The following is a 144,179-nucleotide window of genomic DNA, read 5'->3' as shown; positions in this document are numbered from 1 at the left end:
TCAAGTCATGTTAGTAGTTTATGCTCATGTCAAGTCATGTTAGTAGTTTATGCTCATGTCAAGTCATGTTAGTAGTTTATGCTCATGTCAAGTCATGTTAGTAGTTTATGCTCATGTCAAGTCATGTTAGTAGTTTATGCTCATGTCAAGTCATGGTAGATAGCACTGTTCTTTATTAATAAATATATTAGTAGACATCTCTGCGTGTGTGTCCGCCCCCTTTTGCCTCGGTCCGTTGACCCCGCGTGACAGTAACATTCAAAACATCCAAAAAAATAAGTTTAGCAGGTGCAATCAGTATAAAGCAGGGCTTTTTGTAGTTAATGACTGTAAGAAAAAAAACTAACAACATTATCTAGTAAACTTACTGGGCTACTTGTCCACTTCACATTGATACTCAAACACATTATCTGATTCTCTAACACAGGGGTGTCAAACTCACGGCCCGCGGGCCAGATCCGGCCAGCCACTTCATTTGATCCGGCCCGCGAGAGCTTAAACGACTGTATGATTGTTGTGATGGTTCGAGTCGTTACAGAGACGCACTTATAATTTAATGGGACACCTGCGCCTGTAAGGGCATCCGGTGACATCGTAGTCATGGCAACTAACTTTGACCTTCGCTGAGAAGCCATGTGACTTTTACGGCAAAAGAACGTGGGCAGTAATGTAAACAATAATAATAAATATAAATAATTATCTTGCAGTATAATACCAAAGCATCGTCTGTAAGTAGTGGCGTTTATATTCTCAGTTGTTTGTAAATGTTTAGTGAGTATATCACAGCGTTTTAGTTACAAATTTACCATAATTAAATACTGTTGTTACCGTTACTATAGCAATTAGTATCTTTACACAAAATGCTAACTCGTTAGCGCTATTTTACGTTTGGTTCAATCTCGTATTGTACCAGATGTAACACTTGACTACAGCTGTGTGCTTTTACTGTATTAGGTTCTTTATTGTTTTTATTGTTTGTATTTTTACTTCATTCTGGTGAACACAGTGTATCACACAGCTGGGAAGCAAATAAAGGGAGCTGTCTGTCTGTCTGCCTGTCTGTCTGTCTGTCTGTCTGTCTAGCTGAGCAAGGGGGATAAACTATTAGTGAGGGCAAAACAATTGTCTTAAAATACACTGTAAAATCCTACATAAACTGCATCTCTCAAAATGCATGCTGATTTTGTGACCTGCAAAGTGACACATCCCGCCAGTAGATGATGTTAAGAAATATTTACACATAATCCCAAAATGTACAAGAAGATAAGTAAGAAAATTAAGCAGAAGGAGGAAATTTAATGAAGGTGAAAACAAGTTTGTGCTTCAGGAAGAGAAACCGGTGCGTCTCTTGTGTTATGAGGCCGTGTCTGTGGTAAAGGAGGACAATATAAATGCAGAATTCAGCCTCCAAGAAAAACAACAGACTGCAATCACAGCAGGATACGTTACAATCGGCCCTTTGAGGGCCACCATAATGCTGATGTGGCCCTCGGTGAAAATGAGTTTGACACCCCTGCTCTAACATATGCCCTCAAGCCTAATAATTTCTCTAGCTCTAAAACAATTGAAAAATATTAAAAGTATCACATGATCTTAAAGGACATTGTCTTAAAAACACTATTTGACTTATTTGCTTGTCACATTCTGGCAGCTGCCAATAAAAGAACAAACAGCTGGGAAGGAAAGCCGTGGTCTGGGAGTTGCCCCAGGTTTCATGAACGGCAGAAAAAGAAGTGAAACGTTTTATCCTGCCAGTCAATCACGCTGTCATCAATTTAGAAAGCTTCCCTACTTGGACTAGCATTTAGATATGTAGCTTACACAACAAATGAATGTGGATTTTTGAGGAAGGGGGTAGAATTGGTTAGATTTTGCAAATATTCAAATTCCTACTACAGTCCTTCAATTCCAGTTAATAGCAGTAAATAATGAGTGGCCGCAAACAAGGTGCATGTCCATGACAAACTCCCACTCTGCAGCTTGGCATGTTGTATGATTGAATTTAGGCGAAAGCAGCGGGTAATAAACAGCTTAAATGCAAAACTATTTAAAAGAACACTAATAGAACTTTAAACCCACATAACATTCATCCCATCCCTGTCACTAAGCATGTACACATCACATGATAAATGTCAGGCAGAGAAATAGGAGGAGGCATAAAACACCCCATGCAATGCAAAAGCAGCTGGTCATCAGTGTGACAGAAGAGGGGTCGTTATCCCTCTATTGCTTGCTGTGAAAGAGCATCATCCGAATGTACCAGAATCCAAACCGCTATAAAAGCCTTAATTTAAAGTCCATTCAGGAACTTTTACGAATGACTCAGCAGAACTGTTGGTGGAGTTAAAGCAGTTGGCTAATTGATACGCCTGGCCTTATTGTGTCTTTTGCTTGACTGAACCTGGAGTGCCCAAACAGGACTTTAAATGAGTAGTACATCTTGTATAGAGAATCTCAATCCAGTACAGCCAACCACACTACATGTACACAGATACTTCAGCATAACATTGTCATAACATGGAAATGAACAGGCATCTCAACAGAGTATTAAGCATTAAAGCACCTCAAAATATTCAAGTAAATATTTACATTTATAGTACTTTTTATCTAGCACAAATGTCAATCAGCCATTTGACCTTTGCTTTACTTTATTGTACTTGAATGTAGCTAGTAAATAATGGAAGTCCCAAAACTGTAGTGATTAACTTATTATTAATATGAATTATAAAATAAATAATTGCTCCAGCTGTTCTTGTAATAAAAAACAATTTTAATTTTTGTAGTCAGACCTAATGTCCCAACCAAGGTGTTGATGCATTTGTTCGACTCAATCTGGCTGACGTAATTCCTTCGTCAAAATCTAAGATTTTTGTTTTGATGAACCAGTCATCTTCATTACATCTGGGAATAAAAATGTGCAGAAGTTTTTTCACGGACTATTTTCTAAAGCAGTGATGAAAAAGCATTTAGGTACAAGGTAACCCCCATAAAATCAATGTTTAAATAGCTGTACATAGGCCACACTAAAAGTATACACTAAGAGCATGTCAGTGGAAAAGCAGACACAATCGCTCTTCATTATAGGCTTCTTTTCAAGTGTTTGGTTCTTTTAAATATGTGAAAGGCTGCTGGGTTCTCTTTCCATGATATTTACTCATTCAATGATATTAACTCTATCCCCACTAATTTCACTTAACATTTAACATGATTTAAATTACTGTGCCAGGACTTAATATACTACACAAAAAAACTAAAATATGGACAAACCTCTCAACACTTAATTACCAATCAATCTCTTGTCATTTGTCACTGTGTGGGCTTTCAGTCTATTATCACAATGAGTCCCCCTTTCTTTCTAACAAACAGAACAAAAGTCTAAAAAGAGAAAACCGCTTATTCTCCAACAATTTGTCAGTAATTACAGAGATATGCAAATAAAACATGTCACATGAATAGGGCAAAGCAACTCCAGTTGATATTTGGCTATTATGAATTGTAGTTTGCAACATTCAGAAATTTAAAGATGCTGGTGTACGTTTTTTCCAGTCTTTAGTATGTGATTCAGTGACACATGCCTGCTGACCTTGTGCAGTCATACCAGTATTAAAGCAATAGAATGTAACAAAGCGGACAAGAATCATTCATTCTTTAAAAAGAAAATGCTCAAGAAACTGTAATGTACAGTGACCGAAAACAGAATGACCTTTAGCAACCTAAAGTGGGCAGAGCCCGTAACACATCAAACCTGAGAAGACATTAACTTTATGCAAATGAGAAGCAAAGCTACCACGCAAGCAGCCCCCCCTGCAAAACTTGAATGAATGAATTACAAACCAGGTCCATCAGGTCAATCAACAATCAATTTTTGAATTGTTTGTAATTCTTGTAGGTTTCCTCAATTTAAACTAAAATTATTGGCTGACACCATTAGTGAGGCAGCACGTAGAGAGAGAGTGACTAGGTGACACAGAGCTCCAAAGACTCATGTGTAATCTCCACCCCCACAATTTCACTATGTCCACATAGGTTTTCTCCAAGTACGCCTTTCCTTCCACTTCTCAAAAATGTCACATGTTAAGTGATACATGACAGGCACTGCATTACTATGACCCTGGACTGAACTAGGTGGTTAGTAAAGAGACATAAACAAATGATTTTACCCAAAACAAAACCGAGAAAATTTTTCATATGCTGCATTTCAGTTTTGTCTTCAATATTTACATAATGTAGTGCATGATCTCATTCTTACATTTCACTTGATTGATAATTTTAATGCAAAACAAATGCAGAGCATGAGTATTTAATTTCTTTTTGTAACACTGAAACCTCTATATATCACAAATGATCTAAGACCTTGGTTCACATGCAGTGTTGTTGTAAAGCCACCAGTGTGTCTGCTTTAAGATGTAGCTGTGTGTATTACAGTGTATTAAGAGGCTAGGGGTTGGTTTACATTAGCGCCAGAGTTTGGTTTGGTCTCTACTGACTATTACCTCATCCTGAGTAACACAAGACCAATTTGCCAGACAGCTGAACAGTAAGGTTGGATCAATGTTATAAATGTACTGTAAGATAATTGTGCCAATTCTGCAATGTTCAAAAAGTTCCCAAAGCACCCACCCTTTTAAAAAACGCAAAGAAAATGTAGTCAAGGTCTGACTTAAGTGAATCATTGGAGCATTTTTCATCACCGTTATTTCTAGTCTTCTCCAGTACCAACACACTAAAGGTGGGGCATAAAGTAGCATATATATATATATTTTTATTTTATTTTTATTATATACATTTTATACATATTTTCCAAATGTAATTATAACTGGTGGTTGAGAGACTAGACTAGACTCATTGCTAATATTCAGTCAAGCAAAAATAGATTTATTTTAACCGTTAATTTTAATTTTATAAAATTAAATCAGAGTTTTAGTTTTCTTAGTTAGATTGAAACTAGAAATTTCTCAGACACGTACATTGAAGCACTTGGGTTGAGCACCACTGAGATATCAGCCATTTAAGTGCTTATACTGACATGACTGGCTTTGTCTGAGGGTCAAGTGTTTCCTGGTGGAACCAGACCTGACGCGACCCTTATAAAGTGGCTGATAAAAATAAAATAAAAAATGTACATTGTAAGGCCTGAATGTCAGCTATTTGACACATTACCTTGATCAACTATCGTGTTTGGGGCAAAGTCAAAGTAATTTACTTTAAAACAGAACAGTTATGCTGAAGAGTGAACTTGTGCTTTGTAAATATGCAAATGTTGGGTCTAGTGTATAGCACAGAGGGGAAAAATTCTGGATGCATGACTGTCTGAGGTTTTTTTTAAAGTGAGGCAACTACAAAAGAAGTCCTGCCTCACCACAGCTCAAACAAATACAGCTTTGAAAATATTTCTACATTGACCCATTTTCCTAAGATATAAACAATAAATTCATGTACATCCAGACAAAAGCAGATACTTATGGTAAAAGGTAAAATGGTTCCATAATTCAGATAAGGTCACAAATGCATCAGCTCATAGTTGCCATCATCACTACTGCCCTAGTGTTAATAACTCTTTTATTTGTCAAATGTAGGTCACAAACTTGCCACTTCAAACATTTTAAGGCCAAGGAGCTGTAATCAGACAAAAGATTACAATCATCAGTGCTTGCTGATTAATTTGGCAAAAAACTTAACATGTAACAATCATTTCACTAAAATTAACATTACTCATTAATATTCTCTAACTTGTAATATGGAACATCCCGTTCTGCCATAAAACAATTAGCACAATTCAAAAAGCTTAGTCTATATTAGAGTCTAGCTTATTGCTAATTAGTCTGGGAAAACAAAAGGGCACAGTGCACTGTTAATGCTTACGATGTGGGCACAATTCCCAGTATGTCTCACCAAAGAAAAATTATCAGAAACTGAACAATTGGCAGTTATCATGTATACAGTGCAGTGTTTCTACAGATCAGGAATAAACTATATAGCCAAAAATATGTGGGTGCCTCTTAGGGCTGCAACGATTAGTCGACGTAATCGATAACGTCGACTATAAAAATTTGTCAACGTGGAATTTCATTGTCGACGCGTTGTTATTATTGCAATGCACTAAAGGGACTGCAGGGGCCGCAGCATCACTTCCATGGCGCAGCGGGGAGTTTATGAAGACAGAGGCAAAGATAAAGAGACTGAAACTTTCTAAAGTATTTCAGCCAAAATAACCCAAAGAAACGAGCTGGACGCAGACACTACAAAGTAGAGTTATGGTTTCACGCCAGCACTACGGTGAAACGCCTTGCAGCCGTGATGAGCAGCGTTATTCCGGTAAGTTTTTACACCGCTTTGTGCTTTAACCAACGTAGTTAATGTTTGTTAATGCTAGAGTACTTGTCGGAAAACTATCTAAGAGATCGCTATTTTTCAGGTTTGTTTGCTAGCTAACTCATTAAGTACAATAGTTAATCAGTCATTTATATGAGTAACGTTATATAACTTAACATTATAGCCTAACGTTACCCTGTCTCCTCTTAAATATTTTTTGCTCTCGTTAATGAGAGCATTCATTCTAAATAATAAGCCCCCTCCACTTAATGATAGCTAGTTAGCTCAGCAGATAATTCAGTTAAGATATTTAACCTGTTATGGTTTAATTGGCATAGCCAGTAAACTATTTGTAATAAACTATGATACATAGCCTTCAGTTTGTGATAATTAATACAGCTTTCTCTTTTGCTCTTTCTATTAATAGCACTAAGCAATGGAGTGTGGATGAGAAGAGAAGAGGTTCATGCACCCCTCAAATGGCTGAGGTCTTCACAGACAGCATTCACATGTTTCTCACCCACATGTTATAAATGTTTTTGATTTCCAGAGTGATAACTTCTGAAACATAACAGTTTCTAATGCTGTCCAAAGCTATCTTATTTAATTTAATTTAATTAAACTATCAAGCTTAAGTTTCATATTCATGTTTCATGGGTCATTATTTTTATTTGATATTGGACCTTAAATAACATAACAGGGTTTTGTTATGTTAAGGCAGAGATGGAGGGTATGACATAAATAATCGTTAACTAGTCGACTAATCGAAAAAATAATCGTCAGATTAGTCGACTACTAAAATAATCGTTAGTTGCAGCCCTAGTGCCCCTACTAATTACTAAGTTCAGGTATTTCATCCACATCATTTGTATGTTGTTTAACAGAATAAGTATATTATTTAAACTTAGAGGCAACAGTTGAAGGAACGGCCTTCCTGTTCCAACATCTACTGACAGTGTTTAAGCTCCTTTTACTGTTCTACATTACTGACTCATTCACTGTTGTGTTTTGATACAAGAAAACATAAAAACTGGTTGATCAGTGAAGCGTTTTGTATATTGATGGGATGCTATAAGCTTGTCAATTAAAGGTTAAAACAAATTAAAATTTGAATCCCTATTTCACTATGCGTTTTTAGAATTTCAGTGCTTTTGTTTGTTACTTAAGGTCTGCATTTAAGTTAGATACAAATCTTATTACATAGACAATTCCCCCAGCTTTTAGTTCACTTGTTACCGAGTCCCTCCCTGCAGTCATGCTATCCGACACTAAATCAATAGGCATAAAAGCATGAGGAATTCTCCTTTAGTATTCCTTCCCTGTCCTTTGCAATTTGATCCCATGCTTAAGCCTCTATAGTAGAGAAATTCGAGCTGTTCCTGCTGCATAAATGAATCCCTTACAGCACCAATAGGGTAACTTGTCATATAGTCTACTTGGTAAACAATTTAGCAGCAATTAATTTATAACAGGCTAATAACACAATAGTTCACCCTTAAACTGTGGACATCCCGCAGAAATACACTGCTTCCAGCACATGGCAGCACATGGTGCATTCTGTCAAAAAGTTTCTTTAAAAAGTTGATACTGCTTTTGGAAACAAAGGCAAATACTGTCAAAATGCAAATAACCGATTTAAAAGCTTCTTTAGAGAAATGATTAATAAATGCAGTAGCAATATTTAACCATTTCTACTAATTACCATTTCTACTACTGTACCATATAGTAGTACATTGTCAATATTAAATACCTTGGTATATCACAAAAAACGTGTAAAATCAAACATAATCTAAACAGTAATAAATAATAATTTAATCTTTATATTAAATAACTACGAATTTCATCCTCGTATGGGACAATACTGACATCGCATTTTGGGACTGGGCTGATCTATACCTGAAACTCATTCTGGGGTTACTACGAACATTGACTTATCTCACTTGTCCATGACTGTGTAATGCTGCTAGGATGCTAATGATGACTGCTTCCAAAGAACCAAATAAAAAAAAGCAAAACAAAAAAACCTGTAGCACGGCTTAGCAGTAAATGTCATCTTTGCAAACACATTAGCAAACTTTGTTACAGAAAATGTGGCCTACTTTGTACATCTGGGTTTTCTAAGACATTTTTATACCTCAGACTTCTAAACACAGAAAATGCTAATGAATAACATTGGATGAAAGAAAGCTAAACTGTCGAAAATCAATACTTCTTCAAACATCTAGGTAGTATAAACTGGAAGCCAGTTAAAACTGAAATGCCAGCCCACACTTGTCTTTCTGCCTTTTGTAACTGTAAGAGCAACTTACAAATAAATGCAAGGTTTATTTGCAGAGAAAAGGAAATCATTGATTACATGAATATTACAATTATATATACTGAAAAAAGAGTCAATAACAGACTGTAATGTCATTCTCTAGCACTGCAGTTCCTCTTGCTTTTGAAAGTGTACTGACATCAACATTATGCTACACTGTCAACAGAGAGCTCTTCTGTGCAGGGATTAGACAAATAAAAATGAGAAAGCAGTAAAAAGCAGTTCTGTCAGAGAGCCAAATGTACCCTAACCTTATCAGCTAGAGCTAACAAAACTGACATATTTTATACCAAAATTATGCATGGACGAGAAATTTCCACATTATTTAAAACAACTGCTAGAGTAAAACACTGTTCCTTAAAATAAAAAAACCCTAGAAAGCAGATTTTTAAAAAAAGTAAACTAAAACAGGTGCAATCTGAAAATCTACAGACTAAAAATAAAAGTATTACTTAAGATACAGATACTGAATAAAAACGAAATGCCATTAACATGTTGGAAAAGTTAAAAGGAGGAGCACGTAGGTCAATATGAAAATATAGGAGTTTAAATATATAAAGCAATTGAGGCCATCTTGGCACATATAAATGTGAGTGAGAGGGTGTATAAAGCCAAGAAGGGCATAAGAGATGTGATGGGGCTAGCAGCAGCACATCAATACAGCTTTTGAGAGGGGAGCTTAAGGGTCCAGAGTCTAGCAGGAGTACATCACAAATGCCCTGGTCTTTTCACAACACACTGAGCAGATGTTCGCCTGGACCAGTTTTAGGTGCCAATATCTGATCAAAGAGAACAAAAAGCCTACTGCATTGGACATCATGCAAAGCAGGAATAGGGCAAATATGTATTTTGCACTGCTGGGGAGCAATAAAGCAGACAAAGAAAAAAGAAAAAGAAAGTCTTTAATATGTAATATGGATGTTAATGACCAACCAAGAAGTCACTGTTCGATAAATACTTTTGGTTAAAAAAATAATTGAAATAATCTCCAACATGTGATGCTTGATTTAAAGTAAGACAAGAGCTAGTAATCATAAATAACAGGACTAGTAAACATTAAAATGAAAGTAGCTGTTTTTTCTAAATGCATGATGAACCCTGCACATGTGGATTTGTGTAACACCCCCCCTCACACACACACACACACACACACACACAAAAATGATGTGAATATTTTGAATCATGTCCCAGTTTAAAGGTAGAACTATGTTTATCATCTTATAATAACTACACTAAAGTTTTCAGGCATCCTTATTAATTGTGATAAGCATGTCTAGTTAACGCCGGTATGGACTGTTTGCTACCAGCTACAATTTAAAGTCTACAAACTGAATGCTGAACAGAGAGACATAAAACATTAAATGTCAGATTTCTTAAAGTCTAGTGCACACAACACAGTTTTAAATTAGATGTAAAAAAAAACCCAGCAACAGAGTTATGACCAACCCAGGACTAGAGAGAACTGGGGTGCCATTCTATGCTTCCTGTTTTCGTTTTGCTTTGTTGTTTGTTTGTTTTTTTCGAAGCACCATTGATGAAGCACCATTTGATATAAGAACCATTTAATATAAATTTTAAAAAATAAAGTTATGACTTTTTGTTTATTTCCAGACATCTTTGTATTTATTGACTTTTTGAGGCTTTATATGTAATTTTGCACCAGGCCATACCTTAAGGGAAAGAATGGGATGTAAAAAATACAAAGTCTGATTTCTGCATATATGACATTAATTTGAAGACATATTAAATAAGAAAAGAAATAAAGATTTGCTTGTCATTAAAAATGTAGGGAGACATCAGTGGAGGATTTGCCGTTCTTTAGTGTCTTTTCCTTATTAACAGCTCAATGTGTCCCAATTCTGTCATTCACTGCTGCTTTTATGAATTTGGAAAATTCCTCCACAGTGAAGGAAAAATATTTATATGCTTCACTCAGTCTTAAAATATGAAATTTGAAGTTTTATATGACAAACTACAAATTGGTATTAAGATACCAATAAACAAACACAAATAATTTGGCAGCAAAAATCATTCATTGGTAAATTACAAAAATTCCAATAAAACTTACATTTTAAAATATGCACAGTAGGCCTGTCTGCATTATACAGTGGATTAAAGCAGTCTTTTAAAGATGAAAGCAATTTAAAAGAAAAAAGCTGTCTAAACAAAAAAAAAAATTTATTTCTGTGTGTGATAACTGCAATGTGTCTCTGCAAAAAAGTTCAGACAATCACAGATCAATGTTTTTTGTTTTTATTGCATTTCACAAAAAAATCCCAACTTTTTAAGAATGGAGTTTGTAGAATTGCACCCTATACTGCGCAGAATTCTAGCTAACATTTGAGGGAATCTAAGGATTTTTTTGTGAACAAAGAGTAAGGCCAAAATCCTGTGTGCTATTATTCAGACCTTTTAGAATTGCGTGGATAGCAATACCAACGCCTAGTAGATGCAAATGCTTTTCATGCTCTGTGCAATTTAGACATGTTCCTTTCTATTACAGGTGTTCTGTGAAAGAACTACTGTAATTATTGGATATGCAGCCTGAAATGACAAAGTGCTAATTACTGCTCAAAGCATGCACAGTATTTAAAGCCTTAAGTTGCAGGTCATTACAGGCTTTATGCTTTATGTGCAACGTCAATGGTTTTTAAATAGACAATAGATTCTGGTAGCATGTCTTTCACGAGAAAATCACTGCACATATGCTGGGCCATCCACATGATATTGGAGAAAATATTGATATTGGGAGATTCAAACCAGCCAATCCTCTTTCATTGCTTACATGCCTAGTTCCAATGCCTGTGTGCCAATTATATGTGTTTGGTATTAAATAGGCTTTGCCATGCACATTTTGGGTGCACATTCCTAATGTTTTGCTCACCAGGGTATTTATAGGGATTTTTTCCCATTTCTTCCACATGTTTTGGCTTATCTGTGTGTATGAATGTTTAAATTCAACAACGCTGGCAGTAATTAATCATGGGGTGTTTAGTCTAATTAAACCCAATACATAACTACAAAGCTGTATGTTGTGTTTATTGAAGTTGTCTCTGTCTCATTATTTTTTGTTAAAAGATATGAAACAGTTAAGTGAAACATATTGAAAAATTAAAGAAATTATTTATTTATTGCATAGACCCAAAAAAACTCCACAAATTTGTCCAGAAGTCTCATCAGACAATCATAATGCTGTAGTCAGCAAAAGATATACAACAGTTATAACGGCACATAACAGCTATAAACAGAAACCAGTTTGACCACTGACCACACACACAGCAGAGAGGGAATAAGAGAATAGTAAACACTGGGTGCTGAGTGCATGCCCCACTCCTAAAGGTGAGCAAGCAGTCATTGCACAGCACTTTTATTTGGTTAGGCTGCAATGCAACAGACTGCAATCTGGCCACCTCAGAACAACTCTGGCTCAGTTTCTTCTGCGTCAGCTTCTATGAAAGCAATTCCACAGCCTAAATGCTGCATACTTCTCACTTACTGCCAGGCAATTATAAAATATGCAAAGCTGATGATATATATAACATTAGCTTTTTATTTACAAGGTAGCACTGATATGATTTTTTATTTAATTAACATAAAATACATTTTAAATTCGAGTGGTTTTCTCACTTAGTACTAAGCCACGTGGCACATCAAGTGTGTTTATATGAACATTAAAAATCTGATAAAGCTCAGGTTCTGGCAATGATCTTACTATTTAAAGGGTCATGTAAACAGTATACTTTTTTATTATGAAGCATTTTGATTACTAATTGTTTTCTGCAACTGCAAATGTGTGAGAAAACCCCTGTTGGCCAAAATCATGCATCAATCTAACAACGTTTATGAAGTTTTTTCCCTTCCAATAGCCCTGGAAGAAAAAGGCCACTCACTAGCACTCAATCCCTTCCAACAGATGAGCAGTCACTAGCGTCTTCTTTTGGGCTGTCAGAGGTGGAATCTCACAAAGAGAGGTGTTATGCAAAAAGCAGCTATGCTCTTCCATACACCACCATTCTTGTCAGTGCCTTGACCAGCCTATAGAGGTCAAATTTGCTGCAGCACTAAGGAACCCAAACAGCCTTCCTTCCTCAGGCATAAAAATAGCAGTGACTAAAGCACCTCACCATTAGAAAGTGTAATTAATTAACAGTTTTACTACGTACAGAAATGCTCCTAAAAGATGCCAGTGTAAATCCAATTGGAATTCCACTGACTATTTTTTAAATTAGGGGACACACATGCTCCTAAAAAATGAATGTGAGGGTAGAGCCTGTGTGTAGCTAGACCAATGGCTGCAGACATAGTGTCTTTGTTGTTTTGAAGCAATACTCTACCAGAACCTGTCCAGTACAGGAGGCAAAGAACAAAACTTCTATCACATACAGAGTTTATAATGTCAGGTTTATACAAAATCATAAATGTACACCTGCATAATTCATTCTAATATTATTTTCAGACCTATAGATCTTGTCTTGTGTACAGAATGAAAAACCCTGAGAAAATATCAAGCAAACGGAAAACCATAAAAGAACTTGTTACGAATAAGGATCGAGACCTGAATATTGCAAGTTTGAACCTGAGGAACGGCCACTTACTGATTAGCCACAGTTGGGTCCTTACATAAGGCTTTTAATTCTGAACTATTAACAGGACTACGTAATATGGCTGACCGACCTGTCTATATGGCTATACCATACATTGTTTGTTAGTCGTTTCTTAGGTGTGGTTATTGTCAGCTACAACAATGACTTTTGCAAAAGACTGTAAATTACAAATGAGCTGTCTTAAACAGTAATGTAATGTACTGTGTAATCTCAGAAGTTACAATTTTGTTAACTAAAGTGTGTGTTTTTTTAGTGTAGCAATGGATCGGTCTAAAAGCTATGAATTTCAGTCAAATGAACACAGGGAGACCTTAATCTTTAACAGTTCTTTCTTTGAATTTAATACAATTTCAGGCATTTTGTGGATGTCATAGAAATAACAATATGCTATTACTGCCCACATTGTGAAACCCTAGTTTATATGTGTAATTGTCAATAAACAACTCGTTCAGCTGCTTATCTGGACTGTATTTGGACTGAAATGTACGTAAGTGCAATAAAATTCTTTCTAAATTATATTACATTTTAAAAATAACCAAAATAAACTTTGCAACAGACACTATCCACTTAGGCAGGGCTATGAAAAGACATTGGTGGCCTGAAACATGCCAACAAGAGGAATTTGCATATCTTCCAGCCACACCTACGAAGTCACAATGGAAGCTTTGATCTCATGCGCATATTCCGCACTGACCTAACAGCTTCATTTGTAATTGACATTAAACCTTACTTGTATTACAATGCAACAATTCTAGCAAGTTTGACGCAATGGCACTTAGTAAAATATTTTGAATTCTTGTATAATTCACAGAGTCGTGATAGGAACTGAAGGCATTCATCATGCACACAACAAAACATGCAAATACTCAGGCTAGTGAAATAGCCTGAAACACAAAACAAGAAAAGATCCACAGCTGCACAAATAGGCTACAGCTTGTAAACCTAGCGACTGTGATTTTTTTCAGTGAGCAAAAGCAGATGTGCAGCATTGTCAATTGTTTGATTAGCTTAATATTATTAGTAGCACACCACTGTTTTTTTAATTCTTTAGGATCCAGTGTGTACAACGAATGGACAACTCTATGGGCCAATATAGGCATAATTCATTAAGTAATTTTAACAAATAATTGGGGATTTTAATAGTAAATGTAGACTGTTTCATTAACATACTCTATCATGAATACTGTGTTTAATGTTTTTGGTTTGACATAATTATGAAACAAGGTTAACTTACTAACTCAATACAGTTATATGAGCACAAAACTAACCTGCTGTGTCTCTGTCTTTTAGTCACTTCAGAAATTTGCAATTGCAAGATCCATGCAAATTCAGCTAATTACCACAATAATTACAAGTTTTTAACACGACTGCAATTCAGCACAACACTATTTTAGTTGCATGTCAGCAAGGAAAGAGATAACTAACTTAGCTTATTGCAGGAAAACATTACCCATTTTATATTAAATTTTTCCACATTAAACATCCTTGTGCAGAGCAATCCTAGTGCATTCATTTATAGACATGAACAAAGAAGAGACAATCAGCTTCCAGCCCGAACTGACTTGCATGATAACAAGGCCATAACTTACAAATGACAGGAAAAACATTTACATTTATGGCATTCATCACACACTTTTATTCAAAGACTTACAGCTGTGACTGTATACAATACAAGAAACTGAGGCTTAAGGGCCTTGATCAGTAGCCCAACACTTGCCTAAACCAGCAATGTTATGATCACTAGTCCATTACCTTGATCCTTGAGCTACCACTGCCCTTTAGGCATTCTACTGTAATAAACAATAATCACCAAAATCCACATTTTATGTTTAGTCTAAAACAATACAAAGTAGAGATTCTGGTGAGATGAGTTAATTGTTTCATTGCACTAGGTTTTATATTAAACCGGTTGGTAAAGATGGGTGTGAGAAAGGTGTTTATATGCATTGTACTATTTTTATTACAACATATACTTATCCAAAATTATTTATTAATATATGTGCTCATTAAATAATGACCACATATGTCTGACTTGAGTTTAAATAAAAAATAAACACAAAACAATCTTGTCCTCACACATAACATTGCTGCAGTAACAAGCATCTCACTAATCTTTATTAGAGTGAGTACCCAACGTATGTAGGGCAGAGCTTAATGCGTTATTCTGCAGGAAGCTCCCAAGTTAAAGAATAGATGAGCTTTTGAAAAATGGCTTTGATCTTTTGCCTGTTGGGAAATGAGAAACCAGAATCATATTTTTATGTTTGGGAGACAGATAAGTGCGTAAGACTAATCCTTAGAATACCATCAAACAAAGCAATGACAAAAATCAGTCACTGAAGCAGGTATAGGATATAATACATGATGTGACTTTAATCTGAAAAACACAGGACAAAAAATGTACAACTTGCTACACTATTATGTAAAACATTAATCATTAATAAAAAAAAACTTAGTTTTGCTTAAAATAAAAAGTACACAGTAGGGACGTTTATGATTGACCTGTTAACCGATAACCGACAGTCAGCGTTTAAAACATTTTTGCCCATTAAAAATGACTTTTCAAGTTTATTTCCAACTGCCAACAAATTGAGAGCACAGCTAAAAATCTCTACAGAAAAAAGTGCCAATATGAAACACAACCTCAACCCACTCTCAATGCTCTGCTTACAAAAACAATTTTGAGATTTTAATCTAAACAGGAAAACCTTATGCATTTATATTATTTAAATGATGGAACAGTGGAACTATTACACATCACAAACAGGGGTGCCGTGTGTCAGTAGGGTGTTTGTGTCAGTATGAAGTCTTTGCACACATGAATCTATAAGTAACTCCATGTGAAACAAAAATAATGTGGATATTTTGTGCTCCAGTATAAAGGCAGGACTCTTATATTATAATAACTGCATTATAGTCTCAGGAAAAGCTTTAAGATAAAGACCTTTTTATTTAATTAACATGTTATGAGCTTGTAATTAACTGTTCGCTACTGGCTACTGCACTGGTTTTGCAAAAATGTGTCAGCAGAAAATAATGTCAAATAAATAAATATCAACATTAGGTCTAGACAGGCCTACTTAATTGATACAATGTCAAATTCACTTGCTTTTCCTACACTGCTAAACCTGACAACTGAAAAAGTCAGCTTGGTTACTTACTTAAAGGGTTTTTTTGTGTATGCAATACTTACATACTATATTTGACACATTAAACATGTATTAGAGTTTTATTTGTTCAATTAGATGATCTTTAAACTACTGAGCATTTCTATCACATAAAGCTCCTGCCTGGTTAGTATGAAAACTTTAAGCCAGACCAGCCTTTACTGACCGGATTTAATACTGGTTTTATACCTAATGGATAAATGTTACATAACCAGTAAATACATGTAAACCACTATTCCCATGCAACAACCTAGGGCAGTGATAGCTCGGTGGTTAAGGTACTGGACTAGTAAACAGAAGGTTGCCGGTTCAAGCCCCGCCACCACCAAGTTGCCACTGTTGGGTCCCTGAGCAAGGCCCTTAACCCTCAGTTGCTCATTGTGTATGTCGCTTTGGATAAAAGCGTCTGCTAAATGCTGTAAATGTAAATGTAAAAATGTAACAACCTACAAGTTTTTTTCTCAGTCCACGTTCTTAAAAGAACCTTTTCCTGCATATTTTAATGCTTTAACTCACCTGATTAAACTCACAAACTAAGTAACAAGATCTAATATGGTTAATGATGGTGTGCAAGAAGAGAAAAGAGAAACACTGAATATGCCAAACTGGGTTACTTCAGGGCCATGAAACAGTGATCTACAACACAGCATGCATTCATCTCTTGTGTACAAAAGACAATGCATTCAGCAACACCAACTGAAGCTTGGCTTTACCAATTAAACCAGCGTTCTTATCTAGTCAAATTACAGCAGCACACGAATCCCAGTATTGAAGAATTCTTCCAATGCAAACATGAACCTCAGAATAAGGGTGTAAAATCTTGTCTATTTAGGTACAGGACAGGACCAATGACCGCAGACATCAGCATAAACACATTTACAGTCTACAGGCGAAACATAGTTGTGAGGTTGTGCGTACCTGCGCGCGTTCGATTTGCAGATTTAGTATCACTGTGGCTTAGCAGACACCCAGCCGGGAAATCCAGTCCTCCAGAGACCTCATAGCCAGCTCAGATGGCTAAACGCCGTAAACCAGTCCAGATCAGATAGATGTAAGTCCGTTGGAACAGGCGTCGTGTTTAGCTACAACCAAGCGACCAGCTATGTGTCACCCTGCTGTGGCTTTAAAATGCGCACGTATTTAAAACAACGGCCGTCCATTCATTTGGGTTTGTTACCGACTGGTGCTTTTTTGTTCATGCAAACTCCCAAACAGCCCTGTAAAATAAGGTTAAGAATATCGCACATGCAGCCGCTCGCAACAGGGTACTTTCACCCAGCATTCAAAATCGTGAACGCGCACCGGAGTGCACGGAGCTCGCCGCCAGCGTGACGTCACGACAAAGTGAGGATTAGACTGGGACAGATGGCAGTAAAGTCGCGCTCATCTGGACGACGCTGGTACTTCGTTTTTTCTCAAACTGTATTCATCGATTAGTTTTTTATTCTAACTACCATATTTACCCGTTTCTACAAGGTCTGACTATACCGTAAAACATTTTCTATATGTTAAATGTTCCATGCACTTAAGTTTTATAATCATACAGTTTTATATTAGGTCGATAAAATAACAACAAATTCAAACACAATTTATCATATTTACCTGAATATCTTAGTGGTGGTACTCAAGCGGCCTGCACAGAGCTCTGACCTACTGTACATCATTCAACATCATTGTCTGACCTCACAAATGACTACTTGACTGAATGTGCACAAATCCCCACAGACACACTTTAAAACTGTGTGTGTTATTACATTCAAATGTAAAACTACAATTATAAAATGAATAGATCTGGTCGTAAAATCTGATTGGCTGAGCCGCGTTCGAAGCCGTTGTAAAATCCCCGATAAACGCACACCTATGAGCACCTCACATCATTCCATATTAATACGCCAGTGAAAAGAAAAAGTACTTGGTTGATCCCTATTTTAAGTCATGTACTACACATGGAAATGTCCAGATTAATATAAACAGTAATCCTGATCATTAAGCGGGTGTTTCGTCTAAGAAATAGTGTAATAGTGTTTGTGGAGGAATGTTTATTGCGAATGTTATGTTCGCCCTCATGCTGCCTAGCAACACTGTTAACGGACTATCTGATTTCGCGGAAGAATGCTTTTTGTAAGTGTTTTTGTAAATAAAAACATTTATAAACTGAACATTGTTGTATTTTATTATATTTTATGTTGACCGCCATTTTATAAAAGCAATAAACCACTCGAGACCGTGCGTTACTGCTATGATTTTATCACGGGGAAAGACGTTTTAGGCACTCCGCTTCACGTCATGCCAAAACATCCTTCCCTGTGATAAAATCGCAGTAACGCACGGTCTCGAGTGGCTTATTGCTTTATTTTTTCAATGACTTAAGCATTTGTTATTTTTGAAAAAGTAATCTAAGGTCACATTATTTTTGTGCATTGTAGACAACTATGAGGGGACAAGTTCACACTAAAATGAATTTATTAGATATGGACTTAACTTTTTATTATTTTTGTACAGGACATATGGGTTCCCTCCAATTACAAAAAATAATTGTAAAAATTAACCATGTCTGTCACTTGTGTGTGTGATATACAGAACACTGTGGCCTCACTTTAACTTACTTTGAGGTACTTGACCAGTAATCATAAGGTAGCTGGTTTAAGACCAGCAAAACTCTTAACCCTCAGTGGCTTGCTTTTTGGTCTATAAAAACATTTTCACCCACACAAAACGATAATAAAGTTAATTATAAAGCTGCAGCAAACATACTGTAACAGTAAACATGATAAAGGCTTCGAGGAACACTGTGACCTTACTTTAATATAAAACTCGATAAAGCTGTACTGTATGAAACACTGTGACCTTACTGTAACATGATAAGCAGAGGTGGATTCTAATTTAAGGTGGGCTGTATGGAAGACTGTGAATTTACTGTAATAAAAGATAACTCCTAATAGTGATGTGTACGGAACATTGTGACCTTAATTCAATACAACACTTGAGAAAGGGGGACTGTACGGAACACTGTGACCTTACTGTAATGAAAAAATTCTTTAAGGTGGACTGTATGGAAGACGGTGAATTTACTGTTAAAAAAAACACCCGAAAAAGGTGTACTGTATGAAACACTGAGACCTTACTGTAATAAAAAAAATAATTTAAGGTGGGCTGTATGGAAGACTGAATTTACTGTAATAAAAGTAGTGCCTAATAGTGAGGTGTACGGAACACTGTGACCTTACTTTAATAGAAAACTCGATGAAGGTGGACTGTATGAAACACTGTGACCTTACTGTAACATGATAAACAGAGGTGGACTCTACATGGAACACTGTGACCTCACTGTAATGCAAAAATAATTTAAAGAAAAATCCTAAAGGTGAGGTGTACGGAACACTGTGACCTTAACTTAATACAAAACTCGAGAAAGGTGGACTGTACGGAACACTGTGACCATACTGTAATAACTTGCCTTATTTTACTCTATTGTTGGTGAAAAAAGAAAACGGAACAATACACATTGTTATATTTGTTGTAAAATACTTACAGACTTCGGCGTTCAATTACTTGATGGCATTCCTTTCCATTATTCCTTAGCATAGTTAGCAAGCCTACTGGTAGTAGTAACACATAGCGACAAAACGAACAAAGGCGGTTTAAAACTAGTCTCAGATGTACATTTGTGTATGTAGGACGAAACCTACATTAATAAATTTACTTTTAAACAAATATATAATAGTTTTGTCAATACATTTAGGTACAAATACGTCTCTCCAAACACACACCTGGATATATTCATTACTCTGAAGCGTTAACCGTTTACTGACAACGAAGTTTGAATTTTTAACGGTCGCTCACGAGCTGTCAGAAAGGTGCAGCAGCAGCAGCGCGTGAGAAAGTGCAGCTCACAACCTGTGCATGCATGCTACTAAATACAGGGGGTAAATATTTAAGTCCACATAGAGCTGGGCGGTATGACCAAAAATGTTTATTTTACCAAGTATACACCGATCAGCCATAACATTAAAACCACCTCCATTTTATCAGCTCCACTTGCCATATAGAAGCACTTAGTAGTTCTACAATTACTGACCGAAGTCCATCTGTTTCTCTGCATGCTTTGTTAGCCCCCTTTCATGCTGTTCTTCAATAGTCAGGACTCTCCCAGGACCACCACTGTATAAGCAGGTATTATTTGGGTGATGGATCATTCTCAGCACTGCAGTGACACTGACATGGTGGTGGTGTGTTAGTGTGTGTTGTGCTGGTATGAGTGGATCAGACACAGCAGCGCTGCTGGAGTTTTTAAATACCGTGTCCACTCACTGTCCACTCTATTAGACACTCCTACCTAGTTGGTCCACCTTGTAGATGTAAAGTCAGAGACGATCGCTCATCTATTGCTGCTGTTTGAGTTGGTCATCTTCTAGACCTTCATCGGTGGTCACAGGACGCTGCCCACGGTGTTGCTGGTATAATGTCAGTACAGCAATTAAACTGAAGTATTTTTGCCCCGGTAGTAACGACGCTTAACCGTTTGCTTCTACAGTATACAGTGTTTTAGTCTGTGTCGGAACAAAAAAAAAAACCTCTAAAATGCCAATACTGCTAATTTCTTTGCTGAATAACGAGGGAGCACCCGTTGCTTCCTTAGCAATGAAGGCAATCCCAGCATTCACTGCGGCACAACTTTTCTCACAAACAATACAAATATGGCGGATGAATGCGGAGCAACCAACAGAGTTATTTTTAAATGTAAATAAATTCTCTGGGATTTTTGATTTGTATAAACATGTACAAGTGTGATTTATTTGCAAGTTCGGGCTCGTCAGTGACAATTTAACCGTTTTCGGTACACGGAGGGAGATGTTAGCTGGCATGCTAGCGTGTTGTGCCACCTTATCCCACTGTGTTACCTTAGTAAGTTAAAACTGATGTAATCGCTGTCTAAGTAGTGCGTTTAAATAACCTGACTTATAATTCGTATAATATGACTTATGATTAGAATCCTCTCTACTGAGGCAGCTGCATATGTAGGCAGTAGACAGCAAGGCAGCTCTAGGTTTTTGAACAGTCCCAATATGATCTGCTGCCTTTATGAAGCTTAAAGCTTGTTGTATTAATTGTGCTACGGTATGGCAGTATTTGAAAAATCCATACCATATGAGGAATCAAAAACGGTACCGAATGTACCATCATACCGCCCAGCTCTAAATCCACATATAACATACTCTTATTAAACTATGCCTATGTGTTATATAAACTTTGAAATAATATAAACATTTGACAAATGAATAATCTGTAATCTACAGACATTCTAGAAGGATTAGTGATGGCTGTGAGGTGAAGCAAGAAAGAATCAAATAAGATTTTGTCTTCATTCTTTTATTATATCAAAATACAAAACATTTCTAAAGCAAAGTAAAGGTTACATAACAGTTTGCGAATGTGGCAACACAATGAGCTTTACCCAGCATGGTGCATGTAAAATAAAAGGTCAGCTCAGTATTTTAGATGTAAGAGCACCTTTTTATCAGGGCTACAAGTTTCAAATGGCATGCATGGCATTAAATTATAGGTCGATACATCTGCCCCGAGACATTCCATTTGCACAGAAATCTGAATCACATTCCCAGTCCTGAATTACTGAATTACATTCCTAAATCCCACCTCCCTGAATTACATTCCCACAGTCCTGAATTACTGAGTTACATGAATCATTGAAATACATTGTTACCTCCCTGAATCAAATTTCCATAGTCCTGACTCACTAAATCACATTCCCACAGTGATTCACACTAATCACTTAAGCATGAATATGGAATAACATTTACAAATCAATAAATTACTAAGGATTCTCCTAAATACAAATCAGACTCGGTGAATAATAATTTTTTCAGAATCCTGAACTACCATTTCCTGAAATACCTACTAACTGTCTTCTGATTATGAAACACTTTCTTAGAGAACTAAAGTTTGTTTTGTCCACTAGACACTGAATCTGAGCTATTAAAGTTATAAAAACACTATGGAAAAATATGGTTATTTGGTTTGACAAATGGTACAAAATTAAATATAAAATAACTGAAAATATGGCAGGTAGCACGGTGGCTTGGTGGGTAGCACTGTCGCCTCACAGCAAGAAGGTCCTGGGTTTGATCCCCAGGTGGGGTGGTCCGGGTCCTTTCTGTGCATGTTCTCCCAGTGTGCGTGGGTGTCCTCCAGGAGCTCTGGTTTCCTCCCACTGTCCAAAAACCCACAGTCAGGTTAGTTGGGGACACTAAATTGCCCTATAGGAGAACTGGTGTGTGTATGTGTGTGTTTGTGTATGTGTGTCTGCCCTGTGATAGACTGGCCAGGGTGTTACTGTGTGCCTTGCACCCATTAAAAAGCTGGGATAGGCTCCAGCACCTCCCCGCGACCCTAACTGGATAAGCAGTTAAGACAGTGAGTGAGTGAGTGAAAATATGGCACTGAAATAATATAAAATGTTAAGTCTGTCCAGTTCCTTGATGTTTTTGTACCATTTATATGCTGTATGGCTAAAGTACATAATCCTATTGGACATCACACTTTCAAAACAGTGTGCATTAATAAGGACCTCCCCCCAGAGCTATAACAGCAATGTTCATTTAAATTTGTACCCATGTAGGCTAAAGAGCATGTGAGTTTAATTGGGTTAAGATCTGTGGAGGTACCATGAGTGACGAGTGACATTATCTGAGTGACTTTATAAATTCTTGTACTCAACCTGCCCTATGTCTACATTCCAGGCTGCTATTTGTGGTGTAATGGTATGGGAAACTTTCTGGCCTTCATTAGACCGCAGCCTTAGCTTGATCTGATTTAAATATTGTTGCTCACATGAAACATCCCTTTAAATAAATATTTACCATCTCATAATATATGCGTGAAGCATGATAAAGTGTCATGTCCCAAAGTACAAGTCTTTTTAAACTGGATTTAATGTATTCAGTGTATTTCAGTGGCCTTCCCAGTCACCTAGTCTGAATAGAACCCCTATGTAATGTGGTCAGCATTAATGTGTTTGTTAATGTGCATCTGACAGCAATCATGTCATGTAATTATGTCAAGATCAACCAAAACAATCAACATTTCTAACTTGTTCTAGCTTGTGTAATTCATGCCATAAATGTGTGCCAAACATGCAAGAACAGAGGTTGATTGCATGTTATATACACAGTCATATGCAAGCCCAAAACTTCTTGGACACATTTTTTACTCTTGGAGAGCAAAGAGACACTTGTTACAATGCAAGCAATTAAGGGTTAAGGGCCTTGCTCAGGGGCCAACAGTGGCAACTTGGCAGTGGTTGGGCCTTAACCAGCAACCCTGTGATGACTTGTCCAGTACTGCTACCACTGCTACCACTACCACTGCCCCTATTTCCAGTGTTTTATTGATTTTCTAAGTGGAAATAAGTTAACATTCTTTTCATGGAACAATTTTCTGCACATTTGGTTCAGTGATTTGCTTAATTTAACATATTGCACAAAAATAAACCAGACAGTGACATGCAAATGTTATGGCACATTTATTATTTCACATTTGTTATATGTTTAATTTAGAAAAAAAAAAGAAAATGTGACAACTGTCATTGGCAAAAAAATGAATGCATCTAGGTTTTCTCATTGAGAATGTGTTCACTTATTTTCTCTCAGAAATTCTATGATTTGACCATGGATGTCCAGTTTTGCACAAAACTGTATACATAAAAGCCTAAACAAATGAAACATGACCAAAGGCTAACAAAAAAGCATGACGGGGCACAAATATATATATAATGTTAATTTTATAATGTGTTAATTTTATTTAATATACAGCTTTTTGTATCACACTTTTTTGTACATGTCATTGCTAACTCTGCTATAATACAAGTAACGGTGAGATGCATTTTTAGCACCAAGTACTAACACTTAGCCAGGCCTGTACTTCAAGTAGTCAAATTTGTCTAATCTAGACCACAAAAAATTAAATTCATTAACAGCACCATGTCATAATGTGGTTCATTAAGTTGGCTAAGTACACACACCACAATAACGTTAAGGTCAATTGAACTTTCTGCAAATGAACTATTAAAGCAGTTTGTAACCTGTTTAACAATCTCCTAATTATCACAGCTCTATTAATACAGAAACAGAAAAAAACATACACCTCTTCCTAAACCCTTAAATTAAATCACTTTTTTACTTTTACAAAATATACCCACATTTTCAACTTATATATATTTATAGATACATCTGTTTTTATACATACAGTACACTGTCAAAATATCTCTACTTTTATAGTCTGCTTGCTAGATAAATACAAGTTACACATATCTTACACTGTGCTGCTATACACGTTGTATCTCTTATTTATTCCTTCCACTCATTATACCTGCACCTATTTTTTAATTCAAATGCTATTGAAGTAAATGGGATGGGAATCATTTGCAGACACAACACTGACTTAACATTACAGCATAACAGAGCATTGTGAAAACGTTTAGAAAACAGCTAAAACTCCATCAATCAATCAATAATCAACCAGTCAGTATATAACAATGAAATCAGCAAATGAAAAAAGTAATTCTTATACTTCAGTCTTAACATGAATTACATATTTCGTCATGGGGGGAGCTCTAAATGTCATTTCTTATATGGTGCCAAGTATTGAAGGCAAATGAATGTGTCATAACTTTTTGGTACACTTAGTTTTAGTCTTACTGCTTCACTCAAACATTCTCTTTAAGAGCCTTTAGGGTTATAATACTCTAACAATGAAGTCAATACATTGTGTTGTTAGGAGCAGAGCTGTAAATGTAGATCAAATAGTGAACATAAAGATGAAATATGAAAAATATGATGAAATACTAGACACCGCAATCCCCTTTTAGATAATAATTCACATCATTGTACCATTTGCATTATAGTAATATAGTTATATAGGCTATACCCCAAAATGAGGCCCTGCTACATGTTTCTATAAAACTGAATTATTATATAGACCGATACAATTTCTCTTTTTTAAAATTATCCACAGTGTGCAATAATTTTCCTTTTCAAAAAATAGATATTGAGCGATATTGTGTTTATTTACAGCATGTGGTTGTGTTTATTTACAGCAGGTTTTACTGGTTTGTGTGTAATTCTGATAATATCTATGTATTATGTGCTAGTGCAGAAAGCACCATGTGAGGACAAGCATCCCATAAACCCCCATTTTTCATGTTGTGCTGATATCACCCACCCCTCCCAAGGTAAGCAGCATGATTATGTTTAAATCCCTGATGTTCTACAGGAAGCCAGTTTTCAAGCAGGCAGTTTGCAAATTGGTTTGTTTCACATTTGTGTTGTTTCAAAAAACTTGCCAAGCAATGCACATGATAATTCTATACAAAATCTACAGATGTGATATATATATTCATGGGACAGTTTAAAACTATTTTAAGCACAACAAGAAGTAGTTTATTTATGGATTGATTTGCATTAACATTTAACTAAATTACTTAATTAATAAATGGATTGTATGTCATGTATTTGATAAACTATAAATACAGATTCATTTCTAGCTTATAAATACACCAATATGCCTAAAAAATGTGGGCACCTCACCAAGCATGTCAGACATCCTATTCCAAAACCTTCAAGCTTCTAGAAAGGCTTTCCACAGAATTTTGGATTGTGTATGAGTGAATTTAAGCCCATTGAGTAAAAAGCATTTGTGAGGTTATGCATTGATAGTGGACAAGACCACAAACGTAATAATCTTATTTTCTGTATGTATATATTTTGACCCAAGATATTGTCTGAAAACTCACATTAATTAATTAAAATTTGTGAAAGTTTGTTTTTGGACAAAGAAGTATCCCAATCATCCAGTCACTGAAAAAAACAGTAGCAGATGTCATTGCAATCTCAAAACTGCCATGAAATACAAGCATACGTAAATAAGTTAGTTTTTTAAATGTACTTGGTGTCCACACTTTTTTGGCTACATAAATTGCATGTATTTAATAGCAGGTGTTTTGACTGCAGTATTAAATATATTTTGACATTTGTTGGTCTAGTGTGGTGTTAGATTTAGGACAGTTGAAAACATGCAATGCTGGTAGTTTTTTTCTCATGACATTATCCCACCGTTTCTGCATCGCTATATGTAATATGAAACAAAATACCTCTGCACTCACTCTGAAACATATCAACTCTGGGTAACAGCATTTAACAAAATCCCTCCCCTAGTCATTATGTACAGCATAACATTAGAAAGCAGATAAAGTGCCAAGACGTTGCCAAGTAAACTATGTTTTAGTCAGTAAAACACATTTGTGCAGAAATAAAATAATTTGTGGCCCTGCTCTGTAATCTTATATGCATTTACAGTATGCACATATTCTAATGCCAGTGTTTGTAAGCCTTTCTTTAGTGCTCATTTGGCCTAAATCATTATCAGCAGACACAGTACCAGTGACAACTAATAACAAATATTTTCTTAAAGCTATAAACATAGCATTAGATCAAACACATGAATGAAGGGAAAATAAAAGAAAATAGGGGAAAATTGTGTTAAATCAAAACAAAGAGTCAAGCTTTACTAAGATGGTTTTATTCAAAATTATGCAGAGCCAAATTATGAATTGGAATGAAAAATGTTCATGTTAAAATAAACTGTCATAAATAACTAATAAAATGTTTATGTATACAGATATAAATGCAGTATAAAATAAATGTGATAGAAAATGTCATGCTTGTCACATTGCCATTCGTATAGCTACAATGCTACTGAAAGATGGTTGAATGGATTGTGAGCTATATACCCATGTGTGTATATATTTTATAAATTGTTTTGCAAGTTTTACTGTGCCAATTTTTGCTCAGCTTATTTTTAAAAAGATTTTTTAACACTTAAATGCATATCATGTTAGCATGCCACTATTAAAGAAATGGAAAATGTACTTAATAGTGCAACAAATATCTTCACTGTAAGTTAGGCAATACTTTTCTAGTTTATTGATAAAATATTTAGGATGGGCCCGATTCATTTTTCATATGCAGGGTCAACTAAAATGTTAAACAAGTCTTTTGAAAACAAAGCTCTGAAGTGACAAACTCTTAAAATGAGATACAAACAGTCACACAATGAATTCAAAATATGAGAATGTGTCATGAATATTTTCATCTGCGTGCATATATTGTCCAATTTATTCAAAATTACTAAAATTTTATCATACATTGTGCAATATATGCTATTATATACAGTCCTTCAACATTTTACAGTACATTCCTAGCATTTTGGATATTCTTTTAATATTACTCTTTAGAAACAATATTTCATTAAATAGTTCTATATCTTTTACAAAGCACCATAGTTGATCAAAAATCATCCAGTTAAATGTCTTGTAAATACTTGAGCACATGTTCAAAATGAACTACATGACTTATTGGAAAGATCTATCTAAACATATGTTGCCACTTGTTTTGTAGGTAATTGTCATCTAATCAGACAAGTACTTGAATTACAAATGGAACAGCAAAGTACAAACATTAAAAAGCATTTTTTGCAATGACTAAAAACCATTCTCAAATTATAAGTTGCATGATCCTAACCAGCACAATGTTTAGTGATGAATAAAAAGTGTAAAGCTTAAAGCTCAGTACATTACATCTAAAAGCTTTAAATGGTATATGACTAGCTGATAATCTTTTTTTGTCTAATAAAGACAGTATAAACAAAATGCCTACAAAGGGACACTTGTAATGCGCTGGTCTTACATAAGCAAAAATACATAAAAGGAACTCTTTTTTTTCTTTTCAAAGTGCAATCAACAAAGTAAAACTGAATCTCTATGCCAACACAGCAGGCAGATGATTTATTTATAATCTGCCCATGGTACAACACAGTTTCTTAACATCTAAACGCTTCTCAGTGTAGCTAAAATCATAAATGCTAATTAGTGATCACATTCAGCACCCAGATGCAAGTCAAGTATGAATATGAGGAAATCCTTACCTCTTAAAAATGCATTTTGATAAGACATTAGGTAGCAACCATCAAAATGCCACAGCAGACATTGGATGTTTGATCCAATGATTTGAATGATGTTAAAATCCTAACATATTAAATACTGTGGATATTAAGATGACAAGCAGCAGCCACATCTGCTGGAAGATCAACTTGGTGGAATTAAGTGATTTCAAGTGATTACAGTCTGAAGACTCCCAAAGTTTTATAGCACCCAGAGTAGGCTGTTAAAATGCCTTTATTGTATTAATTAACCTTTGGGAGGGGTCTAATCATAGCCAACACAATAATTTTGCACATCATCAACTTCTCTTAATTTTGGAGTTCCATCAGGAAAACTGACATAAATTATTTAGCCAACCAATGCCCTTGTGAGCTTTTTAGCACGTCCAAAAAACTGAAACATGTAAAGCACCAACTCTGACAAACACCAGCAAATTTTTTCGACTGGCCACCAAAGTGAACATACACATGCTTAGACATGTCTGTTGTGACAGTGTGAATACATAGTAACTGGTAGAAAAAAAGCACCCTTGGATGATAAATACACAATAAAAAACTTTGGCCACATGGGAAAGCCTTGCATCGTACAGGCATTTTCCCTAATGTCTTTCCAGAGGAGAGAGACAGGCGTTGGGGTGCTGTTTCTACCCTCAGCCAGGTTAAGACTTGAAACAAAAGGCTACACAAATGGCCCACAAAGGCAGTAGGTTTACTTTTTTTATAAACTGCTAAAATGAGAAGACTAAATCGAGCCAAGCTAGTAAGGCTTGAATATGTATTTTTGATGTAACTGGGGGTATTTTATATAATTAAAAATACTACAGTATAATATGGCACAAAATGCTATTCTTCTCACAGTACAGTACACTTAACAGATTTATTGATTAAGGAAACTGTAGTATTTTTGGCATTACTATAGTACTAAATAGGAGCTCACAAAATCAGGAAATGATAAATAAGCTTTAAATTAAACCGTAACAGTACAGTGATTTCCAAGATTTTGCTCCAACACAAAAAAGTAAAAAATTAACCAAGAATAGTGTACACACAAGCCATAGCAGCTTCTGGTTGTAGTGGAAATGAACCTGTGTGCATTTCTGGAAAACATTTTGTTTCCTTTTTGGAACATAATATTTCTAAATAGTCAGCAGTAGTACATAACTTTTTTTGAACAAACTGAAACTCGCCCTGAAAATAAAGTCACCCTTGAAAATAGAAATACTGATCATTCCACATTTCTGGATGAGCAAATTTAGACGCTTGTACTTTGTAAGATGAAAAGGACAATATCCACCGCACACACAATGCTTGTTATACACATTAGCACTGGTACCTTGAAAAAGTATTTAAACATTTATTTAATGTTTCACTGGCTTAGATAGCACATTTGAATAATAGTATAGTTAGCTTTTTAACTGTTGATTTATAAAATGGTGTATTGGCAAATTAAAAGAAAAAAAAAACATTTCTAATAATGAACTGAATCTCAAAGAGTAGTAAGATTGTAATAGTTTTTATTGCCACATTGCCTAGGACAAGCTATCCCTTGATTTTTTAAACAAGTTGATTGAAAATTTTTACACAAATAGTATATACAGTGGGGGAAATAAGTATTTGATCCCCTGCTGATTTTGATCCCCTTACAAAGACTTGAACAGTCTATAATTTTTATGGAAGGTTTATTTTAACAGAGAGAGACAGAATATCAACAAAAAATCCAGAAAAAAAACATTAAATAAAAGTTATAAATTAATTTGTATTTAATTAAGGGAAATAAGTATTTGATCCCCTACCAACCAGCAAGAATTCTGACCCCCACAGACCGGTTATGTGCCCATGAGGCACACAAATTAGTCCTGTCCCTGTATAAAAGACTCCTGTCACAGAATCAGTTTCTTCCGTTCAAATCTCTCAACCACCATGGGCAAGACCAAAGAGCTATCAAAGGACGTCAGGGACAAGATTGTAGACCTGCACAAGGCTGGAATGGGCTACAAGACCATCAGCAAGAAGCTTGGTGAGAAAGAGACCACTGTTGGTGCGATAATTCGAAAATGGAAGAAATACAAGATCACAGTCAATCACCCTCACTCTGGAGCTCCATTCAAGATCTTGTCAATGATCTCAAGGGAGCTGGGAGCAGAGAAATGCTGGATATGACCCCAAGAACACCATCCCCACCAGGCATTTCTTTGCCTCCAAACACGGCGAGTGGAGTTGATGCCAAAGAGCTCAATTTTGGTCTCATCTGACCATATCACATTCTCCCAAGCTTTCTCCGAATCATTCAGGTGTTCATTGGCAAACTTCAGACGGGCCTGTACATGAGCCTTCTTGAGCAAAGGGACTTTGCGGGCACTGCAGGATCTCAATCCATTACGGCGAAGTCTGTTACTAATGGTTTTCTTGGTGACTCTGCTCCCAGCTCCCTTGAGATCATTGACAAGCTCCTCCCGTGTAATTCTGGACTGACCTCACCTTTCTCAGAATCATTCTTACCCCACCAGCTGAGATCTTGCATGGAGCTCCAGAGTGAGGGTGATTGACTGTGATCTTGTATTTCTTCCATTTTCGAATTATCGCACCAACAGTGGTCTCTTTCTCACCAAGCTTCTTGCTGATGGTCTTGTAGCCCATTCCAGCCTTGTGCAGGTCTACAATCTTGTCCCTGACGTCCTTTGATAGCTCTTTGGTCTTGCCCATGGTGGTCGAGAGATTTGAACGGAAGAAACTGATTCTGTGACAGGAGTCTTTTATACAGGGACAGGACTAATTTGTGTGCCTCATGGGCACATAACCGGTCTGTGGGGGTCAGAATTCTTGCTGGTTGGTAGGGGATCAAATACTTATTTCCCTTAATTAAATAAAAATTTATAACTTTTATTTAATGTTTTTTTTCTGGATTTTTTGTTGATATTTTACATTTTCAGCATTTAGCAGACGCTTTTATCCAAAGCGACTTACACAATGAGCAGAAGAAGAGATATTCTGTCTCTCTCTGTTAAAATAAACCTTCCATAAAAATTATAGACTGTTCAAGTCTTTGTAAGGGGGTAAACTTACAAAATCAGCAGGGGATCAAATACTTATTTCCCCCACTGTATATATTAGCTATATCAGTTCATATAATTTTCTTATTCCTTATATTGTTATATAATTTTCTTTACTCCTTAAGTGGTGTAAAAATACTTTTTCAAGGCTCTTTACAAAACACTGTAGTGTTTTACTGTTTTGCCGACTTTTTAAACAATGTTAAACCATATCTAATAAAAAATGATTATAAACTAGTCAGTAATAGACTGTGAATGAACATTTAAAGCTGTTGAGAGGTTACTGAAGGTTTGTCTGTCCAGCAGTGTTGAGCTGATGAGTCTCGGGCGACTCTGAGGTATATCTGGTCTATGCATGAGAACCCTGTGTTCTAGTGAGACAGAGTGAGACTACTGGCAGAATGAAACAGGTGTAGACATGTGATGAGATCTGTAAAGCAAATAAATAAACCTTAACGCTTACACACGTCTGCTGGATGCGATATAACCATCTTATACAAAGCTAAAAAACTATCATAGAAAACGAATCATTTTTTATTGAAGGTAACCTTGCACTGGAGCAAAACCTTGGAACACTATCAACCAGTGTTACCTCATAATAGAGAATCTACAAGAAAACAAAGAGGAGCCAGACATAGAGTGTGGCTGGTTGAGCCAGTGAGGCAAGAAAATGCAGTGGGCTTTGGGAAGAGTGCAGCCTGCTCTCCAGGGCCTCAGAGAAAAGTGGCATGGTCTGTGTCCGCTGAGTCCATACTTGCCAGAATGGCTTTCTGGTCATCTCGTGGTGGGCGGCGGTACAGCAGGGCAGAGAAGCGGGCATATGGGTCCTGTCTGGTCAACTTTTTCTTCTTTTTGCGGAGGTAGACAGCTTCTTCTGGTGGGAGAACCTGAGAGGTGTGGGGCTGCTGGGTCTGAGAGGTTGGGACACCTTAATCCAGACAGGGGATTTGAGTCAACACACATACATCAAAATACACATACAAAAATACACATACAAAAATGGAAGCAAACATTCTGTATTTACATACAATGAATGCCCATCACAAGTGTATGTAATCTTTTGACCGTGTACTGTCAATTTAAAAAAGCATGAATGGAATCTCACCCATTTTCTTTCTGCCCTTGGAGTTGTTATTGTTTACTGCGAACTTCTTGGCTTTTTTGATGCGTTGGAATCTCAATGCTTCTATCCTCTCAGACCCTGCAGGGCCACTTGATGTACCCCGATGTTTTCTGTACAGAGGATAAAGACAGGGCAGGGGTATCACACAATAGGCACACAAAACTATTTACCAATAGTGGCTACTATTGGTAAAACACTGGTCACATATGGCTTGGCCCAATCCTCAAGTGCTGTCAGTGCCAAGCTATAAGCGCACCAGATTACCTATGAACCAGTCCAAGACATTCACACTTTCGGAATCGGGCAGCTGAATCAGCATGACAGTAATGGAGCCAAAAATTATTTGAGTGGAAAGATAGGTATACTCAGGGTCAAGGAGGTGCTCAGATGCCCCCATGACACAATTGAAAATCATTAAAGAATTTAAAATAAAAACTTTATTAATACTGTTAATTATAATCTCTATAAAAATGATACAATACTATGTTATATAAAACAATATCATCTTAAAATTCATATCTTGTTAAAGCAACACTATATACAGTGGGGGAAACCACTTTCATTTTCGTTATATATAATAAAATATACTTCCAGTGCATGTATTTACTATAAAATTAAAATTTTTACTTTTACGTAAATAAAAAGTAATTGTTTATAAGTATAAATAAAGCTATGTCTAAAAAATCAGTTTATGGGAGAGCACTCGGTTGGTGCAGCAGTTAATTACACTAGCCCACTACCGCTGGCATCGAAGGTTCGAATCTCCAGTAGTGCTATTGGCCAATCAGGCGTCTGAATACACCTGACTTGAGGCATCTAAGGGGTGGCCGAAGCCCCACGATGGATTGGCGGTCTGACCTGGATGTGTTACTGCATTGTCCTTAGTGATTCTGGGAAAACAGGACCAACCGCAACCCTGTCTTGGATAAGGCAGTGATCATACTTGAAAATTAAATAAAAACAAAGGTGGGGTGTATTCAGACACCAGATATTAATAGTACTGTTGCAAAGCTGTTGTGATAAGAAACAATAAGATATTTGTGGTAAGTTTAAAATCCCTCCGAAATTTTTATATGATAGGAAGATGCCATGCAATTACCGTCACCTTTTTAGATATTAAGCTCTAAAGTTCAAATCCCAAGTGGTGCTATGGACCTGGTTGGGTGTCCAAACAGGCAGAAATGGCTGGGCCTGAGAGATGGAGGCCGTTGGGCTTCACTGCTGCTGTTCAACTGCTATGTCTACTGTCTGGTTGAGGTGCCTGCACTAGTAATGGATGTTTATTTATTTATTTAATAGGATTTTAAGGTAATGCTTTACACATGACAGGACAGGTAGTGCCAGATTGCACATAATTCAAAGTTCAGTGTCAAACTCCATCATGGCCAATTTCTGAAGTAGATAAATGCACTGAAAGTATATTAAATACCTCAAACAAAAGTTGTTAAATACTTCTTTTACCCTCACTGTATATATGTTTTGGAGAAATGTAAAAATGTTGCTAAATAACAAGGAATACTAATACTATACGAATTAAATTACATTTGGGTTGTATTCACAGTCTTCCCATCCAAATACAGTTAGGAGGCACTTAAAACGCAGCCCACATATTCAGCCACACACACGCACAAGCACACCCACACACACACACACACCTCGGACGAGGCACGGTACAACAAGTATAAAAAGCATTATAGAGTGGTCATCCTTCTGCTAGGGCTGCCAAGAGAAATTGAAAGCCATTAGTAAAGGGGAACTTTACAGCTGGGGGACAAAGCATCTTCAAATGTGTTCATAGACATGAATACTGTCTACAATGGGCTTCACCATGCTGACAGGGGGAGAGATGGCGGGAGGGGAAAATGGCTATTCGGGAACAGTCACATAATGAAAAATAAAACAAGCCACTCAGACAACAAATGTAACAAGAATTTAATCAAAAATTTGTTTTTTTCCAACTGAAGAGCAATATTTAGCGATTGCATGCATGGAATTTTGCACATGGAACAGAACTTTAAAGGGGAATACTCTGAAAAGCACTCCACTGGGCAAATATTCACAAACAAGGGAATGTTTTGGTGCCCAGAGCCAGTAGTATTTTCCCCATTACAAAAAAAGAAAAAAAGAATTATGAGCTGTTTTGGCCGGATATTTTCTACATGTAGTAATAGTGGGTTCTGCAGTCCAGATTATTATGTATAAAGTGTGCATTTGGTTTCTTTCATGAATGTAATAATACAGCCATTTTTGATGTAATATTAACTTCACTTATCAAAAATCGAATTTCCAGTCTATATTAATGTCAAACTCTAAACAAAAATCCTGCTGGTAAATAATTAACTGATAAACTGTGAACAGTTTAATAGTTTCAGAATCAATAAGCTAGATCATAAGGGTTTATTTTTTATATTAACCCTAGATAATATAAATGGTTCTAAATGTTATTGTGTTCTCTTTAAAAGCTCTATCAGTTGTACGTTCTTAATTTAGTGTACAGTGACTAGTGCAAGGGTTCCCAATATGCATAATAAGGGTTAACCAGTAACTCTGTACTAAAGGCCTATTATTACACGAATTATTGCAGATGTGTGGCCTAGAAATTGTAAATTTGCTTTTATTTAATAATTAAGATGAAAAATCACATATGCATACCAAGATGAGAATGCATATAGGATTCAGGAATTCATTTGAGGTAAATGCTTAGTTAATTATAAAACAAAACAAAAAAGAAAAAAACAAATTTCAAGTCGGTGTAACAAACTAAAAAAATAAATCAAAATCCTCAGACTCGTATTCCCCTTTAAAGAACGAGGTGAATAAAAGCCCCACCTGCTGCCCCCCCCCTTTCAGACATGGATCCGACCCTTACCTATTGCGGTGTAGAGGACCTGGTCACAACAACGCTGCCCAGATAGCTGAGATCAATCAAAAACAAAGCAGGTAAGACTCCAGGAGTCATATAAAATGACCAACTGCCCCTAAATAAGATGATGACGACATTGCAACAGATGAAAGCGAACAGCCCCTGCAACGCAATTCGCCCAACAAGCCTCCCCCTGGCAGTTAGAACTGGGGTGACCTGGGAGATGGAGGGAGGAAGGTGTAGGAGAAGCATTTATGCATTCATATTACTGCTCTGCTGGAAACGACTAGTTCAACATCCACTTCAGACATACTGTAAACCATATTAAAAAGCCTGTTAGTCAAAACAGGGTTTCATTTTAATTGATAAAAGTCAATTGGGATGTGGGGTTCCTCCTGTTGGGTGAAAGGCAGGGTAAAGCATGACACAGAATGGAAAGGTTGGGGTCCAGTGGTGGCGTCCTTGGTTTTTAGACTCTTAAGAGGCTTTGTTGCTTGAATTTGACTTAATATTGTACTTATCCAGAGACTATGCCCCAAATGTATGTCAACATATCTATAAAGCAAATAATTCATCTAGCCTTAAGCTTTGTGTATTTGACATGACAGGGTGTCGTTATGTGCTTTACAGACCGTATGAATGAAAACTGATGTTTGACATGAAAAGCAGCATCAATGAGATTGGATAGTATAGCAACTTAGATCACAATTTATTCATGTAGAAAATGATGTTATATGGTCTGCAAAATGTAAGGAATCAAGGGCAGTTTACTTAAAAAGACATGACTTTAAAGTTATTTTCACTGGCAGAACTGCAACCTTTATGAGATGTTATCTAGATTTTTTTAGATATGCCACGTTTTTAGATTTGCAACTCCATTGTACCTACCCTGATAGTTGGGTTGGAGAGGGTTCTGATGGAAGAATCTCCTCCTCACTCCTTCTGCGGGTTGGCATCTGTCCGAAAAGGTTGCTGCTTTCCATAGGAGGTGATGGGGACTGGGACGGATAGCTTGCTGCTGAGGTGGAAAAAGTCATATGGGAACGGTAACTAGGACTTGCCCTTCGGCTGCCCTGGCCTTGAGCAGGAGAAGAAGACGGGGAGGATCTCTTTGAGAAGCTTACAGAAGAAGGAGGCTGCAGGGTTATTTCAGACATCTCAGGAGGAATAGGTGGTGGCACAACGCTAGGACGGGGCCGTGGACGCACTACAATCTCTGGTGAGCCTTCATGAGAGCTAATGGGGCTTTGAGTAAGAGGTGAAAGGCGGGATGGCTGGAGTACTACCATGCTGGGTTCCATCCTACGGGGCTGCCTGGGGCTGAGTCTGGGCATTAACTCATACCAGCGGGTATCCAGGCTTCCGAATGAGCTAGGACCAATGTGAGACGCTGGGTCAGGGTAAGGCAATACCGGCACACCCATACCGTGGCTTGTGTGTCTTAGCTGCCCTAGACTCTGTGCCTCTTGCATAGGTAAATGTCTGGCTGGAAGGCCCTGAGGCTTTACTCTGCTGGGAGACTTGCTTGGCCGACTTTTTGGGGCCTCCAGCTGTAGTATACCAGGGTAGGAAGGTATGTGAATAGAAGGGGGTGGGAGAGCACTGGGAGGGTGAACCAAGGGAGGTGGAAGAGGTGGTTCCCGATGAAATTGCAAAGGATGAGGTGGAGGAAATATGAAGTGTGGACCTTCAAATGTGGCAAAGGAAAAATCAGGCCGTTGCCAAATGTCTGGCGAGCGAGACGATGTGTGGGGCAAGGGAAGGGAGCAGCCTGAGACTGCATAGTGTTGAATCTCTCTCTCACGTATCTCTTCTGGCATGGCTGGATGACCAAAACGCCCCTCAAGATGATAAGGGGGTGAAGAGACAACTGAGCTAAGTGGGCTGGTGTCTGTCATGTAGAAAGGGGGTGGGGGCTCAGGTTCTCCAGGATTGCCCAAGTAACTGCCCAAGTAGAACTGACCATGGGAAAAGGCTCGAAAATGAGGAGCACCACGTATTTGTCCCATGGCATGAAGTCGGCTGCTTTCCATGATGGTCATACCCTCCATTGGCCTCTGAAAGCGGGGGCTATAGGCTGGGGGCTGCAAGTAAGATTCTTGGCTGGATGAAAGGGGAGAGATCTGATGAGGTCTTAGGGTGGCCATCATAGGAGGCATAGGGCCTGGGTCATCATTTTCTTCATCAGACTGTCGAAATTCTGGATAAAGATCTGACTCTTCCACAAAGGGAAAGCCCTCAATTCGTCTGGGCTTTACTGGTGTTTCTCTTTCAGTGGGATCCATGATAAAGCGACCATCGGGGCCTCGGCTTATCAACTCAATGGGTGTGGTAGCCTCAGCCTCATGTTTAGAGACGCTATATTTCTTGCTAATTATTGCTCGTTTGGTCTTCTTATATAAGGATAGCTCCTTCTCCTTGGCAGGACTTGGTGGAAACTTCCTAGGTCGTGAGCCATCCTCAGATGACTCCGATGGAGCTCCTATGGTTTGGACACTCTCTGGACTCATCTTTCCAGATGACCTGAAAAAGAACACAAAGAAGTGGTTGAGAAAAATCCTGGCTTGTGATTTTTTAAAAAGTTAACACCATGGCATGCCACGTTATAAACATTTGACTCACTTATACAATACTAAAACAGAGCTCCAAGTTCTCAACTCCAGCCCCTTCTAAGAAAACCTAGAGGGTGCCTTGCTAACACGGCTAAGGTCTTTGTAATAATTTGCACCCTCCTTGTACAGCATTAAAGATATACTTAAAGATTTTTGTGTGCACCATGCAAAGTGTAGATATTTGTTTATGATGTATACTTGACAGAGCCATGCTTTTAATTTATTGTTTTATGTTAGTGTTACTTTAAAAGTCTTAAAATTAATATTCCATGCCTAATTTACGCTGATTACTAACAATCTGTCAGTTAAATATCAGCCTAGATTAGTGCCATTCTATAATTGATAAACACTTGGTGGTAAAATACATTAAATGTTTAATCCTGCATCACTGAGCTATGATAGCCCACAATGATCTTCCTATGAGCCCTGAAAATATATAATTTACTTTGATTGATAGCTGTGATATCTCATTTTATTTCTCTATAACCTAGTTAAGATGCCTTGGCAAAAAGCTTTCCTGAGACCATATACTCTGTAATGTTACAAGTTATTGTTTTAACCCAGTAACTAAGTCTCCTATATCACACAACAGCTGACAACTTGGGACATTAAGGGCTAGCAAGTGCTTTCTCTGAGAGATGTGATGCTAGCCACTGACTCTTTTCTAACTGCAGCTCAGAGAAGCTTCATAAAATTATAGGATGTAAGATATGAATTTAAATCAATTTATATGTAAAATATTTATATGCATTTTCTCCCCATTTTCCTCCCAAATTAGTGCACTCAATTTTTGTCTTCCACTGCTGAGAGATACCAGATTGCATCCAAGGAGAGCACATCACTTCACACTCCTCTTCCGACATGTGTACAGCCCTCCTCTTCTCGCCCCTGCATTCTGCACAGGCGTCTCTTCTGCCAATCAAGGTCCTTACACAGCGTATTAGGACCCACCCACCCACACATAGTTCGGCCCCCACCCTGCAGATACGGTGGCCAATAGGTATCTGCTGCAGACACTGCCAATTATGCCCGTCAGATGGCGCCCAGCCGACCGGTGGCAACACCAAGTTTTGAACCGAGGAGTTTAGAAACTTGGTGCTGGTGTGCTAGCGGAATATCCCGCTGCGCCACCTGGGCGCCCTCAAAATGTTCTTTAAAAGAACATAAATTGTTAACAGAGGAATCGTTATGTCACTGAAAAAGGACATGGGATGAAATTCCAAGACTGTCATGGAATACATAGCTCTCCCAAGTGTATGTAAACATTTTTTACTTAAACTTTATTAGAGAACACAAAGCCCACGTTATGAAAGAGGACCATTATCAGAAGGACAAAATCAGATTCTTTTTAAATAGATTATTTTATTGGCTGAAACAACAGATAATTATCCAGGCAACAATAGAGAAAATCTTGGCCACAGTTTGTTCCTTCATTTAGTAACAAAATACACATCACAGCTAAAGCACTTTCTGCTGCCTCATTACAGCTCACACTCCTGCCTATAATGGCTGAAGTGAGGGAGCTGGGTTTCCACAGCAACTGTTTACCGGTGAACAACATCGAAGGCAAAAATGTCATCCCCGTGTCTGCTAGCAGAAATATAATCTAATGAATTACAACCAGATGAAAAAGCATGTATGTATATAGTTGTTATGTAAAGCTTCTTCATGACTGTTACAAATCAGCAAGCTTTCTAAATTACACTAACCAAGTCATGACAAAATGAAGCACAAACAAATCGAAATATACTTTTATATATTTAAATATGTATACGGTTACAGTTTCAGGTAAAAGTAAATAAACTCTTTGGGTCTACACAGATTTCTGGAATAAAAATTTCTGGATGTTTTGTGATTTGATTTTCTGCAGACCAAAAGCAGCAAAGTTTGGTGCTTTTTCTGCTGCAACATACTTCAATACAATTAAGATAAATCAGATGCCTTTTAACAGGAAATAGCCAAGCTGTCATCCATCCTGGACAATACTGCACATCCACTACACGAGTCTGTATGGGTCCTAACAAGCTCCTTTAGTACCAGACTCCTACACCCCATGTGTAAGAAGGAGCGCTACCGCAGGTCCTTCATTCCTGCAGCCGTCAGGGCTTACAATTATAATATGTAATATATCACTCATATCTACACTTACATGTCTACAGCGCAATACAAAAGTGCAATATGTAACACATTATTCATATTTTCATGTATATATTATATTTCTTGATAATATATGTACATCACTTTTTTTAAGGGAATATTTTTAGTATATATAACTACACACTGTGTGCAATTTATTTCACTTACTTGTATTTCTGTTTTTACCTCCTTTCTTTTATACCGCTGTAACAAGTTAATTTCCCCAAGGGGATCAATAAGGTCTTTCTTATCTTATCTTATCTTATCTTATCTTATCTTATCTTAAAATCAATGAGCTGTCCAGTCTGGCTATCCAGGACTGGAACAGTGCCCCTGTGTTCTAAATTACAAATATTATAAAAATGCATTTTGTGTGAACTAATTACACAGTTCAAGTAAAAAATAATGATGAGGACAATGTTCTATGAACAGATCCGTTTTACAGCTGTGTTTTACAGCTGTATTCACAGAAGATAAAAATGGTATATATGAGTGTTGGCAGAAATATATAGTGGATACATTAAATATGATAAATTTAACAAGGTAGGATCTCTGCTGACATTCACCCTGCTGCCATATCAGCATGCAGGTGTGAAAAGTTGAACTTGAGTCGACACTGAATGAAGCAGTTTCCATGAACAATGTAAATGCAGAATATTCACCAATCCCACTAATACCCACTCTACGTGACAACAATAACCATAAGAACACCAAAACTAAACAAAATATGACTGAAAGCAAAATTTCCGCTGCAGCGTGGTCAAGCTCGAGTGTGCAGGGGGGTGTTGGTCACAAGAACGCAGCAGTTCAGAGAAGGCCTGGCAGTGAAATCTGAAAATCTGAAATGTATATTATTGGGTGATTAAACACTCAGCAAAGTTTTACATGGTCCACCAGCCTGCAAATAAAATACTTGAAATGGAAACAAATTACAAACTATGTACAATAACTACAAACAATCAAAATCTATTATAAATAAATGCACCGTTTATGACAATTTTAATGTTTATATATAATTTCATGCATTGCTTTGTGCAAAATTTCATTAAGAGTTTCCACACGGCTACAACACAGCTTCAGGTTTTATGTTAATACATTCAGTAAATGATTTTTTCATATACACCGACACTGCAAAATGTGCGATTCTGATTTTTTATTTTGTATTGCATTTATCCTACTTAATTCTTGTGCTTTGTCAAAACTGTGCTTAGTCATTTGGAATTCTCCACTGCGGCTCCCCTGCTAGTGGCTAAGAAGGACGTGTGAAAAGTTAGCGACATTCTGTTTTACTGACCAGCAGCCGCTACCAACAATCACACTACACTCTCTGTATTCCTTCCCTACTTGTGCCATAGCCTTAAACAGCCAGTAGGACAATGTCTGTTAGGTGTCCGACCAGGCTATTTGGACCACTGAGACTTCACATCCAATCTCTGCTGAGTGGGACCGCACATTAAACTTAAAATACACCAGAACACTTAATACTTTTTTTGATGGGTTGTATACATCAGTTGATCAAATTTAAAAAGTGTAATTTTTTTTTACTGTTTGGACGTTGTTGTTGTATTTTATAATGCACCCTTTTAAATGTGAGACAAGAGTCTCTGTTTTTACACAAGCCGTGATGTGACATGCTGAAAAAGTTACATATGTTACTTTAAAATGTATAAATATCTTGTAGACAAACAGTTATTGACTGAAACTTTGTTGCTACACCAATTAATTCCATCAATCAAAGGAAATGGACCAACAACAAGAAGAACAATGAAGCGATTATTTGGAGAATTTTTTGGCAAATATAAGCATTAAGATAATTAAGCATTATGATAATTAAGCAAATTCTCAGCATACATTGCTAATAAAAGACAGCGACTGTAGCTATTCTTCCATGAGCACTTTTTATTCATACTCGCATAAAACTAGATTACGACCTCAGAATAATTTTTTGCTGGTGTTCAGTAATTTTCTTGCCTAGCGGTAACACCAAAGTGTTTAAATCTCACTTCTGCGCTAAAAATGGCACCTAACCAAAATAATTTAAGGTCAGTTGGTCACTTTTAATTAATGCAGTAGGGCTGACTGATTGTTGCATAAAGTTAGATGTTTGTAATAAATGTGCAAATAATTGTACAAAAAAAGCAATTGTTTTTTCCAGGATTATGAAACTTTTCATTTAACTCAAATGTCTGTAAAATTATTTCCTAATAGAATCATGCAGAATTGTCATGTGCAATTCTACAGTTTTACTACTAGAAATCATTCGTTTATTTTTACTAAAATGGTGGGTCCAGTATCTCCCTAAAATAGTATTCTTGACTTGGTGCAAATTTATTGCAGAACAAGACATAATCACACATTCACTCACTCAGCTCCTCACTTCCATTTGGGGCAGTTCTGAATAGCTAATTTACCTTCTGCATGTATTTAGAAAGTGGGTCAAAATAGAAAGTGGAAGTATCTAGAAAAGTAAGTATCTAGGAAAGTACCTAGAAGAAGTGAATACAGGAGGAACATTTAAATCTCATCACAGACACTGATCGGATACAGGAATCTAAACCATGTCCTCAGAACCCATGTTACTGTGCGGCGCCACATTTTCAGCTGCAACATTGTGCCTCCAACTATCTCACTAAGTCACTATTCACACATGATATTGTATTGTCTGTTTAGATCTGTTAGTGAAGCAGTGGAACTGCATGGATTTCAGTTTGCACTATGGTAAGTACATCAATATTTTGGCCACACGCCAAGAATGTTGCTTATCGCTTTCATTAGTCATTTAATCTTCACAATTTTAAAGAATTGCATTGAATTAAACTGTTATGACGCTCTTCTATATACGAAACGTTGAGGTAGTGGTGTGTTTAACTAAGGCAGTGTGTCTTTTTTGCTTTCCAACTGCAGTAACAGGCATGCTCCAAGAAATCAGGTAATTTACTCTGCAAAATCTGAGAAATTGTGGAATCTGTTCAGGAACATTTAGTCTACAGTATTGTAAGCCTGCAGAGATAAAATCACTAAGGCGCTACTAAGGCAGAGAGATGTAGAACAGTAGCAGTGAGAGCCAGTGGGGTGAACCTGATGGTCAGCGTAGTGCATGCCTAATGTGCCATAATGATGCCAGCCAGCCAGGACCTGACAGGGAGGAGAGTAAAAGCTCACCTCCACATCTCACCTTCATTTAATGCCTGAGCCATCAAGCTAATTCAGTCAATCTGAATTACCCAAAAATGTGGATGAAATAAAGTGAAATACATATAGTGAAATCACATAGGTTCTCTATAAATTAATCAACCATTACTTAGGGCTTCAAACGTCTTAGGACCAGCCCTATTATTACGTCGTCAGTTTTAAATTAAACAAACTTAAGCTGCATCATTCACTGCAAATGCACATGACTCAACAGCTGATGCATTTAAGGTCAGTAGACTGTGCATTTTCATAAGACAGTGGTGAAAATCTCTGCCATTACAGCTGTGAACAGCAGTGCACAAGCGGGCATACGGCCAAGCCAGCGGACACCACTGCACAAGGTGCAAGCACTCACTGAAAACTAAAAGTTGGGGGCCTGGACTTGTTCCCATTAGTTCCCTTTCCAAGATGGCTGAATGCCAGGCAAGGAGGTTAGAGGAGTCCTGAAACAGAGGGCATAGCAGCGGAGCATGAGGGCTGTCAAATATGTTTTGTTTTCTATCACCCAACAGAGCAAGACAGGACAAGCGACAAAGAGGGAAAGAGCAGAAAATGAGCTAAAAGACATTAGAAGTTACATGAACAAAGACGTTTCAGTTAAGTTTGACTTTTTATAAGTTACATCATGAATTATATATTATTAGTTCTGAAAATGTAATACATTTTGCTGGCTTTAATTATAACTATTTATATAATCCAACATATCCTGTAATAATTATGTTTTAACATGCATTCCCCGGAATCACAGGATGCCAATCCATCAAGTAGCCTCGGCCATGCCCCTCCTCAGACATAGCCAATCATATCTATGTGTAGAAGCCCAAAGAGTCGATTCAAAATCTGGATCCCAAAGAACAAGGCAGTAAAGTCAGTGTCAACTCAAGGGTTAAGAGTTAAAATAACTTAAACTATACAACAAAAATGCTGGTTTTGGTCCTAGTTCAACAGCCACATGTATAAAAGTGTATGGAAAATTCCACCTGAGTAGTAGGTCTTATTTTTTTGTGTACTTGGTCAATAAAAATACACCGACAAGGCATAACATTATGACCACTGACAGGTGAAGTGAATAACAGTGATTATCTCCTCATCCCAGCACCTGTTAGTGGGTGGGATATACTGTATTACGCAGCAAGTGAACATTTTATCCTCAAAGTTGATGTGACAGGAAAAATGGACGAGCGTAAGGATCTGTGCGAGTTTGACAAGGGCCAAATTATGATGGCTAGACAACTGGGTCAGAGCATCTCCAAAACTGCAGCTCTTGTGGGGAGTTCCCGGTCTGCAGTGGTCAGTATCTATCAAAAGTGGTCCAAGGAAAGAACAGTGGTAAACTGGCGAAAGGGTCATGGGCGGCCAAGGCTCATTGATGCATGTGGGAAAGAAGGCTGGCCTTACAGGAGTTAAAGGATCTGCTGCTAACATCTTACCTGGGACCAACACAATATTAGGAAGGTGGTCATAATGTTATGCCTAATTGGTGTAAATGCCTAGCTGTTTTTTGTCAAAAATTATAAATGCATGAATTAAATCCCATACATACATATAAAAGGTGCCACAACTTAAAAACTTTATAGCTCCATAATATTCCCAAATACTCCTCTTATAGCAACCACTGTGAGCATTGTACATGATCTTTAATATGAACCCAGTAACAATCACACTTTATTAAATAAGAGGTTATATTTCAAAATCAAACATTTCCTTTTCAAGTGTGTTTTGTACCACCAAACTTAATATGTACAGATTAATAAAGTCACATTTCAGATAAATACTGCATCACAATTATTTTCCTCTAGTCAGCAGAAATTTCAGTTATCAAGTTTCAGTGTGTTAAGTTTAATTTCATTAAAGTTGATCTTTAGATATATAGTTGCTTTGTGTCTTATGTGGAGGAGCGCTAGCCCTTGTCAAACCTCTGTTGTGCATATTTAACACTTACAAATATAGTTAGACTACAGACAGGTAATTACAGGTCCTTCTTGATGCACTGTAGAAAAAAATGATTAAAATGTGCAGTAAAGGGGTATTCCAGGACCAGGACTGGAAATCAAGTCCATGGTTATTTCAGCCAGACAATGCCAGGCCTCATTCTGCATGTGCTACAACAGTCACTTCATAGACACAGAGTGCATGTGCTTGACAGATCTGTCTCCTATTGACAATGTATGCTACAAAAAGGAGAAAGAAAATGCTGACCTGGACTATCAAGCACCTAAAGTCATTTATCGAGCAAGAATGGACAAAAATTTTACTTACAAAACTGCAACAATAAGTGACCATTAAAAAGTGACAAGAAAAGTAACAAGGAAGGTGATGTAACACAGAAGTAAACATGCCAATCTTTTATATGTATTTTTAAGTCACTTAATTAAACATTTAAGAGATTTAACAAATCACGGATTCTTGTTTTTATTGCATTTCACAAAATGTCCCAACTTTTTTAGAAATAGGGTTTGTACAGATGGGTGCAAAAAAACACAAGACTATGATTAGCACTGTCTGAAGTACCACACCGCACCACACCACACCACAAATAAAAAAAACATGGTAAAAGTTTAAGTGGTTACTTACGGAGTCTCAACGCTTTTCCTGGTGTGTGTTATTGAAAGTTGAGGATCTATACAAAACGAAAGCAAAAAACAGATTTGTAGATAAAACAGAAATATTATAGATATAATAGAAATATTGCTATTACACTAGTCTGCCACTGCTGAGATCCAGGTTTGAATCTCTGGTGTGTATTCCTGCCTTGTGCCTAGTGTTTTCGAAAAAATTGGACCCACAGTGACCCTGGTCAGGATAAAAAGGTGGTACAAAATAAATGAAATAAAATGAATGAGAGGGTTGACACAATCCAGGTTATCACAAGAAGAGCATACAAAATTTTTGGCTCACGCTCCAAAAATAAGTGATTCGGTTGTCATCTGACAAATGTATTTCTCCACACAGGTGATTGGGTCGCGCAGCAATGTTTTGACATCCTTGACCAGCTAGGGTGTCATGCAAGCGGCATAGGATGCCAGAGTTTATGGGACCTGCACATATTTTTCCAATACCCATACTCACTTTCTTAGCCGCTTATCCAATTAGGGTCGTGGTGGTGGTGGGGGGGGGGGGGGGGGGGGGGGTGGAGCCTATCCCAGCTTTTCAATGGGCACAAGGCACAGAGTAACACCCTGGATGGGGCGCCAGTCTATCTCAGGGCAGACACACATACATACAGTACATACAAACACACACACATACCCATTCACCTATAGGGCAATTCAGTGTCTCCAATTAACCTGACTGCATGTTTTTGGACTGTGGGAGGAAACCGGAGCTCCCGGAGGAAACCCACGGAGACACAGGGAGAACATGCAAACTCTGCACAGAAAGGACCCGGACCGCCCAGCCAGGGGATCAAACCAAGCACCTTCCTGCTGTGAGGCGACAGTGCTACCCACCGAGCCACTGTGCCGCCCTATATACCCAAACTGGGACCAAAAAAACCCCAAAAACTTAAAGTTAATTGATTTTATTTTTATTTATTTTCATCAACCACTTTATCTTTGTCAGGGTTGTAGGGGGTCCGGTTCCACTGGGACACACTGGGCTTAAAACAGGAATACTCTGGACAGGGCACCAAACCAGTACAAGGTTCATTAAACCTTAATTTAAAATATACTGTATATACTCTTTGCCAAGTTGTTGTATGGAATTTATGCACATTAAATTCAGACCCCTAGACTTTTAAAAAACATATCTATTCAAAATCAAATCCACAACACAAAATGTGCAAAAACTCATGGGGTCTGAATACTTTCGAATTCACCATATTTCTGAGTGCAGGAGTTCAGGTCTACTGTGTCTCTCAGTGATAGAAAACATGAGACTTGTTAAGATGCCGCTCACCTCGTCTCCTTTTGAGCTTGCGCCGTCTCTGCTTGTTGACGAAGCAGACTGCCAGTGTGCTGAAAAGGATAGCTGCTGCCAGGAAGCAGATGGTGGCCACAATGCCCGCCACCACCGGACGTGCCAACCCTTCTTCTGGTATGTCTGGCAGTGGGAAGAAGTCTGACACACACAAAAGGGCAGTCTGAGAGCAACCACACTGAGCAAATATAGTCCCAGAGGAAATGCTTTCATAAAATAATTGTAGTTATAAGGTTTATAAGATTGTATTTATCATAAAATTTAAAGATCTTAAAGGACAAATAAAATTCTCTTCAAATTAGGATTTATGGGCACTTGGGTAATGCAGCGATAAAACATGCTAGCCCACCAGTGCAGAGATCTCAAGCTCTCGAGTTTAAATCTCAGTTCTGCTATCAGCCAGCCGGGTGCCTAAACTGACACACAATTTTCTGTGTGTCTGCATGAATGGCACAACTACTGAAACAGGTTCCACATCGCTGGTGTAAGTGCAGCCTCTGCTGACCAGTCAAGGCACCTGCATAGGGGGCAGCTGGTCAAGAATAACAGTGCTTGGTATTCCGCACGCAATAATGTGCTTAGTGAAAGCCTGGCAGGTTTGCAACCTCTGCTCGATTGGGGACGGGGGTGGCGGCAGCAACAAGAGAGAAATACACTGATCAGCCATAACATTAAAACCACCTCCTTGTTTCTACACTCACTGTCCATTTTATCAGCTCCACTTACCATAGAAGCAATTTGTAGTTCTACAATTACTGACTGTAGTCCATCTGTTTCTCTGCATGCTTTGTTAGCCCCCTTTCACCCTGTTCTTCAATGGTCAGGACCCCCACAGAGCAGGTATTATTTAGGTGGTGGATCATTCTCAGCACTGCAGTGACACTGACATGGTGGTGGTGTGTTAGTGTGTGTTGTGCTGGTATGAGTGGATCAGACACAGCAGCGCTGATGAAGTTTTTAATCACCTCACTGTCACTGCTGTACTGAGAATAGTCCAAAAACATCCAGCCAACAGCGCCCTGTGGGCAGCGTCCTGTAATTACTGATGAAGGTCTAGAAAATGACCAACTCAAACAGCAGCAACAGATGAGCCATCGTCTCTGACTTTACATCTACAAGGTGGAGCAACTAGTTAGGAATGTCTAATAGAGTGGACAGTGAGTGGACACGGTATTTAAAAACTCCAGCAGCGCTGCTGTGTCTGATCCACTCATACCAGAACAACACACCACCATGTCAGTGTCACTGCAGTGCTGAGAATGATATAAAGTGCTCCTATATGGTAAGTGAAGCTGATAAAATGGACAGTGAGTGTAGAAACAAGGAGGTGGTTTTAATGTTATGGCTGATCAGTGTATTTCTCTCTTGTTGCTGCCGCCACCCCCGTCCCCAATCGAGCAGAGGTTGCAAACCTGCCAGGCTTTCACTAAGCACATTATTGCGTGCGGAATACCAACTGGCCATGACTAAACTGGGTGCAAATTAGGACTTGTGTTGAATATTTCTCTGTAGTGCATTTAACATGAATAATTGTATATGTATAATTGATGAATAATTGTATAATTGTATATGGTTATTAAAGTCAAATTAAAGGCCATTTACATAATATTATTTATTTTGTTTATTTTGTTTATTAATTATTTTGTTTTGAAATGACAGTAACAATAATTACAGTAAAAGAAACCTGTCTTTAGAAGCTAATTTAAGAAAAATAAATCATTTTGTTACTTAGTGAGTATAGTGCACAAACTAACCTATGATATAAACACTTGTTTTGGAATTTTCATTAAATCATTTTACAAACTCACAAGCTCACTCAAATTACAGTAACTACAGCTTGTAACTACACACTACATCCAGCAGATGGCAGCGCAGTGTAGTTGTTTTCACTCATGGTCTTACCACCGCTTTACCCATCTTGGGCAAAAAATTATAAACTATAAGTTATAGTCAGAAATTGGAACTGACCACATTAGGAGAAAATGCAACAAAGAAATCCAAGAAAAAAAACTCGAGTGAACATGTAAATGAACAAGTTCACTCCACTAACCTGTACTGGAGACCCCGACTACGTTGCTGGGTTCACTGATGAGGTCGTCCATGACTGCCATAACTCTAAACTCATACCATGCCTCCTGCGAAAACAAAACAATATATAACACAAAAACACACACATACACACACAAACACACACACTTTAAGTTTATACATTGAAAATGCAGTCTGGCAAGAAATACTACTTTAAATAAATGTAATTTTTATTTATTTCATTTCACCAAAGCTTAATCATAGTCAGGGTCACGGTGGGTCCACTTTCTCCAGAATCACTGAGTGCAATTTAGTAACACACCTTGTACAAGATGCCAATCCATCACAGGTCTTCAAAAAAAAAAAATGTCTCATTTCTACAAGCTACGAGGTAAACTTTATATAAGCTGTTTTGTTCTTATGTAGTTTTAGATACATAATGTATTGTAATCCAAAAATGTAAACGGAGAACCATATGTTACATGGTTAAAGCAGTTTATGAACCGTTTGTGTATAAATGCTGTTATTTTCTGATAAATAACAGCATTTACACACACATAGCCAATTATGTTTGTGTATTCGCCCACCTGGCCTATAGCACCTGCTGAGATTTAAACACGGATCTCAGTGGTGGTGGGCTAGCGTAATAAACCACTGTGCCACCCACCATTTGTAATCATTTAATTTATTTCTGTGTATATGTGTTCATGTATTTGAAAGAATTTCTATTTACAGTGGCAGTAAAACTCTATTCTAACTCTATTCTATTGTACAAGGTTGCTGTCTGGCTTTTGGTTCTATTGTTTTTTGCCTCTGTCCAAAACTTTAGTCCAAAGGACCAGTTGCAAAGTTACAAATTTCTGTTAACATTTTGAATTTGGGATCTGAGGCCAATGACACAAAACTCTCTCGACAGTCCCAGTGTTTCAGGTACGACCATTACTGGGTGTGTTTTAAATCAGTGACATCAAACAAATGATATGCTTTTAACTTTATGGTGACAGTTTAAGTAAGGCCTTTTTTCTCTTCCATCATGACTGTACCCCACTGGACAAAGAGTACATGAAGGAGTGAAGAAACTTCAGTGGCCTGCAGAGAGCTCAGACCTCAGCCTCTGAACACCTTCGAGATGAATCTTGAACCAGGCCTTCTTCTCCCTCCTCAGTGTCTGATCCCACAAATGATATATAATAAATGGGCATCATTGTCCACAGACACAGTCCAAAACCTTGTGGAAACCCTAGGAGAGGGGGAGTTATCCATATTAATTCCAACATTGTGCCTCTGCTGCTGATGATCTTCATATGTTTTGCACACTGACAATTTGGTTTTATGCTACCTTCATCCAGGGTCACCCATTGCAATAAACCATAAGGACAGTGATAGCTCAGTGGTTAATGTACTGAACTATTGATTGTAAAGCTGCTGGTTCGAGCCCCCCGACCATCAAATTTCAGCAATTGTAGAACCCCTGAGCAAGGCTCTTGACATTCCATTGCTTGTGTTATACTGTATTGTGTCAGTATGGTAAGGATAAAAGTGTCTGCTAAATGCTGTAAATGAAAAGAATCAAATGCACTGCTAACGGAGACTGGGATCATCAGGAGAGTTTGTGTTCTGTAGCTTCTTCACTTTGAAAATGTTTGCTGAATTAGAAAAGAACTATGGACATTCAAGGGTTTCTTGCATCACTGGGATCACACACCTCCAGAAACTGAAAACATTTAACTCCAGTTAGCTCTTCAAAGCAACCTTATTATTATGTAAATTATGTAAATTATTATGTAAATACACAGAGTGACACCTAACTGTGCTGAATATTGAAAGCTTCTGAAAACAGATGATTCTGCACATTCTCTGCACCCATTTAAGTAGCAGTATGCAAATTCTCTTCCATGAACCCCTGCCTCGTTAGAGGTTCTGTCAGCAGACGTTAATCACACGTTTACCTGAATCAGATCTCTGGCTAACAGCTCCGTCTCTCCTGCGGGAATTGCATCATCAAGGACGTCCCACCTCTCGCCCAGGCGAAACTCCATGATGTAGTGATTGATCGGCGACGTGTGATTGGCTGGAGGGAGCCACGTTAGTAGGACTCCCTGTTGTGTCCGGTTGGCTGTGAGGCACCGTGGTGGGGTAAGCAGCACCAGTGGTTCAGGGGTACTTATAGGAAATACTGCAGGGACAAAAATGCGGCATGTGTCCAAACCAAAAACACTTAACACATCAATCATTTCATCGCTAAAAGACAGTTTTCTAGCAGGGACATAGTAAACTTTTTTCCACAAAGAAGTGGAATTCCAGCTCATTAGGGTTCACTTACATCACCAAAATGTTAGTGGACTAGAAGCTAAGAACCAGTAATGTCAGTGTCTAGGGATGGCAGCAAGCTGCTGCAATAACAGGACCTCAAACAACTTGTTTAGATCACCACCAACAAATATAAAATGAAATTCATTTAGTCATTCATCGTCTGTTTTTTTTTTTTTTTTTTTTTTTTTTTTACCATCGTTTTATTCTGGTCAGGGTCTTGGTGGGTCTGATTCTTAGGGTGAAAGGTAAGAAACACCCTGGACAGGTGGCCAGTCCATCACTGACAGACAGACAGACACACACACATACTTGCGATGCAATTTTAGGAGATCTAATTGGTCTGACTGCATGTCTTTGAGTGAGTGTTAATTAATTGCAGAATAGCAACCTCTCATTAATTCACTAACTAGCTGACACCTAAGCACAGTTTAGAGTGGCCAATAAACCTTCTGCATGTTTCTGGATGCAAAAAAAGAAACTGGAACAATGCTGCTGTGCATTATCTCTTGCTTTCTGGAAAATAATTGTGGGAATTCATTTCTATTGAGCCAGAAGATAAATAATGAGTCTAGGTACTAATGTTGGGTAATACCTAATTTGCATTTAACATTCCAAATTGTCCTAAATGTGCTGTATAAGGTTAAAGTCATTTATTATGCCAAAAGTATGTGAACACCTGACCATGAGCTTGTTGGACATTTCATTCCAAAACCACGTGGAACAGCCTCCAATCTTTTGAGAAAGCTTTCCATAAAATGTTGTGAATGGTGCCACTGCCAATTCAGGCAACAGAACATTTGTGAGGTCTGAAAAGCATACATGGCATTAAGATGGACTTTGATCGTGTGCATTCCTACCTAGAGTGTTCACAGTGACGACCTCGCTGAAGGGACCCGTGCCGAGCTTGTTTTGCGCCAGGACGCTAAACTGGTAGGCCGTCTCGGACTCCAGGCCCTGCACCAGCAGCCAGTGTTGTCCGCTAGGGACGGAGGTGGAGTGCCAGTCATGAGAGCCCAGCTGCTCCCTCTTCACCCTACAGGGGGAAGCCACATTCATGAGAAAAAACTCATCTCTACACTGCAGTACACAGTACACACACTCACACATCCACTGATAACGACTGCCATCAGACCTGTGGGGGGATTTTTTAAGTAAAGGGGGCTGCAAACTGGATGTGAGAATGTAAAGCAATGCCATTCAAATTATGCACGCACGCACGCACACACATACACACACACACACACACACACACACACACACACACACACACACAGAACTAAAGAACTAAAGAACTAAAGAACTAAAGAACTAAAACAACAGTTAGCCAAAAAACTGTTTGTTTCCTATTAATTGCTGTTACAAGTACTGAATAATTAAACCCTTGCCACTAAACAGCAGTGCACTTGCATTACAGTGAGATGTAAAAACTTCTTTTGGACCATGGTGCTTCTCAACCAATGTTTTAAGTCACTGTCTTAATCTCTGTAAACGACCTCTTAAGACAACCTCTTAAGTATAAACGGACTTGATTGTCCAATCTACTGCTTAAACAGTATGCTTCGTCCACAAATATTTAATGAATAAATACTCCAAATAACTGAATAATAGAAAAGAAAATATTATCATGCAAATGACAAAGAAATTGGGAGTTGGGATGTTGGGAATGTAAAAATATAAAATACAAATGGTTACAAGCAGCGCTGCTATGTAAAGCTGCGAATGAATAAACCATCAAAAATAATACTAAAAATCCACTTTAAAATATTATACGGGCGGCACGGTGGCTCGGTGGGTAGCACTGTCGCCTTACAGCAAGAAGGTCCTGTGTTCGATCCCCAGGTGGGGCCGGGTCCTTTCTGTGTGGAGTTTGCATGTTCTCCCTGTGTCTGCGTGGTTTTCCTCCGGGAGCTCCAGTTTCCTCCCACAGTCCAAAAATATGCAAGTGAGGTAAATTAGAGATACAAAATTGTCCATGACTGTGTTTGACATTAAAACTTGTGAACTGATGAATCTTGTGTCAGTGGCGGCTGCTGGTCTTTCAAAGAGGGGAAGCTCATTGTCGGCTTACATCATAAAATTTGTCAATTTATTTATACATAAATTCTGCCCTCTGTTCCTTTTCAAGAAAATGGCCTGTGATCCTATCGTACCAAGAAGGCGTCTTTTCCAGGGACTTGACCAGTGTCCTCTCAATGGCCATCAGAGCTAGGCTGCTTAGACGGCCTTGGCCCATTGTGTTGCGGGTGTAAGACTTAAGCCTTTTTAAACAGGAGAAGCTCCTTTCTACACCCGCAGATGTAGCTCCAATTGTTGCCACTAACGATAACAGCTTGTACAGCTGAGGCATTGCACTGTCCAACTCCATGTCTTTTAGAAAAACCAAGAAATCACACAGCTTTCCCCTGTAAGTTCTGATTTGAATACAGGACTTGAAGTTCAGACCTCAGTCTCCCTGAATCAAAGTATCGGCCATAACTTTTCAGGACACTCTGGAATGCCTCCTCTGGGAACACTTCTCTCATGTCATCAAACTTCCCTGGATTGACTAATTGACTAAGCGCAAACTTTCCAAATTTGAAAAACGCAGAGGAATCTGCTCCATGAGATTATCAAGGATGGCCATGTACAGATTTCTGTAGCGCTCCTGGGAATCCTGGAATTGGGAGAGATGGTGCTTTCTCATGGGCTCATCTCGTGGGTCTGATGTGAGACCTGCTGCTTTGGCATAAACAGCTTAAAAAGCCCCCTCTGAGCTCTTTGACAAAAGCAAGAAGAGACTCAATTCTTTTCTTGCAGTAGAGAACATCCATGGCCCTCTGCTGGACGATATCAAAGACCACATCAGTCTCTGAGAAGATTTGTTCATATGTGTACAACATGAACACAAATTAAAAATCCTCCAGTTTCATTACAAAACTTTACTTGGCAAAATCCAATGTGTCATCATCCAGTGTCTTATCTGCAATGATGTTATAAAAAGTCTGCAGGAGGCCATCATACAGTGGGGCCAAAAAGTATTTAGTCAGCCACTGATTGTGCAGGTTCTCCTATTTAGAAAGATGAGAGAGGTCTGTAGAAAAAAAAATCCAGGAAATCACATTGTAGGATTTTTAAAGAATTTATTTGTAAATTATGGTGGAAAATAAGTATTTGGTCAATAACAAAAGTTCAACTAAATAGTCTTCACCAAGTTTGCACACACTGTAGCTGGTATTTTGGCCCATTCCTCCATGCAGATCTCCTCTAGAGCAGTGATGTTTTGGGGCTGTCGCTGGGCAACATGGACTCCACAAATTTTCTATGGGGTTGAGGTCTGGAGACTGGCTAGGCCACTCCAGGACCTTGAAATGCTTTTTACGGAGCCACTCCTTCGTTGCCCGAGCAGTGTGTTTGGGATCATTGTCATGCTGGAAGACCCAGCCACGTTCCATCTTCAATGCTCTCACTGATGGAAGGAGGTTTTGGCTTAAAATCTCATGATACATGGCCCCGTTCATTCTTCCCTTAACACGGATCAGTCGTCCTGTCCCCTTTGCAGAAAAACAGCCCCAAAGCATGATGTTTCCACCCCCATGCATCACAGTAGGTATAGTGTTCTTGGGTTTTTCTTCTTCCTCCAAACACGACGAGTTGAGTTTTTACCAAAAAGTTCCATTTTGGTTTCATCTGTCCACATGATATTCTCCCAATCCTCTTCTGGATCATCCATATGCTCTCTGGCAAACTTCAGATAGGCCTGGACATGTACTGGCTTAAGCAGGGGGACACGCCTGGCACTGCAGGATTTGAGTCCCTCTCGGCGTAGTGTGTATACTGATGGTAGCCTTTGTTACTTTGGTCCCAGCTCTCTGCAGGTCATTCATCAGGTCCCTCCGTGTAGTTCTGGGATTTTTGCTCACCGTTCTCATGATAATTTTGACCCCACGGGATGAGATCTTGACCCCAAGGGAAATTATCAATGGTCTTGTATGTCTTCCATTTTCTTACAATTGCTCCCACAGTTGATTTATTCACACCAACCTGCTTGCCTACTGTAGATACACTCTTCCCAGCCTGGTGCAGGTCTACAGTTTTCTTCCTGGTGTCCTTCGACAGCTCTTTGGTCTTGGCCATGGTTGAGTTTGGAGTCTGACTGTTTGAGGCTGTGGACAGGTGTCTTTTATACAGATAACGAGGTCAAACAGGTGCCATTAATACAGGTAACGAGTGGAGGACAGAAGAGCTTCTTAAAGAAGAAGTTACAGGACTGTGAGAGCCAGAAATCTTGCTTGTTTGTTATTGACCAAATACTTATTTTCACCAAAATTTACTAATAAATTCTTAAAAAATCCTACAATGTGATTTCCTGAATTTTTTTTTCTTATTTTTTCTCTCATAGTTGAAGTGTACCTATGATGAAAATTACAGACCTCTCTCATCTTTCTAAGTAGGAGAACCTGCACAATCAGTGGCTGACTAAATACTTTTTGACCCCACTGTAGTTGTTTGCCACAGTGCTCACTATCCATGATGTGAAATTCCATCGAGTAGGAGTGTTTCTGGGCAACCTTGAACAGCCTGCAGATTTAAGAAAAGATGTCCTCTTTGTGGATTTGGAGAAAAATGTGGCAAACCCAGAGAGTGATGGAAAAAATATTCTGCACTCAGACAAGCATTTAGCCCCCTGTGACAGCACCAGATTAAGTCTATGTGCATAGCAATGCACAAACATTGCATGGCTGCAAGAGCAAAGATCAAGTCATTTTGGATAGAATGAGACATACCAGAAAACACAGCTGATGACGGGAATTGTGTGGCCAGGACAGAGTCATATTTAGATAATGTTTCTGTGAACTCCCTGTAATTTCCCTTGTTGGATGATTCACTACTCTCATCATGCCCCCTAAATGATAGCTCCTGCCGGCCAAGCAAGGAAGTAACATCAATAAGGCGGTTTAGGAAGGCCCTATTTTGTTTGACTGTTTCATTATGTTTTGCCACTTGAATGCGAGCACCTTCATTAACTGCATGTTCAACCCTGACCCTGCCCAGGCAACTTAACCTTGCACATGCACTCACATGTTCATTGCTCTTTTCATGCCTTTTAAATGCCCGGTCAAAGTTAGACAGATCCCCAAAACCCAATTTTGACCAGACTAGACATGATCCCTGAGATGATTTCATCAAGAGGCATGGTCAACAGTACATTTCACCCCGCCCACAGCTCCATTCACCGCCAGAGACGCTCAGCGTCCGGGGGCGGGACAAAATCGTGGCATTTATCCAATGACCGGCGAGTTTCGAAGCAATGAAAAAAACCTTTCCATGCAGCCCCGTTGAAGTGAATAGACGCTCAGCTTCTACGGGCAATAGCATTGACGCTCCGGGAATGTATGAGAAGTTAACAAAATCGAGTCAGTCGATTTGTGATAAGTAGCTGATTCTGAACGAACTCGTCTTCGAGATGAACGTGTTCTAACGCATTTGTAGTCAATGAAATGTTAACACAACTGTACATATTTGACCATTTAATTTTTGACATTTTAGGGGAAGCTGAGCTTCCCTCGCAGTCTTAGAGAAATCGCCACTGCCTTGTGTAACGAGTAACTACCGTTTCTGTCGTGAATGTAACAGAAGTGTAAAACATGACGTTAAAATCCTAATAAACAAACAAACATAAAATATTAGACTGTTTTACAAAGTTGCTATAACACAACACATATTCTTGTTTAATATCTAAAAATCAGGCTGCACTTGGAACAAAGAGGGCGCTGCACTATTTGGCAAACTGGAGGGCTGTGTCTCAATCTACACTCAATATCCTATACAGTGTGGTACTCAAAACAGTAGCCCCACCATTAGTTAAACTTTAATTCATCAAACTATTTACTGTATAAGGTGGTATTTGGAACACAACAGCTCTTACCTTAGTTTTTTATTTATTAGGATTTTAATGTCGTGTTTTACACACGTTGGTTACATTCATGACAGAACAGGTAGTTACTGGTTACACACAATTCATCAGTACACAAGTTTAATGTCAAACACAGTCTTGGACAATTTTGTATCTCCAGTTTACCTCACTTGAACGTCTTTGGACTGTGGGAGGAAACTGGAGCTCCCGGAGGAAACCCACGCAGACACGGGGAGAACATGCAAACTCCACACAGAAAGGACCCGGACCGCCCCACCTGGGGATCGAACCCAGGACCTTCTTGCTGTGAGGCTGTGCTGCCCAGTATGGAGTTTAATACAAAGAGTTTCATGCTGATGTATTATTATGTGTAAGAGATGCTCAACCATGTATTCAATTTATGTCCTCATTCCTAATTTGTGTTCTCTCTTACTTACACACTTGAGTTTTAATCCCCCAACTCCGACACCTATGATAGTCAAGTCACTCACAGTATTGATATAAGCGTAGCCTCCAGCTACACAAAAACATGAACTGTATATGTTAGCATTTGTGCTTGATGAAATCAGGTGCTGCTTGTTTCTTAAAGGAGCAACATCAGTTTGCATCTATTAGCATGAATCTGCGAGTACCTAAAACAGGTCTTATACTGCAGAGGTTCTAAACCTTTTTGCCAAATAAGCCAGTTTTAAAGCTTTAATGTTTTTCTAACTACATCAGAAAACCCTTGTAACACAAACAACATCATTTAGAGCATAGAACTCCATAACTACAGTTTTGTAAAATCCCCTGTGACCCACCCTGCATTTCATGCAGCTGAAAAACAGCAGGTTTAATTTGTATGGCCGATGTTTATAGCCCCACTCCATTACAAAAAGCGTCCTTGAAATAACTAGATCGTAAAACATCCTTTTTTAACACAATAATAAAAATAATTTTAATATGTCCATTAGAGTAAATCAAAATCATAAGTGCAGCTACTGATAGCCAAAGAGTAAACACAACCATGAATCCAGGTGACAGACATGATAGAAGGATAGTGATTGTGTATATGATAGGACTGGACCCCAGGACGGACATGAATCAAAGTGTGCTTACTGTGCTCTTACTGTCGGTGTGCTCCGTTCTGATATACCACCTAGCGTATGCACGAACCCGAGTCGTATTTCACCAGCAGAAACACAGCCATTCATCCAGCTCAGTACGGAGTGAGGGAGTGAACAGTGTCCAATTTTGCTGATGCTACGTTTTGTCAGTCTGTGTATGGTATTAGTGTTCAGGTCAAAGAAGACTAAAGGGCGTACATTTCATGAATGTGAAGCACTTCTTAACCAGAGCCAACAGACTCTATAAGGAAAAAGGTCTACAACCAATGTGGAGAGTACCTGCTTAACACTTTAAATTCAAGATTTATTTGTCACAAACACTGTTATATACAGAATCCATCCTGCAGTGGAATGTAACAGAAAGAGGATGTTTAAGAAAAGGGTTTAAAACTATAGTCATGGACATCCAGTTCAGTTCGACTTCCGCATATGTTCAAAACACCTGATTTAATTTGTTTTTCATGTTTTATTATAAAAAGGACATGTTATACTTTTTCAAACTAATATTGGTCAAGCTAAATTACACATGCACCTCATTTACACTGTGACGTCCACCCTGTTATGTATAAGGTTGTAACAGGGTGGACCATAACAGGGTGGACATTCTGACATAAAATTAGCCATTAGCTAGCGAGTAAGCAAAACCACGCTAGCATAAAAGTGAAATCAGACAAAGAATTCTCTGCTTTTTAGTGTGATTATTTTTAAAATTATCAAATCGTATTGCTTTTTCTCATATATCCCATAACAGGGTGGACATGTTATGGTTGACCATATAAGACTTTTAGGATAAAATGTGGAAAAAAACAACATTAAAATGAGGAGTTTAGTAAGCCGCTCATCTTCCACAGTTGTTTTCCCTCCAAAAAGATCATGTGAGCTCCAGGAAATGATGTCAGTATGTAAAACAGCTTTTCATTTTAAGAGACAGTAGTAGGAAATAACAGGGTGGACAGGAACTTGAGGGACGTGTGAAAAACCCTTATAATCAGCAATAAACTCAAACTCATAAAGAAAAAAAATCCAAGGTTTAGAGGGACTTAAGCAAAACCTTTTAAACAGTATTGAAAGACTGATATATTTTCATGATTAAACCTCATATATCATCACTAAATCAGAATGTACAGCACTGGAAACATGGGGAAAACCTCCGGTATCTAAGTGATAAAAACAGTAGTAGGGGGGGGGGGGGGGGGTTGTTAATTGTTTCAGTAAGATGTTTAGAAATTGTATTGTTTAATATTTACTTAATAAATACAATTATCAATAATGGGGACACAAAAGGCACCGAATTGTAGGAATGACCCAAATGCTGAAAATGTAAATGTAAATGTAGACAGACCACTGGAGTTGCTTTTCAGCAAACCATGTATTTATGAACCTCACTTTGCAGACAGTGAAACTGTTGCCACAAGGTTGTAGACATTAAATTGATTTTGATCTGTCAGCAATGACTTTGACTAAAAAACCTAAACTCAATAAATAGGGAGGTCCACATACATTTGGTCATATTGTGTATGATATCAATTTCAAACTATATGGTACATTACTCATACTCTGTTTTTTACCAGTCATTTCCTGTACCCTCTACAATAAATACACACACTACCCCATGTTGTTTGTACCAATTCTTGAATGAGTCATATCCGAGTCTAGAGGATCTTGTTTTTGGCCTAGCTGGACAAACATGGACCTGTTGCCTCTCTGGCCTGTGTTACTCATCCCAGCACAAAGGTCAGCTTTTATCACTTCTGCAAGGCACAGGAAGTGACAGGACAATACCAACTGCCTGCATCTATGGATCTGTTGTGGAGAGTCATGGAGAGCATCTTAAAAGGTTAGAGCATCATTAAGCATCACTTTCCAAAAGACATCTTTAGTCTGCTCTTGACATTGGCCTACTCTCAGGAGAGTGCCTGCTGCTTACAAATCAGGCCAGGATGTGATTGAGCCAGATAGGAGAGCAGAACACAGAGTTGGAAGGACAAACACTCGTCACCCTAACGCTGTTCTGAGGTGTAAGAAAGTGTGTAGTAGTGCACTTAACAAAATCCAACATTCATAAACACAAAAAAACTATTTTGATGTTAATAACAAATGAACAAGAATTTTAATACCACATGTTTTTGAAACGAGATATACACCAAGATTATGGTCAGGTGTCCAAATACTTTGACCATACAAAGTACAACCTTTAAAAACAATATTAAATAAATATGCCTGTTTTTTTTCTAAGCTGTTGAGCTGATTTCATAATTATATGATTTGTAATGAAATATTAAATTAAAAAAAATAAAAAATGGTCTCAGATTAGCCCCCTGTGTACAGCTTTGTTTTTGTAAGCGGGACTCAGTGCTGTAGAAATGAAGGACACTTTGAAGGAAATTTTGATCCTAATCTAGTGACTGGTGAGGGTCTCCTGCACGAATATTAATGCTGTCCTAAATCACTTTCTTTTACTATCTCTCAAACACACTGGGAGCTGAATGTTTACCCTTACACAGAAACACTATATGGCCAAAAGTATTTGGACACCTGACCATAAGTTTGTTGGACATCCCATTAAAAAAATGATATCAAAATAACATGAGACCTCTATGTGATCTTTTTAGCTATAACAACAGCTACTCTTCTGAGGAGTGAAATACGTCTGTGCGAATTTGTGCTCGTATACATACAATCAAACTTTACATGGATATGGGTGCCCCGGACTGAAATTGAAAAGCCTTGTTGCTATTAGTGTATCTTTGCCTGGATCGTTCTGTCATTAGTAATCTTTTTATTGGGTCTAGTCGGCCTTTAAAATGCAGAGTGGAATCGGAATACATCTGAATTACTGTACTGTATAATTATCAGTGGGGAGCACAGAGCGAAGATAAATTCTTTCATAGATCTAAAATTCTCTCAGGTTCTCAAAAAAAACCCTCAAAGCTGTGTGTGGGTTTATTTAAATGTCGTTCCTGCTGGCTGGGCATATGGCACAGTTGGACTCAGCGGCCTGTAAATCACCTGAATATGTTATTACTTTTTACTGAGCTTAAAGTCCTTTAAAGGGCAGACTAATTGCACACTATGCTGTAATTGTGTTCTTGTTCTAATAAGGTGCTTTGTATGCAGTGTATTACAGAACGACTCCGTCAAGAGCCGTTTCAGGCTTATCTCCCCAACGGGGCTTTATTGTTATGTACGTTTGTTGAACGGCAATTTATGTGGCAAAAAATCATGGCTGGCTGAAATGTACCTGAAGTTTATTTATATTTCAATTGGATGCAAATAGCACAGGCATGATTGTTTATATTTACACAAGAAGTTTATGGATTGGATAAATCTTGTTATGTTTCCGTAACTGTCCGACTGAGCCCAAGGGCATTGGGTTACTAACAGTAAACAATAATGGCTAATAACAGTAAAGTATTCTTATTAAAGTAGCACCACACATTGTTCTAGACTTTCTACTAAACTAATCTTAGTTAAACAAACACTTTTAGTTTAGGCTGTAAAGAGCACATAAAATATTTTATTCTGTAACTGTTAAAACCATTTTTAGCAGCAATAATGTAGCTGCTAAAGAGATTTAGCCAACACTAAGGTAGAATATTTTAGACCATACTGGATTTCATGCATGAACAGCTCGCTTTCAACAAAAAAATGTTTTTTAAATCACAACTGTTTATCATTTTTTTCTATTGTTTAAATGTGTTTTTGCTAATTTCCATTTGCATAACCCATCTTCTAGTAAGTTTCATGTAATAGACATTCACCTGTTAAAATGTCTTAACACAATTTTTCAGTCAATGTTTCCCTAATGCCCTGTCCAGGGTAAATGTCCACCCTGTTCAGGCCTTGAGGCCATTAAATCAGTTAAAGAATAATGCTTCTTCTATAATTCTTCCCAGGCTGGATGAGGTTTTGGGACCTGCATCTTTACACTGGTGGGAAGTAGTAACCCAGAGCTGGTCCTCCATAGACAACAAACTAAGGTCATATTAGCTCTGACTTTGAAGTTACGCATATCTGCCAAAAAGCTTCACTTTTATCTTATCTTCTCATGGGACATTCTTGATAAATTGTATATCAATATTTAGATAGTCTTTAGCAAAATCAAGATGAATTTGTGTTCGTAACCTTCTGCAGTTTTTGTGTATCTCTGTAACACTTTAACAGACTTATGCCATTTGATTAGATCAGGGGTTTTCAACCTGTGGGGTGCGAGTACCTGTTTAGGGGGGCACAACACTACGAGATTGAATTACTTCTAAAACTAAAGCAATTTATTATTCACACACAGGAGACATATTTGATTAGTCTCACTGACCATGCACACACGCATGTTTAATGTTATCCAGCTCAGTCTGGAAAAAAAACAACTTAAAAATAGGGCTAACGGTGAAGATAAATCGATGACGAAACAATGACTGCTGTTATAGGACATGTGGGTATATGTGTGTGTCTTTAAGAGCGTGTATAGTGGGAGATGCTCTGTTCACAATATCGTTATAAGTGAGTCAGGAGTCGATTCGTATGAAGCGCAGTGTAAGTTTCTCTTCTCAGTCATCTCTCTGTTTTTACTTTTATTAATGAATGCTGTGGTTTTAAATAAACACCAGCTACTGCAGAACATTTTGTGTGACTTGCTTTCCTTACAGATGGGACACCTTATTAAACTGCTATTACCACAGAGCCAAGTCAGACTCGTTCTGCCCGTGGAGCTAAAATTTTACTCACCTGAGTTTTCTGTCAGTCAAAGCAGAGTATTCTGAGCTAGCAAACTTAGCAGTTAATGTACTTTTGCCTCTACTTGGCTCTGTGAAGTAACATTTTGGGCACTCATCTACATCAAAAGCAGGTGCCGTCGCATTGAATAAGATAAGGCTGTAATATCTTTTTGAAGTAAATATTTCAATCAGCAAAGTTGCATCGTATGTATGATGTTTACAAGTTCGAGGTCGGCACACAGAAAGGGGGTGCGTGTCCAAAAAGGTTGAAAACCCCTGGATTAGATGATGGCGTGGTTTAGAAGAGAACAGACTAGAACAATTCTAGAGGACTCACAAACTTTTTCTTGCAACTGCATTTACTTCAGACAGTGTCTGCTGGATTTAACAGTTAGTTCCATCAATTTTCTAGGGATCCCCTTCCACCACCCACACAGATGCAGCAGCCATTCAGTAGCAGCAGCGGCAACAGCAGCGGCGCAGCTTAGGATGAGTATGTACTAACCATCTGTGAGCTTGCGAGTTTAAAAATGAGATCTTTAATAAATGGCAGTGGTAGCTCAGTGGTTAAGGTACTGGACTAGCAATAAAATGGTTGCTTGTTCAAGCCTACCACTACTTTGGATAAAAGCATATGCTAAATGCTGCAAATGTAAGACTCGTACTTAAAGATGGATAGTACACACAAGCAGAGACAAAGAGTTAGGAAAGGAAGCAGAAAGCAAAGCATGCTGGGATGACTCACACATGGCCGTACCAGACTGAGAATGTCTGCTCGAAGCCACCGTCATAGGCGGGCTCCCATGAGACGTTGGCTGAGGTCGTCGAGACTGAAACACGGACGTTGGTTGGGGCGTGAGGGCTTGTGCCTGTAGGGAGAGGACAGCATGAGTCAAAACAGGTTCCTAAACACAAACACCCAGCCATTAATACTACTGTCAGTTTCTATATTTCATTCTCCTGGTTTACAGCACTGTGGGAGGCACAAATGATTAAAACAGTGAATTCATTCAACATTTAGCCTAAAAGTGAACAAAACATGTTGTAGTCAGTTACAAATTATGCACCTTTAAAGCAAATAAAAAGTGCTCTTTTATTATATAATTTGCATCAGGTTTAATAAACTTGGTCACATCATTTTTTTGTATTTAAAAACCAAATTGGCATCAGTAATTTATTTTACAACAAAAACTCTTACAGATAAAATTTGCAGTTTAAGTTCTCTGACCTGTAAATATGCATCTGCAACCAGTAAAACAACTGTAATGCTGTGTAGACTTCTAAAGGAACACTGCATAATGTCGAAAAATGTAGAAACGGGTCACAGGAGGCTGAATTGGTAATTGGTGTATAAAATATGTAAATATCTTTGATGTTTGTGTTTTTATTATTGTTTACGGGGTCAAGTTGGCTTTGTTCCAACAAAAAGTCTACATAGGATTTTGAGACAAAAAAAATTGTTCTGATTTTGTGGGCTTCATTAATGCAAAGTCTGGAAAAGTCAGTTTCTGGTGTGAAATTTGGAGAGTACAATAGGTGCACATATACAGTTATTAGCCAGTCCATTAGGCCATAATCTACAGAGCTCCAGCTGCCTAAAAACAAACTTCTAGTTAAAATCAGAAAATAAATAAGATGTCCTTTAGTTTCTATAGACAAACAATGGCAGTTTCTAACAAATGAATGTCTTAAAATTTTGTGTGCTGAATTTTAGAAGTGAAAACAACTGACAGCAACAGCAGCTTAACAAACTCATCTTTCACAGCGACACTTACATTTACATTTTCAGCATTTAGCAGACGCTCTTATCCAGAGCGACTTACAGAAGTGCTTCCAAACTTATAAGTAAGTTCTAAAATGCTTCTGAAAGCAAGAGCAATTCAAGAACTGGTTATCTGAAGCTTTATAGCCAAGCAGCTGAACTCAAGCTAAACACCATAATGCACAATATGAATACAGTTGGATTAATGTACAGCATGTAGTCATTAGACTCTACAGCAGTAAAAATGACTCTAGCACCTGACAATCAACTTTACATTTGGTCAAAAAGAAATACAACTTAGATCTACATCAAACACTGTCAATGTAAACACTGATGTGCTTCCAACTAAATGATTATAACATTTTGGGCAATTCCTTTACTGTTTCAGCATGACAAAGTCACTCTGGATGGGCCATAAGTCAAAAGTAAAAAGCCTTTAAAGAAGAGTGGAGACTGTTATAGCTGCAAACAGGAAGCAACTTTTACAATTAATGTCCATAGGTTTGGATAAAAAAAAACCTAAAGGCACAAACTAATGCCAGCGGGCAGCACTGACACTGAAATGTCCTGTCATCAATATAGAACGTCTGAAAATCAAATTACACCATGTGATTCCTTGTTATCACTTCCAGCCAAAGTAAACACTTACTCACCTGTGATATTCGAGTGTGATAACAGCGTGCACCACTGACCTGGCAAATTACTGCTCACTTGTCTATCTGATGCTGCAAGTTACAAACTATGCTGTTGAGTCATCAGATCATGCTGAAGCAGCGATTCTGTCCATCATGGTCTCTACATGAAGTTCGATTATTACAGAGAAAATTGGTTCGATTGGCACTAGTTTGCGTCACTAGCAGTGTTGGTTTCCTACCGATTACGAGGAGGCGCGTGCTGGCAGTGATGCTCGTGGCAACATTGGTGGCGACACATTCCCACTCCCCGTGGTCCTCCTTGCTGAGAGATTTGATCTGTAAGCTGCCTCTTGGTAGGACGTTGTGCTTGCTCCTGCTGGGTTTCCCTACCTTCGCCAGAGAGGGAGAGAGCAGGGGTGAAAGAGAAAAAGAGAGGGGAGGACAGAATGCAAAAAAAACAGTGATGAACACAAATTTATAAGAAATTTCAACTATTTAACCCTTTGATGCACAACCTGGGTCAAAAGTGACCCGACTGAGTTTTTATTTTCTATATCTTTGCAATAAATTAATTTCGTCATTCAAGCTTCCATGAATTTTTCAATTAACTTGTTTTTGATCATCACAAATCCTTATTTCAGTTTTATATTTTTTGCTTTTTTAATAAAAATAATTTTTGTATCACTACCCTTCTAATGCACAACATGGGTCAAAAATGACCCTTATGTATTTACTATGGAATTTGACAGAAACTACTGACATTTGTAAGTGTCTGTAGTCAAAAACATATTTACTGATCTTTTGAAAGACAACCAAAGATTAGGCTCTTGTATCTTGCTTGCTAGCTGTTTACATATTCTAGTATAGATAGCTTTTATTAGCTAAGACAGCAAATACATGAATAACTGACAAATGTGCATATGAAAATATTCTTGAATGGATGAATATGGGTCATTTTTGACCCATGTTGTGCATTAGAAGGCGTTTGCTTAGCTTGTGCATCAAAGGGTTAAATGTATTGTTCAATTATTCCTAATAATTGCATACCATAAAATATATAAGATAAACCATGAGCTTTGAACTTTTAGACAACAGTTTGCTAAAGGATCAGCATGACTGCACTCATGTTTACAAAGTGAGGTCGGAGTGGCGCGGTGGCTAAGTGGGTAGCACTGTCGCCTCACAGCCGGTTTCCTCCCACAGTCCCAAAACATGCAAGTGAGGTGAATTGGAGATACAAAATTGTCCAGGACTGTGTTTGATATAACCTCGTGAACTGATGAACCTTGTGTAATGAGTAACTACCGTTCCTGTCATGAATGTAACCAAAATTTAAACATGACGTTAAAATCCTAATAAAACAAGCAAACAAACAAAACGTAGTGAGGTCAACAAAGACATGTTTGACATGTGTTTTGTGTAGGTACTCCAGTGGCCTGCACTAAACCCTGATCTCAACACCACAAAACACAAAATGAATTAAAATAACGATTGCAATATTGCACCCAATGATTCCAAGAAAACAGGACACATCACGATTCTGACCAGGATAGTGGTGGTAAAACATTAAAAAATGAATGTATGTATATTTCTTTCCACACACATTAAAAAAAAATAATTTTCTGTCACAAATGATTTATTGTTTATTTATTAGTTATTCGAAAATGTTAATTGACTGTGGCATGGCCTGAAAATTCTTTGTTAGTGATTATGATTGACCAGTTGGTGACTGCTCTGTACCAACATAAACAGTGGTTTCAGGCCAAAGTCAGTAAAGAAAACCCAGACTGACAGATTGTGACAAAAGAAAATGTGTCCATATCTAATCAGATCTAATACAAGAACCCCAAAAACAAACAAAAAATAAATCTGCCATAAGATTGAAGCTGCTGGAAAGGGGTGGCACTGTCCAAGGTCAAGCAAGCTTTCCATTGTCATGAACTTACAGGCTACTACATGAAAATGATGCCCCTTATAAGTGTAGCTTTCAACTACAAAAGAAGTCTAGAACTCCTGACTGAATTGAATATCTGTTACCTTTCTCCATGTTATATTGGGGTACGGGTCTCCTTCTGCCTCACAGGGGATGACCAGCTCTCTTCCTGCTTCCTGCCTGTACTCTCCACCAGGAACCACCAGGAACTTAGGGGGGTCCTAGACACAAAACCAAAGCATATGTAACTAAAAAGTTGCTTTAAAGAAAACAGTGGTTTGATTCATTGATCAGTAGCCTTTTCACAAGCACAAACAGAACGACCATTTTTAATATTAGAAAGTTTAAAAATGAACCATGTGTATAAAATGAAAGAGAGAATTTATTGATTTGCCTGCGGTGGATTAGCACCCTGTCCAGGGTGTCCCTGCCTTACGTCCAGTGTTTCTGGGTGGAACAGAGTCCACCTCTACCCTGACCAGGAAGCGGATAATGAAATTCTGTATTCTCGGAGGGTGGTGGGTGGGGTATACAAGGGGTTGGAGGAAAATCTTGGTTAAAAAACAGAGCTTTGACCTCAGCCCCAGTGAACAGCTTTGGAATGAACTGGAATATCTGCTGAGGCTTTCTTGACCAACATCAGTGCCCAGCCATACAAACACTCTTTTGAATAAGTGGACAAACATTCCCACAAGTCTTGTGAGAAGCCTTCACAGAAGAGTGGCTGTTGCCCTAGCTAAAAGATCACATAGAGGTCACTGTATTTTAAAACTATTTGTTTTTGACATGGAATGTCAGACAAGCTCATGGTCAGGTGTCCAAAAACTTTTGACTGTATATCGTATATCTAAGTACCTTTAGCACCAGGGGGGCGGACGGCGACTGTCCCATGGTACCCAGGGCGTTGTAAGGCACGCAGGCGTAGGTGCCAAGAGAGTCCTCTGTCACCTCTGCCACTCGAATACTTCCATCTTCCATTTGGCTCCAGCCAGGGAACTGAAACATGCAGGATGGCACCATTACTCCAAGAGACATGAACATGGTCATTCAGCTAATCTGAGATGCTCCTACCATAACCCTTACAAAAAAATAAATAAACAAGCAGAATATAACTCTAATTTTCTCAGCATTCTCAGCGTTGATAATAATGAGTCATTAATCAATAAAAGTGTACGGCTAGAAATCAAAACTCAGTCAGTTCCACCCCACATGCTGCTCATGTAAAACATTCAACTAGTGCAATTTTACCACAATTTACAAACAGAAAGAATAAAAAGCAGAAAAGAATTCCTTTGCAGCAGGAACAGCGTCTGACTTACTTTTTCTATCCGGAGAGGCAGACCATCTTTTTTCCACTTCACTGAAGTGACAGGTGGGTTGGCATCCACCGGGCAGCGGATGTACCCCGGCAGTCCGATGGCCACATATATGACGGGTGGCATGTTCACCACGCGGGCAGGGTCTGCAGGAAACAGCGCAGGAAAAGTACTGTCACTTTATTGCTGGTTTCAGTTCCACTTTATGGCCAAAAGTATTTGGCCGTCCCTCTCAGTTCAGCTGTTTAAGTCTAAAATCATATTTGAGATTACTTTACTTTTTTGGCATTTTGCAGACGCCTTTCTCCAAAGCGACTTACATTACAGTTACAGTATACAGTCTGAGCAATTGAGGGTTAAGGGCCCAACAGCAGCGACCTGGCAGCTTGAACCAGCGACCTTCTGATTACTAATCCAGTACCTTAACTGCTAGGCTACGGCTTGCCCTGAGATAAGTTATATAAAATGAATTATATGCTTGCATATCCTTTGGGAAGGATGTTTATTACAAGTGTTTACAGAGCACTTTATTAGGTACACCTTCCTGGTTTAATAATCCCAACAGCACTACTGCACATACCAGTACAACACACACATAATGCCATGTCAATGCATTGTTAAAATTGGGCCGTCACCCCAAAAAAATTCTATCAGTATGGGTAGCAATGAGGGTGTGTGTGTGTGTGAGGGGTGTGTGTGACATACACATCAATAGATAAAGTCAGTAATTGTGTACCCACAAAGTTTATTTGTATGGTAGGTGTAGCTTATTTAATATTTAATGAATGTACAAACCAGGGTGGTGTACCTAATAAAGTGCACAGTGAGGGTGCCAACATTTTTAACTTAAACTGCTATTCAGATATCACGTCTCACACTCTCCAGTGAATGGCTACTGTAGTCAGGAAAAAAGGTGCACTTGAACACTGAAGAAATCCACTGCCTCATCTTGCCTGGCGCTATTTTTAGCAGCAGCGGTAGGAGGGGGAAGCCACGAGAGAGAGAGAGAGAGAGAGAGAGAGAGAGGGAGAGAGAGGTGTAGATACTACAGAAGGCTGATGGTAAAACCGTGATGCAGTGCTACCAGTCGTCTTTTGGGGTCGCCCATGGCCACTTTGCGCCGATGCCAAGTGTCTGTAGGTGACGTCACTGCAGAGGAGAGGGGTTCCACATGCGATGATGTCACCATGTTCATTTCTCCCCCTGCTCTCTACTTCATACCTTTTTTTTCTTCACATGCATGAAGAGTCCAGGCTTTCAGGTTAGCTGCTGGTGGATGAGACCAGTTTGGGGCAGTCGTGACTGAGCTGCTACAATAGAATGAAGACGGCAAAGAGCTGATAGCAAAGAACAATTCTAATCGAGGTTTGTAAGAACCGTTACAGCACACGTTGCTTCAAATCCTCACAGTTTCTCCCTCCTAAATTTCACATAAAGCTTTAAAATGCTTATAATATTTGGCGGGGGATAAGGTGGTCGGGGGAAGGTACTGCATAACCCCATTAAAAAACAATGCTATGGTTCTCGATGGTTGGAGATCAGGGATGATCCATGTGCAGCTTGTTCCCCCTTTTGCATTTGCAGATCAGCTAAGCAATGATGTAATGCCTTTCTCCTCTCACGCTTGGCAAACTAGCGCAGCCCAATTTTGTGCTGGAGATTGAGGGAGTTTTAAATGTCTGTTGCCTTGGATACCAGCTTTGGCATGTCTACTATGGACAGAGTCAGCACTCGCTGCCCCACAATTCGCAGCGGACATGACCAGTCTTCCTCTTCAAAAGCTTCGGCAAAAAAAGCTTCCTGAAGCGAACGGCCACTTTGAATCTCCTCCATACATGTCCATCAGAAAGGAGCATATGTGCTGTGACTGACTGGTCCTCTGGCTTACTGACGCAAGGTCACTGTTTCAATTCATGTCCACACTCCAGGGAGGACAGAGTCATTCCAATCTCCGGGCTGCAAATAAAAAGTGGTGGACTGACAGAGACCATGTGAGCACTTTGAATTGGCTTAGAGACTGGGCTAACCTCTGATTAATTACAACCGTACACTGTTACTACCCATACATGATATGGCCAAAAGTATGTGGACAATTGACCATTAGCTTGTTGGACAGCCTATTTCAAAACCATGAGTATTAATATGAAGCTGATATTTTTTATACTTTGTTATGAAATATATTAATCAACATTCCAATTTATCCCAAATGTGTTCACTGGGGTTAAGAAAAGAGCTCTGTGCAAGCCATTGAAGTTCCTCCAGATCCTTCTATGGAAATCGGTACCCCACCAGGACATTAACCAATCATGTCCATGCAGATACCTGACCGGTTGATAGCGCCGCTTAGTTTTAAACCCTGGATCCCCAGATCTCAGCTGCAGTGGGGTAGCATACTTTACCGCTGCAGCACTGCTCCCCCCATCAGACACATGGGCAGTCGCCAGCTGCATCTGTTCACCTGTGAGAGACGGGTTCACACAGAGAGCAGTATCGCATACAGAGAGTCACGCACTGCTCTCCATTACTCCTTCAACCAGTAAGGACAGGCCGCAATGACATCAGTAATGTGGAATCCTTCTGATCATCCCTCCCACCAGATACAATCACTGTTTTTGTAAGATTTAAACCTGGATCTTAGCGATGGGTGAGTGCATTAGACCAGAGCACCACCCAAGAACCATGTTAATGTATTAATAATACATATTTTTATATACTTCATTTTAAAATATATTATTACTTAGAAGATCAACGAAACATACAATTTGACCAGTTGTGTATAAACTTTTGTATTTCATGACCCGTTCTGTGAATGTTGTGTTAGGAAGAAGTGTGGACATGATGTGGGCTAACTTACATTGCACTATTAGGTATGCTGATGCAGTAGGGGGCCGGCCGAGACTGTTACTGGGACTGCAAGTGTATTTTCCAGCATCTTCAGGCTTCACCTGAGCAATGATGAGGGATCCATCAATCAGAATGCTCACTCTGCGCTTCAGATCACTGCAAAATGAATAAGAAGCTCACATTCAGAGACATCATCAATAATGTACTGATAAATAGTCCTGTGTCTTACAATCATTACCTGAATTCTAACAATAAGCTCATGTGAATAAACTAAACACTGAACACACGAAATCATTCTACAAGTGTCTGTGGGAGCACTGGTCATGCCTCTGCGTTTCCGAAGCACCTCCAGCAGAGCAAAATAATCCTTTTTCTATAGAGTGTAGAGGCTACGCATGAAAGAGTTCAGGATTGCTCAAGGCTACCGTATTTACAGTCAGTGCTAGTGGAGCGTATGATGAACACAAGCACCGTGCTACCAGATATTTCTCTGAGGGAAGCAAGGACAGGAGAGAGACGTCTGAAAGCACTCAATCGCACAGACAGAAATCAGACTGGTCAATAAAGATCAGCTTGGAACCTAAGTGAGCTCAGACTGAGATCAAACTCGTTTAATAGATAAAAAATAGATGTGAGTCAGGAACAGGAGCGTCTCATTTGGGGCATTTATCATGTACAGTGCAGTAAAGGTGGGAACACTTAGGAGTTATGTTAATACATCTGTTAATTACTTATGAACTGATCTTTATTCATGTGTTCATTATAGTTTCTTGTCAAGGCCACTGTGGGTCTGCAATACACCATGGGGCAAGAAACATCATGGTAAAGGGCACAGTCAGGCCAACTGGAGCTACTAAAAATTGCCGTAAGTGTGAATGTGTGTGTGTGTGTGTGTGTTTCCTGCCTTTTGCTCAATGAATCAGACTGACCACAGTCCTGACCAGGACAAAGCAGTGATTAAACATACAATGAATAAGTGAACAATTCGGCTGCATTTTTGACACAGAAGATTTCAAGAAAAGCCAAATTTAACTTATGAGGAAACTCAAATTCGGTAAAGTTTGACTAGATAAGATATATTCCAGTCATCCAGTCACAAGAACATTTGCTAAATCATTAAAATTCCAGTTCTGTTTACTGGCATGCGTTTTACCTACAGTAAAAACATTGGAATGTATGTGAGTTCTCCAGCGTTATGTAATGTTCTTTACTAACACTGAATACATTTTCTTTTGTTCTGTACAGTAATACATTGCAAACACAGGCAGTCCTGACTAATCCACTCGCATCAAATAGCAGCTAATATTTAATATTTACTAGCACACTGTCTACACAAAACCACCATAACTGTACAAATACAGAGACAGAAATAAATGTGCGAGGAAGGTGTGTCAGATCTGAAACCGATGCCAGCACTGAATACACTGATGCAGGTGTATAATATAAAATGTTGAAAGTTTACACATACACCGATTAGGCATAACATTATGACCACCTTCCTCATATTGTGTGGGTTCCCCTTTTGCTGCCAAAACAGCCCTGCAACTTTACTGCACTGTGTATTCTGACACCTTACTATCAGAACCAGCTTTTAACTTTTTCAGCAATTTGAGCTACAGTAGCTCGTCTGTTGGATCGGACCACACGGGCCAGCCTTCGCTCCCCACGTGCATTAATGAGACTTGGCCGCCCATGACCCTGTCGCTGGTTTACCACTGTTCCTTCCTTGGACCACTTTTGATAGATACTGACCACTGCAGACTGGGAACACCCCACAAGAGCTGCAGTTTTGGAGATGCTCTGACCCAGTCGTCTAGCCATCACAATTTGGCCCTTGTCAAACTCACTCAAGTCCTTAAGCTCGCACATTTTTCCTGCGTCTAACATCAACTTTGAGGATAAAATGTTCACTTGCTGCCTAATATATCTCACCCACTAACAGGTGCTGTGATGATGAGATAATCAGTGTTATTATGTTATTATATAATCAGTGGTCATAATGTTATGCCTGGTTGGTGTATTTGTAAGGTAGATATGATGCATGACCATAGGATTTCAATGTTTATTTTTCTGTGACTGATTAGAAAACAGATTTCTCTGTGACTAGTCTTTTAAAAAACCCGATAATAGACAGTTTTTAAAACACACACCTTTACATTTTTACTTAAATAAGTTAACAACAACTGAAACTACATGTTTGCTAAATTAATCAGAAAGCCAGACTGATGTGTGGTTGATGATGATGATGTTAGGGTAGAACAGTAAGGTATGGTACAGTAGTAAACCCGATCATAACTTTACTTCTTGAAGAAGACATTATCTTCCTCCCAGAACCAGGTGTACGTCATGTTGCCAGGGTACGCTTCAGCCTGGCAGGTGAAGAATGCATCCTGGGATATGTTCACTGTTATGTTCTCTGGAGGGGACACAATAAATGGAGGTCCTGCAGGACAAAATAAGATATATATCAAACCAGTGTGTCATAAATTTAAAAAATGTCATTAAATGTGTCAGGGTTCGATTTGCAGTAATGCACAATCAGTGTTGTTCCTTGTAGTTTTCCTGAAGAAAGAATCAACGGTCCTATAAAAGCAATATGACTTCGAATTGTTATATTTATACACATGTACATCTTCAGCATCTAGCAGACGCTTTTATCCAAAGCGACTTGCAATACTGTGACAGTATTTTGTCCAAGCAATTGAGGGTTAGGGGCCAACTGTGACAACAAGGCTTGAATCAGTGACCTTTTGATCACTAGTCCAGTACCCTAACCGCTAGGCTAGAACTGCCCATATTTAAATAATATGACAATCTGATTTTATGTTTTCAATGTTCTATGTCATGTTTTTTTTTTTATTTCCTTTACATGCTGTAGCACCACTTTATCCTGGTTAGGGTTCCTCTAAATCACTGGGTGCAGTGCAGTAACAATTTGCAGACTGGACGGCAATCCATTCAAACCCTGGATCCCAGCAGTATGCATAATACATAGATAGACTTGGACTTGGTGCTACCTTGGACGAGAAGGCGTGTGGTATGGACAGCCTCTCCCTGCACGCTGTAGGCCCTGCACATGTACGCTCCTCGATCCTCCCGGGTGATGGACAACACAGTCAGGCTGCCATCACTAACCTGTGGACACAGAACATGCTCTCATTATGCTGAATACAGCAACTTGTTAGTTTACACACACGTGCATAAATGACCTCTGTGGATGGCTGGGATTATGGCACGTTATGGGATTTTACCACACGTTTGGACTTTTGGCACCACATTCTGCCCCCTTATTCTTACGTCCTGGCATTAAGCAAATCTTAATTCTGTTATTGCATTATGGAAGGAAAAAAAGCGAAGACAGCGAGACAGCGTAGGAGAGATCAAACAAACCAGGCCACTCCACCAGGGACTTAAAGATCAATGTTCTCTCGCAGCTTCCACCCACAGATGCACCATTCGCATTTTATTACAGCTTACTTCTGCAGCTAATGCTTGCACTGTAGCACAGCTACGGGACTAAAACACACTCCAGTGTTTCCAGCTGAATTGGTCCCAGGAGGAATAGGAAGACCAGTGTGCATCTCCTTATACTCTTTAATGAAAAGAAGCCTTATTATCATGACCAGTCCCTTATTGAACAAAATGAGTGCTAATGTAATTGTGATTTACATAAGTGTTAAGTAATTACGCCTTACGAGATTCTCACTGACCTACATTATAAATCTGTCTTTCATCAGATATTCTTAAAGTGTTTTAATTTTACATGTCTGGCAGAATCCACCAGATTTGTTTTCATTTCCAGTATCATAAGGATTTGTTTGTTTGTTTGTTAGGATTTTTACGTCATGTTTTACACTTTGGTTACATTCATGACAGGAACGGTAGTTACTCATTACACAAGATTCATCAGTTCACAAGGTTATATCAAACACAGTCATGGACAATTTAGTGTCTCCAGTTCACTTCACTTGCATGTCTTTGGATTGTAGGAGGAAACCGGAGCACCTGGAGGAAACCCACGCGGACACGGGGAGAACATGCAAACTCCACACAGAAAGGACCCGGAATGCCCCACCTGGGGATCGAACTCAGGACCTTCTTGCTGTGAGGCGACAGTGCTACCCACTTAGCCACCGTGCCGCCCCAAATCATAAGGAAAGCCTTTTGTTAAACTGTACACTTTTTCCATGGCACACTGGACTTGACCCTTGGCCTTAAATTAAACAACAAACTTATAGTGTTCCCCTTTTTTATCCTGGCTCAAGTCCAACCAACCTTCATGGTTGTTGTAATCTTATGATAGCATCTCATCTGTTTTTTTCAGGACACTCACTTACCTAAATTATAGCTTCATGATGTTTTGTCTACCTATAATAACAATTCCGGGTAATGTAAGAAGTTAAACTGATATTAATATAAAAAAATTCAGCCTATCCCAGCTTATCAATGGGCGCAAGGCACCAGTCCATGGGCGCATCACGGGGAACCAGTCCATCGCAGGGCAGACACACATACACACACATACACACACCCATTCATCTATAAGGCAATTCAGTGTCTCCAATTAACCTGACTGCATGTTTTTGGACTGTGGGAAGAAATCGGAGCTTCCGGAGAAAGCCCACGCAGACATGGGGAGAACATGCAAACTCCGCACAGAAAGGACCCGGACTGCCCCGCCTGGGGATCGAACCCCAGGACCTTCTTGCTGTGAGGTGACAGTGCTACCCATGGAGCCACTGTGCCGCCCAATATGAAAAATTGTACTTAAATAATTCTAGACACTGACTAAAGTAAAAGGCCACAAATAGCAGCTGCTGCAGCTGCAACTACTGTCTGGTCAAGGCACAGACATGAGTGGTAGATATAGCATGAGTTCATGTATGTACCAGGAAGAAAGGGCATGCAAAGGCGTGCTTCCTTATGCACCTAAAAAGGAGAAAATAGAACCCTCATGCAGAATCTTAGTCCAAGGTAGTATAACACTGTGGCTAAATAACCACGAAACAAAAGGGGAGAATGAATTATTCAGATGAACCCCTTACTAATCTCCTTGTGGTTTTACAAGGCAAGTCTCACTCTAGGAAATGGGATGTTGTGGCACGTCTGGGGCATTCAGCTCTCCCAGCGTGTTCCTATCTTAAGGTCCCAAAAAAGAAAAAAACTGGGACAAGTTCCAAGAAACCACAGCATGCTGACCATGCAAAGTCAACCAGAGCAAACATCCCAGTCAGGCATCACAGCTTCAAGAGAAAGAGCTGTGCCAGCTAATGCGCTGACAAAAAGGACAGGAGAAGCTGTGATATAAATAGAAAACCTGCCACCTGGAGCACATCAGATCTCACGAGTCACAGGTGATGGTCATTAAGAGAATGACAAGTCAAACTGTGACTCTGTGCCCCCCACTGCCAGCCAAAATAGTCTGCACAGCAGGTAATGGCTCCTAATGTGGGTGGACTGCAAAATCTCCATTTAGCATCCAACCTGTTACAATGTAGGTGTTCGGTCTCTCTGTAAAAGCGAAATGTTGGGGCTTTCTGTAAGAATCCGCCACTGGCCAGTGTGAAGAAGTGGCTTCATACCAGAGTAAGTGTTTGCTAGCCTGTGGCCTTCTCAGTGTTGTGAAGACTGCTTTGGAGAATTTAATTTATCCAAAATTGAGAGAGAGAGAGCAAACATGGGTGGAAAAGGGTTAAAAAAACTACTTCCATTATAACTTTCAATTACATATTTTTATTTTCTTAGTACAGGGGAAACCCTAAAATAATAATTTTTAATACCTGTTTATATTCTATTCTAAGGGTGCAGGAGATGAATAAACAGTAAGTAACTGTGAAGCACTGCTTTAACTAATCTTGTTTACTTCTGTTATTGCACTTCTGATGTTGTAATTTCAGCCAGCAGCCATAAATGCAAAATGAAATTTCAGGTCATTTTTTTCTAGGAAGACCTGTCACAATTTGATACGCTGATTAAAATGAAATTTGCTGCATTTTTCTCTTTTAATAAAGAGATTGTTTTACAATAAATTATGCAATATGTTGTTTTGGAAATAGAAAACGTAATCCAAAAGGGCCTTCCATAAGCTACTGGTGCAAAGTTTGAAGCATACACCGATCAGCCATAACATTAAAACCACCTCCTTGTTTCTACACTCACTGTCCATTTTATCAGCTCCACTTACAATATAGAAGCACTTTGTAGTCCTACAATTACTGACTGTAGTCCATCTGTTTCTCTACATGCTTTGTTAGCCCCCTTTCATGCTGTTCTTCAATGGTCAGGACCCCCACAGGACCACTACAGAGCAGGTATTATTCAGGTGGTGGATCATTCTCAGCACTGCATTGACACTGACATGGTGGTGTGTTAGTGTGTGTTGTGCTGGTATGAGTGGATCAGACACAGCATGCTGATGGAGTTTTTAAACACCTCACTGTCTCTGCTGGACTAAGAATAGTCCACCAACCAAAAATATCCAGCCAACACCCTCCATGGGCAGCGTCCTGTGATCATTGATGAAGGTCTAGAAGATGACCAACTCAAACAGCAGCAATAGATGAGCGATCGTCTCTGACTTTACATCTACAAGGTGGACCAACTAGGTAGGAATGTCTTGTAGAGTGGACAGTGAGTGGACACGGTATTTAAAAACTCCAGCTGATCCACTCATACCAGCACAACACACACTAACACACCACCACGTCAGTGTCACTGCAGTGCTGAGAATGATCCACCACCTAAATAATACCTGCTCTGTGGTGGTCCTGTGGGGCTCCTGACCATTGAAGAACAGAGTAAAAGGAGGTTAAAAAGGTATGTAGAGTAACAGATGGACTACAGTCAGTAATTGTAGGACTACAAAGTGCTTCTATATGGTAAATGGAGATGATAAAATGGACAGTGAGTGTAGAAACAAGGAGGTTGTTTAAATGTCATGGCTGATCGGTGTATATTTCCTTTATATAGCTGATTTATTATACCTGTTAGCTGATGTGTTGAACTGTTGTGGATGAAACAACGAATTAAAAAAATGGACAGGGTGTCTCAATAGATTTTTCCATATAGTGTGTGTATCTGTGTGTGTACACTGTATGTACTGTACATTGTTCAGCCACCTGTGTGCACCAGACAACACCTCACTATATACAACAGCTTTCAGCCACACAAACACTGACTTTAAAAAGGAGAAAGCACATAAGTGTGGCCCATTTACTTAAAACAGCAGCAGCAGTCTGCACCACAATAATTACTCTAATTAACCAGACAGAGACACGTGGCTAGATGACAGCAGACCCAACAACACACCAGCACATACAACACACAATCACACTAACATCAGGAAACCACAGCCAAACATATCGCACACACTCATTCATTCCCAAACCTTAACCTTACATCTACCAATCAGAAAAGATATGGTACAAAGTTACTCTGACTAAATGATTATGCAAGGACCAAATATGAACTAAAAGCATGTGACACCACAGATTAATGCCATTAATTAGCACTGTTTTTCTTTGCAATTACAGCTTCAAAATGTCCAAAGAAAGAATAAACTTTCTGCAGCACTGTGGTTCAGCTTTGACTTACGATCTTGGCAAATCCCAAAACCACACATCTGGGTCTATAACAATTTAGACTGCACTGTCACAATAAGAAAACAAGCCATTACGTCCAATAAACTGTCTGTAGATCTCAGGCGACACAGTGGGATATTCCGCTAATACACCAGTGTTGGGATTCTGACCATCCCGATTTCATCTCTTCTACCAGCGGGCACAATTGACAGTGCCTGTAGCAGACAAAATTGGCCACTAGTCTGCTGTGTGGGAAATGACCGGACTAATAACTGGGTGGGGTCTTCAATGCTGTGTAAAGACCCTGGTTAGTAGCCCGATGTGCCTGTACAGAAGTGGAGGAATGCGGAGACCTGCCTGGTACTCTCCGTTTGCAAGACTGGCCTCACACGCAAATCTATTGAAGTACGAGTGAATAAGAGGGGGTCGTGGACGCACACGTTGGAGGGAGAGTGTGTCAGGTGAATATGCACCACAGAGCCACCAAAGCTCACCAGTTAATGTACTGGATTATTATCTGTTGCTGGTTTAGGCCAGTCTTGCACACAGAGTCCCAGGCTAAGTTGTCAGAGTTCTGACCCTAAACAAGGCTTTAACCTGCATTCGTTTGCAAATGTGTTCTGTCAGTTGTAAGTCTATAAGTCACTTTGGATAAAAGTGTTTGTTAAATGCTGGAAATGTAAATGTTGTAGTGACATTTCCAAGAACACTTGCAGCTGCAACTGCTGCTAAAGTGGCTTTTACAAAGTATTGAATAAAAGGTCTAAGGCTAAATACTTTTGTAAATAAAGGATTATTACATTTATTTTTAAAAGCTCTATCATTACAGTGTAGATCACTGAGTGAAACTGGCAATTAAATCAATTCCACATTAAATCCACAACAAAATAAAAGTATGCAAAAATTTTAGGGGTCTGAATATTTTCTTTTTTTTTTTTCCTATTTTCTCCCACTTTAAGCGCATCCAATTTCTGTCTGTCAATCATCCTCTCACTAATGCTGGTCCCTGATCCCGATTGGGAAGGACGAGGCTGCTCCACGCCCCCTCAGACACATGCACAGCAATCGAACATCTTATCACCTACACTTGACGAGTGCAGTGCAGTACAGCGCTGTGCACGGAGAGCCACACCCTCTACCGCACTCCTTTCCCATCTCCGTGCAGGCGCCACCAACCAGCCAGCAGAGGTCGTAATCGCACTAGTCTGAGAGAGAGTCCCCATCCGGCTTAATCCCACCCCTATCTGAACAACAGGCCAATCGTTGTGCATGCGGCTGCTTGATAAGATGTATTTGAGATCTCAGCTCTGGTGAACAGCGTGTGTTTTTACCGCTGCGCCACCTAAGCGGCCTGAACACTTTCTAAACCCACTGTGTTGTGGCTTAATGTTTCCTGTTGAAACGTCCAGATTTAGTGTTTTGGCCGATGAGATTGGCGATAATTAATTTCATAGCTTGTTTTACTTTGTAGTTCCTTAGATGTTAAAAATAATGTATGTTTATTATAATTAGTAATAATAATGTGAAAATGTGAAAGATCAAAACAAAAGACAAACCAGGAACACACCACCACTACAGCAACAAGTCTATGTTATTTTGTTACATAACAGCAAGCGAAATGTAGTGAAACTGTAATTCCTGCAGAGTTAATGAGCCGTATTACAGGCAAAGATTAAGAAATGGTTTATTTGCTTTATTATTTCATTTACTTTACAAAACTGTGCAAATAAACAGATCACATTTTATCGCTACTACCATAAAAAGATGACCTTCATTCAACAAAGCAACTGCGACTGAGGCTACTGCTAAATTACATTATGTAGAGTATGTGGCACTGCAGTGGCACTGATCATTTATCCAAGTGTTTCCCGTGTTTGGCTAATGAGAGCGATTCTGCTAAGGAAACTGTAATTGTGATAATAAGGATAATAACGGTCTGCCGTGTGCTCCATAAATCTGGTCTGAAATCGTCTGATCAGCCTCAGCAGAACCTCATTCTCATTTCATCTCCACACTCGCCGTCACTCACATTAACAAGCTATGCATGGCAATATGCTCTCAACAATACCTCATCTTCCTTCAGAAGTGCTCAGTCACTCAATAAAAACCTGTCACTGCCAGGCTGCCATTTTCCTGCTATTACTCAGCTGTGTGTATGCAAATGCTATCGATCTCTGTGCTGCTGAAAAATCAAAAGCCTTGTCAGTTGTGACTGAACGGTCCATTATGCTGGCATTTACTCTGCTGAGTCCACACACTTTAAATTCAGGTGCTTAATATTTAGCAACTTTTGCTGCTTCCAGTGCATTATGTTTGGTGTTATAAGAGTGCGATTCTCTACCAAGGGGTTGGGACTGGGGTAGCCTGAGCTGCAGATGGGGTGATAAAAGATTTTAGGTTCTCATGACGTTTTATAAATAATAGAGAAGTTATATCTAGCCTTCTATAATAACTTGAGCTTTATTTCATTTAGCTTTAACTCATATTACACTCATGACAATATTATTTAGATCAGGGGTATCAAACTCATTTTGACCGAGGGCCACATCTGCATTATGGTGGCCCTCAACGGGCCAACTGTAACGTTTCCTGCTGTGTTTGCAGTCTGCCTTTTAAATCTTGGACAATTTGTTGTTTTTCTTGGAGGCTAAATTCTGTGTTTGGTGTCAAAATGCTAAGTTTATACTGTATATTTATAATGTATATCTACATTTATATTGTACTCCTTTACCACAGACACGGCCTCATAACACAAGAGACATACCGGTTTCTCTTCTTGAAGCACAAACTTGTTTTCACTTTTACATCTTTCATTAAATTTCCTTCTTCTGACAGAAGATGGAGTTAAGAAGTCCTGTTTAAGTTATTTATCATTCATTTTCACAAACTGCTTCAGTCTTGTACAATGGGTTGGTGGGTCTGGCAGCACTTAAACACAAAGCAGAAGGTTCAAATACACCCAGGACAGGGTATCAAACACTCACCCATTCAATTATTCTCACACATAGGGTCAGTTTAGTGTTGCCAGTCCATCGTTTGCATATTTAGGAGGTGAAAGGAAACCGGAACACCTGGTGAAAACTCCACACAGACCCTCCAAGGACCTTGATGTTGTATAGCACCCACTTTACTAACTGTGCCACAGTGCTGCTAGAGTTATTCAGGTGTCCGGCATATTTTATTATTTCAGGTACTTGGCAGGCAGCTATATTTATTATCCATACAGATGTAAATATGGCATCAGTACTGGCAGATACAGGTCAACTGGAGCAAAAACTAAAACTGGAGCAGGACATCCCTGTCTGGGCACACTCGACTGGATATAAATATATCCAGATATATATCCGATATAATCAATGTACATTTTTTCCACAATGTCAAGGAGCACAACTTTATTGCTACTGGGAAGAAGTACAGTTTGGGATTTGATTAATTCATGAGATAATTAACAGATTAAGCAGGTGTGAATAAGCAGTAGAGGATCAACTGTGCTCGACTTCATCCTCTGTTGCGTAACCCTCTTATTTTAAATGACTCCATAAAAAGCCAGTGGTGGATTTCTGAAGCAGAAAATGTTTAAAATGGAGGGACAGCAAAGAAAAATTAATAAAATGCTCTGCTATGAAGACTATACAACATTCCTTTAGATATCTTGAGCTGTTTTGACAGCATATTAAGTGGGTGGTACTAATGATTTGGATCAATTGCTCTGTAGTGAGTCACATTACCATAAAATACACCAATCAGTCATAACATTAAAACCACCGCCTTGTTTCTACACACATTGTCCATTTAATCAGCTTCACTTACCATGTAGAAGCACTTTGTAGTTCTACAATTACTGACTGTAGTCTATCTGTTTCTCTACATGCTTTGTTAGCCCCCTTTCATGCTGTTCTTCAATGGTCAGGACCCCCACAGGACCACCACAGAACAGGTATTATTTGGGTGGTGGATCATTCTCAGCACTGCAGTGACACTGACATGGTGGTGGTGTGTTAGTGTGTGTTGTGCTGGTATGAGTGGAAGTGCTGATGGAGTTTTTAAACACCTGAGTGTCACAGTTGGACTGAGAATAGTCCACCAACCAAAAATATCCAGCCAACAGCGCCCTGTGGGCAGCGTCCTGTGACCACTGATGAAGGTCTAGAAGATGACCAACTCAAACAGCAGCAATAGCTGAGCAATCATCTCTGACTTTACATCCAACTGGACCAACTAGGTAGGAGTGTCTAATAGAGTGGACAGTAAGTGGATACGGTATTTAAAAACTCCAGCAGCACTGCTGTGTCTGATCCACTCATACCAGCACAACACACACTAACACACCACCACCATGTCAGTGTCACTGCAGTGCTGAGAATGATCCACCACCTAAATAATACCTGCTCTGTTGTGGTCCTGTGGGGGTCCTGACCACTGAAGAACAGCATGAAAGGGGGCTAAAAAAGTATGTAGAGAAATAGATGGACTACAGTCAGTAATTGTAGAACTACAAAGTGCTTCTATATGGTAAGTGGAGCTGATAAAATGGACAGTGAGTGTAGAAACAAGGAGGTGGTTTTAATGTTATGGCTGATCGGTGTATATACACAAGGAACTAGAGAAAATTTTTAAATCATTGCAAAATAAATAAGGTGAGAGAGAGACTGAGAAGTGAGGAAACAAGGACAGAAGTGATATAGGAAATAAGACAGACCCAGACAAAGAGAGCAAAGGAAAAATAGCTTTAAATCAGTCACTTCCAATCCCAGCACACATCACACAGTGTAAAAGTGGCAGCAGCAGCCACAAATCTTAAGCAACGACCGTCAATCTCCACAGCACATCAGAGGAACTCTTCATCCAGACAGACACACTACAGGACCACAGAGTCTCCTCAATTCAACGAGGTTGAAAGTTAGATAGGTAAAGTTAGAGGCTCCAGGCCGCTCAGGTGGCGCAGCGGTAAAAAAGACACGCTGCAACCAGAGCTGGATTCTGAGTACCTGGTATCGAATCCAGCTCTGCTTCACCGGTTCGAAGCTGGGTGGCTGTATGAGCAACGATTGCAAACTCCACACAGAAAGAACCCAGAGCGCCCCACCTGGGGATCGAACATAGGACCTTCTTGCTGTGAGGCGACAGTGCTGTCCACTGAGCCACCATGCCGCCTTAATATAAACTTAAGTTGACTCCCAGTAGAACAAGGAGTGGAAGAGGATTCCAGTAGCAACCTGTGCAGCTCTGGTGAATTCCATGCCCAGGAGGGTTAAGGCAGTGCTGGATAATAATGGTGGTCACACAAAATATTGACACTTTGGGCACAATTTGGACACGTTCACTGTGGGGTGTACTCACTTATGTTGCCAGCCATTTAGACATTAATGGCTGTGTGTTGAGTTATTTTCAGAAGACAGTAAATCTACACTGCTATACAAGTTGTACACTGACTACTTTAAGTTATATCCAAGTTTTATTTCTATAGTGTTGTCCCATGAAAAGATATAATAAAATATTTGCAGAAATGTGAGGGGTGTACTCACTTTTGTGATACACTGTAGGCTTTAAATTGCCACATTGATAATATGCCATTATACTGAACCCTTAATGTGTAAATCAGAGTCATCAATTTTCACAGTGAAGTGTATTAGCATAATGAAAATGTATTGCACAATCATTATTGCCTGAAGAATATGCCTAGAAATTAAAGACACACATAACTTCTTTATCTCAGTCCTCATAAATGTCATGTTCTCATTCGATTTTAAAAGCCCCGTCCTATAGAATTTTCTCACCTTGTACTTGGCACTTCCCTGTATCTCCTTGCCTTCCCGTATCCAGTTCACTAAGGGTTTGGGGTTTCCAAAGGCGGTGCAGCTCAGAGTGATGCTGCCCCCCTCTTTAGCCTCCACATACTGAGGTGGTGTGTCTGTAAAGGTGGGAGGAGCTGAAACACAGAAAACACAGAAAAAACATTAAACATTTTCAGTTCTGGATTAAGTCCAGTATCTGTTGCATTTTCTGTAAATCAGATGACATAGTTAACAGCATTGCTCAATTTGATGAGGCTTTAGAAGACTAGCTGTACTGGATGCAGATAAAACCATAGCGTACGTTTACAATTTCGGCATTTAGCAGACGCTTTAATCCAAAGCGTGTTGCAGTTGTGACAGTATACAAGCTAAGCAATAAAGGGTTAAGTGCCTTGCTCAAGGGCCTAACAGTGGCAACCTGGCAGTGGTGGGGCTTGAACCGGCTACCTTCTGATTACTGGTTCAGTACCTTAATCACTAGGCTACAGTAGCCTAGTGTAGAGTGACATTTTACAGCAGTGTTATATGATTTTTTTTATGATCTTGTCATATTTGGTTATTTTTTATATTGAAATGGGAATTTCAGCTTTACTGTACTTTTGATTTCTCTGTCTAATCTGAATCTTCCCGTAATTATCAAATAAAAAAGTCTGGCAATTGTGGTGTAAAGTAAAGCATATACAGTGTATCACAAAAGTGAGTACACCCCTCACATTTCTGCAGATATTTAAGTATATCTTTTCATGGGACAACACTGACAAAATGACACTTTGACACAATGAAAAGTAGTCTGTGTGCAGCTTATATAACAGTGTAAATTTATTCTTCCCTCAAAATAACTCAATATACAGCCATTAATGTCTAAACCACCGGCAACAAAAGTGAGTACACCCCTAAGAGACTACACCCCTAAATGTCCAAATTGAGCACTGCTTGTCATTTTCCCTCCAAAATGTCATGTGACTCGTTAGTGTTACTAGGTCTCGGGTGTGCATAGGGAGCAGATGTGTTCAATTTAGTAGTACAGCTCTCACACTCTCTCATACTGGTCACTGAAAGTTCCAACATGGCACCTCATGGCAAAGAACTCTCTGAGGATCTTAAAAGACGAATTGTTGCGCTACATGAAGATGGCCAAGGCTACAAGAAGATTGCCAACACCCTGAAACTGAGCTGCAGCACAGTGGCCAAGATCATCCAGCGTTTTAAAAGAGCAGGGTCCACTCAGAACAGACCTCGCGTTGGTCGTCCAAAGAAGCTGAGTGCACGTGCTCAGCGTCACATCCAACTGCTGTCTTTGAAAGATAGGCGCAGGAGTGCTGTCAGCATTGCTGCAGAGATTGAAAAGGTGGGGGGTCAGCCTGTCAGTGCTCAGACCATACGCCGCACACTACATCAAATTGGTCTGCATGGCTGTCACCCCAGAAGGAAGCCTCTTCTGAAGTCTCTACACAAGAAAGCCCGCAAACAGTTTGCTGAAGACATGTCAACAAAGGACATGGATTACTGGAACCATGTCCTATGGTCTGATGAGACCAAGATTAATTTGTTTGGTTCAGATGGTCTCAAGCATGTGTGGCGGCAATCAGGTGAGGATTACAAAGATAAGTGTGTCATGCCTACAGTCAAGCATGGTGGTGGGAATGCCATGGTCTGGGGCTGCATGAGTGCAGCAGGTGTTGGGGAGTTACATTTCATTGAGGGACACATGAACTCCAATATGTACTGTGAAATACTGAAGCAGAGCATGATCCCCTCCCTCCGGAAACTGGGTCGCAGGGCAGTGTTCCAGCATGATAATGACCCCAAACACACCTCTAAGACGACCACTGCTTTATTGAAGAGGCTGAGGGTAAAGGTGATGGACTGGCCAAGCATGTCTCCAGACCTAAACCCAATAGAACATCTTTGGGGCATCCTCAAGCGGAAGGTGGAGGAGCGCAAAGTCTCGAATATCCGCCAGCTCCGTGATGTCGTCATGGAGGAGTGGAAAAGCATTCCAGTGGCAACCTGTGAAGCTCTGGTAAACTCCATGCCCAGGAGAGTTAAGGCAGTTCTGGGAAATAATGGTGGCCACACAAAATATTGACACTTCAGGAACTTTCACTAAGGGGTGTACTCACTTTTGTTGCCGGGGGTTTTGACATTAATGGCTGTATATTGAGTTATTTTGAGGGAAGAATAAATTTACACTGTTATATAAGCTGCACACAGACTACTTTTCATTGTGTCAAAGTGTCATTCTGTCAGTGTTGTCCCATGAAAAGATATACTTAAATATCTGCAGAAATGTGAGGGGTGTACTCACTTTTGTGATACACTGTATATATACATATATATATATATATATATATATATACATATATATATATATATATATATATATATATATATATACATATATATATATATATATATATATATATATATATATATATATATATACAGTGTATCACAAAAGTGAGTACACCCCTCACATTTCTGCAGATATTTAAGTATATCTTTTCATGGGACAACACTGACAAAATGACACTTTGACACAATGAAAAGTAGTCTGTGTGCAGCTTATATAACAGTGTAAATTTATTCTTCCCTCAAAATAACTCAATATACAGCCATTAATGTCTAAACCACCGGCAACAAAAGTGAGTACACCCCTTAGTGAAAGTTCCTAAAGTGTCAATATTTTGTGTGGCCACCATTATTTCCCAGAACTGCCTTAACTCTCCTGGGCATGGAGTTTACCAGAGCTTCACAGGTTGCCACTGGAATGCTTTTCCACTCCTCCATGACGACATCACGGAGCTGGCGGATATTCGAGACTTTGCGCTCCTCCACCTTCCGCTTGAGGATGCCCCAAAGATGTTCTATTGGGTTTAGGTCTGGAGACATGCTTGGCCAGTCCATCACCTTTACCCTCAGCCTCTTCAATAAAGCAGTGGTCGTCTTAGAGGTGTGTTTGGGGTCATTATCATGCTGGAACACTGCCCTGCGACCTAGTTTCCGGAGGGAGGGGATCATGCTCTGCTTCAGTATTTCACAGTACATATTGGAGTTCATGTGTCCCTCAATGAAATGTAACTCCCCAACACCTGCTGCACTCATGCAGCCCCAGACCATGGCATTCCCACCTCCATGCTTGACTGTAGGCATGACACACTTATCTTTGTACTCCTCACCTGATTGCCGCCACACATGCTTGAGACCATCTGAACCAAACAAATTAATCTTGGTCTCATCAGACCATAGGACATGGTTCCAGTAATCCATGTCCTTTGTTGACATGTCTTCAGCAAACTGTTTGCGGGCTTTCTTGTGTAGAGACCTCAGAAGAGGCTTCCTTCTGGGGTGACAGCCATGCAGACCAATTTGATGTAGTGTGCGGCGTATGGTCTGAGCACTGACAGGCTGACCCCCCACCTTTTCAATCTCTGCAGCAATGCTGACAGCACTCCTGCGCCTATCTTTCAGAGACACCAGTTGGATGTGACGCTGAGCACGTGCACTCAGCTTCTTTGGACGACCAACGCAAGGTCTGTTCTGAGTGGACCCTGCTCTTTTAAAACGCTGGATGATCTTGGCCACTGTGCTGCAGCTCAGTTTCAGGGTGTTGGCAATCTTCTTGTAGCCTTGGCCATCTTCATGTAGCGCAACAATTCGTCTTTTAAGATCCTCAGGAAGTTCTTTGCCATGAGGTGTCATGTTGGAACTTTCAGTGACCAGTATGAGAGAGTGTGAGAGCTGTACTACACACCTGCTCCCTATGCACACCTGAGACCTAGTAAAACTAACAAATCACATGACATTTTGGAGGGAAAATGACAAGCAGTGCTCAATTTGGACATTGAGGGGTGTAGTCTCTTAGGGGTGTACTCACTTTTGTTGCCGGTGGTTTAGACATTAATGGCTGTATATTGAGTTATTTTGAGGGAAGAATAAATTTACACTGTTATATAAGCTGCACACAGACTACTTTTCATTGTGTCAAAGTGTCATTTTGTCAGTGTTGTCCCATGAAAAGATATACTTAAATATCTGCAGAAATGTGAGGGGTGTACTCACTTTTGTGATACACTGTATATATATATATATATATATAATGCGGATCAGCACTGTGTACGGAGAGACACACCCTGACAGCACTCTTTTCCCATCTCTGTGCAGGCGCCATCAATGCATTAGTTATGAGAGTGTCCCTATCCGGTTTTTTAATATCCCACCCCTATCTGAACAACAGGCCAATCATTGTTCATGTGGCTGCTCAGCCCAGACGGCAGGCAGAGCTGAGACTCGATACAATGTATTCGAGATCCCAGCTCTGGTTCCAGCGTGTGTTTTTACTGCTGTGCCACCTGAGCGGCGCTTAAATGCTTTTCTGCACAGGGATTTAAGTCCGCCATATTATCATAAAAGTACATACCCAAACAAAACCCAACACCTTTGGGATGAATTAGAATGTTGACTCCATAATCAAATTGTGCAAACTCACACAGACAAACTCCAAACTCTAGTGAACAGATTAACCAAAAGAGGTTTTTATAGGGAGGGGCAATTCCAAATTAATGCCCATGGTTTTGAAAATGTATTACGAACAGGCTCCTGGACAGGTGTCCACATACTTTTGGCCATACAGTGCCAGTCCAGATTATATCCTTTACAACTCTGTCTGGTCCATGAGTGGCTCTGTGTGTTTTGTTAAACATTTCTGAATGGATTCTTTCTCCAGGCACTTTAACTGCAGTTGGACAGAGCTCTGTTTCTTCCTACGATCATTTTGGCAGGAGGAGAGCAGTATCAGCTCAAATAGCACAGCAGCCATGCCAGATCTCAGTCACATGATGATCACTGTGCCAAGCTCTGTTAGTGGCCTGACCTGGGCACAGCAGGCACACATCAATGGGTAATTTAACAGCAGAGAAAAAGAAAACAATATTCCAACATAGCAAACTAGGACGTGAAAATACAGGTGCTGCGCTCGGCTGCACATTACTGTCGAGACACTGGATAAAGTCTCTACGTAGACACAGCCGAGTCTGAGGGAGAAAAGGCCAGACTGGGTACTACCTCTGGTTTGGTCAGGGTACCAGTTGGAGCGTGGAGAGCCTGAAATGTTCCTCTATGTATGTACGGTTCTTGTATGTATCTGCTTTGTGAAAAGAATTAGTCAGTGATGTTACACTTCAGCAAAGGCTTGTGCTAGTATGCAGCTCTCCTCGACCAGTGTGACCAGTTGTGCATGAGAAGAAGGTTGCGAGTAAGAGGGACTTGGACAGTTGGAAAAGAGGTGAAGATGCAGACAAAAAGGATTTAAAGATACATGTTTTTAACAACTTAAAGAAAATGTTATAGCTTTATCTATCTTTTGATACTGTAATGAAATCAAAGTTTAGTGACATTTACTAGATGACCAATCAGGCACCTAACACACGCCCCTCTAACACAATGGATTCTTTTCACCCTTATGAGACGGGTTCAGATTCACTTTGTATCGCGTACAAAGAGTCCGCTAGCACACCAATGCCGAAATTCTGAACTCCCGTGTTCGAAACTCGCTGTTGCCTCCTGTCAGCTGGTAGCCATTTAGCAGGCATAATTGCTTATTATTATACTTATTGGCCACCGTATCTGTAGTGTGGGGGCCGGACTATGTGTGGGTAGGTGGGTCTTCATATGCTGTGTAAGGACCCTGATTGACAGAAGAGACGCCTGTACAGAGTTCATGGGCTAGAAGAGGAGGGCTGTACACGTGTCGGAAGAGGCGTGTGCAGCAATTTGCTCTCCTCGGATGCAATCTGGTATCTCTCAGCAGCGGAAGACAAATTAAGTGCACTAAATTGGGAGGAAAAATGGGGAGAACATATACATTGTATACATCTCTACAAGTTTTGCACACCTGGATTTGGACGATTTTTCCTATCCTTTATAGTAGATCCTCTTAAGTATCATTACCTTGAATGGCTAACTTTTATGAACTTGTACCTCCAGGTGTCTCCACAGACATTTGATGCTGTTTCAGAGACTTGCCCCAGCATTCAGAGACTTGCCCCAACACTAAAATCCCTACAAATTGTTTTATATCTTCACCCTCATCTATTCCTCACCATGATTTGATCATGAAGATCCACAGACAGTTTCCTGGACATCATGGCTTATTTTGTCCAGACAATGCAGTGTAAATTGTGAGCCTTACAGACCCAGGTATGAGCCTGTCCAGATTATGTCCAATCAATTCACACAGCATTAACTGAGTTCTAGACACTTCTCAAAATAATAAAAAAAAGCCAGCATGGTACGCCTGACCACAATTTAAGATCTTAAATCTTAAACCCAGCAGCTCTTTAGTTCATGCACAGCTAGACTGGCAGGTTTTACAGGTTTGCTTTGTCTGATCAGACATGATGCCAGGCTCCAGCTGGTTGTGTTTGGTGCCAGTCAAGTTGCACCTGCAGTGTTAGTATAGAGGGCTCTCTGCTGGGGCTTAATATGGTTTTAAAGTAAAAGTACTCTGTTATCGGATTTTGTAAGATTTCTACAGCATTTTTCTCTTGATTTTATCCACGATTTGCCTCACACACACTGACATTTGATGTTGACATTTTTGAAATCTTAAGACTGCAATAACAAAATAAACATGTCTTATACAAGTGTATTCATACAATTGCCTTTTGCTTCACATGAGAGTTTAAGATAAATGTTTTTGAATAGCATTTTGCATTATTTGCATTTACAATTATGGCACTGTGGCACACAATACATGCAATTGAGGTTTACCGGCCTTACTCAAGGGCATAACAATGGGAACCTAGCTATAGTGGGAACTGAACCAAAGACTTTTTAATTACTAGTAATAAGTACATTAACTGGGTGGCATTGTGGCTCGGAGGGTACTACTGTCACCTTACAGCAAGAAGGTCCAGGTCCTTTATGTGTGGTTGCATTGATTTTAAGGTATTACTGCTGGTTTTTAAGGCCTTAAATGGGATGGCACCATCACACCTTGCAGAATTGTTTGCAGAAGTTTGGATTCCTCTGAAAGCCCCAAGATCTGGTAACCTAATGCATTTGGAAACATCGAGGTCTAAGCTCAAGAGCAGAGGTGATCGAGCCTTTGCAGTAACTGCTCCGAAATTATGCATAACTTGCCTTCCCAGATTAGGACTGCACAATCACTTGGTGTTTTTAAGTTAAGGCTGAAGACACATCTTAATACTTTGGCGTTTAATGCTGGTTGAGGGGTGTAGCGACTGTTATTATTAGTTTTAATATGTATCATGTTTTAGGAATGTAATGTATTATGTTTTTCATGGTATTGTGGGATTTAATTGTATCCTTGACAGTTTTTTATGCTACATAGTATACTGTGCCTGTAAAGCACTTTGGTCAACCACGGCTGTGTTTTAGGGTGCTATATGAATAAACTTTGCATTGCCTTGCCCTGCCTTGCCTTGGTGTTTGCATGTTTCCTCCCACAGTCCAAGACATGCAGTTAGGTTGTTCAGAGATACTAAAAAAATGCTGATAGCAATGTCGATAGCATTGCCTGAGATTCTAACTCAAGAGCTGGAACAATCCATGGTCATATCATCACAACTACTGATGGAATTAGCTCAGCTACAGAACCGTTACTTTCACTTTTTTTTGGTTAGCTCGTTTTCTATGAGGGTGAAGTTGATAAAACTGTTTATTAAAGATAACAAAATTCATCAAATCGCATTAAATCTACAAAGGAAAGATTTCACCGCTACCAGTTTAGGCATTCTGCACAGCAGAGTAAACCAGACTGTGTATGTCAGCTCAGAATAGAACAGCAGGGAATTCAGAACAGGACCGAGATAAACTGATACCCAGAACTAATTACACTCACAATGTAAAAAACAAACCCATTCACTGTCAAGCCAGTCATAATGAGAAAATCCTCTTTGCTGATGACTGATCATCCACACGCAGTGGTTTCTCATCTCCGCATTCAAGTGTGTATAGACTCATCATACTGTTATTGAAACAATCCAGTGATTAATGCAGAGACTTTCATTATACACCCATTATGGTAAAAAGCATATAACAGCATTCACTCTTATTAAGGCTTTTTTTTTTTTTTTTTTTTTTTACAAGATTAGTGTAGTGTACTCACGAATTGTCTCTAATCTGACCACATTTTTCAGTAACAAGTAATCTAACGCGTTACTATTTCCAATCCAGTAATCAGATTAAAGTTACGTATCCAAGTTACTGTGCGTTACTATTTTTGCGTCTCGGAGAGTGACGTCTGGCCTATGCGACAATTAAATAATTGGAGATTGGAGGAAGTATGCACTACTTGGCCGGTAAAGAAGTACATACTTTCAGTACAGAAGTATGCAGTATGCACACAACACCGCTACGTACTACACGTGGGGACGTGATGACTCATTACAAACCCCATTCGCCAAAATTTGGATATTTATCGTCTTTTTGTTATTTATTTGTCTCTAAAAATTTTATTTTATTTATCTTACTTACACTGGTGAACAGAGGACTTAGGTTTCCTCTATCTTTCTTGTTTCTTATTCCGCTTCAATCGCCTATGCAGCTCCAGTTGCATTACGGCAGCTGCTGAATGTAACTAATAAAGTAACTTGTAATCTAACTTAGTTACTTTCAAAATCAAGTAATCAATAAAGTAACTAAGTTACTTTTTAAAGGTAACTATGCCATCACTCAGTGTACTTATTCTGTCAAAAGAGTCCTTGTGCTTTACAATAACGCTCCAATTTCTCCCAAAAATGTAAAATAGGGTTGAGGCCTTATGTTAACCATGTCCAGAGGCAGTGTCGACTGCTCTGGCTCTGAGGCATCTAGGATGGACCATCACACAGTGGAAATGTGTATTGCGGTCAGACAAATCAGCATTCCAGGTCTTCTTTGGAAAAAAAAATGGATGCCATGTGCTCCGGACCAAAGACGAAAAGGACCATCCAGACTCTTATCAGCAACAAGTCCAAAAGCCAGGGTTGGTCATGGTATGGGGCTGTGTCAGTGCCCTTGGTAAAGGTCATTTACACTTCTGTGATGGCAGCATTAATGCAGAAAAGTACATTGAGATCTTAGAGCAACGTGTGCTGCCTTCAAGACGTCGTCTTTTCCAGGGACATTCATGCATGTTTCAACAAGACAATGCAAAACCGACTGCTGCACACATTACAAGGGCATGGCTGCGGAAGAAGAGGGTACGGGTACTGGACTGGCCTGCCTGCAGTCCTGACCTGTCCCTAATAGAGAACGTGTGGAGAATTTTAAAACGGAAAATGCAACAACGACGACCCCGTACTGTTGCACATCTTAAGACGTGTATGCAGGAAGAATGGGACAAAATAAAAGCTGCAACACTAAATCACTTGGTCTCCTCGGTGCCAAAACGTCTTTTAAGTGTGGTGAAAAGGAACGGCAACATTACAAAGTGGTAAATGCTGTCCCAACTTTTTTTGGAATGTGTTGCAGGCCTGAAATGCAGGAATGAATGTTTAATAACAAATGAAGGCCGCTCAGGTGGCGCAGCGGTAAAAAGTACGCAAGCACACCAGAGTTGGGGTTTCGAATACATCGTATCGAATCTCGGCTCTGCCTTCCGACTGGGCTGGGCGGTTGCATGAACAATGATTGGCTGTTATTCATAGGGTTAGGGGTAAAAAGTCGGATCATAGGTCCTCATAACTGGTGCAACTGCTGCCCCTGCTGGCTGTCTTATGGCGCCTGTACAGGGCTGAGGAATAATGCTGATGGGGGTGTGGCCCTCTGTACACAGTGCCCGTCGGTGTATGAACTCGACTCGTGCAGGTGAAAAATGCAGCCTGTACTGACTGTGACCCCAAAAAATCTGGCAGAAACCCCAAAGAATCTGGCAGAAACACTTCTGACTGTGGGTCCTTGAGCAAAATTCTTATCAATGTTACAACAAAAATCCAATCTCGCCCCTCACATTAACATCTGCTGAATATGGATGCATTTATAATTAGATCACATACTAATTTCATGCAAATTAGCTACCTAACTAGGTGGAGTGTCGAAAGCTAGCCAGCCATCACCATCTCAGGTAAAACAAACTGAAGCCACGGTTATGGTTTTATTACTGTGTACCCATAAGGTACCCAGCGTAGCCTGGTCAGAGTGTCACATGTACACGTGTTCAGCTCCAGTGTCCTGTTGTTGTCAGCAACAGTGTGATCTTCACAGCCTAGATTGCCATCTGATGAGTGAGAGCAGCATACGGTCCATCTGACTCTGTTGAATACTCAACACCCACACAAAGCTGTGAAACCATCAGCACCATGGAGCTCAACAAGTCAACAGAACTGAACAGATCTGCACTATATGGCCACAAGTATGTAGACACCTTTTCTAATTATTATTCATAAGTATAAAAACATTACAGTTATGTGCTGTGTAGTTTGAGAGGTTACTACACATCACGTAATTTTTTTTAATTTTTCTCCCTTTGTCATTTTCAAGTCCCAACTGTGAATCCACTGCTGCTTGCACTTTCCAATCTGAGTGGATTACCACCCCCTCTAACACGTGTCCAACCTGAGGCCACTTCATTTCACCAGTATTGGGTTCCCACACTAGCAGATAAATCATATTCAATGAAGGTATATATATATTATATTTTCTTTATGCATTTTCTCCCCTTTTTCTCCCTTTCAGAGCGTCCAATTGCCCGATTGCGTCATGCTTCCTCCCCACTCCAACACGTGGGCAGCAGCCGTATGCATCTTATCACCTACACTTTGACGAGTGCAGTGCAGCTCAGCGTTGTGTACGGAGAGACACACCCTGAGAGCACTTTTTTCTCATCTCTGTGCAGGCGCCATCAATCAGCCAGCAGAGGTCATAATTTGCACCAGTCATGAGAGAGAGAGACCCCATCCGGCTTAGTCCCGCCCATATCTGAACAACAGGTAAATCGTTGTTCATGTGGCCGCTCAGCCTTAGCTGGCAGGCAGAGCTGAGATTCGATACGATGTACTCGAGATCCCAGCTCTGGTTCCAGTGTGTGTTTTTACCGCTGCTCCACCTAAGTGGCCCAATGAAGGTTTATTTTTAAAGGAAAATACAAATGGGTTCTTTATTTTTTTAATGTGCCCTAGTAGAAATTAGTGAGGCCGCTGTTCTGTGTTTAGCCAATCAGGTATGAGCTTTACTAAGGGAAAAGTCTGATTTATTAAAAACCAAACCTAAAAAACCTAACAGACACAAAAAAACATTTAATATTTATTTTTAAGTTAGATTTATCAGCTTAGAATTCCATATTAATAGCAAGTAATTAAATAGTTTGTCACAGTCATGTCACCACGGTTGGTAAAAGCAGTGTTGGGACAGATGGAACTGATATTAGCAATTTCCACTGCAGGAGGTGCAGACTGGCACTCATCACTGATAAACTGGCCTTTCAACACCAACAGCTTGTCTGTGTTGCAGATTAAAGACCAAACTCAATTCATAGACTCACTCATCCACACACACACAAAAACACACACACACACACACACAGCTGCAAAGCTGTTGTATCATACTCTCTCAGTATGTAGCAGAACAAGCTGATAAGGTAAAATCAATGGTTTTCAATTTGGCCCTAAGCTTCTTACTACCAAAACACCTCGCTCCAGTGGGTAGAATATGAGTTAGCCATCCAGATTTAGAAACAGGAACCCACACCTTCAATAGACATTTAAAATAAGCAAAAACCTGCTCATGTAACTACACATCGTAAATTTCTATTAGATCTACCAACAAATCTACCAGCAGATAATATTCATCACTTAGTATGGAAGAGCCTAGAGAGGGAAGCCCTGGTAAGGATTTACCTCCTTGCCACTGTGACAGCAAATCCTACTGTTTGGTAAAGGTGCCAGAACTAGCGGTGGAGAAATAGAAAGAAAGTCATCCATATGTGCTGAGACTCTCTAAAATAATACACCGCTGACCACTGCAAAGATTTAACCAGTGGCTACACATGGGTTGTTTGTGTGTTATAAGTTTATTCTAATATGTTTTGACTAAACGTATTAGTTAATGCAATTATAATGATTAATTAATTTAAAATTAATCAATTAAAAAAAAAGGTAGATGTAAATAATGTAACTGGTGACATAGGCAAGCATACTGAGAATGCAATGCCTTGAACTTGTGGGAGGAAACCGGAGCACCTGGAGGAACCCACACAGGGAGAACATGCAAACTTCACACAGAAAGAACCCTGGGCACGTGAACAGGGAATTAAGCCCAGGCCCTTCTTGTTTTGACGCAACAGTGACACCACTGTGCCACAGTGCTGCCCCTTTTTATTCAATAAAGCATAAAGACTTGATATGAAATGAAATTCAGTGATGTTTATATTTTGGGGTGTCATAATCTTGCCGGTTATCAGTTAACTGTCAACAAATAATGGTTGGTTAATGGTTAAAAGAAATTGGCAATTCTGAACTCCCCAAATTCAAATCTCAGCTCTGCTACCAGTCAAGTGGGCACCCCCTAGCGAGCACAATTGACAGTGCCTGCAGCAGACAAAAATTGGCCAGTAAGTCTGCTAGGTTAAATTTGCATCCCTACTTGGAACATTACTTAACATAGCACTGAAGCGTCCCAAAGAAAAAGCAGCAAATGCTTATTTAACACAGTGTTAAATCAAATGAATCAGGCAATAGTAAAAGTAGACAATAGTTGCAGCACTATGACCTTCAGACACAAATCCCAAAACAGTTTTTTTCACCCTAATCCAAGCCTGTCAGCATAACAGATCCGACAAGCATGTTAACAGATCTGCTAAAAAGTCTATGTTAGTAAAATAGTACTTAGTGGAAGGCTGGGACTCACCGTTCACTGTGAGATGCACCCAGCTGCCATTGTGGAAGGCGTCGTACTGCTGTTCCAACATCAGCACCTTGCACTCGTACCAGCCCTGATCCTCCGACCGTACCCTCTCAATCCGCAGAGATGATTTTCCATGCAGAGTGGCTCGTCCTGAGGAGGACACAGAGACGTCTCTGTACTGCAATGTATTCATAATTACTAACATGCTAAACACCTTAAACACAGTAATACAGGCAATTCTATTGTAATTGTTGTTTGCGAACTTGATTTTGAACCGGTTCCACGTGTTTCCACAAAAAAAAAGAGGTTCCAGACAGAGAACTAATGTTCTAATCTGGCACCATAGAATACTTGGTTTTTCAGCGCGAACCGTGGCGTCATGGCTTGTCAAAGTGTAGAGATTTGGGTGCTTTAAGCTGTAAAAACGCTGTGCTGGTGTCTCGTATGGAACTTAATGATGCACTTCCAACTTTTAAAGTTCACCTGATTAAATTTTGATCCAGTTTGCCGCTGATATTTTCAAAGCGCCTCAAAAGAGATTAACTGTGTGATATGACGTGGTAAAAGCTACCCGGACAGAGCGAACAATGCTTAACGTGAAAAAGCGTAGCGTGGCTTGTTGTACTAAAACAACGACTGATTAATTTCGGCAATACAGAGCGCTTATAACCAGTAATAACGTAGATAAATGTAGTTTCTGTGTAGTACTTTTAGTACATTTAGCCACGTTACGCTCAGAACCCCGGGCTACATAAACACCACATGTGAAGTAAATACAGCTAAACACAGGTACATGTATTGTATTTTAAAGTGGATTTGATGGTTATTTCACACAAATGGATGTTTGTCTTGTGGAACTTTAGTGATGTTTTATCGCTCAAGTCGAGCGCTGAGCAAATCGGCTATTTGTGCCGAGGGTCGTGGTGAGAGCGAAGCGCAAAATGCTTGACACATAATGCACTAAAGAAAACAACAATGATAACAAACACGTCTACGTCTTCTTATCACCAATAGTTGAGTGATGCTTTTTGTATAAAAACGAACATCTGTAACAACAGCACAAATGCTTTCACGTAATCTACACACTCCGCCATCATGTTACTACTACTTTCATTGTGTAACGCCCACCATTGATGACGCCCACCATTGATGACGCAGGCTTGGTTCCCAAAACTGGTGGAATCGCGGGTCGGTTCTCTAAAAAACACCAAGGTTCAAAGAAACCTGAACAGAACCAGTTCAAGAACCATGGTTCTTTTGGTGGAAAAGCGCTAAGAGTGACACGCTCACTGACTTCATACTGCTGGGATCAAAGTTCTAGAGAGTTTGGAGTGAGCTCGTCTTAAATTTTCCAATAGAATGACAGCAGAGTATGACACAAAAATAATGCATGAAACTCTGTGACTTCATTCTACAAAATCCCATTTTAAACACATGAATATTCAAATTATCAATTTAATTACATTCTTACTCTATTAGCGGCTTAATCACACATATTCTAACAGATGGGAAAACATCCTTCTTACTTGCTGTTTCTATTTAAACAAATAGACATTCCATATTGTCCTTTTTACCAGCCACAAACATAAATTCCTCCTTAATAGTTTAATTTAATCACTAAATGTGATCTTTTGTAAACTAGCTCAAAGAAGAATAAGACAGGGCCGTTTTTCTATTGGATTTCTTGACACAAATGGCAAGCTAATCTTTACTCATGCACACTGTTAATCCTTTTCTAGTTCTTATTTATGGTCAGATTCTGATCACATGACACTATTAGCTAATACATTATTCCTTAAAATAAAACATGTACAAACCTAAAGCTAATACACACTTCTGTACCACTTCAATTCCACTGTCCTTGTTATGCTGAGAACGGTCAACTACCAAAATTAAGTGTCAAACTATGTAAAGGCAGGCTTAGTTGCAATAAGAAACTGTTTATTCATTTTCATTCATTTTCAGCAGACGCCTTTATCCAAAGCAACTTACATTACAGTTACAGTATACATTCTGAGCAATTGAGGGTTAAGGGCCTTGCTCAGGGGCCCAACAGCAGCAACCTGGCAGTGGTGGGGCTTGAACCAGCGACCCTCTGATCACTGGTCCAGTACCTTAACCACTAGGCTATAGCTGGTTTATTTATGAAAATGCCCTTACATGGTTAGTGCCACTGTAAAAATTCAAGTTTCAGTGAGTCTACTAGCACCTTAGTGTATAGTAGTACAGTAGCTGAGCTGTATGAACACAAGCCGTCACTGTCTGGTGTCCTACAGATATTGAACACTGACCTGGAGATGAAATACAAATCTAACATCAGTAATAAAAAATAAAAACAGACAGGAACAACAAGAACACATGCTGTTGGCTAAAAGTCCCAGGTGGGGATATAAAGGTTCTATAAAGGTCAGAACAGTGCTCTCGCATCAAGCTGCTCTCTCCCTCAGTCCATGTTTCTGTAAATCCACAAATCCTTCATTCAGAAGAATCTCAACAGTGTGTATAGACACATCTACACATCGCTTCCACGTGTGGGTGTCGAAGATTTCATTCCAAAGCATAGACATTAATAGAAGTATGGTGCCTCTGTGCTGCTAGATCAGCCTTTACACTTCTGAGAATGTGTTTCACTAGATTCTGAACCATGACTGCAGGAATCCTCTTCTATTTAGCCACAAGAGCATTTTGAAATTGGATACAGATGTAGATGGTAAGGCCGGGTTTACTATCAGATGTTGGGGTCAAGGACAGGGCTCTGTGCAGGCCAGTCACGTCCTTTCTAACTCAGCAAACAGTTTCTTTCTAGTCTTTCTAGTTCAGTTCACAATAAAGCTGTCAGCCTTGAACAGGAACACTCACTCACTCACTCACTCACTCATTCACTGTCTTAACCGCTTATCCAATCAGGGTTGCAGGGGCTTGCTGGAGCCTATTCCAGCTTTTCAATGGGCACAAGGCACACAGTAACACCCTGGATGGGGCGCCAGTCCATTGCAGGGCAGGCACACACACACATACCCATTTACCTATAGGTCTATTCAGTGTCTCCAATTAACCTGACTGCATGTTTTTGGACTGTGGACCGGAGCTCCCGGAGGAAACCCACGCAAACACATGGAGAACATGCAAACTCCACATGGAAAGGACCCAGATCGCCCCACCTTGGGAGGAAAGCCAGGACCATCTTGCTGTGAGGCGACAGTGCTACCCACTGGGCCACCGTGTTGCCCTGAACAGGAACAGCATTTCCCAAAACCAACACTTCACTGTATGATGTATCATTATACATCACCTATTCACTGGAACTAAAGGAACCCAAAGTGTCTAAAATAGCCCTGGATTAATATCCCTTCCACACAGAATTATCCATCAGACTTCCAAATTGTAAAGCATGATTTATCACTCTAGAAATAGTTTTTTTACTGCTCCAGAGTCTAACTGCAGAATTCTTTACATCACTCCAGACAAAGCTTAAATTGCACACAGTGTTCCTAGGGTTGAATAAGGCTGCCTCAAAGTTTCAAATACACTGTTCTAGTGATTCTAAAAGAAAGCCTGGAACTTTGTAGTTAGTGCTCTACCTAAGGACAGACATCTATTACTAAGCTGTCGTTGCTCCCATCTGTTTTCCTGTTATTAAAATGCCACCTTATAATTAAAAATTACTGACCTGCCAACATTTGTCTATAAAGACATATGTTTAGATGTTTTGGCTTGGTACCCACTACCTACAGAAAGTGCCCAGTGTCCATAAACATTTAGTTCAGTAGTGTATCTTACTACATGATTGCTCTTTTAAAGACTTTTTAGAGTATTATGACTACTGTCACTTTCTTGTTAAAGAAATTCTACAAAGGCATCACTCACAGATGTTCTATCGCTAAAAAGCCATCAGTAATAAAATATACAAATCTTTCGAGTGATGTTCAGACTTCCACGTTCATGTGAATAACTCAGAGGCAGATCAAAAAGTGTTTTCTTATATATATTCAGTAAACCTTTAATGCTAGCTCAACTCATTCAGTGTAGAGATGAAAGAGCAAGCCTGTATAAAGCAGCACTTTAAATAACTAGAGTGGCAGGATGGAAAAAAGATGAAATTATATGGACTGCTTTATTCAGCATATAACACATATGTCATAACATATAAGTCCTGTTGTCTAGAGTTTATTACTTTCAAACATGGTAGATCACCCTCAAGATATTCAAATTGTTTTTAAAACCCATGTCAAAAGCATTCCAAAAGGCGCTCAGGTGGTGCAGCGATAAAACAGGCTAGCACACCAGAGCTGACAACTCGGCGGTTCTAATCTCAGCTCTGCTACCCGGCCGTGAAGCTGGGCGCCTTCACAATAACGATTGGCTTGTTGTTCCAGGAAAGGGTGGCAGAGGGGATTCCTCGTGACTGATGCCATTACGACATCTACTGGCTGATTGAGTCAGCCCAGAGTCGTGGAATAATGTGGACAGGGTGTGTCTTTACGCACGCAAAGCTGATTCACACGTGAACTTGCCTCATGCAGGTGAAAACACGTGGTCGGTGACTGCACATGTGTCGGGGGGGCGTGTGTTAGTCATGGCTCTCCTCAGTTGGAATGGAGGTCAACATCAGTAGACAGGAAAGCATAATGCAATCGGGTAATTGGATTCGACTAGATTAGGAAAAAAATTTGGGGGAAATGCAAAAAAAAAGTGTTCCGAAAAAGTTTTTATCATTTAAATATCCATTTTTAGGAGCCTGAGTTTTGTAGTATAGGAATCCAAAAATGACCAGTGATATAATAAGTAGAAGGTAAAAGTAATTTTAGACTTCACCAAATTTTAAATAAAGTAAAATAATATGAAATCTAAGAAAACTCAAAGCTCATTCCTAGTCGAGCTGCTGAGGTACACGAGACCTTCAGAGTCCTGAGCATTTCTCAATGCTGAGGTTCAGAGACCTTCAGAGTCCTGAGCATTTCTCAATGCTGAGGTTCAGAGACCTTCAGAGTCCTGCTTAAAACTCATCCAAGATTTCAGGCCAGAGAAAAAAAAAAAAAAACTAATTACAATGCAGTGTAAGTAGAAACCATTAAAACTGCATATCCTGCCTGCCTCTAGCCACGGCTGCTGAACTATAATTAATTTTTTATTTTGACATGCACCTAAATGAAGCCCTCGTCATCTACACTCTTTATCAACGGTGTAACAGCAAATCTAAATTCCAGCCCTTTTGATCCACCTACTTTAATCATCTACTCCCCTAAAGGTGCCGCTCTGATCTGGTGAACCCCCCTCACCCCCCTCCCTGCTGATCTGCCTGCTACAGCTGTAGTTCATCATCATAAAGTCTCATCATATAGTCTGTAAGCTTAAATTAGATCAAATCTGATTCATAATCAGGTTTATTCTGGCATTGTTTTTTCTATTTTATTTATGCATTTTCTCCAATTTTCTCCCAATTTAATGTAGTCAATTTGTCTTACGCTGCTGGTGGATCCCTGATTGCACTCGAGGTGGGTATATTGCTGCTCACGCCTCCTCCGACCCGCACGCAGCCATTAGCGGAACCCTTTTTCACCCATGCACTCTGCACAGGCGCCTCTCTATTTGCTAATCAGGGTCCTTACACAGCATTTGAAGACCCCACCCACATAGTCCGGTCATCTTGCCCTAGCAGAAACATGTCTGCTGCAGGCACTGCCAATTATGCCTGCTAGATGGCGCCCAGCCAACCGGTGTCAACGCCGAGTTTCGAACCGAGGAGTTCAGGATCTGGACGCTGGTGTGCTAGCGGAATATACTGCTGCGCCACCTGGGCGCTCACAGCTTATTTCTTAAACAAAACACAAATTGTCTTTGCTTACCTTAGATTTGTTTATTAAAGAAGAGTCATAAGTACAGTCATAACTACTGTGTGACTTCACTATAACATTTCCCTGTAGAACCATTGCTACTACCAATTCTATAATATACATGTATAAAGCTTTAAAGCAAATATGTGATTGAACAATCATATCTTTAATTGTCATTTAAAACTAATCTCTCATTAAATTATAATTGCTCAGCCTTCTGAGAATTTATAGCTGGCCCACCGTTCTTTTTAGCCAAAGCAGAGGGAGACAAAGAGGCTTCTTTATTTTAACCCAAGAAAGAATGGAAAAAACATTTCTACCCACCTGTGAAAATAATAAACATGCATAAGCATCAAAAAGCATGTGACCTTACCAGCGTACTCAGGGTCCACATGTGGAGGGTAAAAGCGGAAGTTGATAAAGAAGGGGATGGGCACTCCGTGCTTGAACCACTCCACCACGTAGGGCTGGCCGTTGAGCGGGTGGGACACGTCACATCCCAGAACCACGGTGTCCCCAGCACGGGCTGTCTCAAACTGGGGCTCCTCTCTGACTCCGTGGGCACCTGCAGCAACACATGCAATGGTATGCATTAACTTCATGTGATAAGAAAGTGAATCCGCTGCCACTTGCACAACCCGATCTGATCAAGGATCCCCAATCAGGATCACCACACACCCACTCTGACAAGTGTCTAATTGGCTGCTGCTTCTTTTCACCTGCCAGTGTTGGGTTCACACACAAAGCCGTATTGCTTCCAGCTATGAGAATTACATCTCAGTACCTAACAGTAGTCAGGGTACCGTTGGCACATAATGTGCTTCTATATGGTAAGTGGAGCTGATAAAATGGACAATGTGTGTAGAAACAAGGAGGTGGTTTTAATGTTATGGCTGATCGGTGTATGTGATTCAGTGAAACAGACAGCACAAGATACTACTCCCTTCCTCCTGAGATCACCCTGACTGGAGGTTCCAGCCAAATCAAGCACTGATTCATATAGCATAACATACTACAGCTATGGCACAGGAAGATCAGCATGGCACAGCATAAACCATAACCAGAGAACAGGTCTGTGATTGCTGAAACCGAGCACATGAGCTATAGTGGTCATAAATACTGCTATATTCAGGCCTTTGCATATTGATGCCCGTCACATATCAAAGCTGTTTGGTTAGATGATGCGCCTCATGCTTGTGATTAGATTCTCAATTGCTGAATCTGCCACTCTCAGTGCCCATCTCTCTCTCTCACTCTATCTCTCCCACTCATTCCAAGCCCGGTAATGATGTGGTGATGTGAGACGGAGCGTTGCCAGAGCGTCCGCGAGCATATCTTCCCTGCATCCAGCGCCTAGTGCTGCACCGCCTGCTGATTGGCTAGTGATGACATCACCAGTAAGCAAAACAATCCATGGAAGGTATGACTTCACTGTACACACAGCTGGGAGCAACGAGCAGTTAACGAGTTCCTCTCTGCTCCTCCAGGACCACTGCCATTTACAATCAAGGAGTCAAACCATTCAATCAGATAGAGAGGAGGAGAAAATAAAATAGAATATAAGACATGCTTAAATACACCATATGTCCAAATATATCGAACGCCTTTATTTGTCAAATATACATATGCACACATACAGTACAACGAAATTCTTTCTTCGCATATCCCAGCATGTTTGGAAGCTGGGGTCAGGGTGAAGGGTCAGCCATTGTACAGCGCCTTTGGTGCAGAAACGCTTAAGGGCCATGCTCAAGGGCCCAACAATGGCTGCATGGCAGAGCTGGAATTCAAACTCTCAACCTTTCTGTTGAAAGCCCAAAGCCCTAGCCACTAGGCTACAACTGACCCTTATGTGAACATCACTTTTCAGAGAAGGGTTTTCACAAGAGCATGTCTGCAGAAATTTGTGTTTGACGGGATGAATGTGAACGAACTCCAATAGTCTGCAAAGAGGTCTGACCTCAAGCTTTGGAGTTCTGACCTTATAAATGTTCTTTTCACTAAAAGGGCACACATTTTCACACTCTAAAATATTGTAAAAGCCTTTTTTTGTGAGAATCCACCTCTGGCAGGTGAAAAGAAGCGGTGACTGCTCTCCTCTGCCACTGTAGGTTGGTGCAACAAAGGAGCAATCGCAATTAGGAAATGGAAACCACTACACTGAGATAAAGGGGAAGGGAACTGCCCCAAAAAATGTAAAGAAATCAAAGTAATACATGATTCGTACTCCTAACGACCACTAGTCTAATCATGTCTAACCATTTCAATTAAAACATTTAAATGACTTAACTTTCCCCTTCATTCTTTATATTATAGCCATCTTTCATCACACCATCCACCATATTTAGACCTTGAAAATATTTGTAAAGCGTAAAATTGACTTTAGTTCAGTGCACTGAAATGTGTTTACATAAAGCTGGTGTTGAAGACTGATGTAATAGGAAAACCACACATCAATGCACAGTAACATCAGCACCAGTAAGAGTTAATGAGATGAAGAAAACCAAAAGGCCAGCCGCTGATTTCCATTTACACAGCAGGCATGTGGAGTCATATTATTGATGCTATTGATGAACATCTACTCTGATGACCTTCCTCATGAAACACACACCTTCAAATGGTTTGCCTGAGATGGGAAAACACTGTCTCCCCTTACTGCTATAAATAACCATAAATTAGTTCTCAGTAATAACCACAGAGCAAGATGTTAAGGGTTGACGGACCTGTAATTGCAAAGGAGGATTTTGTAATTGCAAAGGTTTCCATCTCTAGGTCAGGTTGTGAAGATGCAATTCCTATTTAATGCACATTTATAAACAACGTTTCTTCAACTGTCTACTGGCTTTATTCACTATTTCTATGTACAGAATAGAACTGCTGCATCACTGTTTCACACTGGTTTCTGAGCCTACCAGGAAGCAAAGAACCCAAGTCATTCACTCAAACCCTGTGGCATCTAGAGCAGCCAGTCTACCTACTACTAAGTTCTGCTATGGTGGGAACCACAATAATCTCCAACAGTAATGTAAATGCTCAGAGATAACGTAGGTGGTCTGTGCGGCACAAAATCTCCAACTGCAAATCCACAAAAACAGCTTTAAATTTCCCTGTCTTAAGACAGCTTTGATGTCCAAACCCACTCTCTTTAGCCTTAGCAAATAAATGAGTCCTCTGTAAAGCCTCCTACTTTCCCATGAATGTAGGTTTTAGAGGCAGATGGTTGATGAAGGATCAGGACTAAACACTTGTACATGCAGTACCGCTCCCTATGAACTTGGCTGAGAGCTCATCCGGAGAGCTGCTGGACTTTAGTAATCCCCAAAAATAATGACACATCCTTCTGCTTCCGTTTCCAAAAAAACTAGATCGTAATCGGATCTGCACAAGTCTGCACAAGCATCGTCTCTTTGTCCCTTATCTTTCCGCCGAACTTAAAATGTATATAGTGATTGTTACCACAGCACAAAAGTCAAGTTATGCACTCTAACTAGAGACTGTTACACTTTTAAACAACCTCCACATCATCGTTGATATTTAAATAAGAGCTAAAGGGTGTCGAAAATCCAAATATTTAAAAAACACAATGGGTGTGTTCGAAAACCTAGTGAGCTGCCTTGCTGTTTTACTGTCTACATAGGCAGCTGCCTCAGTAGAGAGGATTCTAATAAGTCATCGACTCATAAGGCAAGTTATTCGAACACACTACTTAGACATTTTGAAATTTTAAGATGCCTACTAGTGAGGATATTAAGGCATCTAGGATTTCAAACAGCGTCCTTCTCGGGAGCGCGCATAGGATGACATAGAATGCGTCTATGTAGAGAGCACACTAGGTTTTTGAAAACACCCTATATCCAAAGCGACTTACAATTGAGACTGTATACATTGCGAGCAATTGAGGGTTAAGGGTCTTGTTCAAGGGCCCACCAGTGGCAACCTGGCATATGCGGACTTGAAGCTACCAGTGCTCTTTATCGGAATTCAATATTCTCAGGATGGCAATTGGATGATCAGTGCATCTTTAGTGCCAGTCCCAAGCCCACAGGATGCCAATTCATTGCGGGATCATATTATATGTCAATTTTGTTAACATGCAAAAGACCATGAGCTTGTTGGACGTCCCATTTCAAAAACAAATATTAATAAAATAAAGTGACCTCTGTGAGATCCTTTCAGTTATAACAACGGCCACTTTTCTAAAAAAGCTTTTGAAAAAGATTTTGAAGTGTGTGCCCATTCAGTCAAAAGATGACAGCATTTGTATAGCTGGGCACTGATGTTGGTCAATAAAGCCTCAGTTGATGTTCCGGTTCATTCCAGAGCTGCTCAGTAGGACTGAGGTCAAGGCTTTGTGCAAGACACTGGAGTTTATTTGAACCAGGCTTTTCTTCATGTCTTTATAGAGCTTGATTTGTGCACAGGGGCACAGTCATGCTGGAACAGGAAAGGACCTTCCCTAAACTATAACTGCAAAGTTGGAAGCATGTACTTTCCTTTATATAATTGATTTAATACATCTGTAAGCAATTGTTGTGGCTGAAACATACATTTAAAAATTATAATACTTTTATATAGTACAATATAGTACTTTTATATAGTATGGACAATACTTTTGTCCATATAGTGTATTTTGTTTTATAGATGATTAAGAAACAATCCAAGCTCACAAAGCTCCAAAAAGTAAACATTTAATAGTGACAATTAGGCAAATTTAAAAAGATTTGGGATTGGTAAATAATAAGGAAGTATTTGTAGCAGTGAGTAAGCTGAAGGGGTTGAGCTACTTAAAAAGTTTGGACATCCTGTAAACCCAAGCAGCCTCCAGAAGTGACTTTGACCCAGACAGCTATGTTGCCTCTCTGGTGGTGTGTTTACAAAGAGAAGTGCTGACAGTACGGTTGGGTAACCTGATCTCCAGTTTATTCCACTGGGAACCTGGTCAAACGGTGCACTCATCTGAACCAGTTCTCAGTGTGCAACAATACGGAGCATGTACTGACTGGATAACAGCTCACTACCAAGTCTCTGTCAGAACAAAGTGGGCATGTAAACGACAAAGTGAAGTGAGAGCTGGCATGGAAAAACTGCTGCTGAGTATCTGGTGTGTAATCTTTTCGACACGTCTTCGTATCTTCTAACGCTTTAATTTCCTCTCCAGTTTCCAGCAGCTGTTGTGAGTGTGTTGTCAAGGCTGCTGAGGTTAATCTGTCTGCCAGATGGGAGACGAATGATTAAGATGCAGCTTCCCAAATTCCTCAGAGGGCATCGTCTCGATCCAGAACCCCTCGCCACCGCCTTCCTCACAACTTTTTACAGCTAGCTATGATCAAGACACTTAGCTGTAATGGCGTTAGGGCCTGGTTTAATATCCAGACATGCAGAGAAAGAGAGAAATGATTGGATTTCGCTAATGAGGTTTAAACGCCGCTGTGACTATGGCTTTTTTAATTGTGAGTGAGTAATCAAAGTACAGAATAAGACATTGAAATATGCTGCATCTCCAGTGAGTCTTTCATTAGAAACGGCCTACAGTGGACAAACCTGATTGTTACCATCAAGCGGTCATTAGGGCCAACGCTACAGATGAATAAGGGGAACGACATGGTACAACTGACATACATAACACTGAAAAAGACAGCAGTGGTTCTCGGCTTTCTGTAATGCTGAATTTCTCAAGTGGTTTCCAGTCCAAATGGCATGAAAAGATTTCTGCATCCTTTTGATTTTCTACTTGTGCACATATTTATCACTGTAGGTTCAGAATTTCACTTAAAACGAAACTTTAACATAAACAGCTGCAAAAGATGATTTAATCATTTAAGAGAAGAGATTTATTATGCGAATTATGCAACACCTATAATAAACAGTGAAAAAATCTAACCGCCCCTCTAAAATGAATAGCTGGTTGTGCCACTTTTAGCAGCAACGACTTTAACCAAATGCTTCCGTTAACTGGAGCTCAGTCCTTCACATTAACATAGAAATTTTTGTCTCACTCTTTGTTAAATAATTGCTTAAATTCTGTCACATTACAGGGCTTTTTAGCATAAACAACACTTTGACTAAGCCACTCGAAAACCTAAACTTGCACAGGGAAACAAGCCCAAACTATGTTGGGCTGCTATGTTGGGCTGCCTCCCATCCTGGACATCACTTACTTAATCTGCTGCACTCTGGGAGACGCTACAGGTCCGTCACATTACGAACAAACAGACTTAAAACAGCTTCCCTCACACAATATACACTTCAGAACGCTGCTCTGATGACTGACTACTTTGTTCAATTACTGTTTACATGATTCACACTAACAGCACTTTATACATAGCTGCTGTATGTATATGTGTATATATATACACTGATCACCATAACATTAAAACCACCTCCTTGTTTCTACACTCAATGTCCATTTTATCAGCTCCACTTACCATATAGAAGCACTTTGTAGGCCTACAATTACTGACTGTAGTCCATCTGTTTATCTACATGCTTTGTTAGCCCCCTTTCATGCTGTTCTTCAATGGTCAGGACCCCCACAGGACCACTACAGAGCAGGTATTATTTGGGTGGTGGATCATTCTCAGCACTGCATGGTGGTGGTGTGTTAGTGTGTGTTGTGCTGGTATGAGTGGATCAGACACAGCAGCGCTGCTGGAGTTTATAAACACCTCACTGTCACTGCTGGACTGAGAATACTCCACCAACCAAAAATATCCAGCCTACAGCACCCCGCGTCCTGTGACCACTGATGAAGGTCTAGAAGATGACCAACTCAAACAGCAGCAATAGATGAGCGATCGTCTCTGAATTCACATCTACAAGGTGGACCAACTAGGTAGGAGTGTCTAATAGAGTGGACAGTGAGTGGACACGGTATTTAAAAACTCCAGCAGCACTGCTGTGTCTGATCCACTCATACCAGCACAACACACACTAACACACCGCCACCATGTCAGTGTCACTGCAGTGCTGAGAATGATCCACCACCTAAATAATACCTGCTCTGTGGTGGTCCTGTGGGGGTCCTGACCATTGAAGAACAGCATGAAAGGGGGCTAACAAAGCATGCAGAGAAACAGATGGACTACAGTCAGTAATTGTAGAACTACAAAGTGCTTCTATATGGTAAGTGGAGCTGATAACATAGACAGTGAGTGTAGAAACAAGGAGGTGGTTTTATGGAACATACATGTATTTTTAAATGCATATATACATAGATTTTACTGCTTATACAACCACTGCCTCTAATACAACTACTGCCTCATATTTCAGGAACTGTGCTATATATCTACACCACACCTCAGGTATATTTTATTTTAGATTTATATTCACTACTGCTGTGCACATTCTGTGTTTTATGTATTACATGTTCATATTTTATCTTCTTTTGCACTCATTAGCTTAGTTTCATTTGTCTTATTCTATGCTGTCTTATGCATAAACATCATCAGAATGGCCTCTTAATTTCTCTCTGCAATGACATCATCAATCTAACCAGTCAATGTTTGTTCCTCCTTGTTTTAATTTGGACATGTCTAATGAATGCAGCTAGACTATTGTTAACCTTCATATAACCATGTTTTATTTCAAAGAGCTAAACAAAGAAATTCGGAATAGGTTTTTTTTATTTCAGACACATTATTCTTATAAAATATAACTTATTCTCTTTTACCACAAACACTTCCATTTTAGCTTTGTGTATATATGTGAACTGAAAGTCCAATTATCAGAGTTATTGACTTAGCTGGACTGTTAAGTGTTGAGCTGAATGTAACTGTCAAAGTTAATAACTGCAGTGTTTTCCATGTTGCCATGCTAATTGATTTTCACTGAAACGATCACTGGAAAGAAAAGCTAAGCTTCACCGCACCGCTCGGTTCGATACAGCTTACCTCTTTTGTAACATCTGGTAAAGGTAAAGAGAAAAAAATCAATGGTGTTTTTCAGCACTTTCATTTTAACTGCTGAAATACAGGGGTCAGGTGGTGGACTGTGCCCATTGATGTCATGACATCACTCCATCTGTGATCAGCGTCCAGATGCACTGTACTTGCAGGAGTCATTGTTTTGGGTGCTCCTGTATTTTGAGTCGCCACAGCGGGTCATTCTGGTCTTCATACCTGATGTGGCGCAGTTTTAACCACGCGCCCATCCTGATGCAACACTGTTCATTTTATTGGTGCCAGGGACCAGACTGTGAGCACACTGACAAGTGTGTCCCAATGTCTGTGTAAGCCCTACTGGCCAATAGCATAAAACCCTGGATCTAATCAGTAGTGGGCTAGCGTATATTTTACCACTGTGCCACCTGAGCACACTTGTTTTATATACGCATAGTGTGGTTTGCATATTCATTTACATGAAGTTCCATATTCAGCACTAAGAACTATTTTTACATAGAACTGTCTTTAACTGACATTTCAATTACACTACAACAAGAAATAGCCCAGATCATTGTAACATCTACAGAACAAATCAAAATAAAATAAAAAGAAGCTCATCATTAAGCAGTGGAGCAAACCTAAGCAGCGTCTGAGATTGAAATTGAGGTTCACAGAACAACCACATCCAAAGTGTTTTACCAAATCAGCCTTTATTGAAGAGTTGGAACCAAAAATAGAACCACTTACAGAATAAATACTATAATCGCATGCGAATAATTTTTTTAAAAAGGTTATTAGTGATATGGAGTGCTTTTCAACAGCAGGGACTGCATCTGCTCAGGGAAAATACATGGTCCACATCCATCTCTGGACAGTATGTAACAAATGTAACTGATGTCCCTGTGCAGCCCAAAATTGTGATCTTAACCCAGTTGTTCCATTATGTTGGAACAATATAATACTTATCCACAAAAAACATCCTTCAAAAAGATTTCAATACAGTGCTTAGGAACAACATTACTGCGTTTACTGCGTTTAGCAGACGCTTTTTATCCAAAATGACCCACAGTACTTTGACAGTATACTGTCTAAGCAATTAAGGGTTAAGGGCCTTGTTCAAGGGCCCAACAGTGGCAACCTGGCAGTGGAGGGGTTTGAACCAGTGACCTTTTAGGCTACGACAAAATGAGAAAAAAAGCTCTCAGTTCCTAGTCAGACTGAAACTCCAGGTTATGACTTATGAATGTGGGATGGATCTATAGCACACAAAGCTGAGATCTATGTTCTTAAATCCTGTATTGCTGGTGAAATGCTGAGCATAACCAATCCTATTAGTCTGCAACTTCCTCTGAGTGTAACATCTCCTCACAATCCCTCGCTCTCCTGCACCAGTACCTCTAATCCAAACTTCATCCATAGAAAGGGCATGTAGAGAATCTGATTATAGTGCTACACACTATAGAGACCACACACACACACACACACAGCCGCACAATCACGCTGTACATCCTCAGTGAAAGGGCTCCCCGCTCATTACACAATCCACATTCACTACACTGCAGTCTGCTGCTGCCTGTGATGACGTCTCTGTGCTGGGACGCTACGCTGATCTTTATTTCTCTTTTATCTTTCAGACATAATTCTCTGCTTACCACTTATATTATTTATTACACCCTGTATCCCAGGCGCTTCGTCCACTAGGTGCACAAGAAGGAAAATTATTGTCCATAGAAAAATGGAAGTTATTGCCTATATCCATGATAGGACGTATTAATGCCATCAAGATGGTGACACTCCCAAAATTCTTATATCTTTTTCGGAGTCTTCCCATCTACCTCCCGACCGTTTTCTTTAAGAAACTGGATTCAATAATCTTATCATTTGTTTGGGCATATAAAATATCACGCATCTCAAAAGTCCACCTGCAAAAATCATCCAAGGTTGGAGGCCTGGGACTACCCCAATTTAAATATTACTATTGGGCAGCAAACATTAGATCTCTTGCTTTTTGGAAAGACATTTCCCAGTGGCCGGAGAATGTTGAGCCTCGAGAGATTCCTCGCTGGGTAGACGTGGAAAAGTGGTCCGTAACCAAATTTTCACTTTCAGCTTTGCTCTATTGCAAGCTGAGACCGGGTGACCCCTTGTTGCGGACAAATTTTTTAATTAGAAACTCGATTAAAATTTTAAATCAAATAAAGACATACTGTAAGGTTCCTTCAGTGTCAATTTATAGCCCTATTCTATACAATCATACATTTTTGCCTTCACGGATGGATGAAGTCTTTAGTATTTGGGCTAATAAAGGTCTCTGTTCAGTGAAAGATTTGTATATTGATAAAATTTTTGCCTCGTTTGCTCAACTAAAAGACCAATTTGACCTCCCAAACACTCATTTTTACCGCTATTTACAGATTAGAAGGTATGTACAAGAAAATTTTCCAAATTACTCCTTGAAGCCTACCCCCCACCCAGTTTTTGAATTCCTTTACAAAACCTCCCCTTTTGCTCGTCGCATGGTGGCCAACTTTGTAACACTACTGTCTTCAACCCCGGATACTAATAAACATAGGGAAGATTGGATTAAAGAAATAGGAGGGTCTCTGTCTGAGCAAGACTGGGAGGAAAGCTTGTCCAGAGTCTCACGTTGCTCCATTAATTCTAAATACAGGCTAATACAATTCAAGGTGCTTCACAGGTTGTACTTCTCTAAAACTAGATTAAATAAAATATATCCATCAGTCTCCTCGATCTGTGACAAATGTAAAATTGCAGAGGGCACTTTGGCTCACTTATTCTGGTTTTGTCCCATGCTACACAGCTTCTGGACTAGCATATTTTCTTTGCTGTCAAGGGTGCTCGGTGAACGTATCTATCCTAATCTTGCGTTGGCACTTTTTGGATATAATGATTCTATAAATGTTTTTTCACAACTACAGCAACAGTTCTTGATGACGAGTATGGTGGCAGCTAAGAAGACTATACTTCTTTGCTGGAAGTCTCCCCAATCCCCTTCTTTTGGAAGGTGGCTGTCTGAGATGTCAGTGGTTGCTCAGCTGGAGAGATTGAGGTGTTCTAGCGCAGCCGCACGTGGGTGTGCTGAGTTATTATGGAACACATTTATGGATGAGTTAGGAAGACCATAGGGAATTATTTGTTTATTATTATTTATTTTTATTTTTTTTATTATTATTATTACTTTTTTTTTTTTTTTTTTTTTTTAATTGTTTAAATATGTTTTTCTTTTTCTCTAATTGTATTTAGTTTGATTATCTGTTTTGTATTTGTGTGTAGGGGTTGATGTTCTGTTTGTTCATGTTGTTCTTCATGAAAACTTAAATAAAATATAAAAAAAAAAAAAAGAAGGAAAATTATTGCTATAAAAAAGGTCTAAAATGAATAAAACACTTTCATTGTTTAAGATGTGTTGTGTAAGACCAGCATGTGAGCGCTTGATCACAGTGCTCAAAAGTGGCAATTTTTTCTGTATAATGAGCCAATTTAATTGAATTATATTTTTTATATTTATTCAGCAGTGTAAACAATTTGTTGCATATTTGAAAGTGTATTATTTATTCGTTGCTTTTAAAAACTGCCCTTTAATTAACCTAACTCATGTTGCTAGGCAAAATTGATAACCAGCATCAAATACATGCGGACAAATAGATGCTTGGCTTCATAGCTTCATAACTACTAACACAGATTGTCTTCTGCTCTTTAAATATCTTTTCCAAAGGTATGAATGTTTATGCAAATATTGGTTTTAGACGATCGCTGCTGCAAGCTGCAGTTAATATTTATTTCGATTATTTATTTAGAGGTCCAAATTTTAAGCATTTTGTATATACAGTATATCCTTTATATATATGTCATTAATGATATATATTTATATATCTATATATCTATATATATCTATATCTATATCTATATCTATATATATATCTATATATATATATATATATATATATATATATATATATAGATATAGATATAGATATAGATATAGATATATATATATTTATATCCAGCAGATTTTCGGATGTCATTAAGTCACACATCATTCAGTCCCAGTAAATGATGAGTTTAAGAAGTAACTGAAATTCCAAATTTGTCCCAACACATAACTTAATATAGGTGATGTTGTAGGTAGCACTGTCACCCAGAGATGGGGACTCGAGTCTGCGACTCCTACCCTACGTAGTGCACTTCACAGGAACAACTCCGGTGAATGGAACGCTCCTACAGAATTGGCTCTAATGGTTGAAAAAACCGCTTTCTGAACCAATCAGACCTTCTGATTTAAATCTTTAGTAAGAAATGCTGTTATTTGCATTTATTCAGTTTGCGTCACACGTTAATTATAAGCACACATTTACACAATAATGGATTATATTCCTAATGGGACACATGGTTATAAATTTAATAGCATCTGGAGGAACATAAGCTAAGGTAAGCAGTGGTTGTGATTTTTTTGCTGTGTTTTGGATTTTGGCCGCTGTGCTGTGATTTTGCATGTTCTCCTTTTGTCTGTATGGGTTTACTTCCAGTGCTCCATGCAGTCAGGCCAACTGGAACCACTAAAACTGCCCTAAGTGTGTGTGTGCCCTGTGATGTACTGGCAACCTGTCTGGAGTGTTTCCAACCTTTCGCTCAATGAATCAGGCCCACCACAACCCTGACCATGATAGAGCTTTGGTAAAACACACACATATATGTGCAAAATCTTTATATTAACTGTATATTTTCTATACATGTACGTGTATCAAGCAGAGATTCCTGAGAGAAAATGCATTTGTCAAAAAAGCAGCTTTAGTCAAACAATGACTTATTTGTCTGATGTTGATTAATTGGTTAATTATTAATGATAAAATAAGTATATCAATCATTCTTGGATCAGTTTGCATCAGTTTAAACGCTTTGGCATTGATTTAACACAGAGATTTATGAGTTTGGCAGAAAGATGATGTGCAGCTTTTGTTATTTTAGCTTAATAACTATTAGGGGCATCCACATATTTTTGACTATATAATGAAAACTTTGTAAACTTGATCATAGTTTATACTTAATCTAATGTGTGAGTACTTGAGTACGAGACTATTATGGAAAGTATTTTTATATATTTTTAGTCTGTGCAGGTGGAAACAGCTCAGCATACATCAGAACAATCTCAGCACCAGCGAACCTTATACAAGCTGCAGCTCAATCTGCTGCTAATGCATCTTTCTATTTATATCCAACAGTTCTTAGCTGCCCACTACCCTCCTAACTCACAGCTCACGAGCCCTCCTCCTAGTGATAGTGCTCATGCACTGTATCTGATTGCTAGTGTACCGTGGAACTGAATGAGTCTACACCTCTGTCAATTAGACTCTAAATGGCTAGTCATTAGGCTGGAGGTATTCCTGACAAGGAAAAAGTTTGTAGTGCCCACTGCTTAATACTGGACTATGGGCATAGTGCTCTGAAAATGCTTGCTTGTCTCAGCGTTATGCGCACGATATAACACTCCGCACCCAGACAAGATCAGAGCTCATATAAACATCAAACATTTTTGTTTTTAAAATGTTATATTCACTATTGTCATTTTCAAATCTACATCAATGCAAGTGTTATTGATTCAAAAAGAACAGCAACACAAATCCAATGTTTCGACTGAGCTCTATAGTCACTAGTGCTATTTTAGAACATGCCCTGCGGGCGACTCACGTGGTCCCTGCGGGCGAATAGCGTGACCCCTGCTCTAGACTCATGCTAATTGTTAAAGTTTGCTTGACTGTGGACGGTGTCACGCATGTTCCAACAGATCCCAATTTTGTGGTTCTTGGATTCCAACTGAACCCCTGGGCGAATTTCCTCTCAACATTAGGTGACAGTTTGGGTCTCTTTTTTAGCATGGTAAAAGACCACTGAACAATTTGCTTTTTAATGGGTGCATTTAAACCAGCCCTGTAAATATTGCCAGATATAGTCAACCACAATCACTGACAATGAAGTTAGTTTTCCCACAGCACTTCAATAATACTCATATTGCACAGTGTGTATTTTTAACCTATCAGATCATCATATTCTTAATAAAATTACACTTAAAAAGTTGCTTTAGTTAGTTTATGAAGGTTTTTTGGACAAAGCTGTATGTCAATCAACCAAATCAATTAAACGCTGAACAAAAAAATGGAGAAATCATTAAAATCCTGAGGATGTCCAAATGTAAACTGTAAACTTTCTTATGCCAATTGATCTTCCACACAGGCCGTTCTGATCACTGCACTGACCTGAACTGGTTTTAGGTAAGAGGTGAACAGCTGGGCAGGTATATAGTGAGTCAAACTAATATGAAATCAGTGAGGGTAGGAGCATCTAATCCATCTTTTCAACCTTTAGGAAGTGACAGTCTGTGTCCCTCTTGGCTCAAGCAAAGGGCACCGTGGTCCACTGCAGTGCACTCGTCCTGACACCTTGACACCAGCAGCCTGATAAATCTAATTTGAAGTGATATAGTGGAGACAGAGTGACAGAAATACAGATGCACTAATAGAAATGTGGACCTGAATTGATCCGAGTCTTGAAGCATAGATGAATGGAGGGAGGAGGGAGGGAATGAGGGGAAGTTTCCTGGATAGGAGGATGGAGTACAGTACGGGAGTATCTCATGGCCGGGGCATGAATGTTTGATGAGAGTGGGGGAGCCGGGCAGGAGATGTCTGAGTGCGCTGCATCAATGGGCAGCAGAAAGATGAGCCGCGAGAGGAAGCGGGCCAGCCGGAGAGGCGGAGAGAAGGGAAATAGGAGGTCGGTTTAACTGCCATGCTGAGTCCACGAGGTCATAGACTATCTCACGTATACGAAATCAAATAAAAATTTAGTTGGCAATGAATTTCATTATTGATTAGTCGGTCTGTTGTGTGTTCCATATTAATAAGGCTAAACGCTGGTAAAAACTAAATCCCAAATTCAGGACTAGTTAATGCTTCCGTGCGCTACATACGGTAGAACAGTTATTGCTTCTACACACAATGTAGTGGACTATGTGGCCTAGCAAGGTCACTTTGAATTAAATGGCGCAAACAAGTTTCGCTGAGTCATTTGGTCCAAAAACCTGAAGTGAAAACATGTTGGATGTAAAAATGAGGTGCAGGAGCATGGTAACAGCATTGTAACAACACCACACTATATAAACTAGATCTAAATAAAATCTAAATACATATATTTTAATAGATCTAAATAAAATAAAGATAAAACTGATAAAATGTAGGTAAATAAATCAATTTCAATAAAAATATTGCTGCTTTATGGTATAGCTGGTGTTACGATGTGAGTTATATTTCTGGCCAGCATGAATGCGCAGTGGTTTTGGGATGTCTTTTATTAAATCATGGTCATTACTGCTGGGTATTGTGTTTAGTTCAGCTGTTGTCCAGCTTTTCACATGTTTTTTTGTTATATTTACTAAGGCCTATCACAAATATTTCATGTTGTTTTGCCCAAAACATGTATGACAAATAAAATGAGTTTAAAAGGGTGAACATGGTATCATATGATTAATTAAGACTATAATTTAACCTAATAAAGTTTTTCCCACTTTAATTCAAAACCATGCCATGAAGCCAAACTTGTTTACAGTGTTCTGATCCTTTGTAAAGGCACACACCTGGGTCTATAAGGGCCCACAATTTACACTGCATTTACACAGGAGAAAATCCATGACATGGTGTCCAAGGAACTGTCTATGGATCTTTCAGAGCACAAACAAATCCAGACGGGGGCAACAATTCATGTTTCAACATGACAATGTCTCATCAAATCACTCATCAAGAGTCAGACTTACCCGACAGGGGTCAGACTCACTCGTCAAGAGTCAGTCTCAGTCATCAAGAAGATTCAAACTTGCTCATTAAGAAACTTCAAATTTACTAAACAAAAGTCAGATTTACTCATTAGGACTCAGTTTCACTCATCAGGAATATTCAAACTCACTCATCAAAAAGAGTCATGCTTACTCAAAGAGTCAAACTCTTATCAAAAAAATTTAAACTTATTAAAGCTTATTAAACTTATTAAAGCTTATTAAGAAACTTAAAATTTCCTAAACAAAAGTGAGATTTACTCATTAAGAAGAGTCAGACTCACTCCTCAAGAATATTCAAACTCACTTGTCAGGAGTCAGACTCACTCATCAAGAATATTCAAACCTACTCATCAGGATGCAAACTCACTAACAAAAATACTTACTTAGAGTCATGCTTACTCAAAGAATCAAACTCAAACTTGCTTATTAGGAAACTTCAAATTTACTAAACAAAAGTCAGATTTGCTCTATAAGAAGAGTCAGACTCAATCACATGAGACCTACTTATCAGAATTCAAACTCACTAACAAAAATAACTTACTCAAAGAGTCAAACTCAAACTCATCAAGAGTCAGTCTCACTTATCAAGAATATTCAAACCTACTCATCCAAATTCAAACTCACTAATCAAACTGAGTCAAACTTACTCAAGGTGTCAAACTCTTACCAAGAACATTCAATCTGGCTCATTAAGAAGATTCAAATTAAACAAGAGACAGACCTTCCAATCAAGAAGAGTCAGACTCACTCATCCAGAATCAGACTCACTGATCAGGGGTTAAACTGATCAGTACCATTTTGCCTATTCTTATGTAGCATGTTAAGCATATCGACAAGTCACATAATGGTTGTATTTCTTGGAAGTTTTTGCTACGTGAAGCTCTTACAGTGACTAATAAAAAATGTCCTGAATTCATCTAGAACCTCATTTCAGCTTTTCTGACCGGGCTACATCACGATTCCTCCAGTGCACCAGCAGGGCAGACTGAACCTCTCATGTGTGAGTCACACCGACCTCCTCCACACACATGCCCCACTGTACAATCATCAGCAACATCATCACGCTCTATTATTCATCTACAACATTATAACTTACATACCAAAACCTAATTCTCACTCACACAGAAGTCATTCCCTTATTTCCAACTGACTTCTATAAATGAGGTTTAATTATTAAACACATGATATTACACAGGGCGCTCGGTGGCACTGCAGTAAATTACGCAGACCCAATACAGCTGGGATCCAGACTTTCAGTTTTTCTTTCACATTGCTATGAAGGAATTTAAGCCCACTATTCTTTGCAAAACTGCTTTAAGTCTGACAAAGTCAGTGCATTTTAAAATGCAGCACACATATATGACTTATATTTACAGCATTTAGCCACTTTCATCCAAACCAAACTCACAATTGCATCTTATACAAAGAAAGCAATTGAGGGTTAATCTGGTCCAATCGATTGGTTCAGTCCATTGGGCGAAAGACAGAAAACACCCTGGACAGGTCGCCAGTCCATCACAGGGCAGACACACACACACGACACACACACACACACACACAAACACACACACACTGACATTCATGCACACACACATTCATAGACACACTCACACTCACAATTTTTTGTCGCTCCAGTTAGCCTGATTGCATTTCATGGGGAGAGGAAACCAGAGCACCCGGATAAATCAAGCCCATACACAGGGAGAACATACAAACTCTACACAGAAAGGACCCTGGCTGCGACAGAGCTACCCACTGAGCCACCATGCTGCCTTAGACATTTGATGATCTCATGGTTAGCTCAGGGCCCTAATCATGGTAATTTGGCAATGGTGGGACTTGAACCAAGGAACTCAATAGTCCAGTACCTTAACCACTGACCTACCACTGCCCTAGTTTGACTTAGTTAAGTCAAAGTCAAGTCAAATGTATTTGTATAGCACTTTTTACAATAGACATTGCCTCAAAGCAACTTCAGGACCAACAGATCAAAAAACCCCTGTTAAGCAGGCCAAGGGCGACAGTGGTAGAGAAAACCTCCCTAAAATTACAGGAAGAAACCTTGAGAGGAACCAGACTCAGCAGAGAACTCCATCCTCATTGAAAATTTGATAATAGAAAATAAAATAAATCCCTCAAATATAGCAAGTTTTCTAGGTCTGAATGCAGCTAGGCACCTCCACATCATTATACTATGTGGTACAGCATGGTACTGAATGAGATGATGGTTTTTTGTGTTTACTATAAAACTGTGTTTGCTTTTTACAGACATAAGTTCACAAAGTTTTTTTTTTTAAGTTTAAAAAATTATTTTTATTTTGTCAATTTGCATAATTAGTTAACAGAGGGATCGTTTGCAAAATGTGTTGTTTTTATGATCTGAAATCATTCAGTGTTACACTACATTAACAGAGCCAGTCGGAAAGGGGACAATTACTTTTACACCCTGTGTGAACCACACTGCTGCAATTCTGTAGATGAAATCATTAAACCAGACTTAAAACTCAATGATTCGTACAGGAGTGGTTTCACTGTTTCAATTCCACTAATTTCTAATCTAATCTTACATGCCAATTCTTCTACACTTTGGATCTATATTCAGAAAACAGACTGTTAAATGTGCCAGGCATAATTATGTGGCATTTGTGTGCAGAAGGACTTCCATGCCAACGATGGTATTGGCACCACCATGAGCACTGGGACACCAATGTGGCTGAGAGACAGTAGTGGCTAGCCAGCACTAATCAGCCGAACCCTTCTGGAAAAACTGGACCTGGTCAAGCAAAACTTAAACAAGTGAGATTTTTGGTCATGACAGGAGAAATGAAATTTTATCTTCCTCAATAATAGATATCTTACACTTGGCGATATTAGGGGTGGGGTGCCTAGGCAATCTGGAAAATCCACATAAAACTGTGTAGCTGTTCATTTAAGTTAATAAACAGTAAAATACGCACTGCACATATATAATAATATAATATTCTACATAACAGTACAGACATTCTACATTCATCAAGGGTTGTGTACGCCATTGTTTTCTACCGCTCACAGACAGAAGTAGCTCTTCCTAAAAGTAGCACCCAGTGTGAACATTTTAAAATCATTCATTCATTCATTCTTCATCCTGGTCCAATCGATTGGTCCAGTCCATTGGGCGAAAGACAGGAAACACTCTGGACAGGTCGCCAGTCCATCACAGGGCACACACACATTTATAGACACAATCACACTTTGGGAATTTTTAGTAGCAACAGTTAGCCTAACTGCATGTCTTGGGGAGAGGAAACCAGAGCACCAGGAGGAATTAAGCCTGGACACAGGGAGAACATACAAACTCCACATATAAAGGACACTGGCTGCATGGCAGGGGAATCAAACCAAGGCCATGCCTGCTGTAAGGCGACAGAGCTACCCACTGCACCACAATGCCGCCTAAAACATCTTGATGATCTGATATGAATTATGATATTTCGTTTTACTAAGGTACCAACAAGTCTGTAGTTTTCTTGCCCAAACACTAAGGATTCTATTTCCTGATGGTACATACATTTAAGTTAGGAGGGATTCTTTGCCAGAAAACATATAAAATTCCAGGCGGCACGGTGGCTAAGTAGGTAGCACTGTTGCCTCACAGCAAGAAGGTCCTGGGTTTGATCCCCATGTGTGGAGTTTGCATGTTCTTCCTGTGTCAGCGTGGTTTTCCTACAGGAGTTCTGGTTTTCTCCCACAGTCCAAAGACATGCAGTCAGGTAAATTGGAGATACAAAACTGTCCATGACTGTTTGACATTAACTGATGAATCTTGTGTAATGAATAAGTACCGTTTCAGTCATGAATGTAACCAAAGTGTAAAACATGACGTTAAAATCCTAATAAATAAATCAATATTAAATTTCAGGAGAACATCACAGGAGCCATTACATACATACGTAAAACTGACTGGAAAACAGAAGTGAATCTGAATGCATTTCCAACTGTACAAATGTGCATGAAGCTATCCGTACATCATAGCTGGTCAGACAGGATCTGCACTGTTACATGCCTGTATCAGTCTGTATTACTGTATTCATTCACTGATGCTATCAATAAAATAGGCTGATTTCCTGTTCCTGCTTATGAGAGGGGCTTTCATATGTTGAGGAGATGAAAACAGTAACTATCTGACCTTAAGTACTATACCAGAGTCATGAATATTTAACTACATTCCACATGGCTCTTCTGAATAGCTCTGTATACGGAACATCTTCTGTTGGTGCCTTAATCACAGTGGTTCTTTCTGTCACTGTTAGGGGTGTTTCCCAGCATTTCCTAGCAAACCTTGAACCTAAAAACCTGAACTTCAACCAAGTTGTTAATGGTACCATGGCAAATCCAAAAGACAACCAAGCATTTGAATTGAGTATTGGAAAGAAAATCAAAACCCATGCAGACACGGGGAAAACATGCAAACTCCACACAGAAAGTACCCAGACCGCCCCACCTAGGGATCGAAGCCAGGACCTTCTTGCTGTGAGGCGACAGTTCTACTTATTTGAAATGCCTAATAACACATCACTATTCAATTATACCTAAAATGAAGCTGTATTTAAAAAGAACATATATAGCTATAAAAAACCTAAACTACAAATTTAATTCCATCCTATGGGAAAAATAAAATACAATTTTATTTTTGAACCACTTTACCAGAAAAACGAAACTAAACAAAACTAAAAAACAATGATTTAATCATCTTCCACTAGTAATTAATGCGTTATCTTTGTTAGATGCACTGAGGTAAAGAAAATAAATATTCTGATAGTTTCATACAGAGATACTGTATGTTGAGTTCTGTACATTTCTACTCAAAATGGATGAAGAGCACTTCTGTCAAGCAGCTGTGTGCAGGGAGAGATTGATCAAACATTAATCCTTTACACCCGAAAAGATCTTGTGTAGTATATTTGATCCGAGTTGAGTAAGGATATAAAAGTTTTAGCACACCTACAGCCTCTGTTTTTTTTCACATACTGTATATATATATTTCATGCGTTTTTCTCCCATTTTCTCCCAATTTAGCGTAGTCAATTTGTCTTCCGCTGCTGGGAATCCTAAATTTTTTGCAGTTGAGGTGGGTATTTTGCTGCTCACGCCTTAACGGAACCCTTTTCCACCCATGCACTCTGCACAGGCGCCTCTATCCACCAATCAGGGTCCTCACACAGCGTTTGACGACCCTGCCCACATATTCCGGTCATCCCTCCCTGCAGGCACTGCCAATTATGCCCGCTAGATGGTGCCCAGCCGACCGTTGGCGACGCCGAATTTCGAACCGAGGAGTTCAGAATCTCAACGCTGGAGCGCTAGCGGATATCCAATACTTTTAATAAAACTTTAATTGATCAAAAAGGCATTGATTATTTTATAGGTTTTATTGTGAACAGGTGAATATATGATATGATGTGTGATCAGTTTAACAGTAACCGTTTGGTTTGAACTTCCCTTACAATGTAAAATGTGAGTAAACCAGGCCTTTCCTTATCCCTGACCTCCTCTGCTCAGAGAAAAACAACCGTCTGATTTATTCTCCTGTGTTTCATGACCCTGTGTTGAAAAACATGCTTTAAGTGAGTATTTTTGAAAACCTGACACTGTAAAAAGCATAGACATGATCAGTCAGAAAAAGAAAGTGAATGTTTTACAGTGGAAACCTAAGCCTTCAGTAACAGGAGATCCTGAGTCAGTGTTGGCCCACATACTCGTTGGCTGACATGTGGGTTGCTGGATTTTATTAAACTGTATGGCAGCCTCGGGGCGGAAGATGATCACTACATGAGCTCAGAAACATTAAGTGCAACAGAAACTGATGGTCTGGTGACGAAAACGTGGACCAAGTGTTTAACGTCCAACAATTACTCATAATGATGAAGTGAAAATGTTTCTTTGAAAATGCATTAAAAATCTAAAACTGAAAGCTCATATTTTGTACCTTGGAGTTCAGCACCTGGACAGCAAGCTGGACTGGTTCAGACATATGGAGACAGTGTACAAAAAGGGGCAAAGCAGACCGTACTTTTTAAGAAGGCTCAAGTCATTCAACATCAGCAGGCCCCTTTTGAGGGCGCTCGAACAACAGACACAAACAGAATTAATAAACTTATCAAGAAGGCCACCACCATAACTGGGTCTCAATTATGCTCACAAAACTCAATAATCACAAATCCTTCACACCCACTTCATGCCTTGGAGGTGTTGACAGGGCACCTTCAGTCATAGAATGATTCCTCCTAGATGCAGAACTGAATGCTACAGGAAATCTTTCCTAACAGCGTCAATCAGACACTTCAATAATTCATAATAATTTATAATAAATACATACCATTATTATATGCTATGCATACACCAACATGTAATGTTTACATGTACATAGATATTCCTGTGAAACTTTTTAGCTTTTTTATTCTGTGTTGTATGCACATTTATTTGAAATGTTTGTTTGTTTATTTGTATTTTAACGTCATGTTTTACGCTTTGGTTACATTCATGACAGGAACGGTAGTTACTCATTACACAAGGTTAATCAGTTCACAAGGTTAATCTATCTATCTATCATCTATCTATCTGTCTGTCTGTCTGTCTGTCTGTCTGTTTGTCTGTCTATCTAATCTATCTGTCTGTCTGTCTGTCTGTCTGTCTGTCTGTCTGTCTGTCTGTCTATCTATCTAATCTGTCTATCTATCTATCTATCTATCTATCGATCTATCGGTCTATCTGTCTATCTGTCTATCTATCTATCTATCTATCTATCTATCTATCTGTCTATCTGTCTATCTATCTATCTATCTATCTATCTATCTAATCTATCTATCTATCTATCTGTCTGTCTGTCTGTCTGTCTATCTATCATCTATCTATCTATCTGTCTGTCTGTCTGTCTGTCTGTCTGTCTATCTATCATCTATCTATCTATCTATCTATCTATCTATCTATCTATCTATCTATCTATCTATCTATCTATATTCAAAAAGTATTCAGACCCTTAATTAAACACTTTGTAGAAGTAACTTTGTAGATACCTTATCTTGCATTTCAAAATAATTGAGACCACTGAGTCCTGGGAACTCTTAAAGATACTCAAAGATGTTGTTTTATTTTCTTCTCTGATCTTTGCCTTGCCACAGTTCAATCACAGAGATACACAGACAGTTCCTTTGGACTTTGTGGCTTGTTTTTTCCTGATAATGCAGTGTAGATTCTGGGCCCTTATAGACCCAGCTGTGTGCCTTTTCAAAATATGTCATCAATTTAAATGGCATCAGATGGACTCATTTGAAGAATAATTAAAGCAAACAGGATTGACCGAACCACAATTTGGAGTGTCGCAGAAGAGGGTCTGAAAACTTTTGTGAGATTTCAGTCTCTGGTTTTTAATTTATTTTTAAAAAACTCTAAAAACATGTTTTTACTTCATCATTATGGTTGATTAGGTGTAGACTGATAGGTAAAAATAGTAATGATATCCATTCAAAATCAATATCCCAAAACAATAAAGCATGTAAAAAGTCAGCAGTGGATTTACTTTGCTCTTCACTATTTGTGCTGGCACTTCAACATAGACACCACAAACTATGTCTTTTGAGCACTGGCCCGGTCGGCAGCACAGCTAACACTTAAACTTGAAAAGTAAAACTCTCAGCATGGTGGACTGGTCTATTCAACTGCTGAGCTTCCCAAATATGCCTTATTAGTAAGAGCTACAGTGGGATCACAGTTTAGGAACTGGAAAATTGGCGTTAAGTTTCCTGACAATGTCAGTTCAGACACAAAGACTAATACTGACTTGAACGTTGTTAACACACATGATAGTAAGTGATGTCATGTCAGGTAGCCTGGCTGTAAATCCAGATGTGTTAGTGTTATTAAATACCTTAAAACAAATGAATAAATAATTCCCACTGTATCATCTGCAAAAGTAAGTATCACATAATGATCGTTTCATTTCGTTGGAGCCAGCAGTCCATTCATTGAAAAGTTTTCTGGTAACACAAAGCTAATTCTAAAAGTGACTTGAAACCTGACCTGCGCACCCACCCACTATTAAAATCAAACCAACCTAAGAGAAAGAAAACGTGTACAGATTTAAATGTCTTCTTTAATAATGACTGAAAGCTTCACACAGTCCCTGTGGGAGTCCTGACTGGAACACATGCTTCTCTGTCAGGCTGTGGCAGCAGACTAGAGACAGACTGCTTAGAATGAAGTGTTTCAGAGACAGGAAATGGCCTTTGAAGTGCTGAGAGAGGGGAAAATGAATCCAGGCATGGCACAGAGACAGCAGTTACCCTCACGCCACTGAACCAAGATAAAGGAGTGTAAGATGAGACGGTTTTAAAAGTGCTTAAAGACAAGGGCTTTTTAAAACCAAACCTCTGCATGAAGGGCCTGTCAATCAAGTGACAATCTGGATCAGACGTGTGGACAGTAAAGAAAACTTGAAACTGAGCAGTGGGTCACCTGCACCTGAGAACCACTGATCTAATGGTTTTAGTGAATCTAGTGGCCAAAACAATTAAATAAATGGCACCTCTTCTTCTATGTCCATTACAACTTTTATAAGGGCTCACTTGACCTCCAAGTTGGTCAGGTGACAGGTGAGATGGTATGTTCACACAAACTGCTTTGGAACTGACCTGATTAGGCCTGTTTTAACTAGGACCAGGCTTTAGGAATCAAAGTGTCTGCGCCTTGCCACAGTTGCTGTTCCCAAAGTCTGCCCCGGTCTGTGTCCTGAGATAACGAGTAAGTTTCACAGCCTGTAATAGCCACTTCAGCTCACCAGAAAGCACCTTCACATTTACATTAATAGAATTTAACAGAAGGTTTTACCCAAACCAACTTACAATTGTGACTAAACACTATTAAAAAAATGCGGGTTAAGGGCCTTGCTCAGGGGTCCAACAGTGGCAACTTGCCGTACCAACAACCTTCCTATTACTAGTCCAGCACCTTAACTGCTGAGCTACCATGAGATGCCCTAGAGGAGGACATGGTCTTTTTAGAGAAACACTGACAATGCTTCCCAGAGTGTGGTCAAATACAAGATGAATCTTTTGTGTGTCAAACCAGTGACCTTTCACCCATCAGAAAGTGGGATCCTCTGGTCTGCAAACCAGCTAAACCCTAATATGTTTTTCTCATCATCTCTACATTACTGTTCCTGTATTTTCAATTTATCTTGTTATTAACTCTGTATTATATTTATATCAGTATATATCACTATATGGACAAAAGTATTGGGACACCTATTCTAATATTTGAATTTATGTGTATCAGCAAAAACAATTAATAACAGGTGTAATAAATCAATCACTTACTCACTCACTCACTGTCAACCGCTTATCCAATTAGGGTCGCGGGGGGTGCTGGAGCCTATCCCAGCTTTTCAATGGGCGCAAGGCACACAGTAACACCCTGGACGGGATGCCAGTCCATCGCAGGGCAGACACACATACACACACATACACACACACACCCATTCACCTATAGGGCAATTTAGTGGCTCCAATTAACCTGGCCGCATGTTCTTGGACTGTGGGAGGAAACCGGAGCTCCCGGAGGAAACCCACTCAGACACAGGGAGAACATGCAAACTCAGCACAGAAAGGACCCGGACCGCCCCGCCTGGAGATCAAACCCAGGACCTTCTTGCTGTGAGGCGACAGTGCTACCCACCGAGCCACCGTGCCGCCCTTTGCAGTCTATAAACACATGAAGAAAAGCTCGGTTTAAAGAAACTCCAGCATTCTGCACAGAGCCCTGACGTCAGCCCAACTAAACAGGTATGAAAAGAAAAGGAACATAAACTGAGGCTTTTTTGAGCAACACTAGTGCCCAGCCATACAAATGCTCTTTTTACTGAATAGGCACAAATTCCCACAGACATACTTCTAGTGAGAAGTCTTCTCAGAGAAGTGGCTGTTGTTATAGCTGAAAAAACTATTTTACCCAGGTTTTTTGATCTAAAGGAAGTCACTTTCAGCAGGTAAAATCACAAAAACACAAACAAAACAACACAGATTTTAAACAAAGGAAATTAATGTCCTAATTTCAACCCAACTAAACATCTGTGATGAGACCTCAAAATGACTGTACACCACCAATCTCTACCTAACCTTGTAGAAAAGTTTATAAAACATATGGGCCAAAATTGTGCAAAAGTAATTAATACCTACACAGAAAAAGAAAAAAAACACTGTTCTAGTCTATCTACATACTTCGCTCCCCTTGGCAGCACACAAGCCAGGGTAATTCTGAATCATCAGAGCAGCATTCTCGCCAGTATAGAGATTAGACATGCTGAGTTTAACTCAAACTGAAATGATTGTGCATATGTTTCGATTAAATATTTGCTCTTCCTTCCGGGAAGCTGTGAGAAGTTTCAACAAGTACAAACCACCCCGCTGTTTTTCAGCTGCCGGGCCGCAGACCTCATCATGACCAGCTCATCAGCTTAACGCTGCTTCTCTACATAGGTGTTGACAGAGCAGAGAAGTCAGGAGCCAGGCACTGGCCTAGTCCCAGGGTTATAGCCAGGGAGTCGTGTTTGCCAGGAGACAGCTTGGAGCAGCAGTGCTGGAGCAGAAGGCGGCAGCTTCTGCAGAGGAGAGAAACGTGGAGCATATGCAGCACGCTGCGTGGCCGGCACTGCACAGCCAGACTCTTCCCTTAGTTAGACACAAGCTGATGTGTCGTGCCACCTTGGTGCCACCTTTGCCAGTTTTTTTTTTGCTTTAGAACGGGAACACAATGCAAGCTCTATTAAGTCGTGAATGAGAAAGCCACAGTGAAAAGGACTGTTTGTACCATTTCTGTACCACAGCTTAAACTCCTCTGCCACAGTTTGGACCTCTGGTGGGCACATTTGCAACTGCATGCTATAGAAGTTACTATTGGAGTAAAGAAGGACGCACCAATTTTTAGTTTTTACCTTTTACAAAGGTATCTATTTGAATCTTTTCCATAACCCTGTCCAGAAAACAGTTGGCATGTACACCAGAAGGAGACATTGTGACCAGGAGGAGCCAGTACTCCAGACATTTCATACCGAATTACCTAAACAACATTCTTATCTATTTGAACATGTGAAGTTCTTAGAGGTTGCATCAAGAATGTTAAGTGTATCATGCTGATTAGATTTTTGTTTATTTATTAATTTCACTAACCACTTAATCATGTTCAGGGTGGCAGTGGGTTTTGTGGTACCTACAAATGCTAGGCAGGAACAGACAGTGTTAATGCAATATCCACTGTGCCAGTTCAGTTTTACTTACTGAAATCAAACAAATCAGGATTTAAAATAGGTATTACACTCTAATAGACTATTTGTTAAGCTGCTATCAAACTATTATAACCTCATTAGGAAAATGTGTATGGCTGGGACTGGGAGACATGGCAAGGTATGGCACAGGAGCACAAGATCCCATTCATACAGGTCTCAGAATGGACAGTTTCCTAATTAAAAATACAAAGGATCGTCGTGTATGTATGATCACCTCTATTATTTAGGACCAGTGTGCTGATGTGCTTGGTGGCATTTGTGCTTTAGCTGTGCTAGCAAACTGAGCAGGAGAATTTGTCAATTTGACTGGTTTTGGCTGACCACCTCCTTTTGGTATCACAAAGTTTTAAATGCTAAAGCCAATGTCATAATTATGAATGAACATATTTCACTTACTGGCTTAATAATGTTAGGATCTCTCATTGTTCCTATCAGTGGTCGATGTGGCAGGAGTGTTTTAAAATGACAGGACACCCCCCCTTTCCCCTGGCTAGATTTGGTCCCCCAGCTAAAGCTTATGCAAAGAGAGCATAATCAAACAAAGCAAAGAAAATATGTAGCATTATCAGGGATGTCATCAGCTTGTAGTTTATAATGCAGTAAATTTGTGTTAAAAAGCTCTAGGACAGTATGACTAGTACCTGAAAGATCTTTGGGTGAAGTGGTGAAGTGTGTATTAACTGGAGAGATTACATCATGGTACTGCACAGGTGCACCATGCAGAAATAGTTTACAGTGCAGAACACTGAACTAGATACAAAAGCATGGCATGTTTTACCCACAGGAAGCTACAGTGCAGAGATCATGATTAGAGTGATAAGAGAGATGTTCTAATGGCTATCATCATGTTATTGCATTTTAGCAATACGTTTGGTGCAAAATAGTTTAGAGACCGAAATATCAAAGCATGCCAGGCTACACTGGCTCCCTACCGAAATTTAATAAGTTACCTGCATGCAGCCTGGTATGTTCTCTAGTTTTTCGACTTGGTGTATCACAGATGTCTCCTACACATAACTATAGTAAGGAAAGTGCCACAGTGCAGAATGTGCATGCATCAGAAATGACTCTGGTCTGACCTCTTTTAAAAGATTCCAAAAAGCACTGAATGAGACTAAATGCAAGTTGGGCACGGACGGGCACCCAACGTTGCACTTCAACTCACCTTGAGCGGCCGTTCCTCTGGCGCTGAACACACTTGCTATCAAAGTGGCCACATACCAAATCATAGTACTATTGCCAGCCAGTAAGAGAGCTCATCATATCTCAAAGTGCCCCTTTCAGTAACAGATCATTCCTAGGCGAGCCCCGGGGATGCGCGACGCACTGGCAGCTGATGAAATCCCTCTCATTCATGCTCTGCACCCTTCCCTTCGGCGCATCCCTTCATTCTCGCCCTTCTTCATCCCCTTCTCTCCTTTTCGCATCCCTCTGGCTTGCTCACACTCTCTCACACTCTCTCACACTCTCTCACTCTCTCTCTGTAGAGCCGGAGCACCTGCACCAGCGAGAGGCGGCCCGACGCGCCTTCAGATACACAGCGACGCCGGCGGAAAACCAAACCCCAGAATTTAGCTCCTTGGCACCACCCCCGCTTCGATCTCATTGGTGGACGTGGGAGGGATTGGGGCGGGGATTGGTCGCAGCGGCGTCGCTCTTTGAGGTAAAGAAAAAAAAAAACACAGACGCTCAGAGCTGCTTCAAGGTGAGTTGCGGCGCGAAACGGAGCGCCGCCGCAGTATCATGCGCAATAGCGGAGACGCACCGAGCCGAGCCGGGCCGGACCGCGCTGGACTCAAGAACCCCGGCCAGAAATGTAAAGAGATGAAACGTTCAAGCTGTGCGCATCTGGCACGGTTTGACCACACATATTTATTTTTGGCATACCACTTTATTCTGGTCAGGATGGCGTTGGGCGCAAGACAGGAACCCGCCCTGGACAGGGCAACAGTACAGGGACAGGGCAATCGCCGGGTGTCACAAACTTTGACCTGATCTTTCGTTTATTCATTCATGGTGGCATGACATGTTGGCGCAGCTGGTTGATATCCAGGTTTAATAAATAATTAGCAAGGTAATCCAGTTTACCTAACAGAACACAGCCAGGCTTGATTTCATCCAACAGTGTAAAATCTTCCACAAAGTTGAATCAGTTCATCTGGACACAAGTTTGTTGTAGAGATATGTTTCGTCACTCAATACGAATGACTTCTTCAGTCTGATTCAACTTTGTGGATTTGTGTACCTGGATTATTGAGCATGCATCAACAGAGTGTAAAATCTTACTTCTTAGTCTAAATGACAATTAAATTCCTGGGGCATTTGTCCCAGTCTATGCTTTAGGACTCCACCAAACTACACTTAGAGCTAAATGACTCCAGAAAACATCTGAATTGCAGACAAGTTTGTAGCCCAGGTTGGTGTTCATGACTCCACAATACCAAAAAGGCCAAGAAAGAGGGAAGGTGTTTGTTTTTAGTTGTATTTTGGAAGGGCAGAAAAGAGTAAATCACTGCTAGCCCAGAGAATCATCAGTTCCTCCTGTGCAGACATAATGGACAGGCTAATAAAATTAGTTTAAAAAAACCCTCTAGGGACAACAAGAGTTTTATTACGTCTTACAAAAAGCATATACAACATTTAAAGATGCCAGTAAAAGTGGGATGCTGTAGGGGTGTTTTGCTGCATCAGGACCTGGATGACTTCCCATTAATAAGGGAGCAATAAGTTCCACTCTGTCTCTAGAAATTCTTAAGGAAATTCAGTTTGTGAGCTGAAGCTACTTCTTTTGTGGCAGGACAATAATTAAACGCGCAGAAGTTCACGATGGAATATCTGAAAAGTAACAGACTTTTGGAGATCATTTATTTGTTATATTCTTTAAAACATTTTGTCCTGGTCGGGTCACAGTTTGTTGACAGGTTTACAGGAATCTCATGTGCTTAATTACTCACATTTACTCATTTACACATGTAGAGCCGACAGTTCACCTACCAGCAATGTTTGGAGAAGTGGGTAAAAACAGCGAAATTAAGCCAAACTTCAAACAGACTAACTACAGCTTGGGTTAAAACCTTTCATTGGTAGCTTCAGGGCACTAACACAACCTGATATGGCACCAGACCAACCTCCAGCTAGGTGTAACAGCTATTTCTGTTTTAAAAGGCAGAATCTGCTATTCTTTTTATTTGAGGCAGTGTTTGTAATGGAATCACTGGTGTTTTGCCAAAGCTTATATACCCTGAAGATGCCATACTGTTAGGATTTTATGGTAAGAGGATCACAGGTAGGCTTTTACCAACAATCCTTTCTTCTTGCACTATCCACTCACTGATTTCTCTGGATTTTAGGTCACTTCTACCAATTTAATTTAATGCGAATTATATAATAAGCTACAGTGGAGATCAAATTTTAACATACAGTTGTAAGGAACACGTCCACAAAAGTACAGTTGCAATTGGAAATATTTCACCCCCACACCTTAAAGGTATTATGGTGATGTGTAAAAAATAAATGATTTTGGTAGGTGCTAACAGGCTTCTGCCGCCTCATTTGAGGCATTTTTGCCCATTCTTCCTGTGCAAGACCTTCCAGCTCATTAAGGTTTGATGGCTTTTGTGCTGCAACTGCTTTCTTTAAATTCCACCAAACGGCTTTACAGTGTATCACAAAAGTGAGTACACCCCTCACATTTCTGCAAATATTTCATTATATCTTTTCATGGGACGACACTATAGACATGAAACTTGGATATAACTTAGAGTAGTCAGTGTACAACTTGTATAGCAGTGTAGATTTACTGTCTTCTGAAAATAACTCAACACACAGCCATTAATGTCTAAATAGCTGGCAACATAAGTGAGTACACCCCACAGTGAACATGTCCAAATTGTGCCCAAATGTGTCGTTGTCCCTCCCTGGTGTCATGTGTCAAGGTCCCAGGTGTAAATGGGGAGCAGGGCTGTTAAATTTGGTGTTTTGGGTACAATTCTCTCATACTGGCCACTGGATATTCAACATGGCACCTCATGGCAAAGAACTCTCTGAGGATGTGAGAAATAGAATTGTTGCTCTCCACAAAGATGGCCTGGGCTATAAGAAGATTGCTAACACCCTGAAACTGAGCTACAGCATGGTGGCCAAGGTCATACAGCGGTTTTCCAGGACAGGTTCCACTCGGAACAGGCTTCGCCAGGGTCGACCAAAGAAGTTGAGTCCACGTGTTCGGCGTCATATCCAGAGGTTGGCTTTAAAAAATAGACACATGAGTGCTGCCAGCATTGCTGCAGAGGTTGAAGACGTGGGAGGTCAGCCTGTCAGTGCTCAGACCATACGCCGCACACTGCATCAACTCGGTCTGCATGGTCGTCATCCCAGAAGGAAGCGGATGCACAAGAAAGCCAGCAAACAGTTTGCTGAAGACAAGCAGTCCAAGAACATGGATTACTGGAATGCCCTGTGGTCTGACGAGACCAAGATAAACTTGTTTGGCTCAGATGGTGTCCAGCATGTGTGGCGGCGACCTGGTGAGAAGTACCAAGACAACTGTATCTTGCCTACAGTCAAGCATGGTGGTGGAAGCATCATGGTCTTGGGCTGCATGAGTGTTGCTGGCACTGGGGAGCTGCAGTTCATTGAGGGAAACATGAATTCCAACATGTACTGTGACATTCTGAAACAGAGCATGATCCCCTCCCTTCGAAAACTGGGCCTCATGGCAGTTTTCCAACAGGATAACGACCCCAAACACAACCTCCAAGATGACAACTGCCTTGCTGAGGAAGCTGAAGGTAAAGGTGATGGACTAAACCCAATTGAGCACCTGTGGCGCATCCTCAAGTGGAAGGTGGAGAAGTTCAAGGTGTCTAACATCCACCAGCTCCGTGATGTCATCATGGAGGAGTGGAAGAGGATTCCAGTAGCAACCTGTGCAGCTCTGGTGAATTCCATGCCCAGGAGAGTTAAGGCAGTGCTGGATAATAATGGTGGTCACACAAAATATTGACACTTTGGGCACAATTTGGACATGTTCACTGTGGGGTGTACTCACTTATGTTGCCAGCTATTTAGACATTAATGGCTGTGTGTTGAGTTATTTTCAGAAGACAGTAAATCTACACTGCTATACAAGTTGTACACTGACTACTCTAAGTTATATCCAAGTTTCATGTCTATAGTGTTGTCCCATGAAAAGATATAATGAAATATTTGCAGAAATGTGAGGGGTGTACTCACTTTTGTGATACACTGTATATGGGATTTAAATCTGGAGACTGGGAGGGCTACTCCATAATATTCCAAGGCTGATTTCTTAACCAAGCTTTGGTTGATTTGTACGTGTGATTGGGCTCACTGTTTTGCTGGAAAGTCCAATAAATTAATTATCTTTCTCACTCAGATTTTGTGACAGCTTCTTAACTTTTTACAGTGGTTGCAACACATCTTAAACACGATTTGGGGATTGTAACTAAACTTTAGCTCATATGGACTAGCAGTAGGTTTTAAGATCAGCAATATTATGTAATTGTGACATAGCAGTATTAACACAATATACTCACTCACCTGGACGGGGCGCCAGTCCATCACAGGGCAAACACACATACACACACACATACACACACACATACATACACACACACACTCACCTATAGGGCAATTCCGTGTCTCCAATTCACCTCACTTGCATGTCTTTGGACTGTGGGAGGAAACCGGAGCTCCCGGAGGAAACCCATGCAGACACGGGGAGAACAAGCAAACTCCACACAGAAAGGACCAGGACCGCCCTGTCTGGGGATCGAACCCAGGACCTTCTTGCTGTGAGGCGACAGTGCTACCCACTCAGCCACTGTGCCGCCCGCACAATATACTACAATCATTAATTTTAATTGTTCATTCAACTAATAAAGACTTATTTTAAAGAATAACAAAGTTCTGCTGAAGCTTAGAGTTATAATTTCTTCTTTTTTTCAACAAGCAACAGGTGAGTGTGTAATCCCCAGAAATGGATTGGAACCTTGTCCAGTGTTTTTGGGATGAAGCAGTAAATAGGAATAAAATAATGATACAAACATATAACTTTATTATTATCATTAAATGATATTAATTATCATTCATATCATTAAATATATATAAATAACATTATTGTATATTTTATATTTTTTTAATATTTTTTTAATATTTATATTTTTATATATATATTTTATATATTGTTTTATATATACATATATATATATAAAACATATAACATTTTATATATATTATATATTAGGATATATATTAATAAAATATTGGATTTAGATTTTATTTGATTAAACTTAAGTCATAGTCATTTTTAAAATTCCTTAAAAAATGGCTGTTTTGAAAAAACCTTCTCCTCACCGACCCACACTTAATGACACATGCTTTGCTCAGAGGCCTTGAAATTAAGCACACACCTCCATCAGCAGCTCATATTAATACTCAAGTCACATTATGTGTTGTACCTTCATCAGTGAAACAGTGAGTAACACTGCCTCCTTACGTCTTTAACACCATCCTTTTTATCAGGCAGAAAAGCTGTAAATATCTGACGGAGAAACCATCAATGATGAATCCTGGATTGAATTCTGTTGTATCTTCTGTTTCAGAGAAGTGAATCTGAAATCTTGTCGGCTACTTGAAAAACTCATTTTCTCAACGAGCCATTACACAGATTCCACTGAGGGTGTTAATGTCTCCTTGGACTCGGAGGGTTGGTTTTCTAAATTGATTTTTGCGGGTGTGGTAGTTAAATGATTAAGGTTTTCAGTTTGAGACTGGAATGTTTTGAGTTCAAATCTCAGGACTGCCAGAGACCCTGACAGACCTGTTGGGTACTTGAGCGAGGCACATGAGTTTTAAGTGGCTAAAGGTGCACAGGTTCTAGTGTTTACAAGGACACACTTATCAACAAATTGTGTTTTTAGGGTGACACGGTGGCTAAGTGGGTAGCACTGTCGCCTCACAGCAAGAAGGTCCTGGGTTCGATCCCCAGGTGGGGTGGTCCAGGTCCTTTCTGTGTGGAGTTTGCATGTTCTCCCAGTGTCTGCGTGGGTTTCCTTCAGGTGCTTTGGTTCCTCCCACAGTCCAAACACATGCAATTGAGGTAAATTGTCCATGACTGTGTTCGATATAACCTTGTGAACCTTGTGTAATGAGTAACTACCGTTCCTGTTATGAATGTAACCAAAGTGTAAAACATGACGTTAAAATCCTAATAAACAAACAAACTGCGTTTTTACCCTACAGTCGTATTTTATAAGATGTCATTATTTGTGATCAGGGCTCAGGGTGTCTTTAACCTGACTGACGGGTTAAATGAAAACATTCTGAGAGATACAAAACACTTGTTTTGATCACACTGTAACGGTTTTATTTTATCATGTTTTTCATATATTTCTACCTCATTTGTAATAGTGAAAACACAAGATATGGATCAGCTCACCTTTATTAATGTAAAACTTCCAAGTGCTTCCAGGTGTATTTTTTTATACTATTACATGAATAACATCCTTACATGCTCAGTGTATGACTAAATGCTAATTATGTCCAGTAAAGACAAAAAAGTAAAAGGGTTTATGAGAGTTCTTTGGAGGGGCACAAATGGCAGAAACGTCAACTACGAAGACTGATTTCTGTTGGATCTGCCCTAAGACATATATTTTGCTCAGCAGAAGAATCGTACCTGACACCTACAGAAACAAATTACTCTGTTTTGTTGTGAAGGGGCATTTTGCAGAGGTTTAAGCCTCCAGTCATGGAGGGCCAAAAAGTTTAGCATTCTACCTTTACACTCTTGGTTTAACTCATTAATTAATTAGCAATGCTTCAATTGGCTGATGTTGATTGTTGGTAGAAGTTTAACGTACTTCTGCAGAGCTTCAGCCCTCCAGAGGAAAGGGTCACTGTAAATCAGCACAATTGTATTGTAACTGATCACCTGATAAAAAAGATGACACTTTTTTGTCTTAATGGGACTTTTTGAGGGGTCCATAGAAACATTGGAAAACGGTTAATATGTAATTAAGTATTAGTAAAATTTGGATCTTTGGACATTTGAAGACAGCACAAGACTTATCTGAACTGTTTGAAAAGACAGGGAGGCTTCATTTTGAATGTTCTGATGGGGGAAAATGGAAGACCTGACAGGAGGGAGTTGCAGTAGTCAGTCTTGAAATGACAAGAGACTGGTCAAGAATCTGAGGTTCACAGAGAGGAATGGCCAAGTGGTTCTAATGCTGTAAAGGAAAAACCATCATGATTATTTCAGGTTAGCAACATGAGCCAGAAAAGCCAATTGGTTGTCCAGGAAAACACCAATGTTTTCTGTATATTGTAGTTGTCCTAGATGAAGTTCTCAGTAAGGGTACATACACAGTGGTTATACCAAATAAAAGTAGAATTTATGAGGTTTTTAAAGACAAGGACAGAAGCTTTATTAATTATGGATTGCTGAAATGCTTTAAACTTTTTAAGTAACTCCAATAGACAATACTGTAACTACTTTTCTTGTGTTCTTGTGTTTTTTCTGCTCCGAGTTGCATATTTTAAAAGCACAGTTCTTTGCCAATTTGCCAATACTGACAACTTGACAAACAGGACAATGTAAAGCCACTTGGGCAGTGGTGGGCAATTAAATTTTCCAAGGGGCCACATAAGAAACTGAGACTGATGTGGAGGGCCGGACCAATAGGGTGAACTGAATTCTGCTCAATATTAATTTGATCTCTTTATAAAGAGCAGTAAATTGTACAGTTCTGATAATCTGTTACTGTTTAGATGTTACAATCAGAAAATGAGAAGTACTCAGAGTAAAAACATCAACATTATTTCATTTCATTATAGTCTAATTACCTCATTTGCTGTTTTTCAGTCCTTTGTTATTGTTTGATATTCTTTTTAAAATCACAAAGCTGGTCCTGACTGCTTCAGTCCTAAATGTGTTAAACTTTATAAAAAAGTCCTTGTTGCTTTTGCAGTGTAGTTAGCAAAGCTTCAGGTGTGACGCTCCTCATCGTTCATGTTCTTGTATGTCTCTGTTTAGTACCCTAACAGCGATTTAAACCCTAAATTGTGATCCTTAAACAGCTTTACATCTGACTTCAGTAAATAAATACTTCAGAAGTCCATGTCTTGTTAAAAACTCGTAAAAACTTGTAAAAAAACGTTTCTATCAATCACACTCAGTTCTGTTCGACGGTGAAGCTGGATACACTCGCACACACGTAAATCCAAACTTACAGAAATGTAAAGACATAGCGCTCCCGTCAAAATAAAAACAATCCTGTTATATGGCGTGTGTGATGTAAATTTATTTACGTCTGATTTTTAATTGCCACTGACCTCATGTGGGCCGGTTGGGGATTGTTTGCGGGCCGGATGTGGCTCGCGGGCCATACAATGCCCAGGTCTGCACTTGGGCCTGTGTTCTCCACTGGTGAAAATATACATTATTTAGTTACAGCATTTCCTTATACAGTACATCATCCTAATGTAGTCATCTGTGTACTTTGCACCATAGCCATTTCAGATTTCTACAGCTCCTACCGACCCTTGGCTTCTAATTATTTCTGAAGTTCGGCCATATACAGTAAAATAAATTACAATTGATTAGCCTGTACACATCTACTCAAGGCCATTGATTCTTCAATCAAAAAGACTAACGCTAACATTTCTTCTCCTTCTTTGCTACCCTGTTATTTGCTCTACAGTAAATTATGTTATCAAAGAACACTTTCTGATAACAGAATGATGTTGAATTTATATTATTGGTTGAAGTACTATTTTCTTCTCAGCATTTACATACATTCAGATGTTTAAAAATCCCAACACTGCTGCACCTGATACACTCATAACAGATAACACTCTCTAACATTTATTTATCCATTCATTCAGACAGTTTGCCAGTCCATCACAAGGCACACACACACACACACTTACTTACACTTAGGGCAATTTTCAGTGGCTCCAACTGGCCTGACTGCATGTCTTTGGACTGTAGGAGGAAAACAGAGCACCTGGAGGAAACCCACACTGTAACATGTTAGTGTCATTGCACTAACCCACAACCCCATCAACATCTGGGCAATGGGTCTTTTTCCACTCAAGAAAATAGGAGGGCAAAAAAAATGGTAGTGAATTATCTGTATGGCAGGCGTAGCTTATGAAATAATCAATACATGTGTGTGTGTGTGTGTGTGTGTGTGTGTGTGTGTGTGTGTGTACAACTACCTGCTTTATTCTGGTGAGCTCTGCAGTTTATGTTAGGAGGTTAGTGCAGTGTTTCTTTAACTAAATCTGTGTAACAAAACCTGCTTTAACCTTTAATACTGATTAAATCAAAGGGATGTCCTACAGATACAGATGTTATCATGCAACAAAACACTGATTTGCTCAAAGTCACTCTCTACAATTAAAGCACCTTTTTTAAACAAGGCTGCCAAAGCCAAATTAATCCCTGTTTATTTTGTCAGCACTGAGCAAACAATTGCAATGCCATTGGCTGGTACTGCTCCACCCAGCTCCAAAAAGTGGTCTGGCATAAAGGTCTGGCTACAGATTTGGATTTGGGGAGATTGGGGGTGAAAGTAGGTCATGTGTAGACTGGATCAACATACTCTCATTCTTTAGATCCTGGATACTGTAGACTGCTTGTGGGGATTGTCTGTGCATCACTTCTACCACACCATCATTTAACCATATTTTTAAGTTTACCTGTCGACAGAAGGAGAGGAAAACCTAGAGAAAGGAAACGTATAAGCATTAAGGGTGGAACATGTTCCTTTTTTTTACTAAATTGCTCATTCTTGGTTTTGCCTGAACAGAACAGCAGTACAGCTGAAACATATTTGTTTCACACAAAGTTAATAATATAAAGTTATGAAGATTGTTATGAAAATTGTCATTAATCTGCATTATTCTGATAAAAATCTTCAAGTTCTGCTTTCAGGTAGAAAAACCAGTAGCCTTTGTATGTTTTCTGGAACATACTTTGTATTTGGATAAAATCTGCATATTCTTGTTAGGTTCAGGGTAGGATTTTCAGAAGGCCATTTCAAAAGCTGCACTGTGTATTCCGACACCTTTCTATCAGAACCAGCATTAACTTCTTCAGCAGTTTGAGCTACAGTAGCTCGTCTGTTGGATCGGACCACACGGGCCAGCCTTCGCTCCCCACGTGCATCAATGAGCCTTGGCCGCCCATGACTCTGTTGCCGGTTTACCACTGTTCCTTGGACTACTTTTGATAGATACTGACCACTGCAGACCGGAAACACCCCACAAGAGCTGCAGTTTTGGAGATGCTCTGATCCAGTCGTCTGGCCAAATATCTCAGTTTTGACTCCACTGACCACAGAACTAAAACAAAATTCAGTGTAAATGTTAGGTGCCAAATTTAAAGCACCTAAATATGATTATGTAAAGCTTACTTGGCTGTGGACAGTCTTTGGACGGAACTAAAGTTAGAACTACATTTTCATATTAAACATTTATTTTTCTTCTTTTTTAATGAAGTGACTTTTTTATTCATTTTATTTACCATATTCAACAGCACAAATTATCAGTGAATTCTTTTGCTTCCTGTGCTAATGTTAAATAAGTAAGGATGCACTTTTAAATGTCCAAATCTCCCGCGGTGCACTAAAGATGCTGTCTCTTTAGGAAGATGAATGGGGGCTCCACCACTCTCTGCACTGTATTTGCAGTAGGAGCCTAATTGCTGGTGTGGGGGTGTCTCAATAAGAGAAAGTACAGAGCCAACAAAATATAGGTGGAAAGTGGAAGTGGTGTGAGTGGTAAAATCTGAACAGGAAGCTGAGCCAAATGAAACTTCCCAGGGCTGAATGAATCTCCCTGGTGAACATGAAGGTGTGTTTTTGTTAGCATTAGATAAATTTAGATTCTAGTTCCTGTCGTGAAAGTTCAAGCGCAGTTTTTCACCACCTACGACTTAGATGATCAGGCTGATTCAGCCATCCTGCATCTACACAAGACTAAAATATGTTTAATCAAAGGCTGTTTCCTTTTTTTGAGGAGGAGGAAATGTGATGGCTTGATACTGAAATCTTTACACTAGAAGTTAAGACATTAATCTAGTACTATACTTGTGAAAACATTGTGAAATAAAGCAGACAGGGAATTATGCTTCCTTTCAAAACTCAGTTTACTTGATTTTTCTAGCAAGTTGATAAATTATTTGATATTATAACTATGATCTAATAGATGTAAACCATAAATGATCTCAACCAAACTGTTTTTCAGGAGTTGGGCTCGGCCCCTTAGTTCCAGTGTTTTTTTATTATTATTATTTATTTATACATTTACCCCCAATTTCCCTTCTAATCTAGTCGTATTTAGTAGATAAACTATATTGCCAAAAGTATTCACTCACCCATCCAAATCATTGAATTCAGGTGTTCCAATCACTTCCATGGCCACAGGTGTATAAACCAAGCACCTAGGCATGCAGACTGCTTCTACAAACATTACTGAAAGAATGGGTCGCTCTCAGGAGCTCAGTGAATTCCAGAGTGGTACCGTGATAGGATGCCACCTGTGCAACAAATCCAGTCGTGAAATTTCCTCGCTACTAAATATTCCACAGTCAACTGTCAGTGGTATAACAAAGTGGAAGTGATTGGGAACGACAGCAACTCAGCCACGAAGTGTTAGGCCACGTAAAATGACAGAGCGGGGTCAGCGGATGCTGAGGCGCATAGTGCACAGAGGTCGCCAACTTTCTGCAGAGTCACTACACAGTCGCTACAGACCTCCAAACTTCATGTGGCCTTCAGATTAGCTCAAGAACAGTGTGTAGAGCTTCATGGAATGGGTTTTCATGGCCGAGCAGCTGCATCCAAGCCTCACATCACCAAGCGCAATGCAAAGTGTCGGATGCAGTGGTGTAAAGCACGCCCCCACTGGACTCTAGAGCAGTGGAGACGTGTTCTCTGGAGTGACGAATCACGCTTTTCCGTCTGGCAATCCGATAGATGAGTCTGGGTTTGGCGGTTGCCAGGAGAACGGTACTTGTCTGACTGCATTGTGCCGAGTGTAAAGTGTGGTGGAGGGGGGATTATGGTGTGGGGTTGTTTTTCAGGAGTTGGGCTCGGCCCCTTAGTTCCAGTGAAAGGAACTCTTAATGCTTCAGCATACCAAGAGATTTTGGACAATTTCATGCTCCCAACTTTGTGGGAACAGTTTGGGGATGGCCCC

General features: G+C 39.6%; 2 protein-coding genes across 2 annotated transcripts in view; both read right to left on the bottom strand.

The window, feature by feature from the left end:
• The window catches only part of LOC134330897 (rho GTPase-activating protein 32-like), a 56,453-nt gene extending 38,833 nt beyond the window's left edge, over positions 1-17,620 (bottom strand). The window contains exon 1 of the mRNA XM_063012169.1: positions 17,319-17,620. The gene's annotated coding sequence lies outside the window, so the exon portion shown is untranslated. The remainder of the gene's footprint in view (positions 1-17,318) is intronic.
• Positions 17,621-32,078: 14,458 nt separating this feature from the next.
• igsf9bb (immunoglobulin superfamily, member 9Bb) lies at positions 32,079-132,473 on the bottom strand. The gene is made up of 20 exons (XM_063011931.1): positions 132,112-132,473; positions 104,280-104,471; positions 98,076-98,222; positions 85,209-85,360; positions 74,869-74,986; positions 74,153-74,294; positions 71,862-72,007; positions 69,011-69,153; positions 68,547-68,687; positions 67,796-67,912; positions 65,998-66,148; positions 64,119-64,230; positions 52,505-52,680; positions 51,284-51,510; positions 49,357-49,441; positions 47,286-47,447; positions 45,963-46,008; positions 36,337-37,971; positions 32,568-32,695; positions 32,079-32,390 (listed from the first exon to the last, which is right to left on the bottom strand). The coding sequence occupies exons 1-20, from the start codon at positions 132,173-132,175 to the stop codon at positions 32,176-32,178; spliced, it is 4,299 nt and encodes a 1,432-aa protein (XP_062868001.1). The 5' UTR covers positions 132,176-132,473; the 3' UTR covers positions 32,079-32,175.
• Between the last annotated feature and the right edge of the window lie 11,706 nt (positions 132,474-144,179).

Source organism: Trichomycterus rosablanca, chromosome 16, assembly GCF_030014385.1.
Source record: "Trichomycterus rosablanca isolate fTriRos1 chromosome 16, fTriRos1.hap1, whole genome shotgun sequence".
Lineage (NCBI taxonomy): Eukaryota > Metazoa > Chordata > Actinopteri > Siluriformes > Trichomycteridae > Trichomycterus > Trichomycterus rosablanca.
The sequence above is the reverse complement of the archived record's forward strand: the minus strand, read 5'-3'. Positions and strand labels throughout refer to the sequence as shown.

Bases quoted from the DNA above. Each gene is read 5' to 3' on its own strand.
- igsf9bb (XM_063011931.1), bottom strand. From the start codon at position 132,175: ATGATTTGGTATGTGGCCACTTTGATAGCAAGTGTGTTCAGCGCCAGA. The intron at 72,008-74,152 runs GTAAAGTTATGA...TTCATTTTGCAG, and splicing joins GATAATGTCTTCTTCAAGAA to TGATCTGAAGCGCAGAGTGA. The intron at 32,391-32,567 runs GTGAGATTCCAT...GTCTGGATTAAG, and splicing joins CAAGGGCAGAAAGAAAATGG to GTGTCCCAACCTCTCAGACC.